This window comes from Myotis yumanensis, unplaced genomic scaffold (genome assembly GCF_028538775.1).
Source record: "Myotis yumanensis isolate MYYU_CA2020_CCGP unplaced genomic scaffold, mMyoYum1.0.hap1 SCAF_7, whole genome shotgun sequence".
NCBI classification, from domain to species: Eukaryota; Metazoa; Chordata; class Mammalia; order Chiroptera; family Vespertilionidae; genus Myotis; species Myotis yumanensis.
Window position 1 is genome coordinate 49,264,047 of NW_027223758.1, and position 144,179 is coordinate 49,408,225.

Genomic DNA, 144,179 nt, shown 5'->3' on the forward strand with positions numbered 1-144,179 from the left:
ATAAAACACAGGGGAAGGAATTAATATCACTAAACATCACAGAAAAAAGCTACTCACAAAATTACACACACTTACGTACAAATATTCCGTCACCAGTGTGAATGTTCTGGACAATATAAAGGTTTGAAAGATAAGGGTTTATACTGACAAAAGCTAAATTTCATGTAAAAATTAAAAATAAAGGAAATCAGAACACAATGTCTTCTTTCCATTCCCAAAAAGGTTATTCATGAGACTGATTAAGTTTGTAGGCAGCAATTATTAGTCAATTTTCAGTTTCTAGAAACATTTTATTAAATAATTGTTAAATAGGATTTTTACAAAGCAAATTGCATAGAAAAGGTAAAAAATTTTATGTCCCCAGCATTTTCTATGCTTTTTCCGTCATCTTCTGGTTGGCTGCTGCTCTTAACTACAGACCTGGTGGGAGGTGAAGGGACAGAGCTGGGCGCCACTCAGTGTCGGTCAGGAAAGGTGTCACCCGGGCAGAGGGCTTGCCTGTCCTCGGGCAATAGCTGTGCATACAGCTGGCTTCACGGCTGTCTACCTGTCCAGCGGCTGTGGCTGCAGGGCAGAGTGCCTGGGTCCTCAGGGACAGGTCAGCTGCTGCAGGAGGTTTTCAAGACATTTCAAATAATAGGCATTCAGGGGGCTTTCTTCTGAGTCTGAAAAAGCTGAGAGAGAGAAATTAGAGTATGGAGGAACAAGCTGATAAACTTAGCACTACATCTGTGAACACACACACACACACACACGCAGACGTAAGTACGATTTCTGTGAGACAAAATTCTATTTAACTCCTTGATGTACTTGGCATTAGGATATTTCACATTGTAAAAAAAAAAAAATGAACTTACAGAATTTATTTACTTTTAATTAATGGTTTAACCAAAGAATGTAAACTGAAAACAGTGCACCTCCATAACGGATCCATTATCCACAAGCCCAAATGAATGCCTTGCCTTGTTCTTTCTATGTACCATCCATCCTAACACCTAAACACTGACAGTAACTCAGTTACCCACGACCTCCAGAAGCTCATGGTCACAGCCAGAAACAAAAAAATCTAAAAGCCACTTATAAAAACTCAGACTATAACAATGTGGGAAAGACACAGTTCAGTGTCTGACCATAAAAGTGGTCAAAGAACAATGCTCATTGAAAACTTGTATCACTTAAAATGAAAATGCACTTGAAAGGAAAGCTCGCCTCCTGTCCCACGGCATCACAGGGCCCAGCGGATATGGGCAATGGGTCTGTTTCTGGAAGACTAGCTCAACTCTTGAAGTCAGGTCAGTTTTCTGTTCAAGGTCAATTCTAATTGGGTCCAGTTCTTATCACCCAAGAACACACTTCAGTACAGTGGTGGGCACTGGCAACGTTTTGTACAAAGAAAAAATGTCCTGGAGAAAGATCACAGACGTGTTGTAAGAAACCATTATATTTTCTTATTTAAAAAATGTTACAAGGAAAAGCACAGACCAAATACCGGCATACTAATCAATGCGTCAACCAAAAAGTTCCTCAAACATTATTGTAAAACATCAGTGTAGAAAAAACTGCTTTTTTGCTGTGAACTGCCCAAATATTTCATTCATTATTCGCTTAATAGCTTCCAAGTTGAACTGCAATCTCTCATAATGAAACTTACTTTTCTTTGCTAAGGAATATGCTTCATCCACTCTTCTTTTTATTGATGAATTTTTCAAAGTCGTTTTTGCCTGGAAATAACATGGAACAAGCCATGAATTAGACTCGTTTCCATGTGTAGGGATCACGATACAATCATTACTCTGCCATTCTGACCACAGTAGTAAGCAGGATATTATAAAATGTAGTAACGAAGCTACAGAATTAGATATTAGCACACACCATCACGGTGTCAGCACACCCTTCCCTCGCTAACTCGATTCTTCTCTCCTGCTCCTTGTTCTTGCTTCCCTTCCCTTTCCCCTTCTCCCTAATCTCAATGCACTATTTTAAACTACTTCATCTTAGTTTTAGTTATTTCACATTCCCTCACACCTCAGGTTTCAGATCAAGCATACCACATTTCCGGTCAACAAATATCCACAGTGACGACAGAGTGTCACATCCTGTGAGAAGACACATGGGTGAGAGGAACAGCAGCCGCCTCCATCCCTATGTGTGTGGACACCACCCAGCGGGAAGAACATGCAGACAAGGGACGGCTGCTGAGAAGCCCATGGGGATGGGTGTCTATGCTCACCCTGTCACCTGGCCACTATTTAATTGCTAGACACACATGGGCATTTCCCTCAGGAGTGAGATCTGTACTGAGAGAACAGGCACCAGTCCCCACCTGCCTGCCCCCCGGGACCTGTGCTGCAGCCTGAGGACTGAGCTCCTTCAAAACCCAGTGACTACAGGTACCTGAGATAGGGAGGTCCCACATGGGATAAAGCTTTGCTATTTGGTTTTATTTCAAGATGCATTTTTCCTTGACCCTTCTTTTAGCAGAAATCATCTAGATTAACATTGCACCAATATGGCAAATCAACTTATACTAACGGAAAATTCACTCAAAAAAGAGACTCTTTTGAGATGAGAGAGCCTGCTGAAATGGTTAGATGAGGAAGACCTGAGTGATGGTTTACTAATTGTACGAAGGATGCACAGGCCACAGGCTCCGAGCTCAGTCTTCTCTAGCTGACACTCCTCTGAGGTCCCTGGCTGCCCGAGAGGTTGGTGTTCGCCCCCAACACACGACAAAGATTGTGAGAACTTACCTTCTGGTAATTGTGAATCAGAGCCCAAAGTGCGGCTGCGCCGATCCTCCGAGCACTGGGACTCTCACTTTCCAGAGAGGCAGCCAGCACACTCAGCACTTTTTCTAATAAAAGAGACATTAAAAAAAGTTCAGTCCCAGACAGTACCTGATATATATTAAACCAGTCAGATGCCCTGTTCTCCCATCAGATGCACACAAGAGTTGGTATCACTACGGCAAAAACTACCTTCATAGCATGTGGCAGAGGGAGGACAACCTGTCAAGTTTTCACAACAGACACAGAGCGGCCAAGGAAGCAGCAGCGGCCTCATGGTTTTCGGCCCTAATTCAACAATGGCACATTCATGTCAAGACAACAATAGTGGAGAAGTCATTACACAATGAGTTATATTAATGAGCTCTTCAGTTATAGCTCACATGCTGGTGTGCAGGAAAACGGGTCTGCTCTTGTGATAACTTTTAAAGACTGTTACATGAACATATCAATAGCACGGGCTTCTACAAAATAAGAGTGAAGGAATACCATATGAGGTAAGCCTTTTACAAAAGAACTGGCCATATTGGAGAAATGTTTGTGTAGATGTGTGTGCCAGAGGAAATGTGATTTAAAGGAAGATCAACTCACAAGACAGGCCCCTTTTCACACAGCCAGCCAGAGCATGGAATCAAGACTTGGAAATTATCCTCAGCAGCTACTGGTTTTAGGTGAAGATGCAGAGAAGTCGGTGCCAAGGAGATGCCAGGGTGTCTCAGACATTACATGAAGCTGCTTTACTGCTTACTTGTACCTGTCATTACATTCACTCATTTCCTCTGCAGCACGAGATTTAAAATCCTGAGACATGTTATGGGGATGCTGTGCACGGTCCCACCCCACCTGCTGGGGCATCTCCTTACAGAGCGGCCTGGCAGCGGGTCTGTCCGCTCACTGCTGCACATTCCAGCCACAGCGCCGCTCTACTTCAGGGGCTCAATACTACTTGGATGAAAGATTCCATAATTAAAGCAAACGGATGCTGTTTCAGTGATTCTATTTAGGGTTCTTAAAAGGAATTTGAAGGAATTTAAAGTCTTTACAGAGGAAAAAAAAAAAAGCATCTGTTCTATAAAGTGAGCTCTGAGCAGTGGGGCCAGTGTGGGTGGAGGTAGGTGGGGTGCCGTTTCCTGTCCGCACACCACTGCCTACCCTCACCCGCTTTCTGTGGTCCCCTGCTTCTCCTCTATCACAATACACAACTAGCCTGTATCAACAGCTGTCCCATGACAGCCATGATGGCAGGTGACAGGTGGCAGCTCATATTCTTGGGGACATCACTGAATGGTGTGTCCATTTGATATCACCCAGCGATGTTGTTACACATGGTACCAACACTCAGATGATCTACACAGATTTATCATTACTCCTTTTACCACGTACTATCTCTTAAAATGCTTCAATAAAGTACACATACAGGTCAATAATATGCTGCCCCTTCTGATAATGCAAATGGATCAGTTTTTAAAAAAACACATTTTAGCCCTAACTAGTTTGGCTCAGTGGCTAGAGTGTCGGCCTGCAGACTGAAAGGTCCCAGGTTCGATTCCGGTCAAGGGCATGTACCTTGGTTGTGGGCACATCCCCAGATGGGGGTGTGCAGGAGGCAGCTGATCAATGTTCCTCTCTCATTGATGTTTCTGCCTCTCTATCCCTCTCCCTTCCTCTCTGTAAAAAATAAAATATATTTAAAAAACAAAAAACCCACACATTTTATTGTGAAACATAACATGCATACAAAATACACATAAACCTGAAACTAATATTGTATATCAACTATAATTTTTTAAAAACACATAAAACATTTGCAAGTCTATTTGTAAGGTATGAAATGAATTCCCACATTAGTATAGAAATAATGTCAAGAGACGAGGTAACAGTAAAATATAGTTAAGTAATTAAGAAGTGAAGGGTTTTGAATATTTATTACCTTTCTTCTTAGCGATACTGAGTTAATTTTAAGTTTAGGGATGTCATGTTGGTAGCCTGAAATCAACTCTAAGAATATCGACACCATGAAAACCAGCAAATGCTGCAAACCAATTCAAAGGTGACTGACCAAACTTTTGAAAGCTTCCCATGCATTTCCACATTCAATAACTATCCTGAGGAAAACAGAATCACAGCGGCACCCATGAAGAATGTGAGCAGAATCATTTCCATTCACTTGGAAAACTCTGTTTCACAGAGAAATCCCTCCAAGGAAAAATTAAGTGGAAAACATGAAAGGAAACAAGAATTCATGTATTTTAAGCATCTACCATCATGAACCATAAACAGTGTAGGCACTTGCGGCGTTTATAAACTAATTTCTACGAAAACCAAGGAAGGAGGGATCACTGTACAGATGAGGAAATGGGGCCAGAGAAGCTGCCCAGTGATGCTGGAGTGATCACATGAGTGGTATGCGGGGTCTATCACCCACAGCTCTTCTTTTTTCCCTGATAACGCAGTGTCTCCTTATAAAATCCCTCCCTATGATAGTCACACAGCCCTCACAGAAACAGCATATGGTTACAGAAACAGATCTTGCCATTTCTCTTTCTGCTTCAAAATTTTTCTGATCGCTCCCCAGTCCTCGCCTCCACCTGCTCTACATCTCAGAGAAGGAAGTCTCTGTAAGGCATCTTTCACCACGTGCATGGGTCCTGCACACTCCTGCCTGCTGAGGATCTCTATCATCCATATCCACTGACAGCTGTGAGCACAGACGTGATTCTAAGTGCTACAGATAAACATGAAGAAATCAGACAATGACCTCGTGACTTATAAGAGTCTATGTTCTACTGTGGGCAGACGCAGCATAAATAGACATATCCCGAAAACACAAAGTGTCTCAGCCTGTGGTCACACTGCAGAGAAAAATAAAACGAGGAAAGGAGACAGAGTGAGCAGGAAGGGAGAGGAGGCAGGGAGGCAGCGTGAGGGCTGGCTTCACGGGCACCCAGAATTTGCTCAAAGCCTAGAGGAACGAGGGGAGGACAGATGAAGCCAGAGCCCCCTGCTCACCCTCCTCCCTGTGCTACCTCCTGTACCCAGTGTGTCCCCCAGCGATATGACCTGTCAACCCCGGAGACTTGAGGTAATTCCTTAAGGGCTGGAGCCACACCTGACTCATGCCTGCCTCGTTCTCACAGCCTCTGCCTCCCTCGGTGCCTTGAACACAGTGAGGGTTTCATAACCACATGGCAAATCATTTATAAAACTATTTTGTGTTTCAATCTGAATGGAATATGCTAAGAACCACCATGTGTATAAAGGGATGTGTGTGTCTATGTGAGGCGTATAAAGTGGATACGCACCATTGGCCAGGATCTTGGGCTTATTGGCAGGACTGAAGCAAATGTTATGAAAAATAAGGAGAGGCAGACAAGGGCTGCGCTTGTGCTTGAACTTGCTCATCTCTGTCAGCAAGTCTAAGCCGCCATCAAGCCGCAGGATCATCTGCTGCCCATCTTCTCCATACGATATGTTCAGGAGCAACTTCAACCAGAGGATGGTCAGATTACTAAGACGTTTATTTTCTCCTTTCGGCAACGTGAGAGACAGGAAGTTCTGCAAGAAGTTAGTCTGCGGATAAACAGAAAGAACATTATTTTTTTCTGGAGTCTTTGCATTCCTAGTCCCTCGGAGACCAATTAACCAACATTCTACTCTCTTTTTCCCACCTTTAATGTTTCATTCCTTCAATACTTCCCATATACTCCATCTATACTTTTTCCAGATATAAGTAAAAAGATTGAGAACAAAATAGCTTTCAAATTTTAATTCTTAGTAATTCTTTTCTGGTGATAGATAAAGCAGTTACGGTCAACTCAATTACTTAGGATTGATAATTCAGTTTGGTGATTATTTTAGGCCTCTGGAGTTTTGTCTTTCGGTCTGCCTTCTGGCAATTTTGCTACTAATTAAAAGGTATCCTATGGGGAGGAAAAAGAACCAAAACCCACTGATGGTTGCCAGAGGAGCGAGGGGAGGGGAATGGGTGAAAAGGGTGAAAGGGAATAAGAGCTACAAGCTTCCAGTTATAAAATAAATAAGCCCTGGGGGTGTAAAGTACAGCACAGGGAAAATAATCAATAATATTGTAATAACTGTGTATGTGACAGATGGGGACTACACTTACTATGGTGATCGCATCGTAGGGTATAAATGTTAAATTACTACATTGTACACTTGAAACTAACGTAACACTGTATGTCAACTATACTTTAATAAAAAAATAAACTAAAAATAAATAAAATGTTTAAAAATTAAAGAAAACCCAAAGCAGTCCTGGACACCAGGTAACAACCCTGGTAGAACTGAGGATACCTGAATCTTTACCGCTACATGAGAGCTAAAAAATAACCTGTGGGTACAGCTTGTGTTCTGTTTACCCCAGCTGTTTCTCTTTACAGATTTCTCATGGCTACACGTCACTCTAGTAAACCTAGAAACCAGAAAGCTCCATCACTTAAAATATAAGAGTCATTTCAACCTCCCAAAACCCTTCCACAAAACCGCAGCACACCCTTAACTATGTAAAAGACAGTAACTTATCGTCTAGAATAATCTACATGCAAAGAAAGAATGAATGGCCCTAACCGGTTTGGCTCAGTGGACAGAGCGTCGGCCTGCGGACTCAAGGGTCCCAGGTTTGATTCCGGTCAAGGGCATGTACCTTGGCTGTGGGCACATCCCCAGTGGGGAGTGTGCAGGAGGCAGCTGATTGATGTTTCTCACTCATCAATGTTTCTGACTCTCTGTCCCTCTCCCTCTCTGTAAAGAATCAATAAAATATATTTAAAAAAAAAAAAAAGAAAGAAAGAAAGAATGAATGAAAGTACCATATAGGAAGCAGCCCAGGAGAGCATGGGAACCACGGCCAGGTGCACAAGTGACCCAGGAGCAGGAATGTCATCACTTAACTTTCATAACTGCCCCCAAGGTCTCATCATCTCATCTCTCTCCCCGTTTCATAACCTACTCTGGCTTATTTCCTGGATCCTCCTGCAGCTAATCACAATGATGGCTTGAATCTATGAAATAAATTTAACTTTCATGTAAAATAACTGAGTGTGTGGATGGAGTTAGCTACAAAGGTATTAGCGACATAGCACAAGCACCAAGCAGGCTGGGGAACCCCATGCCCACTTGCACCTACTTCTCATCTGTTGGCCCAAATTAGCATTTTTCTACATTCATCCTGTGAGTCCCCCATGCAGCTAGATTCTGCCATGACAGTGGAGATCTGGGGCTGACGATAGTGATAAACTATATGGCAGTGCCTCAAAGGAACTATGCTGTGGGCATTCCTGATACTTTGCTGGGCCCGCCGATGCTTTTTAAGTTCCCCACATCAGGTGAAACGTGCTGAAACATGTCATGATAGAGGGAAAGCAGACACTTTCGAATCTGAGTTGTACCACAGCATTAGGTGTCCAGGGCTCATTATCACCTACTACAGCCGAGGGAAAACAAGGTGGGTGACCTACACCTCACAGTCTGATCACAGCAATATCGAAATATACTTAGAGAGTGAGAGCTGAAATGCCTTAGGTATAATTTTGTTTAACCTAATAATTTTAAAAATGAAGAAACTGAATATGTTAAAAGGAGAAAGTCTCCTTTTAAGTAAGTCTTAAAAGTCATACTTCAGACCCGAGGTTGGTACCCACACTGCACCTGGGTATTCCTACTTTGTTTCCTACCTGTATGTTCTGCAAGGAGATGGAGAAAGCACTGTGCCTGTTTGTGCTCTTGCATATGAGGAAAGATGGTAATCACGCATCCAGTTCAAAATGACTCCATGCACACACACACACACTCACACTCAAAGTCACCCACACTCATTGCCACTCACACACTCATTCATACACACACACACACACACACACACACACACACAAACACACATATATATATAAAGAAAATATCCAGCCATGAGCTGGAAGTAAAAGCTGGCTCCCATGAGAGCAGTGGGTTCCTGATTTGCACCTTCTGCCAATCTACCTGGTGTGAATACCACCACTATGGCTGATTTCAAGATATCACCCAGAGTCAACTAGCTTGCAAATTCCTGAAAATTAAAGAGGACACTCCTAAGTCAACATGAGTTAGCTCCAACACATCACTGAAAAGCTCCTTCCTTACTTAAGACTGCTATTTGGAGATTGCATTCAAATTGGAGATTAGTGGGGAGTAGAGAAGAGATGACACAGTAGAGGAAAAGGAGACTCAATTCTTATGAATGCTGTGAACATTTGCAATTTATTTTGGCCTTCATGTAAAAGAAAGAGAAGTACTCAAATAATCAGCATGTACTATTAAAAAACATCCAATTCACATTTTAGGGACTCTGTTGACATGTACCTGAATACAGTCTAACTGAATAGCTGTGCTAGAATTTATTCCGACCATTCAATCCCTTTTAAGTACTCTAAGTTAAATCGGTGACCAGAGTCAAGTTTAGGCACTGGATCCCAGGGGACTGATAAAATCACCTCTGGTCATAAAGAACTTAGGTCTAACTTGGGAGAAAAAAGGAACCATGATTTCATAAACCATTTTGACTACAGAAATTGAACTGAAATTTACTGCTCAATTTCGTCTTGTTTAAATACCAGTATATTACTTTATGATTTCAAATAAATGTAAGACAACTGCCTTTCTAAAACCCTCATTTTTGAGAGTGATAAAATATAATCCAAAGCTAAGAAGACAAACTAGAAGGAAATTGTTTCATCATATTCTAGCTTCTGTTACTTTTCCTGTATCAACAATCGACTGGCTTTAAGCAAAGTGACCCTCTTAATCCTTTCACAATCCTTTAAAATAAAATGCCCTGAAAGCAGAATAAATTAACCCTAGACACTGAGTTCTAGACTTCCCACACATATTCTTGATGGGCAGGAATATTTTACTACCTTTTCTACGATGGGAAGGAGTTTAAGTACTTACTTTCTGAATTACTCCTTTACAGTCATGAGACAAGGCCAGGTTGGAAAGGAACATGAAGACCATCTGCTGGACTGTGGGGTTCTCAAGAGCCACCTGGGAAGCCAACTTCAGGATACACAGCATCAAGGAGTTGCCGGGGGCTCCTCTGTACCCAGCTAGAACGGGATACTGTCCAGAACTTGACCAGCAAAGAGAACTGCAACCTTAAAAACAACAGCTCATCACAACATCTTCTCAGTTTCACTGTTCAGTTCAGAACAACCTCAGTTGTAAAACACATCAGTCTATCGAGTGACATGAACCTGCAGACTGCACATCAGCACCGAGGCTGGTGTTGTCCATGGCCAGCCTAGTGGGCTACTGCTCTCACTAAGGGCCCAGGATCGCAATTGAGCATTTAAAAACACTAGGGGTAGCCCTGCCGGTGTGGCTCAGTGGTAGTGCATCAGCCCTCAGACCAACAGTTATGGGTTCGATTCCTGGTCAAGGGCATGTACCTGGGTTGTAGGTTCGCTCCTCAGCTTCGCTCAGCCAGGAGGCAACCAATCGATGTGTCTTTCTCACATCGATGTTTCTCTCTCTCTCTCTACCCGCCCCACCCCACCCCCTCCCTTCCACTCTCTCTTTAACCCTTTGCGGTCCAATTTTATTTTTGGAATTCAAACAGTCTGGTCCAAATTAATTGACGGGATTGAATGCTGAACCGGTTTGCAGTGTCGACCTCAGCCTTGACACTGGACCTGCTCCTAGCACCTGGTCTGTCGAGTCAGCCTCGACGTTGGACCGAAAAGGGTTAAAAAAAAAATCAATGGAAAAAATATCCTTGGGTGAGGATTAACAAACAAACAACAAAAAGCCCCACCATACATTACGTTTATTTTTTAATAAAGAATAAAATAAGCATGATAGGTTTTTAAAATAGTTCCCAAGTGAGACATCTAATTAAATAGGAACAGAATATTAGAAATGGGAGGTAACTTGGTCTAAAGCATTTGTTTTACAGAAGAGAAAAAAAGAAGCTCAATAATTCTGCGGTGGGGTGGCAGGACAAATGCTACAGCCTTAGATGATAGATGAAGGCACAGGCTTGGAGAAGTCAGCGACCTGCTCAGTCACACAGCCCACAAGCAGCAAGAGCTGGCAGTGGTATCAACTGGTTTTCCAGAGTCTCATGTCTTCTCAGTAAATTATACAACCATGTGGGGCTTATCAAGGGAAAAAGATCACCACGACGAAATCAGAAATACATCTGACTATACTGCAACATGAACCAAAAGTTAGTTAACTTGTGAAGGCCAGCTTAAGTATAACTAGACCAGAGTCAAACTCCTTCTGTAAGATAAACTCACGGAAGGCCAGCAAACCCAAATAAGTACACTGATCTTTCTTGTGTGCACACTTTACAGCAGTATCCAACACCAATGTTTCCATTAACTGTTACATAAAACAGTCACCAATGATGCGATTTTGCTTGGAAGCAAATCAAACAGGAAAATAGAAAGTTTCTTCCTCAACTTAGTTGACTAATCACATTCTAATAGTTACATCAATTTTAAGTATAAAAGTAATGCAGATAATAGCTTTAAAAGATTGATATTAAAGTAAATGTTTTTGCTCAATATTTAGCAACTGATTCTTTTTTTTTTCTTTTCTTCCCTTAACCCTAAGTTAAAGAGGAAGGGTAGTGTAGAGAAGGTGATATGGAGACATAACACTCCACACACCACAAGAGAGTTCAGCAACCTGACGGTCTGTTTAGGTCAGTTTGTGTCGGCCATTGACAAGCTGAGTGGACTGCAGCTCCAGAGAGGAGGCCGAGGCCAGTCAGACTATCAAGGAGTCAGATAACCTTCACACTGGGTAGTAACTACACGGGCTCAGGACTGTTCTGAGTTCCAGTTCTTTCTCTGATTATCTTTTGCTATTTGGAGAACCCAGCTGCTGAGCTGCTGAATGTTGACAGAATAAAGTGCACAAACTTGCCAGCCAGTTAAACCTGACATTTATGACCCTAACTTCCCAATGGAAAATTCACACCACCAGCAATCCCACTTTTCCTCCCTAACAGGCTCTCCTTCCCTCCACTCAAACAGCCACTTCTCACCTTCTACCCAATCTCCCTCAGCCTCTAAAAATGCACGGCCCATAGGAGGCGCTCAATAAAATGTCTGTGAAAGGAATGAATGAAAGAGGCACCCCAACTACTACCAAACCAACAGAATCTAGAACTACCTTTCATCATACCAGTGTCCTACTCTCACATCTGTAAGAGTTTTAACTTTTACCTGATTTTTAAGGTCTTACAGCATAATTTTCCCTCTCAATTTTCCTATTAAATTCAATTTCCCACTGATATAATCAAGCCAGTTTCTCCCTCTCTATTCCCTGAGCTGTGTGATGACTTCCTATCTCAACAGACATACTAACACAGTGATTCTCCACCTTCTGGCCCTTTAAATACAGTTCCTCATGTTGTGACCCAACCATAATATTATTTTCGTTGCTACTTCATTACTGTAATGTTGCTACTGTTATGAATCGTAATGTAAATATCTGATATGCAGGATGGTCTTAGGCGACCCCTGTGAAAGGGTCGTTTGACCGCCAAAGGGGTCGCGACCCACAGGTTGAGAACCGCTGTACTAACATTTCTGTCTGTTCTCATGATACCTACAAGAAAGTATGCCTTTAACCAGCATACCTTCAATAAGAAGGAGAAACACTCCAAACTATGTACTCATTTTCCCAGTCTACTTTCACAACATTATATAAAATTAGTATTTTAGTATATTTTATTACTGGAAGGTAGTATTGGGTCTATTTACCATTTGGAAAATTTGCTGTATAGACACAAAGTAGCTGCAGGGCAATTTGCATCAATGAATCATCCATCAAAAGCCAGGGCCAGAGAGAGTGCAGGACGGGGACAAGATGAGCTTCAAGAGCTGCTTCCTGTAACGTAAAGGAAATAAGGACAGCGTTAGTCTGAATGTAGCAAAATATAAAATTAAACCAAGTCCAAAACCATCGTCACCAACATAAGGAGACAACAACCCAATTTATCTTTGCTCTGATGGCGCGAACTGGCTTCAAAGCCCTTGTCCCCAGACTGCCCTGTGAGCCTGGCAGCATGAAGAGGTACCTTCCACCCTGAGATGGCCAGGATATAAACCTTTGGTAAGAAATGCAGAAAAACAGCCCAGCTGGAGTGGCTCAGCAGTTGAGCATTGACCCAGGAACCAAGAAGTCACAGGTTTGATCCCCAGTCAGGGCACATGCTCAGGTTGCGGGCTTGATCCCCAGTGAGGGGTATGTAGGAGGCAGCCAGTTAATGATGTTTCTCTTTCATCGATGTTTTTATCTCTCTGTCCCTCTCCCTTCCTCTCTCTCTAAAAATCAATAAAAACACATTTTAAAAAAAGAAATGCATAAAAACAGCTTTGAACATGTCAGGTAAGCAGGAGGGTGCCATCTCACACACTGAATAACTGTAAATGATCTGAAATGGTTAAGAAATGGGATTTTGTGGTAAAGTAAACATTTTGATACACGAGTTTTTCCTCCCCCTCTGTGTGAATGTGTGTGTACCCAGATCTGGTATATGTGGACAGATAGAAACAGATGGATCAGGGGTAGATTACTGCTTTTAAGTCATCTGAGTAGAATAAAATTCAGTTAAAATAGCATGCTAAATCAATAAATTCTTAAGTAACCCATAGTTTTTATTACAAAGATCAGTTACCATTGGGAAAATACTACTTGCAGCAAACAGCCATTTTAAATGAATCGGAATCAGTAGGCAATTTGCAGGCCCGTGGGCACACAAGTGGGAGCTCATATCAATACCCACAACCTACAGAATTTCATGCAACATCAATGGCAGAAGAGAGTGGGAAGTTACTCCCAGCCATTCCCGTGCTCCCCACTCCTCCTGAGGTTGGGCCTGAACACAGCCCTATGACTGCGGCAGGTGACCTTGCTTCTGTTTCAGCCGAGACAGAAACGAGCAGGTGTAAGCTCCTTCTCTACTCCGCATTCTGTCCTCACAGTTCACCTGTGTTTTGCCCACTCAGCCGTCCTGACTGGCAGTGAGGAATGGCAGCTCCTGTGCTGGAGACTGACATGTCTATCTGTGTTCTGGAACACAGCCCACCTGCCCCTCAGGGCTCTTGATCCATCAATTAGTTCTTTTCTCCCTGTCTCTTTAATAACTAGTCCCTAGTTTGATTTCTTGTTCACATTCAAACAGTTTATAGAAAAACAAACACACAGACCAACTTCCATTAATGCTATGTGTCCTAAATTAGAATGCTGCTTCTAGACCAAGCTTCTAGAAAGAATACCCTCGTTGTTGTCACTGCCCACCTCTTACTTAATCTTCAGCTTACTTTGGCATATTTTCCGTCGTATGGTACTAAGAAGGCCATACCCATCTTTGCAGTTACCAAACCCTCATCTATTACAGGTCTTTTTTCCTTTACCTCCTTGGATCCTCTCTAGCCTGGATTATCTCCTAATTCTCTCCAGCATTCCCTTCTCTGTTCTTTTCTTCATTATATTTTCCAAGGATATGACCTAGACTTTCACTCTACACTCTCCTGGGAAATTTCAACAATAGTCACAGCTACGCACAGCACCTATGTATTGATAACCCCTAACATCCCAGCCTGTTTCACCCCTCAGAGCCCAGAACTATGTATCTACTGATGACCAGCCATGTTCTACCCGAACGTCCCACAGACACTGTGCTAAAGTGTCAGACCTGAATGTGAGGCTCTCTCACACCTATGCTTGTTCTAGGATGCACAACCTAGAGCAAGCACGTCCAACTCAAAGGCTAACACGGGCCAAATAAACAAGGTTTAAGTTTATGTGGGCCGCAAAAAAACAAAAGCTCCCATTTTCATAGAAATGTAGGTTTATTTCGATAGAGACATGCTGAATACAAAGGGCTGAAATGAGTAATCATTAACATAAAATAATAGACTATTTAAATAAAAATTAATATTTTTTCTTGAACATTAACTTACCAGACACTGAATAACTGCACAAATCAATAAGCGTAACGCAAATAAACCTATTTTTCTTGTTCTCCGAAAGCAAAATATTTCCTGTTGCACACACCAAACAAGTCAGTCCAAGACTAATGACGTGACATTCGGCTGCTAAAATATTCGCTGCTAGTATTAGGGAGAGAAATGGTGCACCTGTGCGTAAGGCGCATAAGGGAAATGAATGCAACACAATCATAGTAATCAGTCATTAGCGAATGTTGTAGTTCATTATTAATAATGATATATAACAGGATATTATAAAAATTAAATTAAAAATTTTTATTAAAATGTTTCTTATATACTGTTATATTGGCTGGCCCACAAAAATACTCATTGTGGACCACATGCAGCCTGCGGGCCGCGAATTTGACATGATTGATCTAGAGCCTGGAAGTCACTCTGCCTTTCTCCTCCTTCTCAGATTTACTGTCCACCCTGCTTCCCTCTTCTACCTGCCTCGTCATCTCTTGCCTGGACTACCACTGCCCCTACCTCTAACCTTGTCCACTGTTTAACTCATTTACTTCCCAGTCACTGTGACCATCCCAGTATGAAAACTCCTTAACGTTACAAGTATACAGACACTGGGGTAAGGTAAGGGTGGATCAATCAGTGAAATTCCATAAGAGTGGCCAACAGTTAGTAATGGGAGTGTAAGTTGGAGTAGAAAAGAAATTAAGAATCTTTGCCTCATCAGACTTTATTTATACTCAAGAGTAATCTAAATATTCTCTTTTGGATTTATTCCTTATCGACAACTTAGATATGCAGAAATGGTTTGCCTTTTTTATAGTTGGCTAACGTGTTACAAGTGTGAACACGATATTTGTGCCAGTGCCCAAGCTAGCATCTTCCATATCCAGAGAAGCTGGTCTGACCCAGGCCTTCTCCGAGTCACGGAGGAATAATAGCTGCACAAGGGATCTGAAGGTTAATAAAGGTCACCTCTATTCTGAGTAAAAAGTTCATATGCAGGGAATTTTAATGAAATGTATAAGTACTTAAATCCCATCAAACTTTGGAAGTACAAATTATCAGTCATGTGTCTTGGGCAATCATTTAAGACGGCTTAAGGATTATGTTTTCAAGGTGTTCATTTTCCAAATACTGTGTGCTTTCCAGTTTTATCCCAAGTAAAAGCAAAAGAGGGTGAGACATTATTTTTAAAGGAAGCTCTTGAAATGTCTTTGTCTTACTCATTTTCTGTGAGAAAGCCAGTGCTTCAGAGGGCTGGATCTCTATGACCAGGGCATGGAGACACTGAGTCCTGTGCAGTGCACCGACGGGCTTTCAGGGGCGGCATGGCGCTTAGACAGAGTGCAGCATCTCAGAGGTCCCCAGGTGGGGCCGAGTCAATGTGCAGGGGGAGCCCTGGAGCTGGAGGGAAGAGCCTCCCGAGATGGATAAGGGGACAGGGCCACACTCGGCAACAGTGGGCAGCATGTTCTGCTCAGAAGCGGGAGACACTCTCACCTTCCTTGTGAACAGACACCTCCACTTACTCCCTTGGAAAGCTATCTGAAAAAGTCCTGCCTCAGAAGATAGGCACAACCACTCATTCCATCTCAGAAAAAAGCCAGTGAGATGCATAACAGGGCAGAAAGAGGCTCAAGTCTGTCTGAGCAGTTACCAAACCCTCATCCAAAGTCCAAGTTTCAGTGACAAAGCTAAAATGCTGCCGTAAGCAAGAACCTGAAGAATAAGATTCTGAGAACACGGAGTTCCAAGAACAATCAACAATGCATCTAACACTAACGTTTTCTATTTCCCCACCTACATCATCTCACAGAGAAATTAAACTGCTATAAAAATCTGAGAAGAAGCGCTACTTACTTTACCTTCTTCATTCCGATAGAGACAGTTTCTCAGAAGCTGCATGGCAGTGCTTAACTCTTTAACAAAGCCATCCTCCTGTTCAAAGAGAAGCGGTTGGAGGATGTGAGCACAAGGGCATGTTCCACCTTTATGTACAACATTCCTTCCCTTTGGTCCCATTACCATGCAGCCACGTGCTCACTGCCCTGACCACCATCACTTTGCAGGCACTGACAAGGTAATGATCTCTGAAAGGTGACCGTATCTCAAGAAGTGCATCCACCATGAAAAAGCCATTTCTGTTCTATCGAGCATGGAGGAACTGAGATATATAATAAACTCCATGCTCCCTCTCAATAAAATGAAGCTGGTACTGACTGGTTTTCAATCATATCAGTCCTGGCTGACTTTCTCCATGATGAAGTAAAGGCCTCTGCCCGGAGAAGAGAGGAGGCAGGAAAAGAAACTGCGCACACCTAACACCCTGCGTCAATACAACTATTACACATGGCTTTCTCTCAGTGTCTAATCAAATGCAGCAGAAACTAGTTATTGCATAAAGCATGCTCTACTGGCCTTGGCTATATAGATACATGTATATTTGTGTTCATAAATACACACACGTCCATTTTCTCAAGGAGCCTATGTGGCAGATCTTTTTAACCAGAGTTATTATTAACAGTTTTTATGTGACAGCAATGGCTATTTTGAGTTTATATGGACGTGCCATTTGAGTCCAGCAGACTCAACGCTAGAAAGAGACACTCAGACATCACGGAAAGCAATAATCAGAGGTTAGGAATGTCAGCTCTCCAACCACCTGGATCCGGGCAAATACTGACTTTATCAATTACTAGTTATATGACAGTGTTGTCATGAGTGGACACGGGGTAGTAAACAGGAAGATGTTAGAACAGTGCCTGGCACAGTGAGTTACAGCTCATTCCTAGTGTGCCTGTGCTCACTGTGAAAAATCTTCCTTCAGTTGTATATAAAGTTTATCATGCACACTCCAAAATGTTTACAACTATATAATACATACATTTCACTTAAATGTACACACACACATACAACCTGCTAATGTAGAAATCACATTAATTTATCTGTGCCTTTCTTCTAAATCAGACACTCATTTCAACCAAATGCTGGTGTCATTTCTAAGCACAAGGACATTGGCGAGAGGATTCCCTACGCGTGCAGAGTTCTAGAATCTGCCACCTTTTTCCTGAGCGCGGCTTTCCCTGGCCTCAGGGAATCGAGGCTCAGCTGGGCACTGATGTGCTTCATCTGTTCAATGCAGTTGTCGATGAGATCGGCTGAAAGACAAGAACCAGAACTAGCGAAAGGATATGCCATTTCCCAGTAAGCCAACTCCACATGTATCAATCAAATTCTCAGAAACTACATTTTACTCCTGACCAGCTCCATGTCAGTATTTTCAGTGAGAGAATAATGAATCAGAAGAAAATGTAAGAGAACTAATATGCTAAAGCCTACTTGTTTTCAAATTATTACAATAGTCCCCAAATCCAGTTACTTTCTGAGGAATGCATAATTTGTTTCAGTAGCAAATCACAAGTAAAATTAGTGGACTTGATGGTGCTGTTACTGTCCTCCAACTCTAAGGCCAGTGTTCTCTCCTTCCAGATGAGAAACTGCAATTGTCTAGGGGGAAATTCATATTAAAATACAGGTTCATCTAGTGCTATTGTTGCCACCATCAGAACTATGTGGCGTGCTTTTTATTTTCAGGTATGTAACATGTGCTTGTGGTCACTAACATTATTATAAAATTGAGTGGTTTTACTTATTATGACTCTATAATATTTAGATACTCTCTAGAGTAGGAATCATTGCACAAATAAATAATCTACACGTATAATCTTTTTATTTTTTTTTAAATATATTTTTTATTGATTTTTTACAGAGAGGAAGGGAGAGAGATAGAGAGTCAGAAACATCGATGAGAGAGAAACATCGACCAGCTGCCTCCTGCACCTCTCCCACTGGGGATGTGCCCGCAATCCAGGTACATGCCCTTGACCGGAATCGAACCTGGGACCCCTCAGTCCGCAGGCCGACGCTCTATGCACTGAGCCAAACCAGTTTTGGCATAATCTTTTTATTTTAAAAGTAATGCACATTTAACTATTTTTTTAGCGGTCCTGACGGTGTAAGTTTTTTAAAATTTAGAGTCCATAAAAAATTAAAACAGAAAAAGCAGTAAACCTGAATTGATGTGTGGCATAAAAACACAGTGGTCAGACAGCCCACCTTTTAAAGCGAGCTTCTGAGCCCTCCTACTGACAGCCAGCAGCGACAACAGCACGTTCGCAGCCACTCTCTTCAAGACATCTTTGGAGGGTTTCCCTTCGTAGCACTGTGAAGATAACAGAATACCTGCACGTTATGTCCCCTAAATCCAGGCCACCTGCCTTTCTCCCTGATCCCCACACACCCCCACCAGGGTTTTTCATCGGTGCTGCTACCCTCCTATCGTCGAGTAAACGTGATCGGTCACACTACAGAATGCCCACACTCTGGATGTGTCTGTCTGTTGCCCTGTGAAGATTTTCTCATTTTCGCTCTTCTGTGCTTCCCATTTACTGGTGTTCTAGCTCTAAAGACCTGACTCAACTCAGGTGAAATCTTTTGTGATACTATTCTCATGTGGGTATATGTACACATTTTACTACAATTTCAAGGGGTTCATCAATTCCAGCATCTGAATCAAGAAGTTCACAATTTGATTTCTAAATATTAGGTAATTCAAATTTCATAACTCTCTCTTCTACCAGTAATTTTCAAAATGATCCAGCTTTAGAATGTCATGATTAAAATTGAGCTTAAATGATAACTTGACATAAAATATACGACAGCATAATTACTAGACGCAACTCCACTTTCACCTGGGGCTTGTACTTGGCAATGTGACCGGAGGCACCTGCAGAGAAGTGATTCCACCTTAGACATCTCAGGCTGCTGCCCCCACAGGCAGGTCTCAACCTGGCCAGTGGGTTAGATGTTAGATGCCTGGGGCCAGGAGTGCTTGATAAAGATCATGCTGACTGTAACCAGGAAGAAGGGGGGAGAGGCAGGAAGTATTATAGGATGATGAAATAATTTGGAGTAAATCCTATAGTCAACCATGAGAATCCTAATTTGTCTATAAAGTCAATCTTCACTAATAATAGGAAAACTGCTCTTCTCTACACATACTTATTGAAACTGCACATGTCAGTAATTTGAGAAAAACCAAACTGATCTCGCTGAAAAGTACTACTCATCTAACTATAGAATGAAGATACAATTCCTTTTTTTACTTTGTCTTAAATTGGCCTGGGCCCTTTAACAAATATTACATATTCATGTCCTACAGTTTACATGCACGAAAAGAATATGAATTATTAGAAAACAGTTTAAATAATTGGTTAATGTATCCATAGCCACATAGAATACTTTATATATTTTGTAATCTGGAAGAAATGGAGGGGAAAATTATCTAGTCATTAGGAAAATCACTGAGGTACCCTGTGGCTCATTTTCCTTGGCTTCATTTTCCTTGACCAAGAAGGTAACAGCAAAAGATTATAAACAATAATTTTTATAATATTATTTTTAAAAATTAGAGAAAAATAAGGGCATGGTAAACTGAACAAATTCCTACACCTTTCTTCTACGTGCACTGTTTTAACTTGATTCGTCATCCCTACGTGGATCCATGTTTATCACAAGTCCAGTTATAGTTCCTTGAAACACAGTACCACTAACAAGCAAGAGAAAGTAGCTGGGGAATAAAGCAACCAGCCTGCAGGTCTCTGAATTCACCCAGTCAGGACTGGCTGGAGGGATCAGCCATGGCTGTGGTCAAGGCTCCCAGAGTTGCTGGCATGCTGGCATGAACAGGGGTGGGGTCAGCACACCACCCTCATCGAAGGAAAGAAATCCATGTTGGCTCCATGAGTCATCAAACTCCCTGAAGAAGAGCGTGTCTGTGAGAGCCAGGACCCCCTCCCCAGAAAAAAGTGCTCCACCAGAGCCAAAGTTCCAAAATTAATAATGCTTTGGATAGGAGCTGGGGGAGGACTTTTGTCAAGGTGTGGATTTGAGTTTCCTGTTACTATATTCTTTCAGGTACAAAATCGGGCTCAATTAATCATTGGGAATAAAACCTCTTGTTCTGATGGAGAATGAGATCAGTGGAACAGTGTCCAGTTTTGGTTTTAAATGAAGAAAAATTGAGTGGAATGAGTAGGGTCATTGCTACAGGAAAGCTGTGGCCTCCTGAGAAGTGACATTGAGAAATGTTTTGAGGTCTATTTTTCCCTAGAGATCCAGTTTCTGAAGGAGCTGCTGGAGAGAGACAGAAGAGAAAACATCAAGGGACCCCTTATTAGGCTCCTTATCAGCGCTCAGAGGCAACCATAGTCTGTTGGGCAAGAGACCAGCTCCTGTGAGGAGCCCCGTGACCCCTTCCAGGCAGGTCTGAGCTGGACGGGCAGCTGCCCTGCCTCTACCTGCCTGTCTGCATTCTAGCTTGCTCAAGTCTGCTGTGCACAGGGAGTCCTCTGTATCTGCAGGATGCTCTCAGGCAGAAAAGGGCAAAAGTCCCCAAATCCTGAGCAGCAAAGGGATGGTAGCAAGTCAGCGGATAGGAAGCACCTTCTGCTCACTCAGAAATGGAAGCAATACCTCAACGTGAGAGTGGACTACAGTCCCACCTCTCAGTGAGAAGACAAAAGCAGGACGCCACATGGTTACTGCAAAGGAGGATTCTTAAAATTGGAAAGTATGGTAATAACTTCTACCTGAAAAAACTATTGTGCCATTTAGGAAACACTTGTTTTCATGATTAATCTATTTATAAAATAACAATACTTTACAGTGATTTTTGGTTTTTGATGAAACAAAAATCTTGGTTCATATTTTAGAATTATAAAAAAAATAATTTAAAAGATAAAACAGGTATCAGAGCTTGTAAGGGGGGCATTTTCTCACACATGTGACAATCAGGTCTGCCTACTTCTATAAACATAACCCCCTTAAACACATGTAATCCTATTAATAAAAGCCTATGTGGTTGTGACACCCTCACGCCATAACGAGCGATCACCAGGAGGCTGGGTGTGCAGCAGGCGCACGTGGGTGGGCGAGGGCTTGACGCTGCATGCGCGGTGTAGAGGCAGGTCCCGCGGCTCCGGCCTACCTCTTTGGGGCAATCCATTGAGGAGCTCCGGATGGGTGGGCAGGGCCTACCTCTTTGGGGCGATCGATCGCGGGGCTCCCGCACTGTGAAAGGGCACAGGCCAGGCTGGGGGACCCGCTCCCCCCCTCCCCCGTGCCTGCCCCCCCCTATAGTGCATGAATTTTGTGCACCGGGCCTCTAGTTCATTTATATAAATCAAATGTCACTTAGGTGAACATATTTTCAAAGATATTAACATAGCAATAAATTGTGAGTTAAACTTTCATCCCCAAAGCATATCCAGTGGCCTTATGACAGACTATTGTGTTGAACTGCTGGACTTAGATCACTAATACTTCATTCTGAATTTTTACATCATATTCTGGTCAACATTAGAGGTAGGAACTGCATTGGAAATAATTTAGCTTTATATACTCTTCTCTTATTTCAGTGTTCATGAGTACTAATTACTTTTTAAATCAAATGATTAAAAATATTTTTATAAGACCAAGACTGAAAGTAAAGTGTTTTATTTTTGTTTTGTTTTTTTATTCTCACCCAAGGATATGTTTATTGATTTAGAGGAAAGGAGAGAGAGAGAGAAACATTAATCGGTTGCCTCCTGTATGCACCCTGACAGGAGATCGAAGCCACATCCTAGGCACGTGCCCTGAGTGGAGATCAAACCCACAACCTTTTGATGTATGGGATGAGGCTCCAATCAGCTGAGCCACCTGACCAGGTCTGAGAGTGAGAGTAAATAAATCACGTACCTGAATAATGGCTTCAGTAAGTCGTTCTAGAGACTTCTGGTTTTCCTGAGTTTTATCAAGAAGTGAAGCCACTGTTGAACTGGGGCATGAATCTGTTTTATCCTTATCCCGAAGACGCCTCTTTGCTTCTTCAGTCAAGAGAATAGAAAGGAACTGCAGGCTGGCAGTGCAGAGAGAAGGGCTGGTAGTAGACAAACCCACACATTTGCAGAACATATCTAGTAAAGAGGATAATTCCATATGTAAATATTTAAAAATTTCCTCCAAAAAAAAAAGTGAATCAGACTGACCTGATTAATTTTTAATTAAGTAAAGTGATCAGTAGTTCAAGTATCACAAGAATAACTCTACTATTTAAAAGTAATTTGAATAGTACTAAGACAACATATTGAATCAAGGAATCTCCTTAATTTTTGTTTCATCCTTTTTATCTGAGCTCTAGAGTTAACTTTTTAATTTTTATTTCAGTGTTAATCTAAAAAAAGTTAATGTAGCCCTAGCTGATTTGGCTCAGTGAATAGAGCGTCGGTCTGCAGACTGAAGGGTCCCAGGTTCGATTCCGATCAAGGGCACATGCCCAGGTTGCAGGCTCAATCCCCAGTAGGGGGCATGAAGGAGGCAGCTAATCAATGATTCTCTTTCCCTCTCCCTTTCTCTCTGAAATTAAAAAAAAAAAAAGTTAATGTAACTATACTCTAAAGTATCTAGATGACCACCTTATAAGTGTGACTGTGTTTCCACTTTCAAACAAGTTGATGCCAACCAACTTAAAGCAAGACTTAGCATGCAGTGTTGGACCAATGCAGGAACCATGGTTTCACAGTAGCTCTGAAAGAACAGAGTGAGATGAACCCATCTGCAAACAACAGAGTGGAAAGAATAGGCAAACGACCTCAGAAGAATCTACACTGAATCAGTCATTATTCATTTCCTATTGTGAGCACTGATTAATTTAATCAAAGGAACATTTGCTTCATTACATTAATTTTATTAATTTGATATCCCTGGTTTATAATTTTATTGTCTTACTTTTATATTATTTTGGATTCATACTTGTGTAAGAGTTGTAACCATGAGAATTTCTACCTAGATTTAGGCTACAGAAATTTTTATGTTCTTAAGTAACATAAGGAAAATAATTTAATCAGCAGTGGGGTTTCATGAGAATTCTCTTCATGTACATAATGTTCTATACATTAGTCAAGTTCGAGCAAAGATTATTACAGACAACGTAAGTTATTGAGTGACCAAAAGGTATTTTAAATGTATATGTGTACATGAAATAGAGAAAAAAAGCAAACAAAAACTAATAACTCCATGGCAAGGAATATCAATGATAATTTTTATTAGTTATGATTTCATTAACATCACTATTATCAAAGCTAACTGTTCATGTAGTATGTTACTTTTGATTAGCACCATTATCTAAAACTCTCTGTGTGTTTTGCAGAAAGACTTTGAATTTAATATGTCTTTATTTTATCACTAGAGAAAGAATGTCAGGTCAACAGGCTTATATCAGGGTCAACAAACTTTTTCTGCCAAGACTCAGAGAGTGAATGAATATTGTAAGCTCTGTGGGTCATGGGCCTTTGTCACAACTGCTCGACACCACCACCAAGGCAGGAGAGCAGCCTGGGCAGTGAGGGAACGAGTTCAGTGCAGCCATGTTCCAATAAAAGTATATTTACAAAACAGGTGATGGACCATGCAGACCAGCTGACTGAGGTGGCCCATGAGCCCCATAAAGCACCTTGCTTTATAGTATTAGTGACTGAGGTGGTAAATAAACCCTGTGTATGCATAAGGAAAATCTCAGTCTCACTCACTCAATCAATCTCTTCCAATATTTATCTCTTTTAACAAAATAATGATCTCTAAATGGATGCTATTCCCCTAAGAGTAAACTCAGAACTCCTATATCGAGGAATCTAACAATTCCATTTCTTATTGAACATGTATTTCCCTATAAATCTTACTTCAGAACTACACTCTGGTTAAAATATATATCATCCATTTAATTTTACAGAATGACCAAATGATAAAATAAAATGTGCAAATAAGTCAACTGAATTAGTGACAACTTGGAAACTTAAATTCGATTATGAACACTTTTAAACTGGTTATTTATTTTAAAGTAACACATATGTTACTTATAAACAGTTATGTAAAAAAGGCTCCTGCTATGCAAAAATTTTGATGAGACTTTATGAAAAATTAAAGACAGTAGTTATTTTTAAAAATAATCATTTGTTTAAAAATAATTATTTATTTACTCTAGTAACTATTATATGGAAAACATAAAAATAACTACACTACATTTCTGTGTTGTAAGAAAAGCCCTGTGACTTGAGATTAGACACTTTTACTAGAAGTCTCCATGTAACTGTGTACACGGGACGCTATGTGCAGATTTACTCACACTAAATGCACACATGTGAGGCAAGAGCCCAGTTTTCATGCCAACCCAACAAAATCTATCTCATTGTTTTATAGTCATGTCATATTGTATCTTCATAATGCCACAGGCTTTTCTTACCTGTGTTTTGGTACCTTGAAATGTATTTCAATTTTTCTAAAATGCACTTTGGGGGCATAAAAAGAGCAGTACAAACGTCTTGAAGCAAGCACCTGGGTTTCTCTCTCATGGGCCATGCCATAATTACTTAATTTTAGAGAATACATTATTATATAAAATCATAATTAACGATTATCTTCATTTGTATGAGCAGAAGACCCCAAACCAGTGACAGTAGCTCCTTACCAACCACTGCCGCCCAGTGCTTGGCCACACCCGTCGTGATGGGTGGCAGCGAGGCAGTTCCTGCTTTCCTCAGGAGTGTGGCCAGGAGGTTAAATAAATGTGTCCATGTCTGATGAAATGCCAATGCTAACTCTGCATCTATCAAGTTAATCAAGACATATCAAGTTATTAATGCAAAGCAAAAGAACCTTTTAAAATACAAAACTCACAAGCCACTCCATTACATTTAAAATAAGAGGGATGTACTTGTCAAATGGAGACAAACATAATTCAGCATGAATTTACTTCAATTATGTATTGCTTCTTAAATATCTCTCTCTTCCACCTTGCTATAGACAAATAAACACCCACTGGCACATCTCCTCTTATTAAAGCACATTCAACAACAATCAGGAAGTATGACAAACTGAATATTGAGCCATAACTTCAGAAGTTCTTATTGGGCACATTGTAAAAACATGTCGTTGTTTGTGTTACTTCTATAAAAGTGAAGGTTCTCCTGTGGTGGGTTCTCTTCCCCTCTAGCAACTTTGTGTATACCAAGGTCATGGCAAAGAAGAGAATTTCTTTGAAGAACCAGAAGAGTACTGCCCTACAAGAAAGCTATGACACAAGAGAGGATCTGCAGCTTTGCCTATGGCTGACAACGGCCTAATGAACCTTCTAGGGCAGTGGTCCCAATGTGTGGCACACGCCCCACAGGGGGACAATTCAAGAATGAGTTAACAGTGGATTTTTTGCATTTCTTATGTTTCTAGGGGCCTCATATATAGTATATAAATATATAGTATATAAATATATATTATGACATATTTATGCATTTCAGTTCTCTATTATGTTTTGAAACTTTATTTGCTATTTTTTCATATCACTTTATATTATTTTTTTTTAACTATTTCTTAGTGATTTCTTCCTCAGTAGTTCAACTGTTCTTTTGTTCTTTTATTTTTCTCTTTCATGGATGCCATGTTCTTTGAAAGCTTGTTTAGATGAAGTTAATGGCCTTTTAGGCTTCCTCCACGTGAATAGGAGTTCGCTTTTTGAATAATAAGAATTATATGTCACAGGGGGGGATCAGGATTTTAGAGATGCCCACGTGAGGCATGGCCAAAAAAAGGTTGGGAGCCTCGGTTCTAGGTTAAGAACAGCTAGTCCCTTCTCTCTGCTGGGCACATGGGAGCTGGAGGGCAGCCAGTATTGTAGGACTGTCTTCTATGCCCGCACCACCAGCAGTCTCTGCTCGCTGCTAACTCCATCAACATGCAAACCGAGGACTTCCTTCTCGGTGTTCTTCAGCACCCACCAGGCATCTGGAAATAGCACCGTACAGGCAGTTTGGATAACCATCCTTGGTATTTCTCTACCTTTTTGTTATTATCAGCTCTATAAGAGTGTTTAGACATATGGTTTCTCATCACCATCCCCATTAAATACTAATTTCACAGATAATATATCTATTGATGTACTATCTGTATATCCAGACTTTACACATAAAAAGAGTAAGTGTAAAGCTTACTGATTTTATTCAATATAGGCTTACGGGGGCCAAATAAAATATTTAAGTTAGAAGTTAAATTAAAAATAAAAAGGCTATTAACATTTAACTTTATAACTGAACACCTTTTAGGGTAATTTATTCATATATTAAAATGTGTTAAATTATATATGAAAATTGCAAATTATATAAGTATATACTAAATATAACCAATTTTTATAGTATTCAAAACTTTTATTTTTCCAGAAAATAATTTTAATTTCTTAAAAAATATTTTAGCGAACTTTTAACTTTTGCTAAATAGGAGAAAGTAACTTTTAACTTAACCACTTACTATATATGCATTCAGATATTGTAGACATTTTCTTTTCAGCCCTTGATATAAGTAATTAAATAATAATATAGATACTATTTTTATTTAATTCTCAAAGCCCAAGTCACACATAAAAGCAACAAAATCAATGAGAACATCCACAAGGCAGTCAGTGGCAACCAAGATACACAGGCCACCTCTCGCCCTGTGATGTTGGATCAAGCACTGAATCAAGTCCTCCAGTCGCAGCCATCAGTTTTTTAGCACTGATCTTGCATCCCCCTTGTATATCTTCCATGAGCTCAATTTGATGCTTCTCAAATGATACTCGAGAAAACCCAGTAAGAGAATTAAATACTAGGGAATGAGATTTTATTGGGTAGAGTTGAATTTTGGAGGGCCACAAACCACTGTAATAGCTAGAATTGTTCTCCCATTCTTTTCACCCAATAATCAATTTTTGCTCCTTTGGGAGGAGGGCGGAAGGGGTGATTTGAGAATGCATGGTCTAACCTACTTAGCTTAGTTAGGACATCACTGCCATGTATAAAATTTTCAGGTAGAAAGTTATTGTGCCTCTAGCATTGGGGTAATTCTAACACTGATGAGACACAGAGGACTAGCTTAGCTGAGAATCATAAAACATTCACATACCAGACCTAAAACCAAGCCAATCCATAAAATTCAAAGGACTAAATAGGAAAGAATGGATAGGCAGAGAACTGCAAAATGATCAATTACTTCATTATAAACTATTTTAGACAGGTATCACATATTAATTTTGATAACAATCCTATTTTTTTTTTTTAATATTTTTATTGATTTCAGAGAGCAAGGGAGAGGGAGAAGGAGAAGCATCAATGATGAGAGAGAATCATTGATTGGCTGCCTCCTGCACGCCCCCTACTGGAGATCAAGTCCAAAACCCAGGCATGTGCTCTGACTGGTTATCGAATCATGATAGTCCTGCCTGGTTCATAGGTCGATACTCAACCACTGAGCCATACTGGCCAGGCCCTACTTTTTTTTTAATCATCTCTACTACTAAGTAGCATATTCAACTTTTAATCAGTATATTTTTCAATCTTTTCAGACCTTAAGAAAAATTTGATATTATATGCTAGACTTGCTTATAATTCTTATTGCAAATGAGTTATTAGGTCACCTGGCCTTAGCAGAGTTTATAAGAAATTTTAATACAGTTCATAGTACTTCCTCACACTCCATAAAGAACTTTACCCCCATTTATACTGACAACACAGGGATGGTCCTTTATTACACCACAGACTTCCCTCAGGTGGTCTCCTGGCACCACTTACCACATCCAAGCTATAAAACACATTATAAAACCTTCCAAAACACTGGCAAAAAGCAACCTAAAATGTAACCTTGAAGTGGATATCTGATGCAGAATAAGATTTTTTTCCTCAATATTATTTACTTCCATGCTAAATTAAAAAAATAAAGCTTACCAAACAGATCTTTGGTGCATATGGTAAGAACTTGGATGATGTTTGTAATAAGAGGTTTCAGAAGCTCATCCTGAATCATAAGGTCAGGATCTACCAATAAACATGACTGCAAAAGCCTGGACAAAGATGCCAGGTACTCGAGGAGAAAGGACACCTATTGGCAAAAGGAGATAAAGTGAAACAAATGTATCAGAGGAAAAGTCCATCTCAGTGATCATGTATTTTACTCTTCTATGCATTGTAAGTCACTTCCTTGTAAATAAGTTAATAAAAGGCTAAAAAAATAATAATCATAATTTTCAAAGATCTTAAATTGAACACATAGCAGACGAAGCATTATTTTTCTCATAAGCATATCGTTAATGGCCACATTAACCACCATCAACTATAATAACATCAAACCAGACAATATTTATAAAGTCAACAATTGAATTCCATTTAGAAAAAAAAACCCTTAGAAAGGTTTATAAATATAATTTTTCAAGTAGCTAAATTGTAAAATCAATATTCTGAATGAAGCAGAAAAGGGCATTCCAAAGCCAAAAAGCCTATAATTTTGCAAAGAAATAAAGAAAAATGACAAAATACTCTTCAAGGTACACAACTGGGGCTTGGGGGAGGTAGCCAAATGCTTAATTATTACTACAAATAAAATGCAAATCATTTAAAGTTTGCTCTCAACTATCCTTCAGCATAAAATTACTACTCTTAATTATAAAGGTAAAATTCACTCTTCCCCAATATTACCAATAAAACCATCTCTGGAATGTTGCTTGAAATATTATAAAAAGTACTAGAGGCCTGATGTACCCTGTGGGATCAGGCCTAAACCAAGCAGTTGGACATCCCTCTCACAATCTGGGACTGCTGGCTCCTAACTGCTCGCCTGCCTGCCTGCCTGCCTGCCTGCCTGATTGCCCCTAATCGCTTCTGCCTGATCACCCCCTAACTGCTCCCCTGCCAGCCCACTCGCCCCCAACTGCCCTCCCCTGCTGGCCCAATCACTCCCAACTGCCCTCCCCTGCTGGCCTGGTCGCCCCCAATTGCCCTCCCCTGCTGGCCTAGTCGCCCCTAACTGCCCTCCCCTGCTGGCCTGATCACCCACAACTGCCCTCCCCTGCCAGCCATCTTGTGGCTGTGGGCGCCACCATCTTTGAGGGTGGGGCAGTCAATTAGCATATTCCTTCTTTATTAGATAGGATTAACTGACAAAAGTACTTTTTTTAAAAAAATAATTCTCTGGATAGGCAAAAATTAAAGAATAAGCTGTGATGTCTCATTTATCCATTATCCCCAAGAAATGAGAAAGTCCACACAAATCAACTTTAGAGAGAGATTCTGAAGCACCTCTCTGTACAGGTGTGTACACACATACACACATTTTCCTCCCACCTCATTCTGAGGCCATTAACTCCATGTGACTGTTGTGAGGATTACATAAATGATAGAAATAAGCCCCTCATATATGTTTAGTACTATAATTACTCACTCATCCTATGAGTACTGAATGAACACCTGCCATGGGACAGGTGCTGTGTTGACACCGAGGACCCAATGGTACACACAAATCAGGTAAGGCCCTGCCTTCGTGGGGCTCTTCATAACCTCTGACTTCAACTGTCCTCATGTTCTGCACCAGCCCCTCTGGCCTTGCTGCTTTTTGGCCAAACACACCCCTGCTCTGTCCCACAGGACTAGCTTCCTCACTTACTTCAAGTCGCATGTCACTGTCTGAAAGGCCTCCCGACCACCTTATGTGGAAAAACTCTACCCTCCCAATTATGACATCACTTCCCTTTCCCTGCTTTAGACTTTCTTCTTAGATGTCCACCAATGACATCATCAGGCATATATGGATTTGTTCTGGATCTTTGTTTTATTCACTTAGGGAAGATGCTGGTATACACCATGTCCTTGAGAAGGCACTTAAAGCAAACAGACACACAGACACTCACCTGAGCCTGCGTGTGTTCCACCGGGGGTGACGAAGGCAGCGGGGCCTTCAGTTCCTGGACACATGTCTCTATGAGGGTGGCATCTGCAATACTGTTTAGGACAGAAAAAGAAAACCCTTCAGATGATTAGTAGGCTTCTAACTAAAGATTAATTAGTCAGATTTTGAAATCTGAATGTAACCTTGAATAGAATTCAAGAGAAAGGATTTTTATAAAGAAAGTCAATGTTTATAAAAAGCTATTGTGCAACACAGGAAAAGATCTTATCAGATAAATGTGGGAAGCAAAGAATTCTGAAGAAAAATATCTAACGAAATCTTATTAAAACATTACTTCTAATCCTCATATTAACCCCACTGAGTAGGTGTCATCAATGACACTCCAAAGAGTAACTTTCCCAAGGCTGCAACACAAGTGAGTAAATGACCTCTAAGTAGACCTTAGGTTGGACTGAATTACTTATCTAAGGCCTTTCTTACTATACCATATAACCAATAAAAAAATCAGAAAGTTATGTCAGAGGCTTATTAATATTAGATAAATGAATGAACCAAATCATAATTTCCCTAAATTCTATGAGAATACTTTCAGTCTTCATAACTAAATAACTCCAAGTGAATTTTTTAAATGATCTTTCAACCCATGGACATTATTCTTATACTAGAGGCCCGGTGCACAAAAATTTGTGCACTCGGGGAGAGGGGGGGTCCCTCAGCCCCTCCTGTGCCCTCTCACAGTCTGGGACCCCTCAGGAGATAATGATCTGCTGGCTTAGGCCTGCTTCCGGGTGGCAGAGGGCAGGCCCAATCCCTAGGTGCAGCCCCTGGTCAGGCTCAGAACAGGGCCGATTGGGGAGTTGGGGCGCCGCCCTGTCATGCACAGAGCAGGGTGGATCGGGAGGTTGCGATGCCACCCTCAGGGTAGGGCCGATTGGGGGGTTGGGGCACCGCCCCCTGTCACACTCAAGGCAGGGTCGATGGGGAGGTTGCGGGGCCACCCCCTGTCATGCACAGAGCAGGGCCGATCAGGGGGTTGGGGCGCTGCCCCCTGTCACGCACAGAGCAGGGCCGATCAGGGGGTTGGGGCGCTGCCCCCTGTCACACTCAGGGCAGGGCCAATGGGGAGGTTATGGCTCTACCCTGTCACACACAGAGCAAGGCCCGTGGAGGGGGGGTTGGGGCGCCACCCTCTATCACCCACAGAGCAGGGCCGATCAGGGGGTTGGGGCACCGCCACCGTCATACTCAGGGCAGGGCCGATGGAGAGGTTATGGCTCTACCCTGTCACACACAGAGCAGGGCCGATCAGGGGGTTGGTGCGCTGTACCCTGTCAAACACAGAGCCGCAGGGCAATCAGGGGATTGGGGAGCTCCCCCCTATCAGGCACAGAGCAGGGCAGATAGGGAGGTTGTGGTCCCGCCCCCTGTCACACACAGAGCCGCAGGGCAATCAGGGGGTTTGGGCGCTGCCCCCTGTCACGCTGATCCCGGTGCCAGGAGGCATATTACCCTTTTACTATATAGAATAGAGGCCTGGTGCATGGGTGGGGGCTGGCTGGTTTGCCCTGAAGGGTGTCCTGGATCAGGGTGGGAGTCCCCACTGGGGTGCCTGGCCAGTCTGGGTGAGGGGCTAAGGGCTGTTTTCCTGAAGCGAGTGACTGAAGCTTCCAACCGCTCCTTGTTTTCTTTTTTTTTTTTTTTTTATTCTGGGCCAGCTTTAGCTCTGAGGCCTCGCAGCTGAAAACATCGATACAATGTTGCTAAAGCCCGGCTGAATGAAAGCCAGTTTCTGGTGTTTTGTTTAGCTTCTTATTTGCAACACAGTACATAGTTTCTTAGAGTTGCAACTCAGAGGCCAGCAAGTCAGGCAGGGAACGTTGGAGTCTGCAGTCCCTGGAGCAAGCAAGCCTCATGTTCACTTCCAGCTGCCTGGCTGCCTGCCGCCATCTTGGCTGACAGTTAATTTGCATATACTCACTGATTAGCCAATGAAAAGGGTAGCGGTCGTACGCTAATTACCATGTTTCTCTTTTATTAGTGTAGATGACCACGAGGGAGCTAAATCCCCAAACTCCTTCCTTCCAGTTAGAATGACCAAGGGGACCGAATATTCCTTGAGTGTGGTGGAAGACAAGTAGGGCTTAGAGCCTCTGAATTTTACGAAATCAGGATATTTTTTGAGGGGGTGGGCTTAACAGTCAATATAACAAACCAATATGAGCGGTCTAATAGATCTAAAATAAAAGTTGTCAGTACAATTCTGGCAAAAGCAAAAACCTGCAGTCTAATGAGCCTTCAAATGATCAAGAAATATCCAGAACATGAAGCCATACAGTGAGTCATGAATACAGCTTGTGGGATTCACCTCCACCACCATGGCTCTCTGGGAGTACTTCTCTCTTACCCACAGAGCAGCTCTATGAGCCGAGCCTGTCGGAAGGCAGATGCTGTGTCTTGTGGAGCAATCACCAGGAGGCTGTCTGAGAGGCTGCAAATAGCTGACAGCAGGGGTGGGGTGACCAGGATGCATGGTCTGGGCAGGAGAGCAGAAAGGGAAGAGTCATGTGGGAGCCGTAGGGACACTGTTTCAGGCTGACCTAGGATTGAAAACAAGCATAGAAATGTCACTATTTGGTTTACTTTGCGGTTATGTGCAATAGTCTCAAACTCTGATGATCAGAGGAAAGTTCCTGAACGTGCCCAAGAGAGATGGAATTCCCTGAGTGCTTGACGCATCTCAACCCTGAGGATGGGGAGTTAGACATCCACCTCCACTGTGTGTGCGCACGTACATACATGTACACTTGTGAGTGTGTCTGCATATCCATGCACACAATACACAAGTGTGTGCACATACATGTACACAGGGGTGTCTCTGTGTGCATGTACATGTACACGTGTGTGTGCCTTGGATGAAAGTGCAAGGGCCCAATAAGAAAGGCAGAGCATGGTGTTGTGTCCCAAGCACTCAGAAACAGAGGAACAAATACACCGTCCACAACCCTTTTTCTGAGATTCGGGATCAGAGTGTTTCAAACTCAAAATAGTGTTAGATTTTGGAAAGATAATAACTACAAATACCACGTGTTAATTGACACTTCCAGCAGGATCTTGGCAACAGCATACCACCACCTCTACACGTAGCATGTGCACAACCACAGTAGCAAACGACTAGAGGGCAGGTGCTGCAGCCACATGCACTCAGGTATGAGCAAGGGTTCTCACGAGTGAGTCAGAAAACATTCAGTGTTCAGAGACTCTGGGTTTTAGAACTGACAACATGAGACTGGAGCTTCCCTAGAAGACTCGGCAGGGAATAGCTAAAAAGAAAGCTGATCTGCCTCAAGATTCTCTTTCATGACCCTCACTCCTTACTTCTTTTTTAAAGAAGTATTATATTTTAAATAAATTCAGTTTTACAAAAAGTACAAAGAATTCCATATACCTTCAGCGAGATCCCTAAATATTAACACTTCATCACATTTTAGCTATTTACCTACCTATCTTCTTATGTACTACTAGAGGCCCAGTGCACGAATTCGTGCACGGGTGGGGTCCCTCTGCGTGGCCTGCAGAGATCGGGCCCCAGCTCCCACTCCCAGCCTCACAGCCCTGCCTAGTACCCCACCTTGACCTGGCGCCGCCCCCTCACCTGCTCTACCATCCTGCTTGCGGGACAATCGATCGGGGCCAGTCCCCAGCCCGGCTCCCTCAGCACCTGGGAGCTGGGCAGTGGCTCTAGCCCTGCCGCCACTGGTCAACGTCTGCGGGGCAACCGGCGGGGTGAATGGGTCCCCACTCGCACCCACCTTGGCCTGGCACCAGCGGCTCACCTGCTCCACCATCCCTCTGCAGTCCTACTCTCATCAGGGTCCATCGGGGCTGGCAGTGCCTCCACTGCCACCTGCTGCCAGCGCTGCATCGCCAATGCCCACCATGTTCCGCGCCACCCCCTGGTGGTCAGTGCACATCATAGCAAGTGGTGGAACTCCCAGTTTCCAGGTCCAACGACCGCCCAAGGGGGCAATTTGCATATTAGGCTTTTATTATATAGGATTTGTAAGTTGCAGACAAAATCCCCTTTAATTTCCTAAACAGGGATTTTGTCTTTTATAATCACAGGACAATTATCAAAACCAGGAAATTAACAATGAAGCAGCAGTACTATCTAATCTACCTTTTCCAAATCACACATATTATCCCATGAATGTCCTCTATAGCAGCAGTCGCCAACTGGTGGTCTGCGGACCACTGGCGGTCCATGACGTCCGAAAGATTGGTGACCACTGCGCTATAGCAAAGGAAAAAGTCCTTTTCCTTGTTTGGATCCAGGGTGGGATCACGCTCAAGTCCTCACCTGGAGGAGCTGCTCCGTCTTGCTTGGTCTTTCAGGACCTGACACTGGTTATGTGGTAGAAGGTCAGATGCTGGGAGTTTCCTCCTGAGGAGACCTTCAGCACACCACATCAGGAAAATCATGATTCCTCTTTGTTCCATTATTGGTGGTGTGAACTTTGGACCTTTTGATCAAGGTGGGGTCTATTGTGTTTCTCCACTATAAAGTTATAATTTTTCCCTCCATAATTAATTATTTCAGGGAGGCACTTTGGGACTATATATTATAAAGAAAGATACTATTTTTTGAATCAAATAAAACTGGGAAAATTAAATTTAGGTACTTCCACAGAAATAGTTCAAATGGTTTTAAGGGAAATTTTTAAATACTATTCACAAACTATGTGTTACATGTCTGTCTAGGGCAAGCATGCAGCAGAGAAGAACATGAGCAAAACAGGAGGAACACTGCATTGAGGAAACTCAAACTCACTCAATATTTTCAATATAATTTTTATATTTTATCTGGACAGAATTATCCCAGTTATCTATAAGTATAATACTCAAATAGACTAACATTCTTATTTTGTAGTGATTGAACTTTATAAATCAAATGTAGGCTTAAAGACCATGAGACCCTGTTAATGGTTTCCTTATAACATAAAATAATTTTCTTTTAGAAAAGTTAGAAACTAAATTTAAAAATGAAAAGCTGGATGTCTAAAGGGGCCCTAATGTATATGCCAGAAAAAATACTTGTTATCCTGTTCTAAGTCACACTGGGACATGATAATCCCCAAGTTAATCAAGAAGAACAGAATAAGAAATAAAAGGACTAACCAGCTGCACTGGAAAATCCTGCCAGACGTTCCAACTGAGGGAACTAAAATCTCATTATCACTTACAAGAAATTGTATCTTAATACTATTTAAAGACATCTAAGCACCACACACTGCTCTGGTGTTGAGGCTCACTGACAACTTAAGTACAGTGCTCTCCAGCACCGTACAAGGACTGTGAAGACTCCACAAAAAGGTGAGAACATTTTTTCTGTCAAATACACACACTGAAGGGATTGGTGATAGGCAAAACTGTGCATGAAGATACATTCTAAGCACAGTCCTTGAAAAGAAAATAGTCCAAATCAAGAGTAATGAAACAAAAAACCCACACAAGTGTACATATGTCCACACAAAAAAACTGTACATAAGTGTTCATAGCATTATTATTCAAAATAGCCAAGCGAAACAAATACAAATGACCATCAACTGATGAATGGGTAAATAACAGATGGTATATTGATGCAGTAGAATATTATTTGGAAATGAAAAGGAATTAAGTATTGACACACGCTATAACATGGATGAACCTTGAAAACATCATGCTAAGTGAAAGATATCAGACACAAAAGGCCACATGTTGTATGATTCCATATATATGAAATGTCCAAAAAACAGGCAAATCTATAAAGAGGGAAAGTATATTAATGACTGTGTAGGGCTGGGGAGGATGAGGGAGAGGGGCAGTGATTGCTAATGGATATGTGGTTTCTTTTGGGAGTGATGAAAATATTCTAAAACAGATTGTGGTGACAGCTGCACAACTCTGTGAATATATTAAAACCAATAAATTGTACCCTTAAAATGGGTGGACTGCATGGCATGTGAATTATATTTCAATAAAGTTGTTTAAAAAAGAGTAATATAACATAGGCTTAGAGATAAATATTCATGAAATTCGTTATCAAATTTTATTTTGTATTCTGTATCCTTAGCTATCTGAACAATCTGAGTTTGCTCCTTTTGAGCTCAAGAAAATCAAATGAGTATTTCCTACAATTAAACACTTTCGTATATTGTCGATATAAACTGCTAAAAACCAAAATGGGAAATTGTTTAGGCAGTTATGGAACAAATATTGAAATAAAAATTCAGACTAATGTCTTAAGCAGGTATTTCTGAAGTTTTAGAAAGCATTTTCTGCGCAGACGCTTATACTTCAGTGTTTAAAATTACCTTCTCTTTAGATAGTATATTCCCTGCAGGTTAGGAATTTAATGCTAAATTGTAACCTTCAAGTATAATTATATATGTACATGTACATGTATATACATTTGGAAGCATAACAGAGTTGGAAGCAGTCCCTAACACAAAGTATAAAGTTTACATATTGCCATTAATAAAAATAAATCCGAGGCTACTCATTACTCATTTGAAATAAAGACTCCATGGATTCTGTGTGCTTTAAAATGGAAGCACAATCTTTGAAAAACACTCAGGATTAGAATCTCTTCACTTTCACAATCACTGTGGTAAATTAAAGTGTTTTTTCAAAGGAGGGAAAAAAATGAAGTTAACTATATTCATAGTTCCCCGGTTATCTATGTTTAACTAAGAAGGAACCATATGGCAGCCAGACTATTTTTGGGATGGCAAATTCCCATTTATTAGTTAAAAGTATTTGTTTTGTTACTCTCTGATATATGTATTTTAATTTATCCCATCATGTTCTGTGACATTTCGTTTTGTTCTTATCTAGACATTTTGTTCTGGGACTTATTTAATTTTGGTCTTATCTAGACATTTACTTTCAAAACATCTGTCTGGACCAACTTGTCACTTTTCTTTCTGAAAGTGGAATGTCTTTCTAAAGGGTACCTGGAGCCACAAACTGGTCATGTGAGGCTTCTGGGAGAGAGGCAGCTGAGGTCACTGGTGATGATAGTCCCACACTCCCCGATGAAGATGCCACCTATGGACCAGCAAGAAAATTGTTACACACGGAAAATGAAGCACAAGCAGTATATACACAAGACAGACATCCTTAAACAGAAGGTTTATGGCAAAACTACATTTGCTAGTAAAACTAAAAAACGTTCCATATTTTGAGAGTCATCACAGTTTTTGAATGGCCTTTTCTTTTCTTTTTTAAATTGATTTTAGAGAAAGGACAAAAGACAGAGAGAGAGAGAGTGAGAGAGAGAGAGAGAAAGAAACAGTGATGTGAGAAACACTGACCTGTTGCCTCCTACACACGCCCTGACCAGGTATGTGCCCTGACGGGACTGAACCTACCACCTTTTGGTGTTTGGTTTGACACTCCAACCAACCCAATGACACCGGCCAAGGCTTGAGTGGCATTTTCTACTTTTTCTTATAGGACCTGCTACAGTTTTTGTAAATTAGTAACTCACGGGAGTGAGGTTTTGATTTGAAGCCCATTAAGATTATTAAGGTCCCAATAAGACCTATTTTCTCTTATCACCTAAATGTTAAAAGGCTGAAATATACAACTTTACCTATAAATTCACTGTGTCCTTGAGATATTTTGCATTGTTTTTTATTACCTTAATTTATCTTTCTATTTATTTATTTTTAGACTCCACATATAAGAGAAATCACATGGTATTTGTCTTTCTCTGTCTGAATTATTGCATTTAGCATAATACCCTTGAGGTCCTCCCTTGTTGTTGCAAATGGCAAGATTTCATTCTTTTTTATGGCTGAATAATATTTCATTGCATACTTAACACCATAATTTCTTTATCCGTTCACCCATTGAAGGATAGTTAGATGGTCACCATATACTGCTTATTGTAAAAAAAAAAAAAAAAAAAAAATGCTGGGATGCATACTGGTATATCTCTTTGAGTGAATGTTTCCATTTTCTTTGGATTAATTTCTTGATTTCTTAACTCAAAAGAGCTTATTAAAGTTTCAAATGGCACATACAAATTTTAATAGTGCCTATGAAAAAATTACCATAAGTACTAAAATATTTTTCTTATCTCTCCCCATATTGTAAAAAAACTCTTTAAAAACTTAGGCAATATGCCAACACTATGTTTCAGAATACAACTTTTTTAAAACATTAAATATAACAATTTCACTACAGGTTTATAAGATGAAAAGATTGTGTGGCCTTCCTCAATTTGAAGAAGCCCAAACTGATGAGTTTTGCACCTCCTATGTGAAAAATACCTTACCTAGAGAGGTGATCACTCTGTCTTACCACCAATTTAATTTCTCTGTGATAGCATGAACTTCACACACCTGGATAAGGTCCATGTCTGTACGCAGAAGGCCTGAGCTGTCAAGTGAACTTAGGAATCAATCCTGCCTCACACACTCAAATACTATAACCCTCCCCACATATTGATGGCATATTTATCCTAACACTTCAAGTAGGGTATCTTAGACTTGATATATAAAATAGAATGAAAGCAAAAACCAAGGTTATGTTCATTCACAATTTCTAATACAAAAAACTTAAATTGGAAGAAAATGGTAGATGAAATTAATATACAGTTTTTAAAGTTCCCTCATTCAACTTGAAGACCTTAATCGTCTCTCATCACTTGAAGTTTGACATTTTGCAAAAACAAGAAATAAGTGATAGGAACCTGTAGCCAAGAATGTAAGCTCCCCACATAAAGTTATCTAAAAATATAAACCTAGAAAATTTTCAGTCTAAGAAAATAACTCATAAACAGGCATGTGTTGTTTGATTTTACATTCAGTGTAGTCACATTAACATTTTTTAGATTAGCACCGAAATAAAAAAGTTAAGAACTCTGAGACTTTGTGGGTCCCAGTAGATCCCAGAGGAATCAATAGTCATCTCTACCTAATCCTCTTAGTTTGGGTCTTAGCAGATACCTTGTGTATGTGCATTTGTACACACACAAACTCATTAGACTTGAGTCATTAAAATGGCCTACATGCGCCGAAACCGGTTTGACTCAGTGGATAGAGCATCGGCCTGCGGACTGAAAGGTCCCAGGTTCGATTCCGGTCAAGGGCATGTACCTGGGTTGCGGGCACATCCCCAGTGGGAGATGTGCAGGAGGCAGCTGATCGATGTCTCTCTCATCGATGTTTCTAACTCTCTATCTCTCTCCCTTCCTCTCTGTAAAAATCAATAAAATATATTTAAAAAAAAAAAAAATGGCCTACATGCAAAACCACAATCTAGACTTTCTCTCACTTTCACATCTGCCACATGACACATCCTGAGATTTCGCATTTACCTCCATATAATAAGACAAATGAAACTGTGTTTTACTTGAACTGAGTCTATATACTTGTAGCCTTATCACCACACTGGTATTACAGAGGCAATAAAAGCCTATCAGTGCAGAGAAACTGATGTTACTTAAACTACAGTGCTAAAAGACTCACATTTTGCTTATAAACACTAAAAACATAATCTTTCATCAATGTGCTTATAAATAGAAGATTTCTAAATCATGTTTCATTGTAAAATAAACAGTTACAATTGTAAGAGAATCTTTCTGAAATAGCAAGAAACACAAAGCCATTTACCCTATCAAAGTAGAATTTGAGTTTAAAAACAATTTCTTGTCTTATGAAGAAAATGTATCAAATGTTCAAAAACTGTTTCTTGGTATTCTGCCTTACAGAAACAAAGGAGCTCACTGGATACTTTAAAAATTTTTCAAAGTTCATTTAGGAGTTAGATATTTTATTTGTCAAAATGAATTCATAATACCTTTCATCCTCTTTCATCAAAAGCAGCATTGGTGCCTAAACAAGTTATTTTTTTTAAAATTTATAAGATAATAAAGGTAGAAAATGAGGATTTGTGGTATGAAAAAAGATAGGGTACAAAACTGCTCACATTTTTAAAACATGGCAAAAATGAGGTAATTGTCCTTGGCCTGATCTCCAGTCTATGAAATAACTTTCAATTACCATCAAACAAAAGTCAAGCCATAATTTTCTAATGCCAATTTTAATGTTTCATGCCATTTTACTCTGCTGAAATATCTTTCTATCTGTATCTTCACAGCTATTACATATTATCTCTTCATAGCCAAAAACAGAATCAGCTCTCTTGGCTAACCTTATCTAAAATCCCTTAGAAACTTCTCATACCTTCTATTTTCCCATGTTTTAAAATTGTGAGTAGGTGCTTTAGGTCAGAAGAATGCAGCATAAGAGATTCCCTGGCCTCTCCCCCTGAAATTTCAACAAGTTAACCAAATATAATTCAACAAAGAATTCCCTGCTCAATATAGAGGCACACCTGAGAGACGTGCACATTGAAGGTGGGGAATAAACATAGAGGTGGGAAGGGAGGAAAGCTCAGCTGGCCCACAGATGCAGCCCTGTAGCTAGGAGCTCTTGGCTCTGCCTAGAGAGGGGAGGACACCAGGGGAGAAGGAGATCCTAATATAAGGTGACAGGAGAAGAGTTGACTTTTGGGTGGTGGGCACACAGTGCAATAGATACAGATCTTGTAACATAGAAACCCACCCCTGAAACCTATATGTTCATGTTGACCAATGTCATTCCAATAAATTTAATTTTAAAAAAGGGGAAAAATGTGAATAGACTTGTACCCTATCTTTTCTCATAGTACAATTCTCATGTTCTTCCGTTACTCTCTCTTGTTTTTTTTAAAGACTAAATTTGGTCATAAAGCTGTTACAGCACACAGGTATGTACTAGGTATAAACACCTATCTAGTTTGGATACTTCTGAGAACTAGAAAAGTGACTCAGGAGGAAAAACAACTACTACCTGGGGATGGGGACACTGAACTAGACAGAAGCCATCTCTGAACCGGCTTATTTACAAGGGCAATACCCCCGAGGTGACAATGACACCCCTTACTCTATGTGTAATTTACAAAATTCCAAATCTTCCAGAGCCAAGCAACTGAACTAATATCTGTTAGATTACACCATCAAGTCCCTATGGTATAATCTAAGGATCTGACCCAAATCAATCCTAGAACTTTCCTTAGAAAGACAAAATGGAAAAACAAAACACCAATCAATAAACTAAATCCTTTGTTAAAACTGTGAGATACACTAAACAGTTATATAAATAACCACATAAGCTTATTAGCAAGATTTCCATCATGCAACTGATACTTCAATTTATAACTTTAAAATGTTCTTATACCTGAGAAAGGTTTAGTTGGTCAAGGTACTGAGAGCTTATGTTTAAAGTAATACTGGTATAATAAATAAATTCTCCAGATTTTTCTCCTGTTGGAACAGAGAGATAGAGTGTGTTGGACATGGTAAGATGAGCAGAATTAGGGTAATTAAACTACTTCGGTGAATAAAAATCCCTAATTTGGTAAAAAGCCACTGATGCCCAAACTCTTCTGTTTGGAAGTCAAAAAAGAAAGAAAAGAGTTGACTGTAAAAATTCTAATGGATAATACCAGTCTTTTGAGAAACTTCAATAAATAAATCTAACATAGGACTATATTTAAAATTTCTTTTAAAAACCAGATTCTAGCCCTAGCCAGTTTGGCTCAGTGGATAGAGCGTCAGCCTGTGGACTGAAGGGTCCCAGGTTCGATTCTGGCCAAGGGCACATGCCTGGGTTGTGGGCTCGATCCCCAGTAGGGCGTGCAGGAGGCAGCCAATCAATGATTCTCTTATCATTGATGTTTCTATCTCTCTCTCCCTCTTCCTTCCTTTCTGAAATCAATAAAGAAATATATTTTTTTAAAAAACACAGATTCTATTGCTACATATTTCTCAAAATGTATGTTGCATCCTAACACAAACAAGTTAAAGGCTTTCACATTAAAAGAGGTGCTTCTATGCAGAGAACCTCAAACAAAAGGAATCCAAAGAGGACCACACCAAGACACATCATAATTAAAATGCCAAGAGCAAAAGACAAAGAGAGAATCTTAAAAGCAGCAAGAGAAAGAGACTCAATTACCTACAAGGGAATACCCATACGACTGTCAGCTGATTTCTCAACAGAAACTTTGCAGGCCAGAAGGGAATGGCAAGAAATATTCAAAGTGCTGAATACCAAGAACCTACAACCAAGATTACTTTATCCAGCAAAGCTATCATTCAGAAGTGAAGGTCAGATAAAGAGCTTCACAGATAAGGAAAAGCTAAAGGAGTTCATCACCACCAAACCAGTATTATATGAAATGCTGAAAGGTATCCTTTAAGAAGAGGAAGAAGAAAAAGGTAAAGATACAAACTGTGAACAACAAACATGCATCTATCAACAAGTGAATCTAAGAATCAAGTGAATAAATAATCTGATGTACAGAATGAACTGGTGATTATAATGAATCAGGGACATAGAAAGGGAATGGACTGACTATTCTTGGGGGGGAAAGGGGAATGGGAGATGCGGGAAGAGACTGGACAAAAATCGTGCACCTATGGATGAGGACAGTGGGTGGGGAGTGAGGGCGGAGGGTGGGGCGGGAACTGGGAGGAGGGGAGTTATGGGGGGGGGGGGGAAGAGGAACAAATGTAATCTGAACAATAAAGATTTAATTAAAAAAAAAGAAAAAAAAAAGAAAATATAGACTATCAAGAATGCAAAAAAAAAAGAAAAGAGGTGCTTCTATTTGATTACAACAAATAATATATTTCAAAAGTTTTTCTCAAAAAATCCAGTATACTAATCTGTAAGATTTATGTTATTATAAAATTGAGAAATACAAGAATTTGATTTGCTTTCACTTTTTGTACTTAAGTCTTTTTGTATAGAATAAATACAACTTGATATCTACAAAATAACTAAGATAGCCCAACATTAAATAGAGCAATTACTTTTTACTGTACACCTACTATGAGCAAAGAACTGAAAAATATACAGATTTTTCAGGTCAATAGCCCTTTAAACAAACAGGGTAGCCTAAGAAGAATTACTTTTAAGCACATATTAATGCTGCCCATCTGTGAACTAAATAAACTCCTTTTTGCATTTAATCATATTGTTTCTCTTATTGAGACAAAGATAGATACTATTTCTAGCTTGGAAAGGAAAGCATGACATCTAGTGGAACCAGGGTAATTATTCTACTTTTCCAAATAAAGGTTCAATTTAGCACTGAAAACCAACTCTTCTGAGTCTAGAAAAAAATAAAAGACTATTAAAACTGTAGGAAAAAGTACCAGTCTCTTGAGAAACTGTGTGGTAAGTGACTCCTATTAATGCCTGTATAATAGCTATTATTCTCATACTGTTGTGCTCCTGGAAGCACAGGTGACAAGCTTTTCTGTCCTAGGGTCTACTAACACAATAATTGTTCCAAAAACACTTTACAATAAAACCTACTGTTTTCCAGTGGAGAATAAGTGATTCTTCTGTGTGCTTGTAAAACAAATGAAAACCAATATCATTTATTATTTAGAAATATTTAGTGTGTCAAACTTTTTAGAATATAGCAACGTATGAATGGGGGAAAAAAGGCAGGTATACATAAATTCCAGGTATCCTATATAATAAAAGGGTAATATGCAAATTGACCCTAACAGAACAGCTGAGAATAACCTGTCACTATGACACCCACTGACCACCAGGGGGCAGATGCTCAAGGCAGGATCTGCCCCCTGGTGGTCAATGCGCTCCCACAGGGTGAGCTCTGCTCAGCCACAAGCCGGACTGACTGCTGCAAGCGCAGCGGCGGTGACGGGAGCCTCTTCTGCCTCCTTGGCAGCGCTAAGGATGTCCACTCCCCAGGGAGCGAGCCTAAGCTGGCAGGTGAACATCCTTCAAGGGGTCCCGGACTGTGAGAGGGCCCAGGCCAGGCTGAGGGACCCCCGAGTGCACAAATTTTCATGCACCGGGCCTCTAGTTTCATATAATCAAGAGAAGCTTCTGCCTGATGCATGTGTGTGGAAATGTGTTCATTAGTACCACCTGGAATCTTTGAATTGGGTCAGCTGTCTCCAAACTGCTTTGGTCTTAAGCAAAATTCAAGGTCATCAAGCATTATTAATCAGTTAAGATCTGTTCACCTCTTCTACAACTATTATAAAAATTTAAAGTTTTGGTTGAATCAGAAAAGATAGGAAAGAGGATGAAAACTCATCTAAAAGGATAGTCAGTGTAGGGACATGAGCAAGGCAGCCCCTCGATTTGCTCAGCCAGAACTTCAAGTAAATTGCAGCTGTTATAACCAAACAAACCTTAGAATTCCTATCAGGCTTCTCTCTCCACTATGAAAATTCAAATTATTTCACAGATTCAAAAGGAAGCACTTATGAATTCTTTGGAAGTACCATTGTTTCCGAAGTGGAGAGAGAACTAGGGTCTCGGTCTTGATGGGACATTCTAGATGGAGCCCTCCAAAACTTGAGTGAGTCATCCAAACCTGTGACAAGAGGAAAACAGTCAACACGAATAGTCTCCTGGGTTCTGTAATAATTAACAGAAAAACAGTCATCACATGAAACAAGTCAAGAACTAAGATATGAGGTTGGCCTAATTTTTATTTGCCTAATTAATTTATATGTAAAGCTTGTTTTACAGAAAATTTAATGCAATTAGCTGACTGTGCTTTAGCTTAATCTAACACAATTTATCAAGAGCACCAGTTCTTGATAAATTGCAAATGTAATGTGCATAAGAATCACACAGAGCTTGTTATAGCAGTTCCTGGGTCCAATTCCAGGACATTTGTCCATTTCCCAAATCAGGGAGGGCCCCTACATTTGCATGGCTCCAGGGCCAAGCTCTGAGTAACACAGATCCAAAGACATCCAAACAATTAAATGGGTCACTTTCCTAATAGAGATGGACGTTTATTTAGAATGTCCAAAATGTCATCAAATATAATTTTCCTCTTAATTCTTCCAAGAAATGAGCAGAAAAGTGAATTAGAAATTTACTTTTAAATATTTCATGATAAAGAAACTGCATGTCTCCAATTTACTCTTAAATGTCTCAGAAAAAAATACATACATACATACGCATATGAGTAAATTTTATTCATACACATGGCATGAGGGCAAATATAATAAAATGTTAACATTTGGGAATTCTTGTACCTTTTCTGTAAGTGTGAAATTATGTCAAGATTTTTTTTAAATTACTTTAAAATTAATTTTAAAATTTATTTTTATTTTTAAATCATTAGAAATTAATATAAGACATAATTATTATCTATGTGCTAAGGTCTTATACTCCAGGAGAATCTACAAACAGAAATGAAAAAGTTTCAGCAAGGCCGAAACCGGTTTGGCTCATTGGATAGAGCGTAGGCCTGCGGACTGGGGGGTTCCGGGTTCGATTCCGGTCAGGGGCATGTACGTGGGTTGCGGGCACATCCCAAGTGGGAGATGTGCAGGAGGCAGCTGATCGATGTTTCTCTCTCATCGATGTTTCTAGCTCTCTATCTCTCTCCCTTCCTCTCTGTGAAAAATCAATAAAATATATTTAAAAAAAAAAAAAGAAAAAAAGTTTCAGCAAGATATTTTGATAAATGAGTAACATGCCAAATATAAATAACTTTTGCTATATTAGCAAAACAAATTAGAGAACTTAGTAGGTCTTATTCTTGATTGCCTAGGAAGAACCTTTCCAAAGTTCAAGACAATAGTAGAGGAAAGTATAAAACTTTGCTGAAGGGTATGAAAACTTATGAAACATTTATATGATTTCAGAAATGGTTTCTATGAAGTATTTATAATGTAGAAAAATGCTTAGGCAATGTTTAGTGAAAGAAGGGGATACAAAAATGTACATAAGATATGAATACAATTATATAAAACAAACAAAAGCTATAGAGAGGAAGATGCCTGGAGGAAAATACACCCTAACGCAACAAAGGAAATATCTAGATAGTGGGACCAGAGGAAAAAAACAATTTTTCCTGTGTACTTGGCATTATTTTTCAAACATCTTATAATACACTGGTCTTTAACAGTTTAAAAGGTGTTACATTTTATAAAAATCCTATATAATAAAAAGGTAATATGCAAATTGACCATCATGCCCTTGCACAAGATGGCTGCTCCCACATGATCAAAGATGGCCACCACAAGATGGCCTGCAGGGGAGGGAAGTTGGGGGCGACCAGGCCTGCAGGGGAGGGCAGTTAGGGGCAACCAGGCCTGTAGGGGAGGGCAGTTGGAGGAGAGCAGGCCAGCAGGGGGGGGCAGTTGGGGGTGAGCAGGCCAGCAGGGGTGGCAGTTGGAGGCAAGCAGGCAGGCCGGGCAGCAATTGGGGGTGATTAGGCCTGCAGGCAGAGTGGTTAGGGGCAATCAAGCAGGCAGGCAGGTGAGCAGTTAGGAGCCAGTGGTCCCAGATTGTGAGAGGGCTGTCAGACATCCCCGAGGGGCCCCAGATTGTAGAGGGTGCTGGCCCGGCTGAGGGACACCCCCACCCCCGGCCATGCACGAATTTTGTGCACCGGGCCACTAGTCTAAATATAATGTACCTACCGTTTAAATCACTGCTTTCTGAAGTTCCATTAGGAGCAGAACAACTCGAATCAAAGGTATACAGTCCCAGGTAACAATGTTTCACCATCTGATGCAAATGTTCATAGAAATGGCAGTGATACAAGAGAGCCTGCAGCGCGGGCTTTCCTACCAGCGACAGACCAGAGTCCTCATCATGGACACAGGGACCCTGGAGGAAAAGAGGGAGAGAAAGAGAGACAGTGAATTATCACATGATTTCTTCAAAAAGACCCACTATCTCCCCACATTCCCCAGGTGCGACCTGGACTCTCCCCTGCCTGTCCTGTGCAGCAGACCTAGGGCATTACTTCCCAGCACTCTAGGTCTTTGCGGCCTAATGATCCACTGAAGGCAGAGGCTCCACTCCATCTCTTGAGGGGCCATTTTATTTAAAATTCTTCTATAAAATGGTGCAACTTTAATCAAGTAATTATGTACTTGAGCCATAAACTCAAAAAACTACTTTACAACCTATACAAAACAGTAAGTATTAAAATATCAGAAATAATGTGGTCCAAGTATTTACATTCACAATTAGTCTTCACACCTATGAATAAGCTAGGTAAAATACATGGCCCCTCAATATTCACAGTGAAAGCTGTCTGCCACTTTCCTTTCCGCTGAACTAACCCTGCCAAGGGGAACAGCCACAGGCACCGACGCACACTTCCCACCAGGAAATTATAACTAAAGAAAAAGGATGATTAACAGCTTAGAAAAACTTGAGATATGATATAAACTCACAGTGCAAGAAATAAATAAATAAAAATGTTAAGGTTTGGAAAAAATCACCCAAATAAATATTTTTAATCACACACACACAGGCCAGAGTGGTCATGGTCCTGGAAGCAGAGATTAGAAAGTGTAACCACAGCCCAATAAGTGGATCTGTAGCAAATTACTGGTTTTCACTTTTTAGAATCAATCTACATAGATAAAAGGAGGCTGCAGAAGAGAATGTAAATGCAACCAGCCTTCACAAAGTAAAAGTAAAGATAAAACTGACAAAGATTAGCAGAAGTGGGGAGAAGCTACTAATAAAAAGATAGGAACATCTTAGCCACATCCTCTTGCCTTCTAAATGGAGCCAAAAGACGGGATCCATAGATAACAGGACCAGAAACAGCAAGCGACCAGTGGAGAAAGTAAGAAGGTAATAGAACTATATTGAAGGAGATTGTTTAAATAAGCTAAATCCTATGTGTCGACACAGCACAGGAACAAACATTATTGCAAACATGCTGAAGAATTAAAATCAGTAGGAGACGAAGCTGTCTCTGTGAATGGAGAGATAAAGTGAATTTCATTGTAAATTCATTCAAAATATTTTTAACTTCTCAAAGAAAACCAAATCATCTGAAATATATACATATTACACAACCATTATTCATTTTTCATTTGATTTAGTTTAACTAAACATTAAGCCTGAATCTCCACAGGCCCAAGCTTCCTAGTGGCAATAGCATATTAACAACAGAGTTTTACTCAGGCAGTGAAGCCCTGCCCAGCATACGCACAAAGATGGTCTGACTCAGGCTTTCCAGATGACTAACGCTACAAGGGCCAGAACAATGGAGCCTTTCATGCACAGGCCAGGCTCCGCTCCACAGGTCCACCAGTAATTGATGGGGCTGTCATCCCACGCACTGGGGAGATCAGCTCAGTCCAATTGCTCTGACTCAGGATGTCTATATTCTTACCAGCCCTGCCCTCAGGTGAGTACTGAGGCTGCCAGATCATCTGCAGAATTGCCAGGGAAGCAGAGAAAGACAGTACGTAAAGCAAGAAAACCCTTCAAATCACTAGGTGCCATTACAAATGAATTTGTGAAGAAAAAAATTAATTATGTCATAGAGTATTTAATTTGAAAATATTATTTTCAAGGATGTAATAAGCTATAATATTAATATTCAAAAATATTTTACTCCTAGCATCAGAGTTCTAATATATCCATTAGCTATGATTCAGAAAGAAATGGGAACAAAATAAACATTACATTTGTGAACAGAGAATTAATATTTTCCAGGAGAAAAAAAAATATTTTGATATATAAGAAAATTTTTAAATGCTATAATGCAATCAAGAAATTGGAAAAATGATCCTAATTACATAAGAAAACCTTAACTACATATAAATTATGAATATAGTTAAGATGATATTGCTTCTCTAAGTACTTATTGTTTTGTTAAATCAATACTCATAATTACTTGTGATGAATACATTAAAGAATAAAAAATGTGCACTGATAATTATCACATTGAATATGAAAATAATCTATACTATGACTATAAATGACAACTATCTAAAACACACACAAACACGTATGCAGACAGTTTACAGCTGTGCCCACCAAGAATGCACGGAACTAATGACATCCACTCCCTCCCTGCCCAACAATGACCATATCTAGAACCCACATCTCTGTCAACAGAAATCAAGGCTTTTTGAGCAGATGTCTAATTCCACACTGGGGCTGGGAAAGTCTAGAACAGCTGTGGGCAAACTACGGCCCTCGGGCCGGATCCGGCCCGTTTGAAATGAATAAAACTAAAAAAAAAAAAGACCGTACCCTTTTATATAATGATGTTTACTTTGAATTTATATTAGTTCACACAAACACTCCATCCATGCTTTTGTTCTGGCCCTCCGGTCCAGTTTAAGAACCCATTGTGGCCCTCGAGTCAAAAAGTTTGCCCACCCCTGGTCTAGAACATCTTGCTGTACCAGAAAGTGAGGAAGACTACTGAAGACATGTGAAAAGGACACAAGACTCTTCGTAAAGGGGCTCCTTTTGGACAAATCTGGAACAATTTAAACATCTAAATAAATAATGACAGAAACAGATTATAACCCATGAAACAAAATAAGTTTCCTGAAGTTCATACTGGTGTAAATAAATAAAAAAGTGAATAAAAAAATAAATGGGGAACAAAGGAAAGCTCTTCCTTAGAGTAAAATGTAATAAATGAAGAAGAAATGATGGAATTAGAAAATCACCATTTGGCAATCATTCTGTAACAACTGCTTTAGACAAGAATCTCGAGTGGGAAAAAGTTAAAACTAATGAAAGAAAATTAATGAGAAATAAATATTTACAGTCTCAAAGTATCTCCCATAACTCCACAATGAATAACACAAGGGACTTTACCTCAACCAAGTGAGTGAAGTTAGCATGCCCAGTAATGGGACAGAGAAAGCAGGTCTCCTTCCTGACACACTGCACTGAGAACACGTACTTCCATGGCTTCTCTATAAAACTACGGAACCTGAATCTAATCATGAGAGAATAGGCACACCTATTTAAAGCGTATTACAGCAACTAAGTAGGCTGCACTCCTCAAAAATGCTTAGGTCACAAATGCTAAACATTCAGCAACTATTTTAGATAAAGAAGCCAAATAGACATGACGACTTGTGTAACACGTGCATAGTAAACACCATGTGAGCTCTTATTTCTGTTTAAAATTACTTTACCACTGCAACCCTGGTGGGTGGTTCAGCTGGTTGAAGTGTTACCAAAAGGTTGCAGGTTCAATTCCCTGTCAGAGCACATAAAGGAGGCAGCTTATTTCTCTCTTTCTCTCTCTCTCTCTCTCTCTCTCTCTCTCTCTCTCTCTCTCTCTCCCCACCCCCACACCGCCCCCCCGCCCCCGCCCCCGTCAAGTCAGTAAAAACATATCCTCAGGTGAGGATGAAAAAATAATAATAATAAAATTACCACTACAGAGCAGAACTTATAAATCTGACCAAGCATTGAAAAATTTCTACATTTTCTTTTAAGAGATCCTGTTGCCTTGTATGAAAACTCATCAGTAATGAAATAGATATATGCTGAAACTTTATCATCAATTAATCTCAACTATCTACTAGGTAGATCATTGTTTAAAGTCACCCACCTGCCAAGTATAATCCTTTACAATAACTGATGGCATTGGAATTACAAGGAGATTCTGAAGAATAAAGGCAGCCTGAAATTAAAAAAAAAAAGTCAATACTGCCATCTTGTTGCTACCTCTGAAATAACCAACATATCGAAATTTAGTGACAAAAACATGTATCATGAGTTAACTGCACATGTCAACAGCTCATACACACAAACATTATGAGAAACATCAAACTGCATTTCCTGTTAGATGATGACCTAACAGTGGATGAAATGATTTCATTGGGAAACATATTTTCCTCTATCTCAGAATTTTATTTTTTCAAAAAAGTAATCTGTAAAATATAAACTGTTGCGGTAGCATTTAGGAAATATATTTTCATGTTTCTATTATCCACTACAGACTAAATGCACCTATGTACACGCACACACACAACACACACACACACACACACACACACACACACACACTCTCCCCCTGTCTTTTTCCCTCTCTCATAGGAGATCCTCTCAATAAAAATTCGCTAACTTAACAAGGGTAACAGAGGGGATCCAAAGAATGAAATTTTCAACCATTTAACTGGAAGGCAAGAGATAATCTTTAAAGTTGGTCAATCAAGAGGACACTACCGTTTTTAACATTCCATTAAAGAGCAAACACAGCCTTTGGATTTGTAACTAGGAACAGGCCAAGTAAGGGTGAGCCCAGGAGCTGCTGTTTTCTTTATCTGCCCTAAGCAGGATTTGATTACTGTTTTTAAACTATTTGCATCAATCACCATTTTAATAATAGGAAAAAGGAAAAAATCCACAAACTATTTGGAAGAATTAAAATAAAGTTTACTTTTCCTCTTATATGTTACTAGAGGCCCGGTGCACAAAAATTTGTGCACTGGGTGGAGGGGGGGGGGGAGGGAGGCGGGTCCCCCAGCCCAGCCTGTGCCCTCTCACAGTCTGGGACCCCTCGGGAGATAACGACCTGCTGGCTTAGGCCTGTTCCCGGGTGGCAGAGGGCAGGCTCAATCCCTAGGTGCAGCCCCTGGTCAGGCTCAGAGCAGGGCCGATTGGGGAGTTGGGGCGCCACCCCGTCATGCACAGAGCAGGGCGGATCGGGAGGTTGCGATGCCACCCTCAGTCACGCTCAGGGTAGGGCCGATTGGGGAGTTGGGGCACCCGCCCCCTGTCACACTCAAGGCAGGGTCGATGGGGAGGTTGCAGCACCACCCCCTGTCACGCACAGAGCAGGGCCCATCAGGGGGGTTGGGGCTCCATACCCTGTCACACACAGAGCAGGGTCGATAAGGGGGTTGGGGAGTTCCCCCCTGTCACTCACAGAGTAGGGCCGATAGGGGAGCTGGAGCACCGCCCCCTGTCACACACAGAGCAGGGCGGATCAGGGGGTTGGGGTGCTGCACCCTGTCACACTCAGGGCAGGGCCAATGGGGAGGTTATGGCTCTACCCTGTCACACACAGAGCAAGGCCCGTGGAGGGGGGTTGGGGCGCCACCCTCTATCACCCACAGAGCAGGGCCAATCAGGGGGTTGGGGCGCCACCACTGTCACACTCAGGGCAGGGCCGATGGAGATGTTATGGCTCTACCCTGTCACACACAGAGCAGGGCCCGTGGGGAGGGGGGGGTTGGGGTGCCGCACCCTGTCACACACAGAGCAGGGCCGATCAGGGGGTTGGTGTGCCGCACCGTCACACACAGAACCACAGGGCGATCAGGGGGTTGGGGAGCTACCCCCTATCAGGCACAGAGCAGGGCTGACCAGGGGGTTGGGGCACCTTCCCCTGTCACGAACAGAGCAGGGCGGATAGGGAGGTTGTGGCTCCGCCCCCTGTTACACACGGAGCCGCAGGGCGATCAGGGGGTTTGGGCGCTGCCCCCTGTCACGCTGATCCTGTGCCAGGAGGCCTCGCGGCTCTGCTGATCCCAGTGCTGGGAGGCATATTACCCTTTTACTATATAGGATAGAGGCCTGGGGGCCAGCTGGTTTGCCCTGAAGGGTGTCCTGGATCAGGGTGGGGGTCCCCACTGGGGTGCCTGGCCAGTCTGGATGAGGGGATGATGGCTGTTTGCAGCTGGTCACACACCCTTCAGGGTGGGGGTCCCCACTGGGGTGCCTGGCCAGTCTGGATGAGGGGCTGAGGGCTGCCTTAAGGCTGGTGATTAACTGAAGCTCCCAACCGCTCCTTTTTTTCTTTTTTTTTTTTATTCTGGGCCAGCTTTAACTCTGGCTCTAGCTCTGAGGCTTCCGCTGCTGGTTTGTTTGCGTTCTATAATCGAAACAATGTATAACTTCAGCTCTGAGATCCCGGCCGTTTGTTTAGCTTCTATATTTGTTAGAATGTTTCAAACTGCCAGCTCAGAGGCCGGCAAGGCAGGTGGAGAACGTTGGAGTCCGCAGCAAGCAAGCCTCATGTTCGCTTCCAGCTGCCTGGCTGCCGGCCGCCATCTTGGCTGACAGTTAATTTGCATATACTCACTGATTAGCCAATGAAAAGGGTAGCGGTCGTACGCCAATTACCATGTTTCTCTTTTATTAGTGTAGATGATAAATACTACCTAGTATTTAGATGGCTCCTTAACTAAAGCTTACAAACATTAGAGACCCATAAACACTTAGTTGATATAAAAGTATTTTTTCCTGTGAACCTTTCGAATGTATAATAAAATAAAAGAGTTTATTAAAACATACCAAATTCTGCCTTGACTTTATCAGATTAAAGGACTCCAATATTTACTGTGAACTAATACTTTTTTCATTCTCTACTATCATTTTATTTGGATTTTTGCAGGCATAAGAGATGATGGTCAGGGGTCAGTCCACCGTGTTCAATAGGGAGTTGGTATGATCACAGGACCATCACATGCATTTCTGAGGGAAAGGGGAGGAGGTGCTAAACAGACAGGCCTACCTCCCGGCGCACCATGCTGCATTCTGACTGGTCCAGAAGAATGTTCACCACAGTTCCCCAGAGCCCACCAGAAATGTTCTGACAGCTGTTGGCCAAGGCCACACAGCCAGTTTCTAGGGTGGTCAGTGCGGATCCTAATCCCAGAGAAGTGAACCTCACCTGTTCAAGATAAGGAAGGGGGGAGGCAGGAAGAGATTAACCAATGAGCTTATATGTATATGTGCACAACCCATGGACAGACCATAGTGTGGTGAAGGCCTGGGGAGGGGGTGGGAGCCAGGTGGAGGGGATCAATGAGGGAGACAGGGGAAAGGAGGACGGACATCTATAATACTTTCAACAATAAAGATAAAAAAATTAAAATTAAAAAATTAAAAGAAGAAAAGGTTGTCAAGTCAAAGAATCTGATTCCCTAATATAAATTCTTAATTTTTCTGGTACATAAGATATCATACTTTTATGACATTGTCTTGACGATCCTAAATTATAAAAGACACTGGTAGAAAACAGTGCCCTATATAAGCTTATGAATGAATAAAATCCTATTCCACGATTCAAGAAAGCAAATAATATAGGGGGGGAAAAAGTTACATAAAAGCAAATGTCACAAAAAAATCAAAACCAGGTATAAATTAGAATAAAAAATATAACTTACAATACTTTTTTCTAGGGAAAGCAGAGAGCACTTACATATTTTTAATGAACCAATTCCTGTCTCTTCCTCATTTTTAAAGAGACTACCAATTATTTTGTTCTACCTTCCTTAGTGTCTCTTTCAAATAAATGGTTTTAACTTTTTTGAACCTTCTTTTCAGAAAGAAGTAATGAAATTATTTTTTATAAGACATTTAGTATTCTACCCAAAGTAATTTTTTTAAATGTTTCAAATAAGATTGATGTGGTGTAATAGGTTTCCCCTAGTACCACAGCTGCTCAAGTTATGCATTTTGGTGAATTTCTGACTCCTGATCCCCAAAATAGGATTGCACTGATAACTATAAAGCAACAACAAAAAAAATGTAGTCATGATATAGTCCAGCAACAAGTTCATGGGAGAAACTTGCAGGAAGTCCAAGTTCAATGTGTCTAAAAAAATGTAACCTCTAGGTTCAGATCAAATAATAGCTCTGTAAATCAAAGTTTTTAGTATAATAGGATATAATCATTTCTTGCTTGAAATTAATGGACAGTGTGCATAGTTAACAGTACTGTATAACAGACTTAAACATTTGCTAATCACAAAATTCAACAAACAAACAAAGAGAAGGCAGGAGGAAACTGTTAGAGGTGAAGGATATGTTTATGGCATTGATGTAATAGTTTCTCCAAACACATGAAGTTGTGCATGTTAAAAAGGTACAGTTCTCTGTATGACAACCATATAGAAAATTTGTTGCTAATATAAAACTTTGCACTATGGGACTATTCTATTAAATGACACTCAATTGTCACTTGGCAGCTATCCTTCTAAATTGGTTGAAAATAGCTGGGTTTTTCTAGTACTTTTCACTGTTCTATCTTTTTTTCTGTTTTTAATCTGTGTCCTAATGAATCTGATGAAGAGGGGGTGCTATGAACTGAAACATATCCCCCCAAAATTTATATGTTGAAGCCTTAACTCCTGATGTGACTGTATTTGAGGACAGGCCTTTCAGCAGGTTATGAAAGTTCAATGAGGTCTTAAGGGTGGGTCCTGATCTGATGAGAAGGTGGCCATCTGAAGGCAAGACACAGAGCCCTCACCTAACACTCCCAGCCTCTATAACTGTGAGAAAATAACGTTTTGTTCTTCAAGTCCTTCTCTTCCCCAACTCTATGGTATTTTGTTATGACAGCCCAAGCGAAGATGGTATTAAATAAAGTTGAAGGTATAGTCCAGTGATGGCAAACCTTTTGAGCTCAGCGTGTCAGCATTTTGAAAAACCCTAACTAAACTCTGGTGCCATGTCACATATAGAAATTTTTTGATATTTGCAACCATAGTAATACAAAGATTTATATTTTTGATATTTATTTTATATATTTAAATGCCATTTAACAAAGAAAAATCAACCAAAAAAATGAGTTCACATGTCACCTCTGACACACGTGTCATAGGTTCACCATCACTATACTATAGTCACTACAATGGTCTCATTTTGGAAAACAGAAATGTGTATATGCATATGCTTTATGTCCTTTGTTTTTTATCTACCCATAATGAACTCAACGTTTCTTCACACTGACCTCTGGGTCGCGATCCACCCACAACGGAATCAGCCAAGCCAATCCTTGCTGTATAGGAGTGTGCTCTTCACCATGACCACCCAAAGGCAAGAACCAAAGTGGCATCCACTCCTAAAATGTAAAAAATAAAAAAGAAATAGAAACACATTAGGGAAGTTTCTAAAAATAAAATATAGTGAGTTTAAATAACTCTTAATTTTAAAAAATCAAAACAAAGTAAAAATACACTTAAGACTTGGTTTTAATTCATTAATTTAGCCAAAACAAGGCAAACAAAAATATTAGCTTCACCTTAAAAAGCTAAATATACCATTTTTTTTCTTCAGAACAGCTATTTTCCCCATGATTTAGAAACAATGTAGCTTACAATGTAGATTTCAATCAAAACAGATTTCAAATTAAAAAATTCAGGTTTTGCAATATGCAACTACTAAGAAACATCTTAGTCAAAAGTCATTTTTGTCTCCAAGAAGAAAAGTCGAAAGAAATATTTTCATATAGTAAACATATAGGCTCAAAATGTATTAGAGATCGCACATTCCTTTTCTAACAACTGCTCAGAAGACGGGCAGCTCTCAATGCTCTCACCGAGCTCTGGGCCTCGGCCATCATCTCATGAGATAAGTGAAGCAAGCAAAGAATCGTGCTCTTTGTCACCCCCTTTCCCATGAAGGACATGGCATTTCCTCCACGTTCCACGTAAAAGGAAGTGATGACCTGAAAAACAAATGTAAGCAAGTTCATAGCAGCGTTACTCTGAAGGGTAAATAAGGTCAAATATATCACTTGCTACTGACATATCTGAATTGAATACTAACCACGTAAAGTGTATGCAATATTCTCCATTTATAGATTTGAAAATGGTTAAGATGGTAAATTTTACCACAATTAAAACAAATATTCCTACATATTTGTTAATAAAAATCTTTAAAACTTACTCGTGCCTGGCACACAAGAGGTGATGAATAAACAGTAAACAACTATTACTTGAGAGTTGTTACTGCTGTTACAGTCATTGGTTATTTTTACTTACTTCCAGGAGACCTGCTAAGTACTTCCCACAAATTTCGAGCGGCTTTGCAAGAGGAGAATGTGAGCTCCACCCGGGCAGTGCTGTGAGATGAGCCATTCCTCGTAAGGTCCTCTCAAGGGAAGGCAGGCCATAGAAGTGAGGAGCATCCGTGACTCTCAGGCACTGGAGCAGTTTCAGAGCCAGCTGTGTTTGGAAAACGTAAAAAAGTTCCAAGCATTTCCTGGGAACATAAAGGAAGAAAAAAGTCAACCACAAGACTAGTGTGACGGGCTTAACAGGTAATTATCTTATTGGTGGCAGAGGACTCCTAACAAATATTGTATCAGAAAAGTATGAATTAAGACAAAAGGCAGAAAATATTTCCTCTCAAAAGAAGAGTTAAAAAAAAGTAGTTAAAAATATCATCGTGGGTATAAAATGTAAAATACCAGCAATAATTGAAAAATACATAAATGGATATTGGTATTGTCACACCAAAAAAATGAAAACTTGGAATGAAAATTAAATGCATATTTTGAGTGAGTTTAATTGACATATTCTAAACCTATACTTTTAATCATTCACTATCATTAAAAAATTGAATTTTTAATTGACTAAAATGTATTTTTTTCACAGAAAACTAAAGTTTTAAAAAAAGGAGCCCTAGCCAGTTTTGCTCAGTGGATAGAGCACCAGCCTGTGGACTCAAGGGTCCTGGGTTGGATTCCGGTCAAGGGCACATGCCTGGGTTGTGGGCTCAATCCCCAGTAGGGGGCATGCAGGAGGCAGTCAATCAATGATTCTCTCGCATCATTGATGTTTCTCTCTCTCTCCCCCTCTCCCTTCCTCTCTGAAATCAATAAAAATATATTTTAAAAAATAAAATATAAGAAAGGTTTGCCCTCGCTGGTTTTGCTCAGTGGATAGAGTATCCACCTATAGACCAAAGGGTCCTGGGTTTGGTATCAGTCGAGGGCACGTACCTTGTTTGCAGGCTCCTCCCTGGCCTGGGCCCTGGTCAGGGCTTGTGCAGCAGGCAACCAATTGATGTGTTTCTCTCATCAATATTTCTCTCTGTCTTTCCCTCTCTCTTCCACTCTCTCTAAATATCAGCCCATGGACTGAAGGGTCTCGGGTTCCATTTCTAGTCAAGGGCACATACCTGGGTTGCAGGCTCCATCACTGGCCTCGGTCGGGACATGTGCAGGAGACAACCAATCAATTTGAGAGATGTCTGTCTGTCTCACACACTCTCTCTCTCCCTCTCTTTCTCCCCTCCACCCCTCCTTTCAACTCTCTGAAAATCAATGAAAAAGTATCCTCAGGTAAGAATTTTTAAAAAAATACTAAAAAGATATGAAACATTCTCAATACCTCAGAAGGCCCCAGATGTCCCTCTCTAGTAAAATTTGTATTGACTTGTGTTTTAATTCATTAATCTTCTCTTTTATTATGTCTAGTCTACTGTTAAACCCATGCAATGAAGTCATTATTTTAGAAATTGTAATTCTTGGCTGCAGAATTTGTATTTGGTTTTTTTAGTCTCCATCTCTCCATATTTTTATTAATCTTCCCCATATGTTCCTCTAATAATTATTATGCTTATTTAAAATAATATTATTTATAATGGTAGCTTTAAAGTTCTCATTTTTGACATCTATAGATGTGTTTCTATTCTAATGACTTTTTTCTCCTAATTATGGGAGACATTTTTCTGTGCCATCACAATTCACTTCATTTGCGATTATATATCAAACATTTGTATAAAAGAGCTAGTGAAAGCGAAGTACATAATAACTTCTCATAGTAATGGCCTGCCCTTTGATCACAAGACTTGAGTTAGGGGCTGATCTTTTGGATCTAACCAGGTGTTAAGCTGAATCAGGGTTGCTTTAACACCTTAGTTTGTATAAAATGTCATGTGTGTGGGATCAGGCCTTTCCCTCCAGCAGAGCCTTGGGATTTAAGCACAGGAAGACCTCATCAAAGTAAAATCTTCTGTATGCATCAAAGGACATTATCAAGAGAGTGAAAAGACGACCCAGAGAATTGGAGAAAAATTTGCAACATATATTTGATAAGGGATTAATGTCCAGAATATATAAAGACAACTCAGCAACAACAAAATAATTCAAAAACAGGAAAAGGACTTGAATAGATGCTTCTCCAAAGATATAACAGTAACAAGTGTTAGTAAGGATGTAGAGAAATGACAACACTCATGCACTACTGGAGGGAAGGCAAAGTGGAGTAACTGCTGAGGTAAATAGCTTGGCTCTTTCTCAAAAAGTTAAACATAGATTTATCACAAATAGCAGTCCTAGATATACTCTTGAGAATCAAAACATGTTTGCACACAAACTTGTATATGAATTTCACAGCAGCACTATCTAAAATCCGCAAGGTAGAAACAACTCATTTGTTTACCAACAGATAAATGGATAACCATAATGGTATGTCTACACATGGACTATTATTCAGTCATAGGGAGAAATAAACACTGACATGTGCTATAAAATGGATGGTCCTTGAAAACACAATGTTAAGTGGAAGAAGTCAGACACAAAAGGCCACATGCTGTTTGATTCCATTTGTATAAAATGTCCAGAGCAGTCAAATCCATATACAAAAGAACATTAATCGTTGCCATGGTCTTGGGTAAGGCATGATTGGGAAGGGGCTGCTTAATGTGTACAGGGTTTCTTTGGGGGGGGGCGATAATAAAAATGTTCTGGAATTAACTTTAGTGATAGTTCACAACGTTGTGAATATACCAAAAGCCATTAACTGTATACATTTAAATGATCAAAATAAATAGTAAAACTTACCTAATTTTAAAAATAAAAAAGGAAGTCAGAACCAGAGACAGACATTTGAAAATCGTTAATGCAAAAATATTCATAAAGTCATAGAAATGGATATGACCACTCAGGTTGATGTGTCGAGAATTAAAAGAGGACCAAGAACTAAAACCTAGAGAACAAAACACTCTCCATGTGAAACTGCAATCAGGGTGCAACAGAGATTCAGCTGAAATGAAAACAGACCACCACAATGATTACTGAAGTCGTTCCTTCTCTTAACTTGAAGCAAATGAAAAATCAACTCTTTGGAAATCAAAAGAGAATTCAGTTCTCTATCCACGTCTCTAACCTTCAATGACACAAAAGTACCTGTTAGTAACTGCCCCAAAACTGAACAGCAGGGTGTTGTAAAGAGCCATCAGTTCCTTCTGGAGCTGTTGCCTGACAGCCGTCCGGAAGTCATCTGTCTCTTCTCGGGCCTGTGACTCTGTCAGAACCAGCAGGTCTAACAGAGGGTTTGGACTCTGAAAAATGAAATTGGTAAAGAATATAGTTACTCTCTAGCTGAGCTGTGTGTTGTTTCCTATGGAGGTTTTTGTTGCTCATCATGTTCTGGGTTAATTGAGAATTGTGTTACCTAACCAGCAGGTGTGGGTCTCTAGACCTCCTGTAGATGGTCTACACTCAAAGGATGCTTCATATGTCATCTCAACAAAAGGAAAGCATATCTATTCCAGAAAACTGAGGAAAATACAGAGAAGCATAATGAGAGAAACAAGCACCACCCACAATCATATCTCACAGGGAAAGCAGCTTTTAGCATCCTGGTACACACTCCTCTTTTTGCGTGTGTGAGTATAAATAAAATTATAAATCTGTATTTTTAACAAAACTGAGGTCAAGTGAAAAAAGTCACTATTTAACCATTTCCTTACTTCGTTACTATTATTTCTTCAAAAACATTTTCATATCTGGTATTTTTCAACCACGATGATTTACCACACTGACCACTGAACAGTTAGTGACTGATAATTTCACTGGGTGGTATCGTGGGCTCAATTCTAATCGTGTCCTATGTACAAACTCTAAGCAATGAAAGAACTGAGTCAGAAGATAATAATCGTTTAATGCTTTTGATGAACATTACCAAACTGTCCCTACAGTAAGTGTACTAATACACACAACCCGCATGGTGTGAGAAGGCACAGCATCCCAGCCAGTATGGATATCACTACTGTTGTAATCTTTGCCAACTTCCTAAGCTAATACACAAATAAAACTAATGCTATTTAAACATTTTCCTGTTTTCCATTTTTAAAAAAGTAACTAAAGAAATATAATAGGACTTCTAATGATATTAAGAGAATAGAAAATATTACATTGACCCCCAGCATTAACTGATATACAGAGTATTTATCAAACATCTATAATGTCACAGGCAGTGTGCTAAAAAGAAATAAAACAAGATTCATTTAACTTTTTGATTAAAGTAGAAAACTTGCATTTTCTTCTTTTACACATGGGCAAACAGAGGTTTATAAAGAGGTCAAGTAATTTGTCCAAAGTGATAAGAATTAGCAGAACAAGAATTTAATCTCAGAACCTTTTTACTGCAAAGGTAGTTAATATTCTGTTCCCAGCATTATGTCACTCAAAGTGCATATACAACATACAAAGAGAGATAAAGTCAAAATGTAATTACTGCTGTTCTAAAATCCTTCACCTAAAGAATTCAATTCAAAAATAACCACATTCTCTTTAGGAATAAGAAATGAAGAAAATTCTAAGTTGTTTACATATGTAGCGTGTAGAGCAGTGATGGCGAACCTTTTGAGCTCGGCGTGTCAGCATTTTGAAAAACCCTAACTAAACTCTGGTGCCGTGTCACATATAGAAATTTTTTGATATTTGCAACCATAGTAAAACAAAGATTTATATTTTTGATATTTATTTTATATATTTAAATGCCATTTAGCAAAGAAAAATCAACCAAAAAAATGAGTTTGCGTGTCACCTCCGACACGCGTGTCATAGGTTCGCCATCACTGGTGTAGAGTATACTTCAATCAGGTACACACAATTGCAAATAATATAACTGAGAGCCTTTGGAAAGAACTGGGGAGAGACGTTTTGCTTTTAATTTACTGTTTCACACCTAAGCAGTTTTTTCTACCACTTGTTCCTTTCATCTTAAGCAAGAACTGCCTCATTTGGATCCAGTAAAAGTACATGAAACATAACTAGAACTTCATGTTTCATCTATAATAATAAAAGCATAATATGCAAATTGACTGAATGACCAAAGAGCAGAATGACCATCCATACGACCTTCCAAACCACCATGCTATGACACGCACTGGTGCCAGGCCAGCCAAGGCGGGTGCAATGCAATTGGCTGGCGGGGGAGGGGGGATGACGACCACCATCGCCCCATGAGCGCCCTGCAGTGGCCGAGTGACTGATCAATAGGGGAGCTCCGTGATTGCCCCAAAGAGGGAGACCCAGGCCACTGACTGGTGGGCTGCAGCGGGTGGGCGGGGCCTCCCTCTGAGGGGGCGGGGGGAATCCATTGCGGAGCCCTGGTCGGGTGAGCAGGGCTTACCTCTTTGGGGCGATCGATCGCAGGGCTCCTGGACTGTGAGAGGGCGCAGGCCGGGCTAAGGGACCCCCGCCCCCCCCCCAGAGTGCACAAATTTCTTGCACCGGGTCACTAGTATATGAATAAAACCATCAAGATTTGCATTTGATAAAATCATAAAAATAAATATATATTCTATAGTATTCTTAGCCCCACATAACCAAGGGCAGACTTAGACCCACAGTGCCTCCAACTCCCATACACACTGACAAAATGAACGAGTTATTTGAATGCAAAGTCCATCTTGGTAAAATATAACTTTATATGACTATACTGATATAGTATGTATAACCTAAAATTAAGATTCCTTCAAAAAATCACATTCTACTTATAAATTGTTTTTACTAGTAAATTGCTGATACTTTTTCCCTTTATAACCTATCTTGGATTCACATGTTAACTTTGAGATTCAGTGAACCTCAGCAGCATCACTTGTAAAATATAGGGTGAATTACTACTCCTCAAGCACAAAAGAGAGCAGAATAGATGTTTCTACCTAGTAACCTCAAGTGCTCAATCCTACCTGAAGGTTTTGTCATTAGACATTAGTAGTCAATCCTAATGTTAAACCAACTACTTGGGTCATTGTTGTGTCACTGCTGACCTCCAAAAGGTAACAATTTCTGAAATGATGGTTCATTTTCTTTAAGCACACAGTTTCCATCCATCATATCCAATTTTCCACCCATCAGCAAACTACAACAGTAGAATGTGCAATGCCCCCCCGCATGAACTCTGCATGCACATGTGCCTGTGAAAGTGGCCAAAAAAGAGATATACACAGCGTAGTTCTGAATAGCCACCCCCAAAAAAATTATGGTCCCACTTTTACAAACTTCCATCAAAAACTCGTTCTGTCAAGAAAGGTGTTCAAATTCACCATTTCTAGGCTCTTTTATATATTAACAAAGTATCATTATTTGAAAATATAGATTAGTGGTGCAACAAATTCCTAAAGTGCCTTAGAATTAAAATGTTTGTAATAGCCCTAACCAGTTTGGATCAGTAGATAGAGCATTGGCCCGTGGACTTGAAGGGTACCACCTACCAGGTATGATTTCAGTCAAAGGTACATACCTCGGTTGCATGCTCGATCCCCAGCCCTGGTCACAGCATGTGCAGGAGGCAACCAATCGATGTGTCTCTCTCACATCAATGTTTCACTCTGTCTTTCCTTCTCCCTTCCACTCTCTCTAAAATATGTGTGTCTTATAATGTCTACTATCTTCTTTATCAGTTTAGGCCCTCTTTTCTAATTTTATGTGGGGGTTTACTTGTGTGATTACTTGCAAAAAGGTTTATTTTTGCAGGGTTAAGTAAATTCATATGGTGTTTGGAAAAAAAACACACATATAAACCAACAGTACATAGTGAGCTAGCTTCTTGGCAAGTTTTCCTTAGGATAAACTTACATTAAAGTCTGAGCACCTTTGCACTCACTCTTCCCACGTTCTCTCCTTCACATACCCTTACTGCCTCTATCTAGCTTGGCTCCCTGTCTCTCACATCCCTATTTGAACTCCCCCCACCCCAAGATCCCCACTTGAAAATACAGCTGCAGCAGAAAACTCCAAGAGAATAGGTTTTATAAACAGCAAGACTTAAAGTCCAATTCATCTGTAGACTTTTAATTTAATACAACTGGTCACAACCACATCAAGAAGGCCATGTTGCTATGAGCCCTCTAATACAACATAAGTAGCACTTCACTTAGCAAGGCTATATAAATATTTTACTTTTCCATAATATAGTATTAATGATTTTCAAATAAATCACTTGTCGCACCTAAAACCCAAATTCCTTAACAGCACTTACAGGTCTAAGAAGTAATTCTAGAAGCCAGTTTAGAAGTTCCACTGATGAATTTTTTCTTTGCTCCTTCAATAACTTATTTAAAAAATGTATGATATCTATTAGCAGTTTCTCATCTTCAATGCAAGCAGGAAGCACTTGCAAAAACCTGTAACAAAGAAGACAATAATTATGGTTTCTAGCTCTTAAAGTGGTGTTGATAAATATTTAGCAATCCAGCTGAGAAGTGGCATGCTGATTTGTTGTGTTTGCCCATTTCCATAGTGTAAATACCCCTATGGCCAACTGCAAGCCACAGTGTGACACAGAGCTGTGGAGACATGCACAGCAGCCTTTCTATATCATAGATGTAATAGGTACAAATAGAATTGAGCAGAGATAATAGTGAAGTGTTGTAAAACAACACTTGGGAAGTAATAACTTGTACAATCATTACCTTTATTTTCATTAACATATTTAATTCTAAGTTTACATAATTTATGTTAAAGAGGGGCTCTCATTATGCTAAGTGAAACAAGCCAGTCAATGAAGGAAAAATACCACATGATCTCATTCTTTCATGGATAATTAAGACCATTACAAACTTTTGAACAATAATAAATACAGTGGCAGAGCTGCCTCAAACCGATTGTCGGACTTCAGTGGTAAGGCCAGGGAGGGTTGGGGGACAGGAGGGAGGGGAGTAAGAGATCAACCGAAGAACTTGTATGCATCCATATAACCATAACTAATGGACATAAGACACTGGGGGGTAAGGGAGGGCAGGGGCTTGTCAAGGGTGGGGGGGAAAAAAGGATACATATGTAATACCCTTTGTAATGCTTTTAGCAATAAAAAAAAAAAAGAAAGAAAGCAAAAAAAAAAAAGAAAATAAACAAATGAAAACCTAAAAAAAAAAAAAAAAAGAGGGGCTCTCTTTAAACCAACTAACTTGCAAAACTCCAGACAATGTAAAGCATCAGCTCTCACAAGGCAGTACTGGCTGGCTCCAGCATGCCACCAGAAAAGCAAAATAAATCGTGACAGCTGACCTAAATAAAGGAGTTAGCAAACTTCATGTTTAATGAGAAAGTTACCCATGTTCTACTAGAGCAGTGGTTCTCAACCTTGGCTGCACATTAGAATCATCTGGGAATCTTTTTAAAATCCTGATTTCTGGGCCTCATCCTCAGGAAATTCTGTTTCTTTATTATGGGGTGGGGCCACAACATTAGTACCAGAGTCACATGGGCTAAAATATAAAACTTCTGCCAATCACTGCTTCTCAGTCTTGTTGCAACCATCTGCTGCCAGTTAAACATGCTATATTGACAAGCTAGAGCCTTTCCCATAGCTACTAATGGACTTGCACATTGGGCTATCAACTTCATGATATTCACAATAAAAAGAAAAATTAGATCATATACTTATGGGGGGGAGGGAGAAAGGGCAAAACAAAATAAACCAGTCTGCTACAGGAGTACCAAACCTATTCACCAACCCACTGATGTCCTGAGTTATTTATAATACGGGCAGGAATAAACATTCTGTTTGTTCATTCATGTCTTAGCCTAGTCATTTACTTTTATAAGATAACAAAATTTCCCATGATAAGGATATTTTTAAAATTGTTGTAAGTTTATTAGTAATTCCTTCTAAAATTCAGTGATTCAGTTATATATTTTTTTCTCTTTTGCTGTTATTAGATACTTATTGCAGGTGACAAAAATCCTGAGGTTTTTCTTTCTATAAAAGCATTTCTCTCATAATACATGCTCTTATCTTCAAAGGTATGGAGATGGACCCAAACACAATTCAGTCCAGGTCTCTGCACCGGGTAGACTTGAGGTTACACTGACCTGTTTAGTGCGGTATGCCAAGCCAAGAACTTCAAGGCAGCCCCACATGGGCTATCGCCCCCCTTGAAAGACAATCTGTCATTCAGAAAGTAAAAACTCATGCTGGTGACAGCAGCCCTCACTTCTCTATGGGCGGCAGCCTGAACAACAGCATGGAGACAGTCCTGCAGGCCACTGGCTGTGTGTGTCACCTTCAGAGTAAGGGTGTCCTCTGAGGATAACTTCAATGTGTCTAAGAATCTATACAAATTGAAAAAAGAAATCGTGACATAAAGCTATTTAAATAAAAGCTCACTTTTATTATAAACTCTTACCAAAAAATTGTTTTATTTTCATTTTCTTTTAATTAAAGGTTGACTCACAGCCCAAAGAAAATACGGTGTGTATCTGCCAATATTAGGCTTTTATACTAGTATCCTAAGTATTTACATTGACATTTTCCTGCTTACACAACCATAAAGTAATTTTCACTCAAATAAGGAAGAACTGACAGATTAGAACAGTAAGATATTCAGAAGCAATTATCATCATCATCACAGTCATGACAACACTCTTACATATACTTACTGACCTTTTACTCTGATCCAGAGCACTTTTCCTAGTGATTTACATCAATTAACTAAAACAACTCTGTATAATCTCTAAAACAGCATAGGTGCTCTTTCTTTTCCCTTGTGTGATAGTTTTTAAAAAGTAATAAACAACGTAATGTAATCTTTAAAATAAAGTAAAAATTATAATCTTCAGTGCAAAAGCAGGAGCAGATGACAGTAAGTTAAAAAAAAAAACCTACTTAATCGAAAGGAAAAATAAAACCTAACTAATTAGGTAAATGTAAATACTTTTTCAACTAAATGTAACAGCTTACTCTTGGATTTTCGTTTCAGAGTTCATTTGCTTCAACAGATTCTCAGTCCCATGATACCATGAGAGGTTCCAAGCTATTCGAAGCATGTCTGAGACTGGCTTCAAGGCCAAACAATCAGCAGATAACGGCAACACTATGGAGTAAGGACTCACAGCATGGTGGCCAAGTACATGTACTGGTAGGTGATACCTAAAAAAAATGTATACAAATAATTAAAATATTTTAAGTTCTTAAATGCCTCTCAAAAGAATGAGCCACAAACAATGGCTAGTTCTGTGCCTCCCATTCTACAGCAATCCAGAGATCAGTTTCCAATTATTCTTTTACCTGTTCTAACTTCCCAAAACCACTATAGTAAACTCTTTCCTGTGGACTTACCATATTCCATATTGTATCAGCCTTGTCTGCAGGTGTAACTAATGCCCCTTGAAACTAAGCCCTATGGCTACAGTGAACCATACATAACAGGTGTTCAGCTAAACATGAATGCCTACTTTATGTAAAACACTGTACAGTATCTACCATTTATTCAGTTATGTGCCATGGCGATGTGATACCCATTTTACAGATATTTAAAATGAGTCACCATGACCACTAAGTGACAGAATCACAGCCTGACAGAATTATGTTTTCACTTGCGAACATAATTGCAACACCAATACACTTAATCATTGTGTGTTACCAAGAGAACCCAGAAATATTTTTAGATCTAAAAACAGATTCACAGCCATATACATCTCTTAAACCAATCAATGTTAATTTAACAGTGTTTAACAGGACAGCAATGCCTAGCACGTTCAAATGTTAAAGAATAATTTTGCTAATAAAACATATATCAAATCCCTAATTCATGTATTTATGACTAATGTTAGATAAATACAATCAGGTAAGATTTCTACAGGGAAATTTTGTGTGCTTTTTCATTTCATGCATCTCAATAAAAGAGGCTAAGGTAGAGTTCTCTATATAGAAATCAGATTGATAATTTAAGTAGAAATAATGCTTTTTAAAAATTGGAATTTTCCACAAAAGTAACCAGGGCTCCTTAGAGAAATGGCTAATGCTAGGACTGAGACAGGGAAATCGAAGGTGAACCTGGGACATCTCTTTGTGCCAGAAAGAAGAAAGTAGTAAAAGACTCAAGGGCCTAAGTGGAAAGGACCCAGAACAGGAGTCTACTTGATAGGACTGGTACTAAAGGAAAAGAAGTGAGGCTGTCAATCAAAGGACAATCCTTTAATAGTTAGAACATGAACTGCAAATTAAACCTAAGGAAGGTAGAAGGAAGAAAATAATAAAAAGCAAAGGGTACTACATCATGACCAGTTTTAGGAACCACTACACATCTACCAGATGGGCAATGATTTTAAAAATAACATTACTATGAGTAAAGGAATAACAAAGCCCTTTTTTTCCCCTGTGGACAAATATGGTCTTAAGCAAACTCTCTGGCTCCTGACAAGCAGACAACCAAAAAGATGTAGAATGTCAACAATCTTACTAAGCTGCTCTGCAGAGAGTGAGGATGACTCCCTGCATCGGTACTGGGAGATGTGGGACAGCGGGAAGCCACAGTTCTGAGCGCCCGAGTGCTGTAGCTCAGTGACATGCTGTGGGGACCTGGAGAGCAGGCCTGGGCACACTGAGCAGAGATCATCTTTTCTAGTGGGACATGGGGCTTCTATGCCAAGACAGCTCCCAGCACCACACATGTCATCTCACTCTAAGTATGACCTACTGTAGTTGTGTATTTTATTATTTAGCCAAACCCGAAGACCATGAAGAGTGGGTGATATCTACAATCAAGACATTTCACTACTAAGAATGTGTCCAAGAGGAATTCTTGCACACATATATGAGGAGACATATACAATACTGTTTAGAGGAGTGTATACTGCAGCAAAAACACAGGAACAACCCAAATACTCTCTGACAGGAAAAGGAACAAACTGTACTAGAGTCTAACAACAGAATATTATACGACAGTGAAAATTAGACTACATGTAATATATCTACCAAGCTATGAAATGATATTTTTAAATTAATAAGTTTTGTTAAGATATAATTTACTTACCTTACAGCCTGATGGATTTTTATATATGTATTCATGTGTAACTACCACCCAGAATAAAATACAGAACATATCCATCATCTCAAAAAGTTTATTTTTCTCCTTTTCTTGTAAATTAACTACTCTCCCTACCTTCTTCCAAGAGGTAACTACCGTTCTGACTTCTCTCACCAAAGGTCAACTTTACCTGTTGAAGAACTTTAAGTAAGTGGAATCTATAATATATGCCCTTTTGTGGTTTCTTTCACTCAACATTAGGTCTATGAGACTCACGTTGTTGTGTGAAGAATAGTTTCCACAGATTGTGTACAATTGTATGAATGTAGCACAGTCACTTATCAATTCTTCCTATTGTTAGATATGTGGAATGTTTCTTGCTTTTGGCTACTATCAGCAAAGCTGTTATGAACAGTCTTTTTTAAAATATATTTTTATTGATTTCAGAGAGGAAAGAGAGGGAGAGAGATAGAAATATCAATGATGAGAGAGAATCATTGATGGGCTGCCTCCTGCACACCCCCTACTGTGGATTGAGCCTGCAACCTGGGCATGTGCCCTGACCAGAATCGAACCTGGGACTCTTCAGTCTATAGGCCAGTGCCCTACCCACTGAGCCAAAATGACTAGGGTTGTTATGAATATTCTTACACAAAGAAAAAAAGAGTAGGTGATGCAAATACCAACGCTGGTGAGAGTGTGGAGCAGCTGGCACTCACACTGCTGCTGGGAACAGACACTACTACAGCCACATGGAATACTGTCTGAAAGCATCTACTAAACATAAATACCCTCTGACTCATGTGTGCTCAAAGCACATGCCCATCGATGACAGAATTACAAGTTCATTGCTGCACATTCTTACACTGAACCCTAGAGAGCAATGCAAATGATCGACAGGCAAATCTTACCACGTGGAGCAAAAGAAGCTGAACACAAGAATATACCCTATTTATAAAGTGCAAAACCAGCAAAAATAACATATAGTAACAGAAATTAAGATAGAATTACCTGTGTGGGTGGTGGAAAGTAATGAAGGAGCATAAAGGGGTTTCCTAGATTGCTGGCAATGTTCCTTATCTTATCTGCATGGTAGCTACATGGCGTATTTGGAAAAATTTATCAACAATACTCATAATTTATATACTGTGTGTATGTTGTATATACAGTAGTTATGTAGGAAAATGTCCTTAATTTAAGATTTAAGGAGGTACATGCTAGAATAATTAGGAGGGAAATAAAAGTATGTCTGAAGATTATTTTCAAATGGGATAGGAGGGAAAAAATTACATATAAATAAATATATGAGAGAGAGTAAGAGAGAAGAGGCCCATGAGTTAACAACTGCTAAATCTAGGCTGGAAGTTATGCCAGTGTTCACTGTCTAGTTCTTCCAACTTTTCTGTAAAAACATCTGGAGAGGTACATTCACTGACCTCTCCAAGCACACAGCGAAGGCAACATTCAAACACTGTAAGTCACACGGTTTAAATGCTAGGTGAAAACTGTGACAGACTGACAGATTCTGATGTCCATTTCTGTAACAACAGTTCTCCTTCAAGAACAACAAAGAAAGAAATATGTCACCTTCTAAAAATGGAAACCGGCAAACTGAAGACTGATGGCGAAGCAGGTTGACTGGGAGGAATAACACACCTGGTTTGTAAAGAAAACACAAGAGGAAACAGATGAGTGGACCACAGCTTTGTCAAACAATACAGCTTGTCTCACTGCCCTGACTGAAACTTAACTCACAAGGTGCAACTGGTTCTATCATTTAGTGTAGTTTTAACAAATTTGCTACTTCCTGGATTTGCTTATGAAGAATAAATTCTGCTTTTCTTTAGAAGTCCATATGATAAATGATTCATACCATGCAGGTGCTGGACTGGCAGATGAGTCTGGTACCCTCTCCTGCTGACCCTGCTCAAGCTCAGTGGTAAACAGATATTATCATCCTAAACATCTTCCCAAAGGTTTTAAAACAATAGAATATTAAAGAAAAACATGCAAAATTCAGAGTACTGAAAAATGTATTATTAAAAAAAATTACTGCAGTAATTTAAAATTTTGTAGTTCATAATGTTCAAAAATAAAAGTTCAGGGTGACTTTTTGAACCAATGGGTTTTTTGTTTTTTTTTTTGTTTTTTTTTTTTTAAAATATATTTTATTGATTTTTTACAGAGAGGAAGGGAGAGAGATAGAGAGTTAGAAATATCGATGAGAGAGAAACATCGACCAGCTGCCTCCTGCACATCTCCTACTGGGGATGTGCCCGCAACCCAGGTACATGCCCCTGACCGGAATCGAACCTGGGACCCTTCAGTCCGCAGGCCGACGCTCTATCCACTGAGCCAAACCGGTTTCGGCCCAATGGGTTTTTTAATACTGCTTACTCAAACCCAAAATCATCCGAGGTATATCTACCATGGATAGCATAAGCTTCATAAGTTAGAAATGTCTATGTGTTGCTATAAGATTGCATCAGAAACCTGAGATAAATAAGTGTGAGTAAAAAAACTTTCTAAGTCTTAACACTCACCACATATCCATTTTTGATACTTCATCAAATAATAGGAGACAAAATAATGCTCCAACTTCAGTCACCACAGTACAATCTTCATGAAATATCAAAGAAACTAAGAAATAAAAGAAGCATAATGTTATGAAATATTAGAAAGGATGAACTTCAAATTTAAAATATCTTAACTGGAAGGGAAGAGATGCCATTCTCAGAGGAAGGCAGCGTTGACAGATTGGCTGACATTACTAACACAGTGACCCTCTAATGTGCCGTGTGTGTGCATCACCTAGAGCAGTGGTTCTCAACCTGTGGGGTGCGACCCCTTTGGCAGTCGAACGACCCTTTCACAGGGGTCGCCTAAGACCATCCTGCATATCAGATATTTACATTACGATTCATAACAGTAGCAACATTACAGTTATGAAGTAGCAACAAAAATAATTTTATGTTTGGGTCACAACATGAGGAACTGTATTTAAAGGGCCAGAAGGCTGAGAACCACTGAAGAGGCTGTGACAACAGTGTCTGCTTGGTAGGTGTGGGAGGAGCCTGTGACTCCCAGAGGACACAGATGCTGCTGGTGCAGGAACCATACCCACTCACTGGGCACAAGCCACTTTCAGTTCATCAGAAGCAAACTGATTCAGGGTCTAAGAAGGTTTGCCAAGTCTAAAAGGTTTAGCTAAAGTTGCTCATTGAAAGATCTCAATATCTGCCCTTTCCTATAAACATATAATCATAGAACTTGGACTTTTGACTTTAAAATGTTGTATTTGTGCTAGTGTTGTTTTGATATGTATGTCTTGACCATTACAAGCCACCCTTAATGCCAATTTAACGACATAATCAGATATCACACCAAAGGTTCAGGATGTAAAGGCATAAACAAACAAGGCTAAGGAAGCAGATGCTGGAAAGAAGGCAGTAGTGACTGCAGCCCAGCTCTCTCTCTTTACAGACAACAGGTACTGTCTGAGCTCCAAAGGACAGCTCCATCAATGGGCACAGAACAATCGAAGGCGTCAGCCTCTCCCAGCTCCAAAGTCTACACAGTATCAGGGTTACCAGGAAGCTTCCACAAAAGCACTGAACACTTTCTATTGCAATGGATTTAAGTGATTTAAAAAGTTTGCTATTCTGTAAGTTAAATGGAAAGTAAATGTTTCCTACAGTTAAACAATATCACTTAAAGCTTAAGACTGATTTCACCATTAGCAGAATGTGTCCCATTTACCTCTGAACAGCAGGGTCAGCAGAGAAGCCTGCTGTGCGAGGGAAACACGGGCGCCTGGGTCCGCACAGAGAACCTTCCTCAGGAGCGTGAGGCTGGGCTGGATCAGACATTCTATCAGCTGGCCAGAAGGAAACACACAGTTACTCTATGTGCATTAATTCTAAGGTGAGCTAAAACAGCTAAAACAGACTCTATATTATCTTATTATAGTCTTATTATTACTCATTCTAAATTGTATGCTTTATCAAAATTGTGTGAAACAAAAATGCAAACAAATATTAAGAATTATTTTCCACTGAAAATAAGCTTTGTATATACTCAGGCTTATACATCATATAGAAATTTTAAGACTAGTTTTTCTTTACAGAGGTCCCACTCTTAGAAATAAGCAAATGAACAAGGTAATGGGTGTTAGGACTTAAACTCCAAGGACTTACGCAAATTCAGCTGAATTCACTTTAAGATCTGATTAACAAAAATACCAATCTGTAAAAATATGTCTACTGTGCAATAGTCTTACCTCACCATCCTCACCCACACATTCATTTAAATACTCAATTATCTTGTCAATTAAGCATAACTTTTTCACCACAGCATGCATTTTAATATCTGTAGACAAAAAAAAGTACTAAAAGTTAAAGAGCACTTTCTGTAGTTTTAATAACACAGAACAGATATCCATATAACTTGCAAACTATTAAAAATATTGACACCTGGTATTAAAATTAGAAGATAAAACTTTAAGTTTTTTATTTAATATACCTCTGAACAATTTTAAAACTATTAAGTAACAAGCAGATCTGACTCCTGAACTGTAAAAAATAAACCTGTTAGAAAAGAATAATTAAATTAACTAGTTCAGACTCTGAAAAGTACTAGAATTTTATGCATACAAATGAATCCTTATATTTGCACATGACAAATTATTGTCTTTATATTGTTTCATTGACAATTCTTTCCTTCTCTAAGTCCATTAACTCAAAATGTTTAGAATTCTTCACAAGTTAATGTATAAATATGGCTTACAACATGATCACTTTTCTATTAATAAGATCTCTAACCTCAAATTGTTAATAGCAAATATAAAAGGGATTATAATATACACTATATATTTCCAAAGAATATGAACTACTTTTCAATAAGTATATACATGTGTTCACTACTATGGACTCAATATTTATGTCCCCCAAAAATTCATATGTAGAAACTTAATCTCCAATGTGATGGTATTAAGAGGTGGGGCCTTTGGGAGGAGATCAGGTCGTGGAGGTGGAGCCCTCAAGAGTGGGAGTAGTGCCCTGAGAAAAGAGACCTCAGAGAGCTCCCTCAAGCTTTCTGCAGATGTTCACAGGGAGAAGGCTGTCTATGAACCAGGGAGCACGCCCTCACCCAACACAGATCTGCTGGCTCCTTGACCTTGGACTCCCAGCCTCCAGAACTACTGTGAGAATCAAATGTCTATTGTTTATTAGTCATCTGGTCTATGGTATCCTAGTATAGCAGCCTGAACAGACTAAGACACACACACAGAGACACAAACACACACACACAGACACACACGAGATATTACTGGCTCCAAAAATCTACTTGCTTATAGATTAGTTACAAGTATTTAACAATTTGCAAATTTTTTTTTAATTTGTTCTCCTATAATTTCAATGAATACATACACTGAGAAACAAATATACATATTCATACTGGACTATTAGTTTTCACTCCAACTACCTTTAGCTGCCACTTTTTGAAAAAGTAGTTTCCACTGCCCCCCCTCCCCCAAACCCCAACACAGTGCATACCAAAATTATATTTTTGAAATGTTAATAATATTAAAAAATCACTTTCTAAAAGTTTTTGAATTGTTTTTGTCCAGGTTCCCCACATTTGTAGGGACTTATTTTCTAGAGTCTGTTGTTACCGCTATTAAAGCCACAGACAGGCTGTGTATGCTTTTTCAAATTCCTCTCACCCAGTTCCCACTAATGCCAGGATAGAAATATTAACCATGCCCCATCTTCCCACTCAGTAAAAACCTTTTCATGTAAGTACAAAGTTATCATTTCTTTCAACTATTAAAGATAAGTTACAGATGTCACATATTGGGAAAAAGAAAAAAACTACTCCAAAGAATAGACTAACAACACTACAAAGTTAACTGTATATTTTACAAGTGTTTTTAAAAAATACGCCTTTAAAGAAAATACAGCTACGGGACATTATTATTTTACCCTCCCACAAAGTACTGTTTGATTGATTTCTCTAAGAAAGATGGGACAAAATAAAATTACCATATACTAGGTAAACTGAGAAAGAAACATGCAATTTACTGTTGGAATTAGATCAATATCTTAGAAGTTAATTCCATCGAGTGACATTTTATAGGTAAAATAAAGATAATGCAGAGCAGAGTCAACAAACTACTTTTATAAAGAGCTAGATGGTAATAAGTGAAGCTTTTCTGGCCACATATAGTGTGTCCTACACTTTTTTTAACAACTCTTTAAATATGTAAAAACCATTCTTAACTCAAAGGCTATAAAAATAACAGACCAGGCCCAGCAGCAACCAATATCTGCCAACCCAACACAGCAACCAAAGGTATTACCTTGCATGATCACAGCGAGCTGTTCTGCAGCTGACTTTCTCAGAACAAGGTCAATGTCATCTGAAATAAAGATTTCATATACCTTTTCAACAGTCTCCAACTGCAAACCAAAAGAAAAAATTTTTTTTTTATCTACTTCCAATTCTCCAAGAAAATTTTATAGTTCATACCGTAAGAACAAAAGCTCAAAAAGTCAACTTACTTAAATAAATGGCATATTTACATGTCAATATGTAACAATAATGTGCTAGGTCAGGGAGGAACTTAGGACCTCAAACAAAGAGCCATCCTGTCAATGAGCCACTTAATGTATATTTTTGCTAGGAAGTCATTCCTGACCACTAACTGCCTAAAGAATTTCAGGGAAAACATCCCTGCAGGTAGGAGCAGGCAACCCTGAGATTAGCAGTCCAGACTCGTGATTCAGGACTTCTGTTGCTCCAGAAGCCCACAGCTGCAATTCCCTTGGCCCTGTCCCTTTCCTCCCACTTAGAGACCACAAAGAAGGCAGCCCTATGGGACTTGCTGCCCAGCACTAAAACAAAGTCACCCCAATACCAGACCATGACTGACATTCATGCTAAGACAGGTCTGAGCTCGCAGAACTCAGAAGGAGAAGAGAAGAACAAAGACAACACTCCTCCTTTCTCCCACCCACTATCTGCTGGCCCTATGTACTCACAAGACAGTTCTAGAATGGCCACTCCTGGCCTTCCTCCCCACCACACTGAGGACACACAGGAGGGACCACCAGTGCGTAGGACTCAGGGAGTCCCCAACAGGACCTGGTGCGTGGCCAGGGAAGGTTCTCCAATCCTCTTGCCATGGCTGTCATACGGCACCAAACACTCAAGTTGAAACAACATTGAACGTGTTTCCCATTTTAAGACTGTCTCTGTGGTTAACAGACTCAGGGCTTTGTTCCTAAGATTATTTGATGCCAATCAGAAACTCATTGTCCTGAGGTTTTAATGCTTGAGGGAGTGACTGTGTCGGGCGGGGGGAGGGGGGCAGTCAGGGTGCTGGGCAGGGCCAATTTGAATCAGCTGTCTGTCTGTTTCCCCATTTCACTTGCCAAGGAATTTTCCTAGCTTCTTACTATCCTGCCTCAATTCTATTCCACGTGGATCTACAGTACTACCACAGGCTTAGGGGGCTGCTCTACACTGAAAAGAGAAACTGCCTTTACTCCTATATTATTTTTTCCTCTTACACTGAAGAGGCTTAAAATTTTATCATAGGAACTTTTTCCTTCTAAGCTATTGTAGACAATTTCCAACATGAGAACAAGAATTCTAAATAGCTTTATGTCAGTGACATATGGTCTTAAGAGTCATCACAAAATTTCTTTCCACTAAATTAGCCTTATGTTGTACTTAAGACACTATTCAAATTCACTGCATGTGTGGTGTATGTACTAAATGAAAAGGGACTAATACCTGGCATTTGGTAGACACTCAAGAAATTAATCTGTTCCGTATCAAACAACCACATAGTAATAAACTCAAAAGTCACCTTAATAATCAGCTCTTTCCTGTCATCCAATTTGAGTTCGATAGGTTTTTTCACGATAAATAAGTTAGTAGCTCTGGCGAGAACTCTGGCATCCATTGCAGGGCGCTTTCTCTCAGCCCCCTCCTCCCTGGTAAGATGACAAACTAACAGCTTCAATGCTAGTGAACGGACCCTGTGGAAACACAGTATATGAGGCAACTTTCTGCAATCTGCAAGTCTTCTGTAACATGCAGATGTATACAAAGTACAGAGGTCTACAGTCACAACACATTATTATATATTAACACAGTAATTAGCCATGCTTATAGTGCTATTACTGATAACATTTTACTATTTCTATTAAAATATTTAGTGTATAACTACAATCATTCTTTCCATTTTACTTTTATTAATAAACATCAGAATTAAAGAATAATCAGTAATTACAAATGGAGAAACAGACTCACTAAGACTGTGAATTTCAGTCAACATTACATTCAACTTCACTAAGTCAAATTAAATCTAAATTCTGACTCCAAGTTCAGTGATCGTTCTTAATCACCAAAATGATCCATGAGTAGAATTAATGTTAGATTGGAGCTCCAAGGGGGTATCACACTAAGACCTAGTATCACAGCAATGTATAAAAATCTTATATTAGGGATCAAACAGATTCCCTTCGAATATGAACATGGAAATACTTTGATTCCCTTCATAATTCTGTTTTATCTGGAATGGATTAGGAATAAGGTCTGTTGAGTCCATTGAGATTTTAAGAAAAGATTACATACTGCATGCTACTGAACAGTGGAATGGAAAAACAGAAAACCATCACATGGAAAGGGCATGGAGTTGGGAGAGTTTGACAACCAGTTACCTATCACACCTGACAGGCTGTTGAACTACATGGGAACTGGGCACATTTTAAGCAATAATCCAAGTACTACTTATAAGACAATTAAAACCTGCATACTCAGGGAGGCCTCCTTACCACAGCCATGGGCTGTGTCACCTTGCTGTGTCCTGACACCCTGAAGTGCCCTATCATAACACTGGTCTAGCGTTTTTACAATTAATAAAGTATAATTGATCAGACCTCTCTTCTCAATTCCATGCCCAGTTCAGGAAGGGCCTGTCTGTGTTGCGTGCTGCTGGGTTCCGACAGCCAACCTTGGTTCCCAGTCACATGGGTGATGCTCAGTAAGTGCTTCCCAATTCTAACCAGGAATTTAAAATCATAAAAATCATCTCTAGAGACTAATATTTACTCCAAGTTGGTGTGGGAATCAGGCAAACTCTCCCTCTTCCATTTGTTGTAACCTCCTGAAAGCTAAGAACAGCAAGACACCTACGTAATGCTTTCCCCCTGCTCCTTTCATTCCAGTCCAGTGCTGTCAGTTATGGACAGTCACCACCACAGTAAGAAAGTTAGAGTGGGATGTGTGAAGCATGCATTTATGCATCTCCTCCTCTGGTCTACAAAAGTAGCATCGTTTGGGGTTTAGCCTGGGACACCAGAATCCAGCTATTCATTCCTCTACACTATTTCTTTCAATGAATACATTTAGAGCAGCGGTTCTCAACCTGTGGGTCGCGACCCCTTTGGCGGCCGAACGACCCTTTCACAGGGGTCGCCTAAGATCATCCTGCATATCAGATATTTACATTATGATTCATAACAGTAGCAACATTACAGTTATGAAGTAGCAACGAAAATAATTTTATGGTTGGGTCACAACATGAGGAACTGTATTTAAAGGGCCAGAAGGTTGAGAACCACTGATTTAGAGCATATTTATGTTCCAGGTACTCCTTGAAGTGCTGATGGTGTAAAGGTTAGCCAATGTACAGGGTTCCTGCTTAACGGAATTTATGGTTTAGTGGGTTGTGGTAAAATGAATCAAATAATGAAAGCAAATATGAAATCCAAACTGCCTTAAGTTCTGTGTAATAGGACCTTACCCAAAGAGAGGTCCGGCCTTGCCCTCCACTCCTGGGAGGGGATCTCTAAGTCCCTGGAGTGCCCTGCCTGCTAAGAATGTCTGTTTACCAGGAGACCTTGGGCCCCCAAGGGTGAACAGGAAATAAACTTCTTGTGTTCAGTAACCGTTTCGGCAGAGGGATCATGCTACACCAGCACATGAATGAACATGTGGAAGCCAATCCCCCACCCCCAGGAGCACGGACACTTTAATTCCATCTGCCCTGCATCACCCCTAACTTTACTCTCTACACTACATTGAGATTTTTATAATCTCTCCTTTTAATTTTCCTCCTTCCACTTTCTTTATATTTTATTTCCACCTACTTTCTTATTTTCAGTCTGATCATCTGCTTATAAATAAGCTGCTGTTTTATTATGGTGTGAGGTTGGGGAGAACAGAATTGTCCACTGTCAAAAGAACATGTTTGTTCCTCCCAGCTTTTCAATCCACTCTTTTTCCTCATCAATGCTTATCCCTCTGACTACACTTCTGTCTCTTCTCAATGAGGGAAAATCTAACCAGTTACCTAGGAGAGCACCAGAGAACACGCATGTTGCATTGACAGAGAGGGAGCAACCACACACTTCTGCTTTTCTTTGAGTTAAAAGAATACTGACACTGATGTCAGAGGTCAAGCCAGGCAAGATTAAACCACCTGCACACTCTAGTACATGAGGCAACTGGTCTACTACATCTTTGTGAAACCCTTAATTTTCAGAACAGATGTTTAGAAAAGGATCACTCCAGGCTAACCATTTCTAAAGAGGGCAGACGAGATGCTCTGTACCTTCTGCAATCTATTGATCTGCATGGCTCCTACCTGCGCACAGCACTATGAACAGCACCGAGGGCAGCAGCTACATCAGATGCAGGTCCAACCACTGCACTGGGAATGGATGGTATGTTTCAGGAAAGCACCCAAAACACCTGCATCTGCGTATAGCTTCACCCATTGGTTCCCTCTCTCTGTCTAATAAAAGAACCACTTTCCTTTACCTTCCGCATTCTATTCTGTCCCAGACGGATGTAATGACTGCACTATACTTTCTTAGAATGTCCCCATTCATATTTCACACTGAAAAGCCTCCAATGCACTTACGACGGCTTCTTCACGAGCAAGAGTCGCAGAATGGACTTGAGCCGGGTGGTGCAGGGGAGGATGCCCTTGCCTCCCTCAGAACTCGCCTTGCTGAGGAGGAGGATACAGTTCCCCAGAGGGTCTTCCGGGTCAGCATAGCCCTAACAGGTTTCATTAAAAAAGAAATTATTGTTTGATTTTATACACATTGCTTAATTTTTTAACTTAAAAAAAAGATCTACATTAACCTGTCAGGCAACTCAAAAATATCTCTCAATTCAGCTACAAAGTCACTTTTCAAAATAACCTACAAGCGGTAAGAAGCCTACCGACAACTGTATTTAAAAATAGCACTGAAGAACTTCAGGAAAATATGCCAATCCTCAGGACACCTGCCAGCTTTCCTGTTTTCTGGGACTCTAGTAGGTGAGGCCCCCGGGTCTTCAGACCTGTCCCCACAGGACAGAGGTGGAGTATGGCAGACACACCTGCGTGGAACCGAACCACATGAGCCTCACAGCTCCTGCTCTACAAGCTAGTTCCTATGAGGGCACTGCCCACCTCCATCTTCTCTGAGAGGGTCAGGCACCTGGACTTCACTCTCTCCTTTAACGCCCACAAGGACTGCTAAAAATGCTGTTTCCAAGAGTTCATTAACCAAAGGAAAACTCTAGTTACATACTAGTGTATGCATAGAAACCATTCATGAAGCAAGTTTAGTTATGGAAAGTCTACTTAAAGGCACTGTTAGCTTGGCCGAAAAGCCTTCACATAAGGCTGATTCTATTCCTCACGACACTGCTAAGTGCCCGCACCTCACTCTGAACCTCCCGCCCACATGCACAGATGAACACCTCTGCCAGAAACCCCTTCCTATTCATGCATCCACGGATCAGAAAGGGAGGCTACATGTCATACCTGCAGCACTGGGATGACAGGACACAGAGACTCGATAAACCTGTTCCAGGTCAGCGCTGTCATCATCAATTGTCCCTGCAGCAGGTACAGCAGGATGGCCTTTGCAGCAGCATTCACCTGCCCAATAACACAAACAAGACATCCGGCAAAATGAGGTGGTCCCTGAGTTGCCGGACACACCTGGAACACATGATAAAATCTAGAAAGGTACAATAAGTAACATCTCATCCTTCGAATGTTCCTATTTCTGAAACATCATCTTACACTCTGCTCCCAACCAGTCCTCCCCTAATGATTTCCTTTTACCATCTACATAATAAAAGCCTAACCGAACCTTCAATGACCAGAACGACCGGTCGCAATGATGTGCACTGACCACCAGGGGGCAGACGCTCAACACAGGAGCTGCCCCCTGGTGATCAGTGCGCTCCCACAGGGGGAGTGCCACTCAGCCAGAAGCCGGGCTCACAGCTGGCGAGCACAGCAGGAACCTCTCCGCCTCCGCGGCAGCACTAAGGAGCAGCGAGCCAAGTGGTAAGGAGTGAGGGGTCCCAGACTGTGAGAGGGATGTCTGCCTGCCGGCTTGGGCAGGCAGACATCCCCCGAGGGGTCCTGGACTGCGAGAGAGCACAAGCTGGCTGAGGGACACCCCCTCTCCCCCTCCCCCCCCCCCCAGGGTACAAATTTCGTGCACTGGGCCTCTAGTTAGGGTACATTCTTCCACTGAACAAAAATGTGCCTCCGTGAAATAACCTGCTTACTATAAGGACTGTTTGGTTCCCTACATCTTAGATAAAAAACATAAGTAAAACGTTTCATCTGTCCTGTATTTTGATTCTCACATTTTCCATAACATTTCTTTTTATTTAAACAAACAACATGAATGAACCCAACATCAAAGACAAGTTTATTTTCTGTTTCTTATCATACTCTCTAGTTATATTAGGATATTACCTTGATTTAGCTGAGTGTCTAAAGAATTACAGTTTTTTGCACTTACTTATAACACACCATACCTCATTTTTGGGATCTTGAATGCCAAATGCAGAGATTTCATACAGGACTTTTGGGTGAAGTAGAAAATGAATTCCACTACAGAGTGAAGACACAGGTTTAGTGACATTATGGACACCTAAACATTCCTGTAAAATAACACAAAACGTTTTTTAAAATTAGTGACTGATTTTTCAAAAGGATGCATCTTTCTCTGTTTAAAATTCAATTCCAATTTTACTTTTCACTGCATTGAAACTTTTCTTTTACCTCGGGAGGATGAAAAAGATTCTCTTGCCCAACAGTTTTTTAGTCTGCATGAGATATGTGTTATGTTACTTTCTGCCAACAAGCAGAGTCTTGATAAACTGAATAACCAAACTATTGAGACAACCAAACTCTTAAGTTGTTCATAATGATAGACATAAAAGAAATAAATAACATAGTAAATGATATACCCAAAAGAATTAAAGCGGGAACTCAAATAGGTATTTGTACACCTGTGCTCATAGAAGCATTGGTTACAACAGCCAAGAGATAAAATTAATCCAAATGTCTATCAACAGAGGAATGGATAAACAAAATGTGGTACATACAAACAGCATATTCAGCCTTAAAAAGGAATGCAATTCTAATCTGTTAAAACATGCATGAACCTTGAAGATACTATGTTAACTGAAATAAACCAGACACATACATAAAATATATGATTCCACTAATATGAGATACCTTGAATAGTCAAATTCAGATAGAAGTAGAATGATCATTGTTAGGACCTGAGGGGAAGGGAAATGAGAAGTTATTGTTTAATGGGTACAGAGCTCCAATATGGGAAAAGGAAAAAGTTCCAGAGATGAATAATGTTGATGGTTGCACAAAAACATGAATGTACTTACTGCCACTTAACTGTACACTTAAAAATGATTTAAATGGTAAATTTTATGTTATGTATATTTTGCCACAATTTTTAAAAAGCAAATTAGACAGAGCTAAAGAAAGAAATAGCATACTGAATGACAGCACTGAGGAATTCCATCAAAACAAAACAGAGCCAAAACCGGTTTGGCTCAGTGGATAGAGTGTCGGCCTGCAGACTGAAAGGTCCCAGGTTCGATTCAGGTCAAGGGCATGTACCTTGGTTGCGGGCACATCCCCAGTAGGAGGTGTGCAGGAGGCAGCTGATCGATGTTTCTCTCTCTTCGATGTTTCTAACTCTCTATCTCTCTCCCTTCCTCTCTGTAAAAAATCAATAAAATATATTAAAAAAAAAAAAAAAACAGAAAGAGATATAAAAATATAACAGGTCCTGAAGAACACAAAGGGTGGAATAAAGTCTACATAGATCTCATGAGTGCTCCATCTGGAGAGAATAGCAAAGTTAAGAGAGATAATAATGACTGAGAATTACCCAGAAATGCGGGCAGACATGAGTTTTCAGATTGAAGAGTGCTGAACAAGGTAAATAAATTTTAAAAATGTATACAAAGACGCATTGTAATGAGACAAGAAAAAGATCTTTAAAGCAACTAGGAATAAAATGCACATCAGTTATATTAATAGTAGACTTCTCAACAATGAAACAAGGACAAAGCAGTATCACAAAGTGCAAAGAAAAAACAGCAGTCAATCTATCTATAATAATCTATAATAATAAAAGTGTAATATGCTAACTAGACCAGACGTCCTTCCAGACGACCTTCTGGACGAAGCTGGGGCTATGAGGGAAGCCTGGGTCCCAGGTGCCTGCCAACAGCCGGAGGGAGGTCTGGGTCCCAGGTGCCGGTGGCCAGAGGGAAACCCGGGTCCCGGGTGCCAGAGGGGAGCAAGTGCCAGCAGCCAGGGGAAGGAAGGCCTACTCTGGCACGAATTTCATTCATTGGGCCTCTAGTAATTATATACCCAGCTAAGCTATCATTCAAGAGTAAGGTAAAGCCAAGCTATTTTTAAACATATGTACCATTAGTCACAGAATATCACTGAAAATATAGAAAAACTTATTTCAGTAAAATGTAGACTGAACCTAAATATTTACCAATAAAGAAAAGAAAGAATATTCTAACTAAAGAGCAGTTAAGATGAATGGACCAGGTAGATCTCAAATCCTACTATTAGATGAAAAGAATAGGCAGCAAAAACATATGTATAGTATAAAATAGTAATATATAGTATTTATAAAAACATGTATATATAATAAAGATATATATAAACAATGGTTGGGAAGGATAAACGCCAACTTTACAAGGTTATCTTGGTGGAAGAAGGAAGAAGGAAAAGAAAAGAAAGAAACTTCCACTATAAATGTAATATTTTTATTTCTCTGAATAAAAAAGGATCGGAAATAAAAATGGCAAAATGTAAACATTTGTTATATATAGACTAGAGGCCCAATGCATGAAAATTCATGCACTGGAGTGGGGGTTCCCTCAGCCTGGCCCGCCCCCTCTCACAGTCCGGAAGCCCTCAGGGGCGGAAGGCGACCCAGCGATCAGGAGAAGGCGATGCCCCCATCACACCTCTGCTGCTGCCACTGCCAACAGCACAAGCCTCGGCCGGCCCTGGTTACCTGAGCCTTGGGCGGCCCTGGGTGGCTGGGCAGCCGCCATCCGAGGCTTGCCTGTGCCTTCGGCCAGCCCCGGGCGTCTGAAGTTATAAGAAGAAAATCCACTGTTAGTTCACAAAACAGAAAACCCACCTTAACAATTTCCAGACAGCAGTGGTAAGTTTCAACTTTCACTTGTAGCAATGGGTGAGACAACATACGCAGAAACACTTTCTGACTTTCCCCTTGTAGTAATGGACTGGCCTGTGCTGATTTCCAGCTAGCAAAAAGATAAAATATCCACATCTAAGGCAAGGAAATTACCAAACAAAGGAAGTTGAAAAGCACAGTGGAAGGAGTTTCTTCCTATTCCAATTCTTTTAACTGGGATCATAATTAACCCAATATTAGTATTTACCTAAGTACACACTTGTTTCATGGTAGGGAATGCTCTCTCAAAGAGTACAGAAAACAACCCGGCTGGTGTGGCTCAATGGTTGAATGTCAACCCATGAACCAGGAGGTCACAGTTCGATTCCTGGCCCAAGTTGCAGGCTTGATCCCAGTAGGAGGTGTGCAGGAAGAGGCCAATCAATGTTTCCCTCTCAGTGATGTTTCCATCTCTCTCTCCCTCACTGTTCCTCTCTCTAAAATTAATAAAAACATTTTTTTTAAAAAAAGAATATAAAAAACACTAACAATGTCTTTTTAAAAAAACTATACTTGTTATATCAATTGGTGCAACCATATGGAAAACATGGAGGTTGCTCAAAAAATTAAAAATAGAACTACCATATGATCTAGCAATCCCACCTCTAGGTATATATATTTAAAGAAAATTAAATCAATATCTTGAAAAGATATCTGTACTCTCATGTTCATTCCAGCACTATTCACAATAGTCAATTTTTGGAAATAACTCGTGTCCATCCATCAATGAATGAATAAAGAAAATAGCTGTATATATACAATAAAATATTACTCAGCTTTAAAAGAAAAAAGAAATCCTTCCATTTGTCACATGGATAAACCCAAAGGACATGATGGCAAATGAAACACCTGGTCTGAATGGATACCAAAAGAAATGTATAGCCCCAGCTGGTTTTGCTCAGTGGATAGAACCTTGGATCATGGACTGAAGAGTCCTGGGTTCGATTCTGGTCAAGGGTATGTACCTCGGTTGAGGCAACCAATCTAAGTTTCTCCCTGTGTGTCTCTCCTCTGCACTCTCTCTAAAAATCAATGGAAAAATAAAAATTATTTTTTAAAAAAGTGTAAAATCCAACGATAACTCACTTAGGTTGTAGCATGGCATTTTAAAGTTTACTCTTGAATAAAACAGTAAACTGTCTTAATACAGTTCATATATAGTTCAAAGGTCAGACACATGTAAAAGCAATTTAAACTAAAAAATAACAATATTTAAGACCAATTTCATTTTCACTGCTCCTAACTTCACACATATGCATGCACACACCATGCACATGCACACATACACACACAATGCCCTATAATATAATCATATTAAGAAAGAAAATATTACATCTTTGAACAAAGATTGATGATTTCCTCTATTAGAGGTAAATGATAATGATAGGAAAAGCTATGCAAGGCGTGGTCTGCCATCTCCACTAATTCTAAAAGATTCTTCTCTCCCTGAAAAAAAACAAAAAAACAATGTCAAATTCATATACAACAAAATTCTCCACAGCTATCTAAGCAGCTTTAAGAAATTAGATTATTCAGAGACCCTGAGATTCCTTACATTTACTTAAGTCCATTTTCTCAACAACCATCTAAAATGTCAGTCCAGGAAGAAAAATATGGGAGAATCCTACATTTGCCACATGAGACTGTATATTATTTATCTCTGAGCAGGCTTAAACTTATAATTGAGTGGCCTGGTCCTCTGACTACTTGTTTGTAGTCTTATGTCCCTGCTAACTGTAGCTCAAGGCAGGACTCATGTTCTTATAATCCACCTCCCCTTTCTAGAATCCTGACCAGTTCTGAAAACATGAGAGCAATCAATACATGTGTGGTTAACTTGACAATGCAGAAAGCTACAGAAATAATTCAACTTAAAGACAATTCAAACTTTTATCATGGAAGAAACAAGAAACCAGAGGAATCAAGATATGGCAAAAAGAAGAGGGTAAAAAACGATAATGGATAAATAAAGGAAAATTAGAAATATAACCTTAAGACAGACTCCACTGTAAGGGCAAAAATAAAAGTTTTTGTCCCAATTTTTTTAAGATCTTCAGGACCCAATTTGATATTTTCAGACAATAAACAATTATTGTAGTCAATGTCTACCTTAAGACTCAACCCTTTCATTGATAACATTCTAAAGAATATCCTAATAGTATCTCCAAAAGGAATAAGGAACAATACATAATTATTGCCACAACATCGTACCTAAAGGCAGCCTATGCCTTACAATCTAGTTCATGACTTTATTTAATAACAATATCAGGCTCTTTGTGTGAATAAATAAGGTTCTATAAATATTAAAGAAAAAATGTGTCTCCAAGTAAGCACTAAAATGGTCCTTATAATTCTGTTTATGTTGTGTTACTCTTCATACACACTATGCCACTTCAAAGAGGAGACTCACTATTTAATATGAAGACACTGAGAATAATTACTCATTTTCTTCATACTACTGGTTTCATTATATACACCATTCATTAATCTAAAGTCTTCATCTTACTTTTATACAAGCCATATCCTTACTTTTTTCTGATAACTGACCCATTCACTAACAATGTATCCTATGTCTAACAATTCAACTACTATATGTCCCTCAATTTGAAAAGTATAGGTTACATTTTCTAAATATTTTATCAAAGGAATTTAAAAGAGATATTAATAAAGTTTTTACCTCCTTCCCAACATCAGACAGGAAGTTACAGGTACACTCAATGGAATAAACGGCCTCTGCAGCTCGTTTATAAATGCTGTAGTTTTCAGAATTCAGCTGTTCCAAATAGGCCACAGCAGCTTCGTGAATATTTGGATATTCCAAAGAAATAGGCATATCCAATGAAACTAGAAACAATGCTGCTGACATAGACTCTGGTAAAAAGTGGCTTGCCTAGATAAATGGAAAAAAATGTTAATTAAAAAAACAATTTTAGATAAACATAGCAAAGTATAAATGTAGTTCAACTTTCTAAGTATTCTCTATCTCAAAGTCTCTGCTTTTCTAAAGAAACCTCTATTCCCCAAAACACCATCTCTCTGTATGGCTTTATTCAATACAATTTTCCTATGCCCAGAATATCTCAAGTCCAATTTTCAACTCTTTCCCAAGCCTGGGATACAGGATACCTCTTTATTCCCCACCCCAACACTCAGAATTATGCTCCCCTGGGCCCAACATCTTGTGTCTACCTCTGCTACTGAACTTAAGGCATGAGGCCTCTTCCTCTAAGTATTTTGTACACGTGCACACAAATCACACACACAAAAAAAAGTGCAATAAACTCCTGAAAACAAGAACACTTTGCCACCATAGCTGAGCACATACCCCAGGGCTCAGTAAGTACATGCTGCTTTGAATAACACTAAACCAAGTATAACTAAAGACTGCCTTAAACAGAAACTGGTTTTTATTTGGTTTTGTTTGTATTGAGGGGGAAGGGAAAATTCAACAAAATATTTAAAACAGTTCTAGAACACTCACAGAAAACTGATCCTTAACTAGTACAAAGTCAACAGGCCCCAAATGGAATATCAATCTGTTTTATAAGCTTAAATCAATTATTTAAACTGAAAGTCTTGTTTGTTTTTTTAATAATTCTAACTTCATGATAGGATTTTATGCATCAATTAAGAAAATAAAAAGAGTTAAAAATTCAATATTGGGCAGAGCTCACTGTTACGGCTGACATGCTGTCTTTATTAAAGAAAGTTTGAACGTGATTTATTTCATAGGTAACCTATTTTAAAGATAATCATTATCCACCTGAAAGTCTAAGATTAAGAGCTGAATCAGCTAAACAATGCCTTTAAATCAAAGTTATCAACTAAATATCAGAAACAATAGGAATTGAATGTTTAGGTTACTAAGCATAAAAATAAAACCGGACTATTAAGACAATAGCTATTGGGAAGTCAAGCAAAATTTCATTATTCTGTGAAGAACTGTCCTAGTGGGGGAAAAAGAGAAAGCCACTAAATTACCTGATCACCTACTATTCCCTCACTCAGCAAATACTTATGTGCCCCTGCTGCATGGCAGACACCACTGCAGGGCTGGAAACACTATAGGACGTAGAACAGAACCTCTTCCCTCATGAAGCTAACACTCAGTGGAGAAGGAAGCAAAGAGTGAACTGGCAACTTCATGAGATAGAAAGTTTCAGAGTCCAAATTCTACTTCCATTTTTGGTGGGCTAGCAACAGGCAGAGGGCAGCATAACCTTGTTTTTAAATAAACTGAAGGAGAAATTTAACAGCACTTAAGTAGCACTTTTGTTTAGATCTCAATCAAAGCAATTACAAACATATTAAGTCAATACTTTGATTATAATCTCTTCAGTGACCATATTAACTATTTTAATGAACTTCCAAGTTTTAAATATATTTAGAAGAGCTACCAAAGATTACAGGTATTAATTTGCCTTTAAAAACAAAACCAAATAAATAAAAAATAACTATCTTCAAAAATATTGGAGAATTGGCTTTTCATTTTCCTAACACTAAAGTAAGTCAAAATAAAACAAATTATTGATTTCTGTATTAACTGACTCCTGCCCAAATAAGCACACAGATGAAAAAAGTACAATTAAAAAGCAATAAATAACCTATGTAATACAACTGATAATTAGTTTTTCCATCAATACTTCGACCTATGGATATATTGATCATTTGTAATACTTAATAACAAGTTATTAAGGACCTAAATAGACACTTTACGAAAGAGGATATACAGAAGGCCAAGAGACATATGAAAACCTGCTCAAAGTAACTAATCATCTGAGAGATGCAAATCAAAACGACAATGAAGTACCATTTCACACCTGTCAGAATGGCTATCATGAACAAATCAACAAACAACAAGTACTGGCGGGGATGTGGAGAAAAAGGAACCCTCGTGCACTGCTGGTGGGAATGGAGACTGGTGCAGCCACTGTGGAGAACAGTATGGAGTTTCCTCAAAAAGTTAAGAATGGAACTCCCATTTGACCCAGTAATCCCACTTCTAGGAATACTAGTATATCCCAAGAAATCAGAAAGGATATATGCACCCCTATGTTCATAGCAGCACAATTTACAATAACTAAGATTTGGAAACAGCCTAAGTGTCCATCAGCAGTTGAGTGGGTTAGATAACTATGGTACATCTACACAATGGAATACTATGCTGCTATTAAAAAAAAGGAACTTTTACCATTTGCAACAGCATGGATGGAACTGGAGAGCATTATGCTAAGCGAAATAAGCCAGTCGGAGAAAGATAAATATCACATGATCTCACTCATATGTGGGATATAATGAACAACACAAACTGATGAATAAAAATAGATCCACAGATAAAGAAACACCGAACAGACTGTCCAACCTCAGATGGAAGGGGGGGGGCGGGCGAGATCAACCAAAGGACTTGTATGCATGCATATTAGCATAACCAATGGACATGAACACTGGGGTGGTGGGGGCTTGTCCTGGGAGGTGGGCATGGCCGGAGAGGAGGTCAATTGGGGAAAAAGGAGACATATGTAATACTTTAAACAATTTAAAAAAAAAACTTCTAAATAAATTACAGAGCTACATATTAAGACATTAAATGCCAATTATAGAAAAATAAGGCTATAAAATTGAATATGAAGTATGTAAATTTAGAACAGAAGAAATCACAAAGAATAGATCATCAGATTTAAAAAAAAAAATAGCAAGTTATTGTTGCACTACTAATTTCTCAGTTGTATCATACTAGAGGCCCGGTACACGAATTCGTACATGGGTGGGGTCACTCAATCTGGCCGGCAATTGGGGCCGATCGGGGCCGGCCGGCCATGGGAGGAACCACAGGAGGTTGGCCGGCCAGGGGGAGGTTGGCTGTGGGAGGGCACTGACCACCAGGGGAAGCTCCTGTGTTGAGTGTCTGCCCCCTGGTGGTCAGTGCACGTCATAGCTACTGGCCAGTGGTCCGTCTGGTCATAACAGTCGCTTAGGCTTTTATATATAAAGATTATTATGTAAAGTGACACACATGTTTTAAATACAATTCCAGTCTTCTATGACTAGAACTCTTCAATTTATAATGCTTATGCCTTGAAAAATTATCACTCATTAAAAGCAAAAAATTCTTCAGAAACATGATTAATGAATTAAAATTAACAGATATGGTGTTATTTTCCCCAAACAAAATACTATGTCTATAATTTAATGTTTATTCTTGTTTTCCAGGACTACCTGACAATGTTGCATATGTAATGTATTAAAAAATGGAGTCTGCAGAATTCTAAGGGACAAAAGGGCAAATGGTTATAACAAGGGAAACAGAAGGTACAGGAAACAGTTCTTTAGCTGCAGCAATTTCTCTTGCACCTTCATTTAAGTAGGATATACCCTTCTTTTTTAGTAAATATACTGCTAAACACTTGTGCATGAGTCATTTGAGATATTTTTACCACTAACATTCAAATTCAGATATAACCTCCAATTAAAATTACAGACAATAAATAATTTAAAAAATATGTACAACTATTAAAATCACCTTTAACATAACAGAGTCATATTTTACAATAAAAATTAACAAGCAACTGCTACATGCAGTAACAGTGATGAATAAAAAAAATATTGAGTACAAACTTTATGATCTCATTAGTATAATGTTTAAAAACAGACAAACTGACCTATGGTGACAGAAATCAGAAAGAAGGCGTTTAGCCTTGGGGAAGAAGGAGAGGTAATGGATGGGAAGGGACCGCTGAAGCTCCAGTAATGTTCTTTTCACATTCTAGGGGGTGTCACTTTTTAAACACTGATACATTCACTAAGTAAAAATACATTGAACTGTGTACCTGTCTAAACATGTTACACCATCATAAAGTTCCTAAAAAAAAAAAGAAACTTTACAGAATTAATGTTTTTTTCTACCAAATGATTTGTCAAAAATGTTAGCCATTCATCCGTTCCCACATTTCCACTTTGTACACCGTGGAATGATCAGAAGGGATTTATAATGTGTGTATGTAATATTCAGTAAAGTACAGGGGAGCACCACTCCCTGCCTTACCTTTTCAACAGGGAGCAGCATCTGCAGCAGCCGAGCTGCAAACAGTGAGATGCTGACAAAGGCCATTCTGTGGAGCCTGCGAACTGCCTCTGTGTGCTCCACACCGATGCTACTTTGATGGTAGCACATGGTTTCTCCCAGGGACTCCAGCACTGCGAGCAGCTTCTCTTTCTACAAACATTTAAACACAAAACGGGAAAACAACCAACTTGGGGGTCAGTATGCAAATGTCAGAGGACAATTTAAAACACTATCATTAAATAACAAAAATGAACAAAAAGCAATTATTCCTCTCGATCAGAGCTAATACCTGCTAACAAAGAATGATAAACACACCTAAATTTTTAAAAAACTATTTTTTAAGCATTTACTTTGGGGTTTTTTTTTGGGGGGGGGGGGGGGGCGGGGGTTTAGCATTTACTTTGATGACTTCTAACAAAAAGTTAAAAATTAAATGTGGCCCTGACTGGTTTGGCTCTGGATAGTGCGTCGGCCTGTGGACTGAAGGGTCCCGGGTTCGATTCCGGTCAAGGGCATGTACCTTGGTTGCAGGCACATCTCCAGTGGGGGGCGTGCAGGAGGCAGCTGATCGATGTTTCTCTCTCATCGATGTTTCTAACTCTCTATCCCTCTCCCTTCCTCTCTGTGAAAAATCAATAAAATATATTTTTTTTAAAAAACCCACCCCAATTGTGGTGGGGAGAAGGTTCTGGCATATAGCCTGAGCTAGTGGTGTGTGGCTTTGTCACTATAAGTCTGTTTAAAAAATAAGTAAATAAATATGTAATGAAAAATTAACAAAATATATAAAATATAAGTAATTAATAATTTAATAATTCAGGACAAAAAAAGGGTTAGGTAAAGGGGGTTGTTGCCTGTTGATGAAATGCATAATTAATAGTAAAGACCCAATATGAATGAGTCTAAATAACATACAATATCAATACAACCTGTTACTGACATGAAGATGGATTTTACAGGTTTTCACTCAGTCTTTTTGAGCCTAATTAATAAAATAAAGATATAAACTTTAAACATCGCAAAGAATACAACTCCTCAAGCTTCCAAGGACATTGACAAAGACTAACCATTTACTTAATCACAAAGAAAACTTCAATATATGTATATTTAAGGCTATATTCTCTGATTCCAAAGAAATAAAACTAAAAGTAAAATTTAAACCAAAATGAGGGCAAAGCTTACAAAACAAAACAAAAAATGTAAGAGCCTATTTGTAATACTTTAAGCAATAAAATAAATTTTTAAAAAATAAAGGAGGAACCATTATATTAATAACTACTGGTCTGAGAAAACAACTCAGAAACGTAGTGACAGTCTTATCACATTAGCCGGCAATTCTTTCACACACTTCTCTATTAAAATAATACTTGTATATTCCTACAACATATCTCTGTTATTCAAGATTAACTTTGGCAATTTATAATTTACTAGTAAATCAATGAACATATTTAATATCTCAGTATCAGAGGGCTTTTATCAGAAGTCTATTTACTTGTGAAATTGTTCCAAATAACTTTCCTTATTCTAATGATGAACTGAGTGCTGCTCAAAATAGTACAAAAAGGAAGTACTATGAATCAGTCTTGGATTTTCACAATTTCCAGCATTTTTTCTAAGCCAAATAGAAGTGGTTTCTTTTTAGCTTTTTAAGAAAAGAGGATTGAAAAATAGTAACTGGTCCAGTTTTAATTTGTTGGGCTAAAACAATGTTTAAAAACCTATGAAGTAGTTGATGGGAGGTGGGCAGTTTTCAGAAGATATTCACAGCTTTTACAAAAGAAGGTACAGAATTAAAATATCCGATTAGCATAATATTCTAAATATTCCCAATGAAACAGAATTTATAGTGCAAACAAGAGATCTCAGTCTCTGCACATCATGAAACAGATTGTGAACTCCGTAAAGCATCTGAAATGGGGACTGGCACAGGATGTCCCCCATATGCTTCCAGCCTCACACCCCTCTCCCTCCCACACTGCAGCCGATCACTATAGCAAGTGCAGCCCTCACCAGGCACTTCCCCTCTGAAGGGCAGCTCACCTGCCTTCAGAATGACTGCCACTCCACGCAGCACCAGCAGAAAGCAAGAGCCTCAGCAGGCCCCCAGCCTCTTGTGCCATTTCCACCTCCCATAGTAACTTGCATTACCCCTCTAGTCCCACCCTTTACCACCAAACAGCCATTCTCTTCCCTCACCAGGTAAAACAGCCTACCTTCATTTGCTTAGCCAAGTCATAATAGTGCTCAAGACTCAGTTCAGTCACAATTTACAAGAAGCCCTTCCTGAGATCCCAGGATGGCAGTGTTTTCAAAGCACCCTTGGCAATAAAACATAGAACTGACCTTGAAAAAGAAACTGTGCCTCCATTTTCTCATCTATAAATGGATATCTACCTTATAGGGTCATGATGATTAAATGGCCTCATAAACACAGTGTGGTTAAATATCATCTAGTAAGCAGTATGTCTAATGGATCTTTATTTAGCTATTGTTCATCTATGCTTCCTTCCATTTTACTAGTGTCACAATAAATGTATCTACGTCCTACCAGAGTGAAAGCTGCCACTCATTCATCTTGTACTGCAGTGCCGAGTCTATGACAGGCAATCAGAAATGTCTGGTGAACTAAAATAACTGTCTCTCACTAGGGCAACAGCAGGGAAGGTGAATGCAAGCTAGTGATCCCACTAACCCAGTTACAAATCCACAGTCTCATCCATCCCCCCGCAGTGAGTCCTCACTGGGTATGAAGCTCGCTCTCAACCCTCTCAGCCCACTTGAACTCCAATCATCAAGTCTTCCCACAAGCCCGGGCATCTAAGTTACCAGCTCACAGCAGGTCTGGTGGAAATTTAGAAGCAATGAATCGTAGAGAAAGAGAAAAGAATGTTTTCAGTGGAATTGGGATGACAGAGAAGGAGTGACAGAGAAGGCAAAAATGAACAGAACCCACCATCTGGGGTTATGTGGCAGGAAGTGAAGCTCCTTTCTCCCTGGACCTAACTTACCGTGTGAATAAGGAAACAGACTTGGCTTCACAGGGAAGCAAAGAGATGACACACTTCAGGTCAATCTAACTTTTACTGTGCTTATCAATGAATTTTTTATTTAACAAAATATAACAATTTCAATAAAAATAGTTTTTCTTTATTTACTTCAAGTGAACTAAAAAATATTCAACTGTGGAGATTTTTTTTTGCTATGCATACACCTGAGTGATGGAGTTCTAGACATGACTGCTATTAACACTATTGGGAAAGATCTAGAGATTTAATTCCTCAGGTATTTAATTTCTGAATTGGTAACAACACATTTATCATTTTGTTCCTTTAATGAGTCAACAAAAACATTTCTTCTATCTTTCTTTTTAAACTTGGCAAAAGTAGAACATTAAGTAATCCTACTTAACTGTTTATTTTTATTAATATACTAGAGGCCTGATGCACGAAATTCGTGCAAGGGGCTCGGCCCTCGCAGCCCTGGCTTCGTCAGGAAGGACTTCCGGAAGGTGGTTCAGCTGTCTAGTCTAATTAGCATATTATGCTTTTATTATTATAGATAGCCAAGGTACTGAGATTTTTCCTGAGGCATTTATTCTTTTAAACAAGTAGATCATATATGATTTCAAACAATACTGTTTTATTGAACATTTCTAACATACCAACTGGCACTTATATAACAGATTTAACCTTTAAAGTAAAAATAATTCACTGAATCATAAAAGACTAGCAGCCAAAAGTTAAAAGTGAACGACTAACTTTTACAGATAAATGTTCTGGCCAACAAAATTTAAGTTAATTTAAGAAGCAACTGGTAAAGCAGTCTTCACACATCTAAGGAAAAACTCACTGTTGAAATCCCTCAATCTGTGAAAATCTTCTAAAAGTGCTACAAAGTAGTACGGTAACCTTAAGTACTAAAGATTAACTAAGATTAAGAACTATCATACCTATTTCATAAATAAAGTAATTGAAGGATTTGAACAATATATTATACCAATTGTAAAATATTTGTTTCTCTTTTTTTTAAAATATATTTTATTGATTTTTTACAGAGAGGAAGGGAGAGAGATAGAGAGTTAGAAACATCAATGAGAGAGAAACATCGATCAGCTGCCTCCTGCACACCTCCCACTGGGGACGTGCCCGCAACCAAGGCACATACCCCCTACCGGAATCGAACCCGGGACCCTTGAGTCCGCAGGCCGACGCTCTATCCACTGAGCCAAACCGGTTTCGGCTATTTGTTTCTCTTTTCAATAAATTTTTGTTTTTAAAAGAAAGTTTTGGAGTTTTACAAATGGGTATTGATATTAAGTAAACATCAGTATTTTGTTGTTGTTTTCATGTTCTAACCTCTATTCACAAGGATTTCAGGCAGCATATAGTAAAGTTTAATAAAACACAGACCTAAGTCAAAACAACATAAAGAGAAAAAAAACTTTCATACCTATGAATCAATATATATTTTTATAACTAATACATTTTGCTTCCACTTCTCTGACAATGCAATAAATACTGTTACAATTTACATTAAAATATAGAACATAGTTCTTCAAGATAAGCAAGATTATCTGATAACAGCTAAATCCTAATAAAAGTAATATGCAAATTGACCATCACTCCAACACACAAGATGGCCACCCCCATGTGGACACAAGATGGCCTGCAGGGGAGGGCAGTTGGGGGGAACCAGGCCTGCAGGGGAGGGCAGTTGGGGGTACCAGGCCTGCAGGGGAGGGCAGTTGGAGGGGACCAGGCCTGCAGGGGAGGGCAGTTGGGGGGGACCAGGCCTGCAGGGGAGGGCAGTTGAGAGGGGGACCAGGCCTGCAGGAGAGGGCAGTTGGGGGCGACCAGGCCAACAGGGGAGGGCAGTTGGGGGGGACCAGGCCTGCAGGGGAGGACAGTTAGGGGTGACCAGGCCAGCAGGGGAGGGCAGTTAGGGGCGACCAGGCCAGCAGAGGAGGGCAGTTGGGGCTGACCAGGCCTGCAGGGGAGAGCAGTTATGGGCGACTAGGCCGGCAGGGGAGGGCTGTTAGGGGCAATCGGACCGGCAGGGGAGCAGTTAGGCATCAATCAGGCTGGCAGGCAGAGAGGTTAGGGGCAATCAGGCAGGCAGATGAGTGGTTTGGAGCCAGCAGTCCTGTATCGTGAGAGGGCAGTAGAACATCTCTCAAGGGGATCTAGATTGGAGAGGGTACAGACTGGGCTAAGGCATGCGCGTGCACGCGCACACACACACACACACACACACACACACACTGTGCACGAATTTCGTGCACTGGGCCTCTAGTAAATAATATAAAATGACAAATGATTTATGACATTGAAATGTAAAAAAGGATACAATTTATAATTACATGGAAACACTCTGGTAGTTCATAGATGTCTTAAACATTATATTACAATATAACATTTTTAAGGCTCTTGTATATGTATTGATTACTCATGCAAAATATTACTTAATCAACAGATTTCTTTCTAAGAAAATAAAATGTAATGCCATATTTTCCCTACTAAAATACAAATAGCAAAAAACAAAGCACCCAACAATAAAATTAACTAATAAATGCAACAATATGGCTATCTCAAAGTAATCAAACCAAAGGAGGAAAAAAGAGACCAAAAAAAAGCATACAAACATTCATATAAATTCATATAAAGAATACATTCATATAAAATTCTAAAAAATACAAGCTAATCTATATCATGGGTGTATCCATATGTCAAAATGCAGCAACAAACTTTAAGAAACATGTGCAGCTTATTATATGTCAATTATACTTTATTAAAGCTGTTAAGACCTACATAAATATATTCACACACCCTCATGAAAAAAATGATAAGAAATGTGCAAAAAGCAGCCCTAATGGCTTGTTTTGGTCTTGATATATACTCCTCCATTAAAAGAAACCAGAATCTCTGGAGAAATGGCCTGTACCAGACTATGCACAAAATAAGCCTGGGACTGCTGTGTCTAAAAGAAAGAAATTCAAAGCCTAATGAGACAATGATGCCAGCTTTAAAGGACCAAAATAAAATAAAATGCTACTACCCAAATCCCAAAGAAATAATTGATTCTCACCATATCTATAGCAAAAAGACTGCTGTCGTCCCAGATATCTACTGAAATTGCTTCACCAATAAGTATCAAATCCTCCGCAAGCAATTCCAGAACTCTTATTATCATCTGTCTGCTACCTAGAAAAACAGCCAGGAGAAAGGGAAGAAAAAAATTAACTTTCAAATCAATAGCTGAATGCCATATTGCTCAATCTTCTAGTCATGCCCCCAAATTCCTGTTTCTCTTTAATATCTTATATGCTTTTAGAACTGCTGAAAGAGATAAACAGGGAAGCCACAATCGACAACCACCATTAAAGACTTATGGTCTAATCATATGCTATTTAACTACGACGAATCAAATGTGCTCGTAGTGGGAAAGATACTCAAGAAGAGCGTAGCAGTAATTTAACTACAAGTATTGTGAGACAGATTCAACTAATTTTTCAAATTCAGAGACCATCCATGTCACATGGAACATGTTACAAAGCACCAGGGCAGTTTAGAAAACACATTCTAAGGTTTTTCTAAGGATTAGTACCAGAAGGCTTAAGCCTCGTCATAAACTGTATTTCCTGCACAGAAGCTGCCTGGGAAGCTAAGCTTGGACTGGAGTAACTGAAGTATAAATGTCCATGCTGGCATTAGCTGAAGAAACTTGAAGAAGTTCTATCTAAAATAGGTTCTCAAGCCTATGCTCACATTACTAGTAAACTCTAAAAACATTCCCAAAGGAACTGTGCCATCGGAGCCGCACCCACCAGCGTCATGTCCTTCTCCATACAGCCATAACAACAAAGGGAATCCACAATTCTAAGTGAGGCGGACATTCCTCCGCCTTCCTGTCCACAGACCAAAGGTCAATTTCTAATTAATAAAAGTAAACTATCAGATCATTAGGGTCTAGAAGATTAATCGTTTCATCAGAACAGCTTGAGAAAGTTCTTTTAGAAATCTCTTATGATATTGAACAATTATAAATTATGCAATAATTTACCACAAAAGGGCAAGAGAACATTTAGAAAATTTTATGTACCAAGATACAGCTTTATAATTATCAATCTGACTTTTTACAGCAAATTAAGGAAAGGTTAAATGCAATATCATTAAATCTAAAACTGTTCTTCTCAGTACACCATGAAGATAAACATATACACTTTCTAATGCCAGGTTCAGATTTTCCTTCACCACATTATTGGTACCTGAATTACTATGTATCCTAACTCCCGGAAGCAAAGTCACTCCATCAGAAGTTAGGTGTACAGTCTTCCTCAGGATAAAATAAAAATTTGAATGCTTTCCAAACAATACCTACCTCCCACTTTGCTCCCCATCACACTCAAGCAGGCAAAAAGTAACCACAGGACTTAAAGAACCATTAGCATGTGATACGTCCTTTACTCAGCCAGTATAAATGAAAAAAAGGCAAAACTTATTAATCTTCTATTTATATCTCAACAACTTTATCAATTACTGAAAATGTATAGATTTAGAGAATAAAAATCATTATTGCTTCCAAATCTTTCTTTACCTTCAAAATGCAAAGTGCTTCAGAGAGTGGACTTTGCTTTCAGAAGAACTTTGGATCAAGTCTGTTCTTAGCTGTTTGACCTCGGATAAGTTTCTGAACGACTCCTGATTTGTAACATGGGGATAGAAGCAGTAACTACCACAATGGAAGGATAAAGTGGGCTGATTTGAGGAGAGCATGAAATAATGCACATGAAACCAAGCAGCTCAACTCGCAGTAACTGTTGTTTGATTGCTAGGCTATCCGCCACTCACCACTTTGGTATCTTTCCATCACTCGTCACTAACATTACAACTGCATTCCAGTGTATATTACAATACACCTTTGCAACTTTACCTAGTACCTTGGAAAGAAAATATTAAATGTTTGGGGTTTTTTAGTTTTGTTATTTGTCTGGGTTTTTTATTTTGGGAAAAATTATTGCAAAGGTAAGAATCCAGTTGTAGGTGTGTTTCTAACATGTTCATAGCTGAAGTAACCACTGAGTAACAAGAATGAACTGAGAGCAAATCAAAAAGTTCCTAAAAAGCAAGAGCCAGAGATTTTTTTATCCTGGTCTATTGGTGCGGCTCACCCTCTCTAAATGACTGCAGTTGCATGGATTTCTCAGTGATTACATTTAAAGCAGCCACACAGAGTGAAGCCTGTGCACAAATAGCCACAGATGGAAGGTGATACTCCATGGCACCACATTTAATTGAGAAATAATAAAGGCCATATTTTCTTAGGAATTTGTTTCCCAATAAATGCAGATTCTAAAGGTCCCAGCATAGACAGAAGATGAAAAAAAGAAAAATAAGAATATCAGAAAACAGTCAAAACAATCACAGGTTACATAAAAAGAACTATGATTTCACAAACAACAGACCTGTTCTCAAGAGAGGCACTGTGGACTCCAGGAGGCAGACACAGAACTGGGGAAGGCTGAGCTGCTGGAACTGCAGCTGCAGCGTGTCTTCTGATTCCAGCTCGGGCAGGTCGATGTGTGCCACATCCAGAGGTGAGGGGACGGAAATCCTGGAGTTCACGAGTGCATGACTGCTACTCCCGCTGTGAAACAAACAGAACAATCCCTGAATAAGGAGACGGCCCACACACAGATGGACTGCACTTCTGCGATGGGTGCACTGGGAGCCTCAGATTGGACATGAGTCTAATGCTTCATGTAACAACAGTTCTGGTCGGATTTGGAGAAACCCTGACAAAGTCATGACATTAAATTCCATCAACATGGCTCAAAATTGCAAATGAAACCAAAAATGCCTTTCTATTTGACTTTTCAAACTGATGTTCTAGAAATGTATCAACATTCTTACAGTAGCAATCAGCATTAGCAAAGATAGCCCGTTCATTTAAGGAAAACAGGAAAATTCAAAAATTCATTGCAAAGTTCTTCTGAAATCAACTCATAAAGTCAAAACTAGATAGTTCATATAGTTGACTAGATTTTCTGTGATTTCCACCAAATATTCTAAGTAAGCCAATGTTAACAATTGAAGAATGCTAGAAAATGACAGAAAAACATGAGAAATAGACTACTTCAGTTAGTACATTCAACATCACATAATGTTTTTGAAAATACACCAAAAGATGAAACATCCCATCTCTGTTGGCTTTCTTTATAAAAAGATCCTTACTTTGGGTGTAAAGTGGTAGGGTGGGGATAAATATGTATAGTAGGCCTGAACCTACATTTGCAAAGACCCTAAAATTTTTTACTTTTAATGTCATCCACAAGTGAACCTGACAGAATTCCCCAAATTTAACACATTCTGTCACTTCTTCAATTTCCATATCCCAAACATTCCAAAAATATGGAAATAAGCCAAGTTCTCTCAAGCTCTGAAAGGCCCCATGAGGAAGTTGACACTCAGGAGTGAAAATCTACAAGCGGAGTGTATGCCTGTGTTCTGAGTACAGAGTTGCAATATAATATTTATATCTTTCTGTGGGTCGTGACCAAAAAGGTATGAAAGCCACTGGTTTAACCCAAGGCGATACCTGAGCTAATGTTACAAAGGAGAAGACAGAGAAAAATAATGATCTCCCTGTGAAATTAAAACACACACACAAGCTAACCAGGCTTTCCCACAATCACCTGGACGACACTGCATCCCAATCCTGGCCATCTCCTCTAGGGCGCTGGCCTGTGCGTCCAACCACAGAAGGCCGGGGGCTGCTGCTTCCTGGAGAAGGGTTCTGAGAATGATGAGTAACTCTTACTTCATAGCAATAAGACAAAGAGGAATTTTGGGAAACTGTATCTGCAGGGGGGGAAAAAAGAAGAAAATTATCCCTTAGTAGAGACAGATTACTGATTATGTAATATTTCTAACAAATTTAAAGTAGTAGGAATGCTTCTGTAAGGGTAAAAAAAAAAAAAACAAAGGTCAATCTTTTCTGCAAGTATTCACTCAGCACATCTAGGTTTCTATCAAGCCTGATTATATGAAGCCTTCTGGCCAACACTATTCACTTCTGACATAAGACTGCCAAGGCAGAACATCAGATCACACACTCCCTGCTGAAAACTCCCCAAGAAACCCATCTCAAACCACAGGCAAAAATTAACTCAAAATGAATCAGCAACCTAAATATGAGAGTTAAAATCCTAAAGCTAAAAGAGAAATATAGGGATAAATAAATCTTCATAACCTTGGATTTGGCAATGGATTCTTAAATGACACCAAAAGCACAAACAACCAAAGAAAACATAAACTGGACTTCCTCACAATTAAAACAAACAAAGGACATTATGAAAAAAGTGACAACCTACAGAATGGTAGAAAGTATTTGCAAATTTTATATCTAATAAGGATTTAATAACCAAGATATATTAAAAACTCCTAAAACTCAACAACAAAAAACTAATTTAAAGTTAGGCAATGGACTTCAACAAACATTTCTCCAAATCTATATATATAAAAGACTAAGCAACCAAATGACTGGTCGCTATGATGCACACTGACCACCAGGGGGCAGACACTCAACACAGGAGCTGCCCCCTGGTGGTCAGTGCGCTCCCACAGTCAACCTCCCATGGCCCCTCCCCGCAGCCGGCCGGCCCCAATCAGCCCCCTAAGGGTTAGCTGGCCAACCTCCTGTGGCCCCGATTGCCAGCCAGGCCAACGGACCCGAACCATGCACGAATTTGTGCACTGGGCCTCTAATAAGATATATGAAAGGCCAATAAGCATAAGAAGAGTCACCAGGGAATCACTAGTCATTAATCAATAGTCAGGAGGGAAATGCAAATCAAAACCACAATGAGGTACCATTTCACACCTACTAGGATGACTATGATTAAAAAAAGGAAAATAACAAGTGTTGGTAAGATATGGAGATACTGAAAACTTCATAAATTGTTGGTGGGAATGTAAAATGGTGCAGCCACTGTGGAAAATAGTGTGGCGGTTCCTAAGAAAGTGAAAAATAGAATTAACATATGACCCAACAATTCTGCTCTCGGATATACACCCAAATGAATTGAAAACGGGGCTTGAACAGATATACCAATGTTCACTGAAGCATTATTCACAATAACAAAAGGTAAGAACATAAGAGTCCATCAGCACATGAGTGAATAAACAAAATGTGGTATATATATAGAATGGAAAATTGTTTAGTCATAAAAAGGAAGTCCTGGAATATGCTACAATGTGGATGAACCTTCAAAATATTATGCTAAGTGAAATAAGCCAGGTTCCAATTGTATGGATTACACTTGTACTTAGAATACACAAATTCAGTATTCTAGAGCAGCGATTTTCAACCAGTGTGCCACAAAAAATTTTAAAACATGTACTACCTGACTACTTAGTTAGGGGCACTAACCTCTTTTCCCTTAGATTGTCAAATAAAAAAATGACAACAGCTAACACAACAACAGCCATCCTATGTGAATGAATCAAAATTATACCCCTTTTTTTGTCAGATTGGCAAAAATCACTGGACTAGAGGTTACCAAGGGCTGCAGGAGAGATTAACGGTGAAGCATGATCACCAATCACTCTAAGATAGTATTCGACTTTCAAAGCATACGGTATACGTGCACTGACATACTACCAGTAATTTGTAAACAGTTTTGAGAAGGCCAGCCTAGTACTATATTTGTCCATTAGGTGGTGCTTTTTCCATGAAAAGTCAGGCACTACGATGATATAAAACTCTGACAACATCAATAGTTGCATAAAAATAGTTGTCATAATATAAAAATCAGTATTTTCAACCCAAACAATTTATTAACACAACATAATTTACTAAAATACCCAAACAGCCGGGCTCAGAATCCTAGTCCCTGGCTTCCAACAACACTTTGTTTTCTTTTTTTTTTTCTTTATTGATTAAGGCAGTGGTTCTCAACCTTCCTAATGCCGCAAGCCTTTAATACAGTTCCTCATGTTGTGGTGACCCCCAATTTCATTGTTACAAATTGAACATAATTAAAGCATAGTGATTAATCACAAAACCAATATGTAATTATATATGTGTTTTCCGATGGTCTTAGGCGACCCCTGTGAAAAGGTCGTTCGACCCCCAAAGGGGTCGTGACCCACAGGTTGAGAACCGCTGGGTTAAGGTATTACATATGTGTCCTTATCGCCCCATTTTCCCCCCTCCCCCTCACCAAGGTGATCATTAGCTGAGGAATGAGGAATGGGAATTTAGCTTGTGACAATGTACATACAATAATCCCTAACAGTATGTATAATGGGGTTCTTTCTCAGAAGAATCTGCAAAGACCACCAGTGACTAATGGATAAATAAACATAAACACCTTGTTTGCTAGAGAAAAAGCCTGGATCTCGGTAGAAGTGAAGTCTGTGTCGTAAACACATACACAGCTGCTGCAAGCAGGACACCGACTGCAGTGCTAAGCGAGGTGTCCCCTCACCTCCGAAGGCCAGCTTCAGCAGAGAGAAAAGGCTCTGAAATGAAGAAGAACCATAAAAATTATCATGGAAACCAAGTGCTCAACTTCAAAGGAGGATGTGAAGCTGAAGGAAGGGTAAATGAATAATCAAAGGAAATAAGCTGCCAAATATTTGTAAGACAAGGAACAGAAATGGGCAAAAGTCATTTGGCATAATGCAAGAATAAGGGTCAAAATAAAATTAAATATGAATAGAATGGTCAGTGTTGCTTACATCTAAAATCTGTTAGGTAAGCACCTATTCTGAGAGAACACACAGGTATTAAGTATTACTCCCCATTCAGGACATGAAGTTTCACAGTACTTTTTAAAAAACACATCAAGGTTTCCACATCTCAAAAAGCTAAATCAGTTTACTACGTTTTGGTAATTAATAGCTTTTCCTCTGCTATCATCTGACAGCAGCCATAGTATGGATTAATAGCTGCCATTATTCACTGGCATGATTTTCAGCCCTGTGATTGTGGAGCGCAGATATGCCCCAATCCCAGCCCTGGATCCCAATGCCTCTACTGTGCAAGCCTGGGTCCCAAGGCCTCTGCTGTAGAAGCAACAGACCAGACTGCAAAGAACCCATCTTCACTGCTCGCTATCACATTTCCTCAGCATCCAGCACTGTGCCTAACACATACCAGATCATCAGAGAGAGGAGGGTTCCTGCTGCCTAACCTCAACTTCCAAAGCCTACTAGCATTCACCCCTTAGGTGACACAGAAGTGGTAAATTCAGAGAGGCCAAATTGGACTACGTGTGTCAAATGAGACTACCTCCTATCAGAAGAACGATCACTATCCAAATAAGTCGAAGAACAAGCGGTTTAAACACTTTATCCTTTAAATACGATAGTGCACAAGTCTTTCCTAAGGACTGCTATGTTGCAAATTTTGTTTCCTCCCAAAAGTTCTCTATTTCAAAACCTAAAACAATTAAAGAGGATACACACCTGAACAATTTTCGGCCTTTGAAGGAAAATCTCAGCAGGAAAATCTTGCATGATAACATCCTTCAATAGTTCACAGGTGTTCCAGATCAAAGTGTGGTTACTACTTCTTAGAGAGCTACAAAAGAGCATTATTTATTTTTAGAAAGAGTTTACCTACCCCGATTGTAAGTCACTGAGTAGCAAATGACTCTACTCACATCCTCCAGGTCTCAGCCTAGACATCACTTCCCCTGGGAAGCCTTCCTTGATCTGGTCCCTAAACAATAAACAACTGTGGGCAGGTGCTTCTTCCACAGCCCTAGACTGTATCTCAGTGGTTCTCAACCTTGGCTGCACATTAGAATCACCTGGGAATCCTCTTAAAATCCTGATTTCTGGGCCTCATCCTCCAGAAATTCTGTTTCTTTGTTATGGGGTGGGGCCACAACATTAGTAACAAAGGAACAGAATTACCAGAGGATGAGACCCAGAAATCAGGATTTTAAAAAGATTCCCAGGTGATTCTAATGTGCAGCCAAGGTTGAGAACCACAGCTGTACCTGCTGCTATGTCAACTGCGTGCTTTGTACCCCCACTAGACCCTCCTAAAGATGGCATGCCCAGAGCCTATCACAATGCTACTAAATGACATTAAGGAGGTCAAAGGGCACAGAATTCAATGACATCTGTTATGTGAATTAAGAAATAAGACAGAAAAAAATAACAGTAACTATAGAGTTTAATTATAGGAATTAGGCTCTTTACTGCTCTTCTCTATTCTAGGTGACTCAAGCTGGAAGGCCCCTCTTATCCTGTACAGAGGATATCTCTCAAGTTCTCAGACAACATTCTCCCTCCTAGGGATGTAGCAGTGGTTCACCGTCCACCCCAAGAAACCAACCCCCAAGATATTAACCCTCCTCTCTCAGCTCAGCTCCAGTCCACCATCCACCATCCCCCACCCATAGGTGTGCACTGGACAGCATCTTTCTCCCTTAGGGACTGACTCAGAACTGCCAGATCATGTCCGTCCTGCCCTTTTCCCATGTGCAGCTACCTCTTCAATATGTTGTTCTAAGAGAATTTACTGAGGCCTCAGAAGTGCCATCAGCAAAAATCATTTCACAGCATCTTCCTGTCTCTGGCCCTAATGCTAGCAAGTTGGTCTTTATTTTCCAGATGTGTGTGTGTGTGTGCGCGCGCACACGCGCGCACAAACACGCAAACACACACACACACACACACACACACACACTATTCATTTGTTGTAGTATTCACAGAAATTAGAGTTTCAGAAAAAAAGAAAAAAGAAACTAGACATTAATATACTCTCTCAATTTCTATATATCAACTGCCTATGTTGGGGTTGGGGGTAATGACCAATTAACATCCATTACATAAGATCAGTGGTCCCTAACCTATCCCTAAGCCCAATTTGAAATAAATATATTGTCTACTAAAAAGACTGCATTTTTGCTTAATTTCTCCATTTTCATTAAGCAAAGACACAGCAATGGTCAATGGGAGACTGGTAAATCAGAGATGACTAATGAGCACACGAGACTTCAGCCACAATGTGCAGCCTGATTAGAGGCAAACAGGAATTTTCTGGCTTACATTCTGAAATACTGAAAATCATTCATATCGTCCCATTACTCCATTCACAGCCACTTGTATCTTTCTTCCTACTGAACTTGTATAGTAATAACTACCAGGTGCAAGGCTAGAAGTGAAGCAAAAATAGCTGAACCACATCAGGCACTGTACCTTTCATTAGAGGAGAGGACGTGTCTGTCAGTTGTGGTCAGGGGTAGCCAAGGAAATGTAGAAAACTTCAAACACCTCGCAGTCTGAGTCGCTGGTAATGGAAGAGCACAACTTACACCATCAAAGAAGACAATGTTGACAGACTCACCTTTAAACTAAGTCCCCAAATGAAGTTACATATACAGGAACCTACAATGCACCAAACAAGGCCAGCTGCAAATGTATTCACCCTCAAGATAAATAACAGAGCACACTTTTCATATTTTAAACAGAACTCATAGGTTATAATTAGAAGAGCATTAAACACAAACCCATACTGAATGACATTTAGTTTCTTTTTTTTTTATTTAAATTTATTGTTTAAAGCAGTGGTCGGCAAACTGCGGCTCACAAGCCACATGTGGCTCTTTGGCTCCTTGAGTGTGGCTCTTCCACAAAATACCACGTACGGGCGCACATGTACAGTGCAACTGAAACTTTGTGGCCCATGCACAGAAGTCAGTATTTTGTGGAAGAGCCACACTCAAGGGGCCAAAGAGCCGCATGCGGCTCACGAGCCCCAGTTTGCCGACCACTGGTTTAAAGTATTACATGAGTCTCCCTTTTCCCCCATTGACCTCTCCCCGGCTGCTTCCATGACATTTAGTTTCAATTATATTTTCTATTTTACTCTTGACCGGAACACAAACCACAAATTTAACATAAAAAGAACTGATATTTGGAGTCCTTTAATTACAGAAATTTAAAATGATAAAACAATCACATACTATATCTAATTAGTCATGTTTAAATATCCTAAATGGTGTTAGGTGTTTAAACCTCTTTGAAGATGAGTTCAAAACTATAAGGTTGAAAATCAAATATCTTCAACCTCAAAGAAGATTAAAAGAAATACTAGAAACCAACACAATTTTAAACTACCACTGTTCAAACTATTTTTTAATAGGCTTATTTTCCCAGGTTTATTGAGATATAATTGACATCTAAAACTGTATAAGTTTAAGGTATAAAACATGATGATTTAATACACGTACACTGCAAAATGATTATCACAGTAGAGTTAGTTAACCTCTCCAACCTCTCACATAATTACCAATTATTTCTTGTGGTGAGAACATTGAAGATCTATTCTCTTAACATTTTTTAGCAGATTTTATATAGTACAAGTTAAGGTAGCAACACTGAGAAGTAGTACCTACAAAAGCCCTTCCAAATGATAAACAGTCCTTCTTCCTAATGCGTTGAAAAGAGCATGGACTCTTTAAATTCAGGTAATTATTAACTTCACAAATAAAGCACAATTGCGTCTTTTAAAAGTGCTAACATAAAAGCAGGGTTTGCTTTCTCAGGGAAAAGCAAGAGGTGGGTAGAGGGAAGGATAGGCTTACACTGCACATAAAAATGTGTCCAAAACAAGACAGACCACTAATCCACAGGCTGCAACTCACCTCCAAAAGCATTCCCACCACAAGTGTCCCTATTGTTTTCAGCAGCTTCACCCAAGTACTACGCTCTGCTCCCTTCAGACACCTCTCACTGCCACTCATTTAAGCCTCTCAGCCACACACACAAAGGACTACCATCTCAAATCCAAAGCTCCCTATAAGCCTAACAAAATTTTTCCAGAAAGGGAAGATGAAGTATTTTAACAGCTGAACAAGTTTTCTGTTCTATCTTATGCTATTATTCAACTTGAGAATCTCTAAGGAACCTTTTGAATAACAAGCATCCAAACTAAGTTCAACTGAATCCCCATGTCAGCAGATATATCCTAGAACACACATTTTTTCCAACCACACAGGCAATAAAATGTGAAGCACTTGATTACTTAACCATTCCTAACCGCCAGGGGCACCTAGGATAAAGGTTTCATCTTTTCTAAGCCTCAGTGTCCTCATCAGTAAAATGGGGACACTGATAATAACCTCATTGAGTCCTCATGAGGATTCACCTATGCAGAGTATACACTGAGTGCCTAATACATTGTTGGCATCATTCTGCACAGGGGGATAAAGCAGTGTTTGCAGCTATCACTAAGCTTATTGTGACAGAAACAAGAAGGAAATAAACATATAACTTCAGATCATGATATGTGTTAGGAAGAAAACTAAACAGAAAGTGTTCACTGGCTAGAGTCCTCAAGAAGGTCTCTTTAAGGAGGTGGCATGTGAGCAGAGAAGGACACAGCCAGACACAAAAAGACCCAGAAGAGATCTCTAAACAGAACTCTAGAATCAGTGGATGCTGGAATAAAGATAAGTAAAGAAATGAAGAAGACGCTGAGTCTTGGCTTGAGTGACTCGACAGACGGTACACTGAGTGAGCTGGAGAATGAGATGAGGAATGCATAGTGCACAGCACAGTCTCTGATGAAGGGTTTGTGTCCAACAAGCAATGCAAATACTACTGTTACCATTACCACCCACCTATGCAGTTGCTCAAATGCAGTTAAATAACATGAAATGTTACCATTTAGACTCTACATCCTAAACTAGTTTGAGGAAACTGAAACACTCAGCTTGGTGCTGAAACATTCGAGTGTGAACACAATGTGTCTTCACAACAATACGTAAAAGTACATTAATTTCTGCTGAACCAGGTCAGCAGGATCTGCTTCCCTTCATGTACTCACCCACGGGTGCTGGAGGCACTTCCATCTGCTGGAAATGACTTCTGTCTTGAGGAAAATATCCTGTTAAGATTTCAGGTGGCTGTGGCAATTCTGAAAAGAAAATAGATATTACTGCATGTATTATTATTTCTGATTCATTATTTGCTACAAGTGAAAGGTACTCGTTTCAATTATTGTTTTCTCTGACTAGGAAGATAATCCAGTTTTTTTTTCTCTGAATAGTCTGTCTTCCTAAAGAGGTAAAAAAATGTGAATGTTGAGCCAATTTCAAATTGAGGGGTTTTTTTTCTCCCTTTTTCTTTTACCATTAATATATTTGTTAGAATGAAAATATCTACAATGTACATGAAGAATCTGCTACAAAGTGTTTATTCAAGAACTGTTCATCTCTGCTTCTAAGTCCATCTCCTTCTTCTCTTGTGCTCCAATTACATAGTTCCTGGCCATTACAATTTTCATTAATATATTTTTTAAAAGTTGTCAAAGTCAAAGAGGTCAAGCACTCTCTTTCAATGCCTTTCATGATTCTATCACATGATTACATATTCAGCAGTGCAGATGCAATGACAATGAGAATGAGAAAAAGGCTAAAACTAAATTTTCTAATTTTCTGTTTGATGTTTTCACAACAGTAGTTCTTAATATTAATACAGATATTGAAAATTTGCCTTAGACCATACTTCTAACCTAATCTGTAAGGAACTACCTTGAAAATTCACAATTTAAGATTCTACATTATTTGTTATGGCTTAGACAGAAATTGTAAAATCTGTTGCTAAAAATCACAATCATGCAAAAAGCCAATAAATGGCATTTACCACTGTTCTTGTTAACAGTGATACCAACAGTCACAGCAACAGCAGTACAGCACTGATACAGAGAAAAATATGGTAGCAGAAACACTTTTTATACTTTTACCACTCCATTACATAAATTTTATGGGCCTTTTTTTTTTCCTTTGAATCAATTCAAATGCCTTCCATATTTAAGGCACTCTATTGGGCATAAAATAGCAAGAACACAAATAGAGCCACCAACAGCTCTACAGCTAATAGATGTCGGGCCTCATGCTGAGCTCTTTTCAGGCACTGTCTCATTTAATCCTCACAATAATGTTATAAGATGTTCTTTCTCACTGTCCCAATTTTGGGATGAGAAAACTAAAGGCTGGAGCTGTTAAGAACCTTAGCCAAGGTGACAAAATTAATGGCAGAACTGGGACTGAAATCCATGTCTCTTTGACTCTGATTTTATACACTATACCATGCGCAGCTCATTTTGATTGGACCCCATAAAGGAATTGTGAGCTAGGGCAGATATTAACATATCCCCACATGAAAAACAGTCCAAAAATGCAAGTGTAAAACATTGAGAAAAATCTCTAGCTCATGATAACAAGTGCTCAAAAAAAATTCTGTTATTGTTAAAGAAATAATGTGTCAAACTGGTCTTAGAAAAAGAAAATCTTTTAGGCCCCTTCCCCCAAAAAGCAATAAATACAGCCCAGCCAGTGTGGCTTGGTAGTTGAGCATGGACTCAGGAACCAGGTCACAGTTCAATTCCGATCAGGGCACAAATCGGGTTTCAGGCTCAGGCTCAATCCCCAGTAGGAGGCCGGGCAGGAGGCAGTGAATAGATTATTTTCTCTCATCATTGATGTTTCTCTCTCTCCCTCTCCCTTCCTCTCTCTGAAATCAATAAAAACATATTTTTAAAAACACAATAAATACAAATGTATCCTCCTCTGAGTGACAGTAGAGGAGAGAAAAAAGGTCAAGCTCATGTAAGTTAACACAAGAAAAATAAGTTGGGGGGATATTTTTTTTTTTAATCTAAGGTTCCTTTCCTTAGAATTAAACACTAGTACCAATATATTTATAGTTTAACCGAATGCATCAGAATGATTCCAAAGAGTTACCAATCTGATCGGTCTGGTAAGATGCAGAGCACAGTGCAGGGACTTCTGAAGGAAGAATAAAAAGTCCATCCAGAATGCCATCGATTTCAGCCTGTAGATTTGGCTCCACGTTAGCACGAAGTTTAGATAAGAATTCGACTGCACCAAGATCAACCAAATGCTGGACTGCTGGGGAATACTGAAAGCATGAGAAGAGTGCCTTGTGAACAACAGTATATGTCAAAGTCTCTAGACTTCATCTTACAGCACTTTGGGTATACCAGATGCTCCTTTTTTAAAAACTAAATCTCGCACTGAAATACCCAAAAGTAAAGAACTTCGATGAACAGGACATAGGTGTACAGAGACATAAAACACTTAATAACACCTACGAGAGAAAAACCCAGACACTGAACACTATAATTCCTACTTATTACTTCTGTCCACTGACATTCACCCTATCTCTCCTACCTCCAAAGGATGCAAAGTAGTAAGAATCACCCTCGCCCTAGCCAGTTTGGCTCTGTGGATAGAGTGTTGGTCTGTGGACTGAAGGGTCCTGGGTCCGATTCAGTCAAGGGCACATGCCCAGGTTCGGGGTCATCCCCAGTGTGGGGCGTGCAGGAGGCAGCCAATCAATGATTCCCTCTCATCATCGATATTTCTCTCTCCCTCTCCCTTCCTCTCTGAAATCAATAAAAACACACATTTAAAAAAATCACCCAAGACTACACAGCGATTGACAGTTTTGAACGGTTAAACTTGCAATTTGACATCTGACTCTGGCAACTAACTATTCTCAAGATACACTGAGGAACATAGATCTGAAAAACAAATATAGGAAAGGAATTTAACACCCCTTGTGAGATTTATTAATTGTGGTCTGTAACATTATCTCTAAACGAGTCCTCTGTCATAGGGACCCGTCCAATTTTTAACATGCAAATAACAGAACACAAGGAAAAACAATGACAGCTATTAACCGCCCCCGATGATTCCCAAACCCAGAATCCACCAGAACTCAGAAGATCTGTGTCACTTCAGAGCACAGTGGCGACAAGGTGAGATTTAACATCACAAATCAAAGAAAAAAGAAGACGTTGCCATATAACCAAATGAGTGAAAATGCACCGTCCCCGGCTGTTTTTCAAAAACCTTTTATATGAACTTTCCAACAAATGCTCCAGTACAATGACTAAGAAACACTCGCTCCTCCGACTCCTTATGTCAAGATGCTCGTACCTTCACCAGCCGGTTCAGAAGGCTGAGCACCTCTGCTTTCATGGGGACGGACGGGAAGTTGAACCACTGCAGCAGGTGCACGAACAGCAGCCGGTCCTGGGCCAGGTCGGCGGCGCCGATCAGGTTGAGCTCCACCTTGCAGAGCACGGTCCGCAGGGCGCGCTCGCGGATCTCCGCCAGCTGGTGACCTGCCGGGGACACGCCGCTCGCAGCCGGTCTCGACTCCCCCAAGCCCCCAGCCCCGAGCCGCCCACCCGCAACCTGCCCCGAGGCCGTGGTTACGCAGGACCGGGGGGAGGGGAGGGGAGGGGGCGCAGGGTCAGAGGGCGGGGTCGGCGGGGTCAGCAGGACAGAGAGAAACCAATGCTTCCACCAGCTGGGCCGCTGGTGCTCTCGGGCCACGCACTGCAGCGTTGACACCAAGTCCGACAGGGGCCCCCGGGGACTGCCCTAGCCAAGCTGGGACCAGAAAGGAAACGTGACACGGCCATTCTCAGCCAGTGGCAACGACAGGAGGACGAATCCAGCGAGGGCGACTCTGACTGTTACCGAGTTTCCTGATGAGCCCCGTCAAAACCATCGCGTCCCGCTCCACCAGCCGCCGCCGGAGAATTAAACCGCCGCGCCACAGCGTCCGGCCACGATGACTGTCCCCCCGGAAACTCGGGCCGTGGGACAGCGGGTTCCGCTACTCCGGGGCGAACTACCCGACCAGTGAGAGCCATTCCGCGAGCTGCTCCCGGCCCTGCGTCCCAAGAGGAGCTTGCGGGTTTTTCGATAATGACTACCACGCAGTTTACAGACAGCTGTCTCGCAGGTAGGGACCGGAAAGAATGAGGAGGCAAGCAGAGGTGGAACCGGCTTTGGCCGCTGGGCACGTCGGGACTTGTAGTTCTAGGCCCAGCCGTGCTCCAGCCCAGGAATTCCGGGCCTGCCACCGCGCCCGCCCGCCTGGGTTCCCGCGTCTGAGCGCGGGCTCCTGGCAGAACCCCAGCCCAGCCATGCACCCTCGCTCTGCGGGGATTCGCTTATGACCCTGCCAATCTGGGTTCTCGGGACCCAGAACTTTACAGTTTAGAATGCAAAGTTTTGTTTTGTTTTGTTTTGTTTTGTTTTGTTTTGATTCCCTTACTCCGCGTTACTAAATGGCTTACCCTTTTTTAACTATGTAATGTACCTCCAAAAGTCAAGCAGTGTGTCGGATAAGTTTAGTATAAACAAGCAAGCCACAAGAGGGGAGAAATGAGGAAAAGGAGATAAGAGAGCAGAAAAGGGAGCTGCAGGCAGAAGTAAAATTGGGTAAAGGGGGGCCGGGTAAAGGTTTGGATTCGTATTTGAATACACCAAAGTTGACTTTTGCACTGACAGACGTGAACAAAGAGGGGAAACATTCTAAGCAATGGGAAGGCAAGGACAAAATTGAATTTGTAAAATGGTTTGCATTTTAGAGAACATTTTATCTCACTGACCTTTTCAGTTTCCTGGGAAAGGGATGTCAAGGCAGCTATTCCCATTCCTATTTTGCAAAAAAAAAAAAAAGGGGGTGGTGGTGGGGGTTTAAAATCAAAGAAGTGCCTCACCCAAGGTTGCATCAACTAGTAAGTGGGGAATTAAGCATCTGACCTTAATTTTCTTTGTAATAACTATTCTTAGGGCCTTGCTTCCTTTGCATTTGTAGAGATGACCTTTGAACAAATCGTGAAAGATAAGTAGGAGTTTATTTGCCAGGCAAAGGAATGGAGTAAAGGGATTCCTGCCAGAGAAAACACTACATGCAAAAAGGCAAGGATTCAGAGGCAGTCTGTCAAAAGAAGGGGAATGAGAAATTATAGGTGAGGAAATTAGCTCTGAGGGGAGGATAGGAAGGGGAAGGGGGCTGCTAGTCTGTTGGTTATTCTTGAGTTGCTCCTCACTCCCCCTCCCCCCTCAGCCAACCTCTGCAGTAAGTGATCTGTACCTTCCAGCCTTCCAGGCCCTTGGCTCCGGTTGCTGTGGAAATCAGAGAGTGGGGGGAAAGAGAGGTGTGGATATTTAATTGAGACCCCACTAGCCCATACCTAAGCCTGCCTGGCCAAGATTGTAACAGTGGCTGCCTTCTTCCACCCTAGGTGACAGCTCCTGGTGGACAGGGGGCCAAATGGACCAAAAGTAGAAATCGTGGAGGCAGTTCCACCAGCTGAGAGGTTTCCGTAGTTATCCAGGCATCAAGGTTTTAGATATGGATTTGAGGTGTCAAGGTCTAAATACAGGTGACAGGATAGAGGAATAATGGAAATAACTTTTCATTAATATTTCTAAGATGAGGGGATGAGGACACATTTGTAATACCTTAACTAATAAAGAATTAAAAAAAATATTTCTAAGATGAACAATCTTCAATGATAAGAAACTGGGGCCCTGGCCTGTGTTGCTCAGTTAGTTGAAGCGTCATCCCGTGTACAAGTAGGTGGCAGGTTCGATTCCGGTCAGGGCACATATTCAGGTTTTGAGTTCAGTCCCTGGTCAGGGTGCCCAAGGTGCATGCGGAAGGCAACCAATGGATGTTTCTCTCTGGTCCCTCAGGGCAGGCAAGCATTCTGTGTGTCTTCCAGGAAAGTCGCCTGGACATCAGCCTGTCTCATTTAAAAATAAAGATCAGGACTTATTAATAATTCTGATCTCTAACCAGGAAAAATGGTTAGGACCTGATGTTTCATGCCACACTTAGGGATTTTCCTAATCATACCCATAACTTTGTCCTATAAAATTACATAATATTTAATTTTTAGGGGACTGTCGAATTCTAACTTATCTTCCCAATGCCAAAATAGAAAGCTAATAAATATTTTATAGCATTTAAAAGTGGGAGGATTGAAACAAGGTATATTCATGTTCCATTTCCAATAGCAGAGCAACATGGATTTGAACTCTGCTTTCTCTGCACAGTTTAATAAATAGGGGTCTTAATTACAGATGCAGGGAAGCAGAAAAGAATGTCTACCACCACCACCTCTGCTCAATATTGTATAGAAACTTTTATTCAGAGTAACTAGTCAAGAAAAAAGAAATAAAAGGCATCCAGGTTAAAAAGGAAGAGTAAAGCTATTTTTATTTGCAGCTGAGATGACCTTACATATAGAAAATCCTAAGGAATCCACAAAGAAATTATTAGAGCAAAGAAAAGACTTTAGCAAGGTTGCAAAATACAAAGTCAATATACAAAATCAGTTCTATTTCTATACACTAGCAATGAACAACCCAAAAATTAAGAAAAATAATTTTATTTATAATAACTTCCAAAAGAATAAAATACTTAGAAGTAAACTTAACACAACAAATTTAATACTTCTACACTGAAAACTATAAAATATTATTGAACAGAATTAAAGACCTAAATAAATCCATCCTGCCAGAAGCCAATTCCAGCATGTCAGCAAGGGCTGAATCATCTGAAGCTGCTGAAGGGCATTTCCCCCAACCTGACAGTCAGCTCAGGGCATCTTAATCTACATGTTATTGCCTCCTACTGGCCAAACACCTGAACAGCCGGAGGCATTTCCTCAAATCTGACAATGGATTCTGTACCTAACTCTACCCTTTGAAGTGTATATCTCCACCTTGCCTTAGGACAATTTGTGTTAATAAATAGCAAGGGGTCCTGAGCCGAGGAGATCTTAGTTTCTTTTTTTTTTTTCTCTGAACACTGTCAAAGGCTTCAGTTTTTTTTTTTTAATTAAATCTTTATTGTTCAGATTATTACATTGGTTCCTCTTTTTTCCCACCATAACTCCCCTCCACCCAGTTCCCACCCCACCCTCCGCCCTCACTCCCCACCCCATGTCCTCATCCATAGGTGCACGATTATTGTCCAATCTCTTCCCGCACCCCCCACACCCCCTTCCCCGCCAAGAACAGTCAGTCCATTCCCTTTCTATGTCCCTGATTCTATTATAATCACCAGTTCATACTGTTCATCAGATTATTTATTCACTTGATTTTTAGATTCACTTGTTGATAGATGTGTATTTGTTGTTCATAATTTGTATCTTTACCTTTTTCTTCTTCTTCCTCTTCTTAAAGGATACTTTTCAGCATTTCATATAATACTGGTTTAGTGGTGATGAACTCCTTTAGCTTATTCTTATCTGTGAAGCTCTTTATCTGACCTTCACTTCTGAATGATAGCTTTGCTGGATGTTCCAATTATCTATAGGAACATAAGCACAGGTGACCCAATTCGTTTCATTCGGATATACCAATACAAACGTCAGAGGGTACTTACTATTAATTAATATGGCCGAGCTTAACCAAAAACTAAGAAGAGAGAGAGAGACACAGGAGATAAACAATGCAAGAAATCACACAGGTTTATTTACCAGAGAGCTGATGGGTTTCAGTCCTTGGCAGGCCACCCGGAGACACTCGCCGACAGAGGAGACACATGGAGGTCGTCAGAAATACGCTGCAGCAATGAGCTCGGTCTCTTGACTCGAAGAGAGGCCTCTAGCAGTTTGGGCTCAGGCAGAGCAAGAATGGCAGTTTCGCAGTCCGGCAGTTTCCAGGGGGGAGGAGAGCATCCTATCTGTGGAGGGCAGACAAGCGTCTGAACCTCAGCAGATTTGCTCTCCTTAAATCCTTGAAGCTGGGCGTCTTCAGTGTCTCATATCGGGTGCCATACACGGGTGCTGCCCTGTTATCTAGGTATACACTCAGGCGGGAAAGTTGTGACCATGTTCAAAGCTTATCAATCATACATACATATTATTTTTGGAGTTGTTTACAAGTTTTGGTCTAAGAATAAAATGGGGTCTACTTATGCTAACTTATGCTAATACAAAGTGAGTCTACTTTATGCTAACTTATTGCTTATACAAAAATGGAGTTTACTTTATGCTAACTAAACTTATTACTATAACAGGCTTCTTCAGTGTCTCTTGCCAGTGTGTTCCAGTGGCCTTCTGGGCTTATCAGGATGCACACGCAGGGGGTTGCAAGTTTCTTATCAGGAGTTAACATGCTGGGAGTTATTGCTGGGAGTTATTGGTCAGGAGTTAGCTTGCAGGGCATTACAAGTTACTTATCAGGGTCTCACACACACACACACAAGTTAAGTTTCACTTCTAAGTAAAGTTTAAAATTCACTCTAATAAAGAAATGAAATTTGATTATACTATCTTATACTAACTAAACTTATTACTGTAACACTGGATAAAGTAATCTTGGTTGTAGGTTCTTGGTATTCATCACTTTGAATATTTCTTGCCACTCCCCTCTGGCCTGCAAAGTTTCTGTTGAGAAATCAGCTGACAGTCGTATGGGTATTCCCTTGTAGGTAACTGACTTTCTTTCTCTTGCTGCTTTTAAGATACTCTCTTTGTCTTTTGCTCTTGGCATTTTAATTATGATGTGTCTTGGTGTGGTCCTCTTTGGATTCCTTTTGTTTGGGGTTCTCTGCGCTTCCTGGACTTGGAAGTCTATTTCTTTCACCAGGTGGGGGAAGTTTTCTGTCATTATTTCTTCAAATAGGTTTTCAATATCTTGCTCTCTCTCTTCTTCTGGCACCCCTATAATTGGGATGTTGGTACGCTTGAAGCTGTCCCAGAGGCTCCTTACACTATCTTCGTATTTTTGGATTCCTTTTTCATTTTGCTTTTCCAGTTGGGTGTTTTTTGCTTCTTCGTATTTCAAATCTTTGACTTGATTCTTGCGATCCTCTGGTCTGCTGTTGGGAGTCTGTATAATATTCTTTATTTCAGTCAGTGTATGCTTAATTTCTAGTTGGTCCTTTATCACAACATTGAGGGTCTCACTAGATTTCTTGAGTATCTCACTACATTTATCGGCGGTTTCTAGAAAATTCTTGAAAAACCTAAAAAGTGTGGTTTTGAACTCTATATCCAGTAGTTTGCTTTCCTCCATTTCTGTCATTTGTGTCCTGTTTCTTTGTCTCGGCATTTTTTATGCTTCGCTGTGTCAATAGAGTGGCTTTCTGTGCTAAGTGTCCCAATTACCTGAGGTAGACACTCTTGGTGCACCCCCTTGTGGGCTTTGTGCACAGTCTTGTTGTAGTTAAGCGTTGATTGTTGTAGGTAAAACTTGAAGGATTTGACCTCCAGGCCAATTGACTGTGAGAATCAGCTGTGTCTACCATGGGAGAACTTCTGTGCTGAAGACACCCTTATGGGGCAAGACTTGCTTCAGTGGGGCTTTGGTGCTCACTGAGTCTGCCCCCTGCATATGTCCCTTATAGATCTGAGGAGTTGTAATTGGATGGTCCCACTCTGACCACTGGGTACACTGGCTCTTGGATCTAAGGAGGTGCTAATCTAGCCTTTATCTGAGGCTACCCAGCAGAAGCCAGCTGTAAAGCAATGCAAGTTGCCCTGGGGCCTTGGGGCAGTTTGTTAAGTTATTTTCAGATTACAAAGGGCCGGGCCTTTCATATGCAAAAGCCTCCGTGCAAGGCTTGGGCGGGGCGGGGTCCCAGGGGATCAACAGGGCGGGCTGAGCGAGCCAGAAGTATGGCTGCTCTCAGTCCTGCCTTCAGAGGTCCTGGCAATCGCAGCGAGTGCCTCCGAGAGAAAGCTGCCCTCGAGTTCTGACCGATGCCAGGCAGTCCCGTTTCTCCCATATGAGTCTGGGTCCCCAGAGACTTGCCGGGAACTGGAGCTTAGAACCTGAGACTCCCTCCCGATTGAAAAAGACAATCGTGTCCTCAGCCGCCAGCCCTCTCCGCATGCACCTCCACACCTTTGTACTTACTTCAGCACCGCACCTCCTCTGAGTCTCAGTATGCTTTTCTCTTTCCTTCTAGTTGTAGAAATTCCACTCAGCCAGCCTTCCTGTGGTTCTGGATGATGTCCGTTATGTCTTTTAGTTGTGTTTTTGAAGTGGTTGTGCGAGGCAGCAATCTCTGGTGTTTACCTATGCCGCCATCTTGATTTCTCCCAGTTTTTTTCAGATCTTAGTTTCTTTAGCTAGGCTCCTCTTACTCCCTATAATGCCTTTCAAAATTATGCTTTGTCTCTGGACTCTTTAATAAGTTACACACAGCCCTTCTCCAGATTGCTGAACCCTTCTAGATGCTGGAACAAGAACACCGGCACCATCCTGTGTCTGGATTTGAAGATTTAGTATTATTAAGATGGCAGTACTCCCAAACTGAATTACAGATTCAACATAATCCTTTTCAGCTGCCTTTCTAGGAGACATCGACAAGCTTATCCATCTGGGAATAATATAAACATTAATGGCTTATATTCATACTAGAGGCCTGGTGCACAAAAATTTGTGCACTCGGGGGGCGGGGGGAGGGGAGTCCCTCAGCCCGGCCTGTGCTCTCTCGCAGTCTGGGACCTCTCGGGAAATAACGACCTGCTGGCTTAGGCCTGCTCCTGGGTGGCAGAGGGCAGACCCCATCCCTAAGTGCAGCCCCTGGTCAGGCTCAGAGCAGGGCCGATTGGGGAGTTGAGGCGCCGCCCCGTCATGCACAGAGCAGGGCGGATCGGGAGGTTGCAATGCCACCCTCAGTCACACTCAAGGCAGGGTCGATGGGGAGGTTGCGGCGCCACCCCCTGTCACGCACAGAACAGGGCCAATCAGGGGGTTGGGGCGCTGCCCCCTGTCACTCACAGAGTAGGGCCAATCAGGGGGTTGGGGCGCTGCCCCCTGTCACTCACAGAGCAGGGCCAATCAGGGGGTTGGGGCGCTGCCCCCTGTCACTCACAGAGCAGGGCCCATCAGGGGGGTTGGGGCTCTGTACCCTGTCACACACAGAGCAGGGTCAATCAGGGGGTTGGGGAGCTCCGCCCTGTCACACACAGAGCAGGGTCAATCAGGGGGTTGGGGAGCTCCCCCCTGTCACGCACAGAGCAGGGCCGATCAGGGGGTTGAGGAGCTCCCCCCTGTCACTCACAGAGTAGGGCCGAGAGGGGAGTTGGGGCGCTGCACTGTCACACTCAGGGCAGGGCCAATGGGGAGGTTATGGCTCTACCCTGTCACACACAGAGCAGGGCCGATCAGGGGGTTGGTGTGCTGCACCCTGTCAAACAGAGCCGCAGGGCAATCAGGGGATTGGGGAGCTCCCCCCTATCAGGCACAGAGCAGAGCTGATCAGGGGGTTGGGGCGCCTTCCCCTGTCACGAACAGAGCAGGGCAGATAGGGAGGTTGTGGCCCCACCCCCGTCACACACAGAGCAGGGCTGATCAGGGGGTTTGGGCGCTGCCCCCTGTCACACTGATCCTGGTGCTGGGAGCCTCGCTGCTCCACTGATCCTGGTGCCGGGAGGCATATTACCCTTTTACTATATAGAATAGAGGCCTGGTGCACGGGTGGGGGCCGGCTGGTTTGCCCTGAGGGGTGTCCTGGATCAGGGTGGGGGTCCCCACTGGGGTGCCTGGCCAGTCTGGGTGAGGGGCTGAGGGCTGTTTTCCGGAAGCGAGTGACTGAAGCTTCCAACCGCTCCTTGTTTTCTTTTATACTGGGCCAGCTTTAGCTCTGAGGCCTCGCTGCTGAAAACATCGATACAAAGTTTCGGTCCGCCTGGCTTTCAGTCCGACTGATTTCTGGGGTTTTGTTTAGCTTCTTATTTGCAACATAGTACATAGTTGCTTAGAGTTGCAACTGAGAGGCCGGCAAGTGAGGCAGGGAACGTTGGAGTTGGAGTCCGCAGCAAGCAAGCCTCATGCTCGCTTCAGTGCCTGGCTGCCAGCCGCCATCTTGGCTGACAGTTAATTTGCATATACTCACTGATTAGCCAATGAAAAGGGTAGCGGTCGTACGCTAATTACCATGTTTCTCTTTTATTCGTGTAGATGGAGACTGTCCAAAACAATCTTGAAAACAATGTTGAAAGATTTACACTTCCCAATTTCAAAACTTATTACAAAGCTTCAATATTCAAAACTGTCTGATACTGGAATAAGGGCAGACATATATATCAATGGAACAGAATTGAAAGTCCAGAAATAGTCACTGATATTTATGGCCAATTGATTATCAACCAGTGTGCCAAGACAATACAATCAGAAAAGAACATTCAACAAATGGGACAACTGGATAGTCATATGCAAAAGAATGAATTTGGATCCATACCTCACACCATATTAAAAAAAACACACACTTCAAAGTGGATCAAAGACATAACTGCAAGAGTTTTAACTGTAAAACTCTCAGAATAGAACATAGGCCTGACTCTTCATAAGCATGAATTAAGCAATGGTTTCTTACCATAGACATGAAAGCATAGCAAAAAATAAAATAAAAAAAGATAAATTAGCCCTAGCTGGTTTGGCTCAGTGGATAGAGTCATGGGGGGCTGGAGGTGGGGGCATGCAGGAGGCAACCAATCAACGTGTTTCTCTCACATTGATGTTTCTTTCTCTGTCTCTCCTCCTCCCTTCCACTCTCTCTAAAAATCAATGGAAAAAATATCTTGAGGTGAGGGTTAACAACAACAACAAAATAAATTGTACATCACATAAATTAAAAAATTTTATGCTTCTAAGGACATTCTTTTTTTTAATTTCTTTATTGATTAAGATATTACATATGTGTCCTTATCCCCCCATTGCTCCCTCACCCCTCCCCACTCATGCCCTCACCCCCCTGGTGTCTGTGTCCATTGGTTAAGCTTACATGCATGCATTCAAGTCCTTTGTTTGATCTCTCCCCTTTACCCCCGCCCTCCCCTATCTTCCCTCTGAGGTTTGACAGTCCGATCGATGCTTCTCTGTCTCTGGATCTGTTTTTGTTCCTCAGTTTATGTTGTTCATTATATTCCATAAATGAGTGAGATCATGTGATATTTATCTTTCTCTGACTGGCTTATTTCACTTAGCATAATGCTCTCTAGTTCCATCCATGCTGCTGCAAATATTAAGAATTCCTTCTCTTTTACCACAGCATAGTATTCCATCATCTAAGGACATTCTTAAAAAGTAAAAAGAAAACCTGAGAATGGGAGAAGATATTTGTGAATCATATACCTAATAAGTCTATTATCTAGAATATGTAAAGAACTTTTACAACTCAACAACAAATAAATTGAATTTAAAAATGTACAAAGGATCTGAATAAGAAGATGTATAAATAGCCAATAAACACATAACAAGATTATAAACATCATTATTCATCAAGGAAATGCAAATCAAAAAAATCAGAATGAGATACCACTAGGATGACTATAATCAAAAATAGGGTAAATAACTTTGTGGAGAAAATTGGAAATTCATACATTGCAGCACTATTTACAATTGCCAACCATGGGCCCTGCTGATGTGCCTCAGTGGTCGAGCGTTGACCTTATGACACAGGAGATAATGGTTCAATTCCTGGTCAGGGCACATGCCGAGGCTGCAGGCTTGGTCCCTGGTAGGGGGTGTGAAGGAGGCAGCCTATCAATGGTTCTCTCTCATCATTGCGTGCTCTCTCTCTCTCTCTCTCTCCCTTCCTCTCTGAAATCAATATATATACACACTGAATGGCCAGACTGTTATGACCACCTGACGTTTGTAGGCAAATTATCTATAATTTCGCGCTGAAGTTGCTAGAGGGCCAGACCATTACAAATAGGGAAGCAGGTTGTTTACCACGACAGTAGAAGTGATTTTTTTCTGAAGATATGGGTAAACAACACGATTTAACAGCCTTTGAACACAGGATATATATTTACACTGAGTGGCCAGATTATTATGACCACCTGACGTTTGTAGGCAAATTAGCCGTACACTGCATCGTATGGGATATGGAAGCCGAAGGCCTGTTCGAACACCTTTGCTGTCTGCAGTTACCGAGATCGAGCATTGGAAAAAAGTCATGTGGTCCAATGAATCACATTTCCAGTTGCATCACGCAGATGGCAGAGTGAGAGTTTGATACCTCCTGCAACATGCATGAACTTTGAAGACATTACATTAAGTAAAAGCAGCAAGTCACAAAAGGCCACGTATTGTATGATTCCATGGATCTGTGTATTCGTCTGCTCAGGCTGCCATAACAAAATGCCACAGGCTGGGTGGATTAGACGACAGAAATTTATTTTTGCACAGTTCTATGGAGGCAAGGAGTCCAAGATCAAGGTGCTGGGAAAATTTGGTTTCTGGTGAGAGCCCTCTTCCTGGCTTGAAGAGAGCTGCCTCTAGCCGTGACCTCACACGGCCTCTCCTCTCTGTGTGCAGGAGGGAGAGAGGAGCTCTCTGTTTACTCTTCCTCAATCTGTAGGGACACCAATTCTATCTGATTGGGGCCCTGCCTTTCTAACCTCATTTATCCTTAATTACTTCCCTAAAGGAACTCTCTCCAAATAAAGTCACATTGGCAGTTAGGGCTTCAACATATGAATTGGGGGGTTTGGGGGAGGGACAATTCAGTCCATAACAATATGAAATATTCAAAATAGGCCATTTCATAGAGCCAGAAAGCAGATTGTTGTTTGTTAGGGGCTGGTGGGAGGGGCCATGGGGCGTGACTGATAAATTGGTACAAAGTCTTGTAGGAGTGATGGAGATATTTTGGACCTAGTTAAGATGATGGTTGTACAACGTTGTGAATTTACTAAATGCTGCTGGATTTTACGCTTTACTTTTTAAAATAAAAGACAGTTTTATTAATAAAGAAATCCCACAGCCAATTGGAAAGCTGCAGATGCCACATGAAGAGCCAGGTCTTGTAAAAGGTATATTCTTACAGGATGTACAGATATCTCATTTTACTTTCCACCGAATTGTACACTTAAAATTTGTTATTTTGTGTTATGTGAATTTCTCCTCAATTAAAAAAAAAATAAGTGGAACTTTTTTTAAAAAGTCTGAGAATAACAACTTTTGGCAAGTATATGGAGAAAATTGCAACCCTTATGCACTGAAATGTAAAATGTTGCAACAGTTTTGGAAAATAGTCAACAGTTCCTCAAAAAGTTAAATGTAGAGTTACTGTATGATGCAGCAATTTCACTTCTAGGTATATACCCCTCACCCCTAAATAAAAGCATGTGTACTCACAGAAACTTGTACATGAATGTTTATAGCAGCATTGTTCATAAGAGCCAACATGTAGAGACAACCCAAGCATCCATCAATGGAGGAATAGATAAACAAAACATGGCTTATTTATACAGGACATATTCCTTAAAAGGAATGAAATTATAGGTCCTGGCCAGTTAGCTCAGTTGGTTAAAGCATCATCCCCCCGCCCTGACTGGTTTGGCTCAGTGGATGGAGCGTTGGCTTGCGGACTGGAGGGTCCCGGGTTCAGTTCCGGTCAGGGGCATGTACCTTGGTTGCGGGCACATCCCCAGCGGGGGGTGTGCAGGGAGCAGCTGATCGATGTTTCTCTCTCATCGATGTTTCTAACTCTCTATTCCTCTTCCTTCCTCTCTGTGAAAAATCAATAAGATTTATTATTTTTTTAAAAAAAGCATCATCCCCCTATGCCAAGGTTTCAGGTTCAATCCCTGGTCAGGGCACATACGAGAATCAACCTATGAATGCATAATAAATGGGACAGCAAATCAATATCTCTCTCTCTCTCTCTCTCTCAAATCAATAAATTTTTTAAAAAATAATAAAAAGAATGAAATTATAATACATGCCACAACATGGATGAGCCTGAATATATTATGATAAGTCAGGCCAGACACATAAGGACAAATACTATATGATCCCACTTGTAGTATTTGAGGACATTGGAGTCAGGTCAACAACCTGTATGAGGAGGTTAGAATCACAGAATGTAAGACTTCCAAATGAATCTAGAGATTGCGGTCATAGTTTTGTTTGTTTACTTGTTTATTTTAACCCAGTGGCCATGGGCCTCCAGAGTGTCAGTCAGTGCCTAACTTGTTTATAATTTTATCTGCACAAGTGCACTATCATTCTGTGGCTTTCACCAGACTCCCCAAGCATTACTAGTATATCAACCTGCAGATAAAGAAAGAGAGGGATCTTGTCCACTCTGGCCTTTGTCAGCTGTGGAAACTGAGGTCAAGGTCACAGAGTTGGCTCGAGGAGATTCCGCTTCTCTTTCCCACTAAGGTATCCAGAGTTTCGGTCGACTTTCCCTGGGGGAGCCTTTCCATTTTTTAAGGGCACTGCTGGAACGAGCCGTCCTTGGAACAAAGGAAGGGATTGTGGCGCAACCCCTGACTTTGCGGGTCCTGCCTTCACGGAGTCCGGTGGGAGTCCTTTAATGAGGGAGGGAGGAGGGCGACCAGAATAGAAGCAGAGAAAGGGTACAGTGTTTGCTGACAGCGACGGGGAGGGGGAGGTGCCGACTGTAACTCTTTGGATGTCCTTTGGCCTAAATGACTCCCCTGAGATGGAGGCAGGAACTGGAACAATGGTTCCCATATCAGAGCACAATCTAGATGCAGTGCTGGGCACAGCGGGTCCGGCTTCCAAGGGAGAGGATGGAGAGCGCTCTGCAGCGGGGCCTTCCCAGAACAAAGGGAGAAGGAAGAAACCTGGGTTCAGCACAATGACCACAAAGACCAAACGGGCTGCTGATAAAGCGCCCAGCCAGCCACAGAAATGTAAGCCCTCCTCTTGGCGAGAACTAGCTGTGTTAGTAATAAGATCCTTTCTCAGGAAGGCAGGTGCTTTGCAGACCATTTGTCTTAATGAACACACATCAGTAGGTTTGGCTGAAAACCTCACAACACCGAAGAACAGAATCCTGAAATCCACTAATGAAGGTGCCAGAGTGGTCCAGTAAGTGACGGCTGGATGCCCAGAAATGGTGCCCTTTTCCAATAAGTCTCAGAAATGTGCCAAATGGCACAATGCTCAAAAGAAGTGTTAGTTAAATGAGTAGATTAGAATTATCATCTAATGATATTGTGGGGCATATTTTCTCCAGCATGAAGCAGTAGTCAGGGAGGGCCGATTCCAATGGGAGCAGTGTCCCTCCTGGGACGAGAAGGGGTGAGCTAAATGATAAGTCATTTGTGATAAGTCAGGCCAGACACATAAGGACAAATACTATATGATCCCACTTGTAGTATTTGAGGACATTGGAGTCAGGTCAACAACCTGTATGAGGAGGTTAGAATCACAGAATGTAAGACTGCCAAATGAATTTAGAGATTTCGGTCATAGTTTTGTTTGTTTACTTGTTTATTTTAACCCAGTGGCCATGGGCCTCCAGAGTGTCAGCCAGTGTGCAGCGGCTCTCAGGCACCAGTTCACCCGACTGGGATGGTGAGGGACACGGTGACGGATGCGGAAGATCCCAGCAACAAGTCACTTTCCTGTCTGCGACTATGAATCTGCCTCTTTCAGCCGATGTGGACAGCAACTACAAGGGATGTGGGTTTGCTTTTTTGGATCCACAAAATGAACAGTGAGGAGGTCTGAGGCATATTAGTGAGACTGTCCTGACAATGGCCTGTGTGCTGCTGCCAGAATTTGAATTATTTACTCTGTGAAGAGTAAACATTATTTTCCTGTGATGTCAAATGTACAGGTTTCTGTTTATATATTTTAAGAAATCATATATACTGATTAACTATCTAAGGATATTCTACAATAATACTTAACATGAATATATTTTAATGGGGAATAAAAAAGAAACGAAAAATCATTATGGCAAAAAAAAAAAAAAACAATATGTATAGTACGTAAATACAATTTGTATCAAAACATCATATAGATAATTGTTACATGAGCTGCTTAGCATTAGGAATTGCAAAAATATCTATGTGATTAACTGGTGTCCATTTGACAGCAAATGAAGCAATTTTATTTTTAGCATCATAAGAATAAACATGCACCCTGGCTGGTATGGCTCAATTGGTTGAGTGTTGGCCCATGCATGAGGTCACCAGTTCAAGTCTAGGTCAGGGCACATGCCCAGATTTCAGGCCTGATTCCACTAGGGGGCGTGCAAGGAGCAGCTGATCTATGTTTCTCTCATTGATGTCTCTCTCCTCTCTCCACCCTTCTCCTCTCTAAAATCAATAAAAACATTTCTTTAAAAGTGTACTGAATAATGTATAAGTTCCTTTGTGGCCACCTCTACAGTATACTCAGTGTCACTTTACATTAAGGACCCGAAATCCTATTTCCCAATCACAGTCACAGAATTCTGTGGCTATTTTCAGACCATCTTTTCAGGGCATATAGTCACCTTTCTTCACACAGAGTAATAGGCAATGAACAAGTGTTGTTCCCAATGGAAAAGCGGTCTCTCAAGACAGTGTTGAATCCAATGGCTATTAAGTATAAAGGAAGGATAAAGATCTTCCTTGTTAAGATCTTGTTTTACCAAACTAGGTTTTCCACTTAGAAGTATTGATCAGTTCCGCAGGAAATCCTGGTGTGCTAGGGGACTTATTTTATTGCAAAAAAGAGACATGTTTCCCTTGGAAACTGTTAGCCTTTTTCCCAAGCAAGCTAAATTGGGTAACACTTGGGAAAAATAAAAACATGGAGCAACCAGGTTTTGCATTGTGGGGGAGAAACACACTTTCCTGTACCTCCAAAGTTCTTCTGGCTGGTCTAATAATCAAATAGACCTGGGACAGATTAGCAAATAGCCAAATTTAATACATACATACATACATACAGACATACAGGAACCTCGCATGCTAGTACATGAGAGAGCCACAGACCCCAAAAGCACCGGAGGTTCAGCGACAGAAAAAGAACAGGGGACATAAGACATCCTGAGCTGGGGGTGAGGTGAGACAAGCAGATGCTTAGTGAATATGAGTCTGACCTGTCCCATAGACAGGTCAAAAGAGGTTATCTCTGACCATCACTTATCATGGCCAAGGGCCCTATTTCAAGTTCTTCTAGTCAGTTAAGGAAGGAGCAGAAGTTTCTTTTGAGCCTGAGATTAACTTGCCTTTAGCACAGAGGCACATCTTGGGGTGACTGGCTCTAAGCCCCCACAATGTGATGTGTAATAAGACTTCATCACTGTCTATTTTAATGGCCTGTCCGTATTTACTCTGGGGCCGAAGTGCCAAAGTGCCTGGCCAATAAGTATCCTGATAATATTTGAGTGCATATCACTGCCGCTTAATTTTTTTCTTCTCTCTCTCTTCTGTTGTGTGTGTACCTGTTGGGAGGAATTAGTAACACAGTGGAGGAGCGGGGAGTAGGTCCCTCTGCCTGGGTCAGAAGATGAAGGGTGTTGTTCTGGTTTGGGGAACCAGCTCCATCATGGAAGTACCTCCCCGTGGGCACAGCATGCATCCAACCTGCCTTCTCTGGGCTGGTGGCACAGTTGAGTAGTTCCTTTCACAAAATCTGAAAAGAGTACAACTCTGGAAATTCAATTTGTAACCCATTGCTCTTGGCCATCTTAACTCCAACTTGTTGGGAAACAAAATTGAATCTGAGATAAATTCTCTTTGAAGGGCATGTTCCATAACTGAATGAAGGTATTAGGGGGAAGTCCAATTCCTATTTGAACATTTGCAGCCTTTTTCAACGACTGCTTTTTCATAGAGAATCATTTGTCTATCCATTACAGATTTACTTACTGGCTTTCACAACCCGAGCAATGGTGAGTTTTTCTAACAAGGAAAAAGAGGCAGTACATCCTGCATACTTTTCAAAGGTGTGTCTCTGTTAGGAAAAACTAACCAGGGTGTGGTAGAGGCCACAGTGGGAAGTTACAGGCTTATCCAAACAACAGCGTTAGGGGACACCTCATTCACAGACAATGGAAAACTCACCAACTGGTGCGCGGCTTACCGGGATGTTCAGATTGGAGCCAGGAACAAACAAAAAATAGTCTTATTGAACATTTTGAAGTAATTTTTAAAGTCTTTTTTTTTTAATTCTGTTTAACAGTAATACATCTCTTTACACAATTTGTAGGGCATTACAATACAAAGCAAAATACGGGTGAGTTGAAGGAATTCCAAATAATACATAATAGCTTGAATCTGTGTGAAAACCATTGATGTAGAGTGAGTTTCAATAAACAACATAGTTCACCCACCCGGGCACGAAAATGGGATCTGCCTCCTACTGTGAGAGGAGCTGCCCTACTTAACTTTCCCATACCCAGAGACAAAGGATCACACATGATTCAACTGTGGTTACAAATAAAACACCTGGTTCTTTTATCTCTTTGTTTATTCAAAATTATTTTTCTCAAAACTTAATTGCAGTGGCACATAAGACAAAAGTCTACAGCATAGCATTCACTCCCTTATACCCCACCAAAGAATTTTTTTTAAAGAAAATTTCTGACAATGTTTTGGAGGGAAAAGTGTGACATTTTTTGAGTAGCAATGGAATGTTGTTTTAGTGGGTGGAAACGGTAACAACACACGCTCAGAAACACAGCACTTTTTTGTATTTAATGGAAAATACTTTTCAAACATATTGCAGTTTATCTACAGAAAAAAAATCAATGTACAGAAAAGTGAAATGTATTGCTCCTTTTCAGAGTCATAAAAATTGGACAAAAACTTAAGACTTTATTTACATGGATGATGGAATAAAAACTCTAATGTAAAGCAATATTTTTAACATAGTGATTACATTAATGAGGTCTGGTGATCTGTGCTTTTCTTTGTTTTTACTAACATTATGCTATAGATATAGATAGATAGATAGATAGATACATAGACAGATAGATGATAGGTAGGTAGACAGACATGAAAAACAACCAGTTTATATCACTGGTTTTCCATACATATATTTTAAGTATGGGGGTACATTTAAAGCAGAATCACTTATTTAACTTAAAAAAGCTGCATTGTATCATCAGCTGTATTGCATCGCTTAGGATGACAAGTAGACAATTGATATAATTATAAATATCTACTTATGTCCGCCTATAAAACAAAGTACTCAGAACTTTAATGCAAACATGCACTAACTGAAAAATAAAAACACATACCATTTCTTTTTGCAACACCCACCTTCCCATAATGTCACACAGGAAGACTTTTGCAGAAGAGTCTTGTTTGGCCACAAAGTCATTCCTATAATTTCTATCATAATCAATGTTCCAATATTCTGATGAGAGGAGAATGCAGAAAGTAGAGTGGCCAGTGATTCCAAGTTTAACTGATCATCAGCACTATATTAGGAGCTGATAAACAATGAACATTTTTAGGATAAGTATGCCCCAAATATTATATGCATACTTATGTAAAAAATTATTTGCTGTTTTCCTGAATTCAAATTCAGTAGGCCTCCTATATTTTATCTGGCAACCCCAATTGTATGGCTATCAGTAAAACCAGCTTTACATACAAGCAATCCCTACTTTTTACTTCAGCATTTATGAAAATCTCATCAGAGAACTGTAAAATGAGGATGATTTTAATCTTATTAAACATAAGTTTCTACTTAGCCAGAGATCACCATTTGTATTATCAGATTCCACTGTACATTGGTCAATTAAAATGCAAATGGAGGCTATTTTTCCTGATGAACAGACTTCAGAGATGGATAAAACTCATGAATAACTGATTAATGGTGAAAAATGGTATGTGGGTTTTAATGGCACTGTTAGATAAGTCAATCAGTGGAATTGGAAGCAGAAAAGGGAATAAATGGCTGTATAATTATAAGATGCTCTATGGACGATACCACAGCAAGACATCCCTTAGGGGAATGTGGTACACAAGGCAATTTCTAGGAAGTATTGGGGAACACATAATCTTATTATAGGCTTCCTTCTCTTCCTAACCATCAATTTTTGTCCAGCTGGAATCTAGTTAAATAAATTTCAAAGGCTCCCTTGAGGGAAAAGAAAGGCCACAAAAAGGTGGAGGGTTTGTTTCTTCTTTTGCTTCAGAAATGGGGGGAGAGTGAAGAGAGAGTGTATGTACCAATCAGTTTTGCAATAACCAATGGGGAGAGGAGATGGGGGAAATGGAATCAACCTCTTCATTTTCTCCTGCGCTTCTCCAACAATGGGCCCCTCTGAGACAAAGGACTGATGCCATCGATGGTCAAGAAACTATAGAATATGGTCAGCTATCATTTACAACAGATGCCAGCGTTCTAGGAGGTATAGATTTTAGAGAGCAAGTGATGTCATTTGTTACTTAAAAAGAAGAGTTATATCTTTTTAAAAAATATATTGATTTCAGAGAGGAAGGGAGAAGGAGATAGAAACATCAATGATGATAGAGAATCATTGACCGGCTGCCTTCTGCACGCCCCCTACTGGGGATCATGCCCGCAACCTGGGCCTGGGCCCTTGACAGGAATCGAACCCGGGACCCTTCAGTCCACAGGCTGATACTCTATCCACTTAGCCAGACCAGCTAGCAGTGGTTCTCAACCTTCCTAATGCCGCGACCCTTTAATACAGTTCCTCATGTTGTGGTGACCCCCAATTTCATTGTTACAAATTGAACATAATTAAAGCATAGTGATTAATCACAAAAACAATATGTAATTATATATGTGTTTTCAGATGGTCTTAGGCGACCCCTGTGAAAGGGTCGTTCGACCCCTGAAAGGGTCGCGACCCATAGGTTGAGAACCGCTGAGCTAGGGCCAGAGATATATATATATCTTTCTTTTTAAAAAAAATATATTTTATTGATTTTTTACAGAGAGGAAGGGAGAGGGATAGAGAGTTAGAAACATCGATGAGAGAGAAACATCGATCAGCTGCCTCCTGCACACCTCCTACTGGGGATGTGCCCGCAACCAAGGTACATGCCCTTGACCAGAATCGAACCTGGGACCCTTGAGTCCACAGGCTGACACTCTATCTACTGAGCCAAGCCAGCCAGGGCGAGATATATATATCTTGACTATCAACAGTGTGCAAAAGAATCATCCCCAAGATGTTCCCATTTGTCAGGCAGGTCAGTTCATGAAATGCACTTTTCTCATGGATTTCGATGTGTCTCACGTCTCCCCCTTCCTTCCAACACCCTGGCCTCAGACCGAGTCAGAACCGGGTAGCACTTAACTGCTTGCTCCCTGAGTCACGGCCGAATCCAGACACTGCCCACACCTTCCTTCTAATTCACCACCAACAGTACTGAGAACCTAGAGCAGGCCCTCATTCCCATTTTTTCACTATTCTTCTCCGTAAGACTTCATTTTGCTCTGGCCCAGGGGTCCTCAAACTTTTAAAACCGGGGGCCAGTTCACTGTCCCTCAGACCGTTGGAGGGCCGGACTATAGTTTAAAAAAAAACTATGAACAAATTCCTATGCACACTGCACATATCTTATTTCGAAGTAAAAAAACAAAACGGGAACAAATACAATATTTGTATTTGCATGTGGCCCGCGGGCCGTAGTTTGAGGACCCCTGCTCTGGCCTATGAGACAGAGGTCAAGTGAAGTAAATGAAAGCTTGGTTCTGAGTAAAAATCAGAATGTAACAATTTGTCTTGTAGTTTTGATATATTGGTCATCAATTTTCAAGTTTGGGAGACCTTACATTTAAATGTTCTTAGATTTATGTAAATGAAATCTACTTTCTTCCTACTGTTAGAGGAAAGGTAAAAATTAACAATTTGAAGAGAAACCAAAGTAAAGAAAAAACAAAGCCCGAAAGGTAGGTACGAGCTGTAATGAAATCATGGGTGACCATGGTGTGATTATAGTTTGTCACACTTGGTGCTAAAGCTAAAGCAAGAGTAAAATCAGATTTATATGGTATAAGCCACGTAACTGGTATTTTTCCCGAATGGCATTGTCTTTTTTTGCTAGTTCAAAAAGATTCCATCTTATTAAAAACTTGAATTTTTTTTTTTTTTTACTTTAGATAAACTTATAGGACGGTAGTTTCTCTGACATAATCTCATTTGAGGGGAAGGTGATGAGAAGCAAAGCAATTGGAGGCAAGACTAATATATTACCACCCAAGAGAAGACCAGCAGGCAAAGACGTCTCAATTCTGCTCTTAGAACTAATATTTTGTACAAACCTATTCATAGATTTTGGGTTTGCTTTACTTAAACAAATTGTTTCTAACAGTATCTGCTCATTTTTACAACAATGTATAGTTCCTCAGAATACCCTTCTCAGCCTTTATCATTTTATCCTAGGTTTCACATGAACAAATCATTTACTTATTGCCTTCCAATATAACTTTCTGAAACCCATTACTCAATGAAGAGGAGTTATACTTTTTAATAACAGGCACTTTAATATTGACTTGACAGTAATTAGTCTAGTTTTCCCCCTCCCCAGTAAACAAAATTGGATGTACATATAAAATTTACATGGAAAATTCAAGTAGGAATTGACCACAAAAACTATATTTAGCCTGAAATGCCAATAATAATAGTAGCCTGTTTCCAATCCCTTTGTTCACTTTTCATGTTGTTTTATTAATTTTTTCAACTGTTGTCAAAATTTTAAAACATACATTGGAAGGAATACTATGATGAACCACCACACTACACATTATGACATTTTACCTCAATTTCAACATGAATTTCCTAAAAAACATATTCTTCTGTATAATTACAAAACAGTTCTCATATACTAGTAAAAAAAATAAATAAATAAGCCCTAGCTGATTTGGCTCAGTGGATAGATCATTGGCCTGCTTACTGAAGGGTCCTAGGTTCGATTCTGGTCAAGGGCACATGCCCGGGTTGTGGGCTTGAGCTCCAGTAGGGGGTGTGTAGGAGGCAGCCTATCCGTGATTCTCTCTCATCATTGATGTTTCTATCTCTCCCTCTCCCTTCCTCTCTGAAATAAATAAAAATATATTTTTAAAAAATTAACAAGATTTCCCTAATACCCAGGCTATTTTCAAATTTCCCCAATTTTCTGCAAATGCTTTTTATAGCTACTTTTATTTTAGTTTTTGTTTGTAAATGAAATGCAATATTGGTGCTAATTGAAAATTCTGTGGACGTGAATATATAAATATATATTCCATTTTCTTTAGGTATAAAGGCTTGATTAGATACATTTACATATGTCCTGCCATTTTAGCACAGTTTTGCTAAGGTCACATCAAGAAGCACATGATGTCAGATTATCAGAAGACATTTCCCGTGATGGTTCTGTGAGGCAGAACCATTTCCTATAAGGCAGAGACTGTCCATCCAATCACTCAATTGCAGGTACTTTTAAACTTTGTGATTAAGAGTCGATCATTTAGGACTCAGCAACTGTGCTCCTAGAAATCATCAGCTCTGCAAAATTATGAAATAAAAAGCACAGAATTTATGAAGAAAATGGGGTTAGAAGTACAAGTTACAAAAAAAATTCATTAGTGGTACACTTTGAAAAACCACTAGAAAAAAGAAATCCGATACAAATAGTAGCATGGTTTTATACATGCTAAGTGGTTTAGAAATAGATAAACACTATGTAAATCTAGCATTTCCTCCTGAAAAGAGCCAAAGTCAGCCTGTGAGTGCCAGGAGGATGACTCTAGAGGATGAAAACCTACATTAACAATTGTGAAATTTGTATTATGCTCATGCTGTTCCCTACTATATTGATCACATTGGAACTGGTATGGTTTTAAAGCAAGCATTATAGCACAATGTCATCTGTAGGTTGATACTTTGGAACCATACAAATACCCTGTTCCTCACCAACCTTTCTCTTCCCGGTTTTAGCATCTATTGATCATCCCTGCCTGAGCCATTGGTTGCAATGGCAGTTGCAAAGTGGTAACTTTCAAATGCCATCAATCCTTCCTTCCAATTTATAAGCGAACATTGATTAATCTCTTCTCTGCAGAGAATGATCTGTGTTACCGGTTTGGAATATGCAAAGTCCAATTCTTCTGTTCCGGCTAACCTTTCAAGGTTTTAAAGCCATGATTTTAGATCCCCTCATTATTCTTGTCTCCCAATTCAACATTCCCATTTCTCTAGCTGCTTCTCAGATCCAACATTTGGTCACTGTCTTTCAAATACGCTCCAATTTGCACCCAGAAAATATAATTTCCAAGTGGGGATGAGAACCAACATGGCAGCATAGGCAAATGCCTGTACTCACTGCCTCCCACAACCACATCAAAAATTACAACTAAAATACAGAACCACCATCATTTAGAACTGTTGGAAAACTGGCTGAATGGAAGCCCTACGACTAGAGAAGTAAAGAAGAAAGCATACTGAGACTGGTAGGAAGTGCGAAGGCACGGAACAGGCTGGTCTGGCACCCACATGGACCACTTTTTTAATTGGGAGGGAGATCACCACTGCAGAGGCTGCCTGGAGGAGCGAGGGGCTCCAGCCCCACACCAGATGACCAGCCCAGGGTCCCAGAGCTGGGAAAAGAAGTCCCTAAGGGCAGTGCGAACTATGGGCAATAAGAACTACAGCTGTAAAAACCAGTGTGGATTGGGGCTGAGTGACACAGGCTGCTAGAGACCCAGTTGCTCCTCTTAAAAGGCCAGCATCACGAACTGAATTTACAAGCAACCACTTTCTCTGAGCTCCAGTGCTGGCGAGGCTCTACGGGACCCAGACAGATATGAGGAGAAACTGGATTGTCTCGCATTGGGGCAGGAACTTGGGGGTGGCTTTCTTCTAGATGGAGGGGCTCACAGCAGTCATTGTTCCTGTGCTGGGACCTCGACAGTTGCAGGGCTGACTGGCAGCCATTTCTGTTTGATTTGCCCTGGTGATCCCCTGAGACCGGGCTCCACCCAATTTATAACCCCACCCAAGCTGTGCACAGCAACTTTTGCATATGAATTGCCTGTCCTTTCTCAACCTAAAACCTGTCAAATAAGCTGCAGCTGGGTCAGGGAGCCCCAAACGTATTAATAAAAGGCCCAAGACCTGGCACCAGCACCAGCATGCCTTGCTTCACAGCTGGGCACTTCCAAACCCAATACAAAAAGGAGGAATCTTCAGATCTCTCTGGAGCTCCTGCTGGGTGGCCCCAGGCAGTGGCTGACTTTGCACCTCCCTTGAGACCCAAGAACCAGTGTACCCAGTGGTCAGTGTGAGACCATACCAGATTACAACTCTTCACATCCATAAGCAACACACTCATGGGGCAGACTCAGTGAGCACCAAAGCCCCACTGAAGCAAGTCCTGCTCCATAAGGGTGTCTCCTGCTCAGCAGCTCTCCCACTATAGTTGCAGCTGGTCCCCACAGCCAATTGGCCTGGTGGTCAATTCCTCCCAGTGACACCAACAGCAATCAAGGCTCAACTACAACAAGTCTGTGCACACAGCCCACAAGGGGTGCACCAAGAATGTCCACCTCAGGTGACTAGGGAGGCTGAGCCACTGGGCCCTATAGGACACCTACTACACAAGGCCACTCTATCAACTCAAGGAGACTTAGTAGCTACCCAATACATAGAAACCAAAACAGGGAAGCAGCCAAAATGCAGAGACAAAGAAGAGGAAAAAGAAGAAAAAGGTAAAGATAAAAAATAAGAACAACAAAGTGGCAACAAATAATATCTATCAATAATTGAATCTAAAAATCAAGCAAGCCAGAACCGGTTTGGCTCAGTGGATAGAGCGTTGGCCTGCGGACTCAAGGGTCCCAGGTTCGATTCCAGTCAAGGGCATGTACCTTGGTTTCGGGCACATCCCCAGTGGGGGGCGTGCAGGAGGCAGTTGATCAATGTTTCTCTCTCATTGACGTTTCTGGCACTCTGTCCATCTCCCTTCCTCTCTGTAAAAAATCAATAAAATATATTTTTAAAAAATAAAGAGAATAAAAAAATCTGATGAAAAGAATAAACTGGTGAATGGAATAGAATCAGGGACATGGAAATGGAACAGACTGACGATTCTCAGAGGGAAGGGGGTATGGGGGGTGCGGGAAGAGACCCAGCCATGGGCAAACTACGGCCCGCGGGCCGGATCCGGCCCGTTTGAAATGAATAAAACTTAAAAAAAAAAAGACTGTACCCTTTTATGTAATGATGTTTACTTTGAATTTATATTAGTTCACACAAACACTCCATCCACGCTTTTGTTCCGGCCCTCCGGTCCAGTTTAAGAACCCATTGTGGCCCTCGAGTCAAAAAGTTTGCCCACCCCTGGATTAGACAAAGATCTTATATATAGGTATGCATTACCTATGGACACAGACAATAGGGTGGCAGGGCCTGGGGCAGGGTGGAAACCAGGTGGAGGGGGAGCTCTGGGGGCAAATAACCTCAACATTAAAGATTAATTTTAAAAAATTTCCAAGTAGGTCCTATTGAGTGGATTGAGACAATTGCCTTCTTCGCTCTAGACATTACAGTCCTAGTAAAGCAGCCCAAGGTCAGCATAGTTGTGCTAAGATCACATCTTATTGTTGATGCATATTTTCACTGAAATTGCTGAGCTAAATTTCCTTCAGCCATACGGTTCAATGGGTTAAGACCAAGTATCAAGAACTTATTGTGTTAAACTCCATCTTGGTTGATTCAATCCAGTTGTCCAGCTCTTTCTATTCAGTTTTTTATACTAGCTAGAAATCTAAAGGGCTCTATATTTTTTAATACAACTCATTGATAAATTTGATCAGCAAAGGGCCAAGGACAAAGCTTGCCCGTGATTATGATCATTTGACATTTTTTCATTATGACCACTCACCCTGAGTTCAATCTATCAAACTGTTCTTGCCTCTAGCTAACATTTCTCTACTGAATCCTCAAAGATATCATATGAGAGCTCTTAAGTCAAAATACCCTGGATCTACAGCATGTCCCCTAATTACCCCTTTGGTCACACTGCCTAAAAAAGAAGTAAGGTTAGTGTGACATCACTTGTTTTTAGTGAAACCATGCCATAGTCTTATGATCCTGGCTTCCTTTCCAAGGGGTTCACAAACTGCTGCCTATCAAACAATTCATTCACTGTTATAATAAGAGATCTTTTTTAAAAGTAAGCATGAAATTCATGCAGGGAGCATTATCTTAAACCTCAGATAAAACAATAAGTTGTAACGCTTGCTTCTTTAAACTTTTCTAAATTTCTATAGTGCTCTGATGATGGATGAATATTGCAGAAGCATGAAAAGATAATAAATGGCAATAAGAATGTTAATTTCAAAAGAAAGCCTTTCATTTATGTTTTTGATGCACTGTTTTACATTTTATGGTTATATATTTTTAACACGTTTTCATTGTCTTTAAGGGTTTGCAGTTTCCGAAAGGAAAACAATGTTGGAGTCAGTCCTAGTCCCCAAAACTGCTTTGAAAAGTTTAACGTTATTAGTGTGCAAAACTTCGGTGCAACCCATTAAGTAACATTTCTAGACCACCAGCTTTATATGTCTGACAGGTCTATAAATCTATCTAAACAGAGTGAGGAAGAATGAATTAGAGGGTCCAAACAAAGGAATCATGGTAATTTCATGGCAAGCAATCCAAAAAATAGATTCATCTGTGTTAAAAATTTAGCCTTGCAAGTTATATTCTGGAATGAAAATTCATGCTGTGGAGTTGACATCACATTACTTCAAAAATTAAAAATACAAGTGAGGAAAAGTCCAGTGACTATTTTTGCATAGCCTTATAATACTGAAGATGTGTTTCTGGTGATAAAGTTTCATAGGCCTAAAACAGCACTATCTTTGTCTTTGAATTCATGTAGGAAATCAGTCAGCAGTGAAACATGCGCAATTTCTCTGTGAATTGGTGCTGCTGAAAATCAACAGGGTGAGGTACGTAGTCGATATTGTAAAGACATATAAATATACTCGGACTGATGCACATAAATGTTTGTTCTGTTTAGTTGAAGGTATTACAACAGTCAAAGAGCTAGCATCCATGCTTAAAGTTTAGGGCATTCATGAATATATAAAAAGTTGATATGGACTCAAATGCTAGGCATCTAATCCAAGAGAAATAACATGCTTAATATTGTTACAATATGTGAAAGGATCGTTTCATTGTTACAAAATAGAAAATATTGAAGTCAAATAACATCAATTCAAAATTAATTTTATAAAACCTATTTAAATGAGGATAACTTCATTAATTTGTCTTCCTGAAAAGGAAATGAGCACTTTACCTTTCTTGATGGGAATTCCACTAGGAATTCTGGGTCTAAGTATTACTTGGTAATTTTCAACTGCTGTTGAAAGAGTTATCTTTTTTCCCCAAAATGTCCAATAGTTGTCACATTAAGCAAGGAATTAAATTTATAAGGCCAAATGCTCTCTTCCTTTCTCTCCTCATTAAAAAACAGAACAGAAATTGTCTGCTTCTTTTTCAGTAAATTTTTAAAATCTAGGTAATTACTATGGTTTGGGTATTATTGTTTATCATGATAGCCTATATTTTAGAAAATTATGGAGTATATATATCATACAAATGAAATCAATTTGTTAGTAGTAAATTATACACAATATGTTTTACTGTAGAAAGTTTAATGTTGATTTCACATGACTGCCCTATGAATTTGTTTCTCTTCCCTTCCTTCACCCGATCTAAACAAACCATGTTAATTACAAATTAAGTCTGGGCTCAGGAAATGACTGACCATGCTTTTCATCTATGTGTAGTGAGCTCCCCAGGACTATAAAATTAGTAGTCTATAATATTGTCCAGGTTCTGGGCCAATTACTTTTAAAATAAACATTTTTAAACTAAAATGAACATCTTACCAATATATGTATTTGAGATTTAGAAAATAGTTCTTAAAATTAGAAGAAAGTCTTGGCTTAGTTTCTATAAAGCTGTGACATTACCGAATCCATTATTCTCTTCAGATTGATGTGTTCCATTGGGAATGTCATTTAGTTAAATAAAACAGTGCACATTCTTATTAACATGCATGTTCTTATTTATCCCATAAGAGGGAGTTCACATAGTAGAGAAAGTCTCATTTTACTAATTACATTAAATAATATTTTTCAGGCTGGTGAATGTAAAAGGATTTTTGAAGTATAAGTGTCTTCTAAATAGTTACTGTGTTATATTCAATAACTCAGTATTGTGTTGATTTAACAAACTGACAAATTAAGATGCTACTTTCCTCCCCTTCTATTCCTTTTGAAATAAAAGGTCTTGTGATTCTTAGATATGCTGGTCATGTTTATGACCCTTATCCTTACAAGAATAAACTTTTTCCCTTTTCTAATATAAAAATATTCAATACAATCCACAATATTATACAATCCATAAAAGTGAAAGCATTCATAAAAAAGAAAGCCCTGACATAAATTAGTTCTGAAAGTTATTACCTAATGCCATGTCATGTTTTCTATCAGATATGGATATCAGACAATCAATATACTTATGCATTAGAGTCTTAACTTTGAACAAAAAATTCCAAAGTAAGAAAGAAAATAAGAATGTAGCCACTTCCAGACTTTAAAAAAAAAAAAAAGACTAATTAAGGCCTTTGTTTCACATAGAGAACATGGGTGACATAAAGAGTTCAGATGTCACAATCAGAAATGAGCTTGTAAGGAGGGATTTTTATTGGGCCAATGACAGAAGGTCTTTACCTTCCATTGATAAAACACTGGGATGAAACAGATTGCTTGCTCCGAGTAGTTTAACAAAAGAATAAATACATTTTCTGACCAGTTTAGACATCTATAAGCCTAAGAGAAAAGGAATTGAAAGGGATTAATATGAATAAATGAAATTCACAGGTCATTTAAAATTTATAAGTTAATGACTTTTAGAATATTTTTACAAAACCTAATAACTATCATATAATAGTTTGAGAAATAACAAAAGTAGCTCATTCAAATTTTAGTTTAACTTCTGAATCTTAGCCTCTGTGAGGATGATAATGGCCTCAAAGCAGGCATCCAGATTGATGTTAATTAGTTAATTACATTTTCAAAGAGAATAGGATTTCAGTGTTATCTGTAAGATATTTTAGAAGCTAATGAGGCTCTGGAATTATAGTTGAAACAGCATTAGTAAAGAAGAAAGACAAAGCATTTTCACATGTACATATCTATAATAATAAAAGTGTATGCTAATTAGACTGGACAGCTGAACAACCTTCCAGAAGTCCTTCCAGATGTCCTTCCAGATGAAGCTGCAGCAGCAGGGGCTAAGGCAGAGGCAGTTAGGGATGATCAGGCAGGCAGGTGAGCAGTTAGGGATGATCAGGCAGGCAAGCAAGTGGTTAGGGGCAATCAGGCAGGCAGGCAAGCAGTTAGGGGCGATCAGGCAGGCAGGCGAGCAGTTAGGGGCAATCAGGCAGGCAGGTGAGCAGTTAGGGGTGACCAGGCAGGCAGGCGAGTGGTTAGGGGTGATCAGGCAGGCAGAGGGGTTAGGGGTGATCAGGCACGCAGGCAGGCAGGCCAGCGGTTAGGAGCTAGCAGTCCGGGTTGTGAGAAGGATGTCTGACCGCCAGTATAGGCCCAATCCCAGTGGTCAGATATCCCCCAAAGGGTCCCGGATTGCAAGAGGGTGCAGGCCAGGCTGAGGGACCCCCCTCCCATGCAGGAATTTTGTGCACCAGGCCTCTAGTGGGAAGATAAAAGAATGGTGGCATAACTACCTGAGGGCTTTACTAGACACATAGACTACAATACACATTGCTTATTATACAAGTAGTAGTATAAGGGCTGACCCTACACAACCATGGGAACTGGTTAGGCCGCCTCTGATGTTTGGCCTTTGGTCTGCAGGGCCACAGGCAGGAAGAAAAGACGGTGAAGAGGGATCTGGGATGCCTGAGCATGAGCAGCAGTCCCCAAAGGCAGACTGGAGCCTGGTGAGTCTCTCATCACTTGCAACTTGGTGATGCTGCGTCCTGTAGGGGAAGCTGGCATTTTTCATCTTAGACCTAAACACACCTGGCCCAGGCATCGGAGAAGGGAAAGGATGTGGGGTGGCGAAGCAGCTGCCCAGCCAGGTACTGCTCACCCCGAGGAGGGGGGCAGCAGGGAAGTAACCACACGCCTGAGCCGCCACCATACCTGTGCCTCTCCACAGATCTCCCAAACATAAGAGCAACAGGACTGCTACTTCACTGCCCCCCTCAATGTCTCTGTGGCTTGCCCTAACTAGAAATATATAAAGACGAGGATTCCCAGAACTGTCGTCCATCCTCGCCAAGTTAGCACGTTGCCAGGCCACCAGCGTGTGCTTAGGGATTACCCGGAAAATAAAAACAACAGCGTAGTTCTGCAGTGCATGCTCCAGTGAAACTCCCCCAAACTGCAAATCTGCATTCCATCCATTCGCCTGCCAGGAAGAAGAGGCTTTCTATCCATCAGAGTGTGAGCAGAAACAGAGGCAGACCCGAAGGAGAAACTGCAGACAGCTGGGGCAGGGACAGTGCACAGAGTGGTGAGCAGAGTTCAGGATAACTGGGGACAATGACACCCAGGAACTGGCAACAGTGCGAAGCCCCCAGAGCGACCTGATTTGGCAAGAGGAGGGACAGCAATAGTGAGTGAGGGAGGGTGGCTGAGAGGCACAGCTGCAGGATCTGAAGCCAAGGAAGGCAAGGCAGCCTCTGTCCAAACTGCAGCTCAGCAAGAAGGATGGAGGATGAGGGGTGGGAGGGAAGCAAGCACCCCGAATTCTCTCTGCTCTGGGGCCCCACTCACATACGATTCCCTAGCAGCACTGGGCCTGCTTGGACACCAGCGGGTAAGAGGCCCAGGTGATGTCGCCATAGAGGGCAGCCTCCCAGAATGAGGTGCAGAGCAGAGAAGGGTGGGGAATGGATTTGAGTGGAAAGCAGAGGCTAAGCGGCATAGGTGATCAATCTAAAGCAAAGTGTTCCTTTCATAAGCAGAATTTTGTTTTAAATGCCATTTGCTGATCCTACTGAAGAAGTTGTCAGTCAGTAACAGAATCGTGTGCATTACTAAGGATATCCCATTTCTGGGAAATGCTAAGTTACTTACAACGTCATTGTTCCTAAGGGTCTGTCTCTCTCTCCCCATTCAGGTGGTTTTTATTTGCTCTTTGATGTTATGCTGCCTCAGGTACCAGGACACCTGCAGAGTAAGGGCAGACCCTCACAAGTGCCTCCTACCCCCTACCTGGTTAGCTTGGGTCCCTCTTCCTCCCCAGCTCTCCTCATCCCACTGCATCCCAGCATCAAACCAGCACGCCTTTGCCTGAGCTGAAGGACAAGGAAGGGGAGGCATCTCCCCTGCCCACAGGCCTGCTGCCTTGCCCAAGGTACAGCAGCTTCCGCTGGGGGTCCCACTAGGCACTTGGAACAAGGGAGGGCAGGAGCCTGGCCCTGTAAGTCACCTTGGATGAGCCACACTGCTGCCAGCCCAAGGTGGGGACAGCTTCCGCCACGCTCAGGCCAAAAAAGTGTGGTCCCTTGCCCACATCAGCGCCCAGGTAGACCCTAGGAAGCCAGGAAGGGGCCAGGAGGGACCAGGGGCCTGGAACAGGTGACTTAGAACCTGACTGGTGGAAGCTGGACTATGTGAGCTGAGGCTCCAAGCCCCCAGGGCATGTTCCATTGTCCCACGGGATTTTACAAAATTCAAATTTGAAGAGAAAGCTGTTTACAATTCCAGGACAGAGATTAACCCACAATTGTGAGAACCGTCTGACTGTGGAACCCTGGGCAACTGTGCT

The 144,179-nt window shown here is 40.4% G+C and overlaps 1 protein-coding gene across 2 annotated transcripts; it reads right to left on the reverse strand.

Moving 5' to 3' along the window:
* Nucleotides 1-286: 286 nt before the first annotated feature.
* RTTN (rotatin) lies at nt 287-113,391 on the reverse strand. 2 transcript variants are annotated; one of them, XM_070420447.1, is made up of 50 exons: nt 113,348-113,391; nt 112,799-112,986; nt 111,578-111,755; nt 109,660-109,749; nt 107,028-107,118; nt 105,282-105,396; nt 104,183-104,333; nt 101,504-101,669; nt 100,274-100,455; nt 97,897-98,012; nt 91,792-91,962; nt 87,427-87,639; nt 86,083-86,195; nt 84,693-84,819; nt 82,024-82,149; nt 81,008-81,124; nt 80,111-80,250; nt 77,048-77,219; nt 75,533-75,632; nt 73,451-73,539; nt 72,931-73,048; nt 71,715-71,811; nt 70,759-70,827; nt 67,104-67,292; nt 66,236-66,475; nt 64,401-64,545; nt 60,317-60,471; nt 57,165-57,384; nt 56,720-56,848; nt 56,132-56,242; nt 53,906-54,064; nt 50,996-51,067; nt 47,079-47,268; nt 44,916-45,007; nt 43,969-44,004; nt 37,546-37,639; nt 32,958-33,150; nt 30,555-30,645; nt 28,600-28,753; nt 25,320-25,457; nt 22,556-22,773; nt 18,872-18,977; nt 17,816-17,913; nt 16,616-16,693; nt 12,554-12,680; nt 9,729-9,931; nt 6,089-6,356; nt 2,751-2,854; nt 1,652-1,721; nt 287-674 (listed from the first exon to the last, which is right to left on the reverse strand). In XM_070420447.1, the coding sequence occupies exons 1-50, from the start codon at nt 113,376-113,378 to the stop codon at nt 589-591; spliced, it is 6,726 nt and encodes a 2,241-aa protein (XP_070276548.1). In that variant the 5' UTR covers nt 113,379-113,391; the 3' UTR covers nt 287-588. The 2 variants fall into 2 exon arrangements, with proteins under 2 accessions (XP_070276548.1, XP_070276549.1); XM_070420448.1 differs by lacking the exon at nt 43,969-44,004.
* Between the last annotated feature and the right edge of the window lie 30,788 nt (nt 113,392-144,179).

What these genes read in the sequence shown, in the direction of transcription:
- RTTN (XM_070420447.1), bottom strand. Translation starts at nt 113,378, where the DNA reads ATGGTTTTGACGGGGCTCATCAGGAAACTCG. An exon ending in AAAGGCCGAAAATTGTTCAG is followed by an intron (nt 104,334 to 105,281) that starts GTGTGTATCCTC and finishes TCTTCATTTCAG; the next exon opens with AGCCTTTTCTCTCTGCTGAA. An exon ending in ATCAATCTTTGTTCAAAGAT is followed by an intron (nt 84,820 to 86,082) that starts GTAATATTTTCT and finishes TCTTTTTGCTAG; the next exon opens with CTGGAAATCAGCACAGGCCA.